This window comes from Pagrus major, chromosome 10 (assembly GCF_040436345.1).
Source record: "Pagrus major chromosome 10, Pma_NU_1.0".
NCBI lineage: Eukaryota > Metazoa > Chordata > Actinopteri > Spariformes > Sparidae > Pagrus > Pagrus major.
The window spans coordinates 12,545,006-12,689,184 of record NC_133224.1 but is presented as its reverse complement, the minus strand read 5'-3'; the positions used below and the strand labels follow the sequence as shown (position 1 = coordinate 12,689,184).

General features: G+C 40.3%; 3 protein-coding genes across 4 annotated transcripts in view; 2 read left to right on the top strand and 1 right to left on the bottom strand.

The window, feature by feature from the left end:
• zcchc4 (zinc finger, CCHC domain containing 4) overlaps window positions 1-7,077 on the bottom strand; it is a 9,645-nt gene extending 2,568 nt beyond the window's left edge. Inside the window, exons 1-6 of the mRNA XM_073475263.1 lie at window positions 6,890-7,077; window positions 6,411-6,529; window positions 6,230-6,312; window positions 5,746-6,018; window positions 3,852-3,932; window positions 43-115 (exon numbers count right to left, since the gene is read on the bottom strand). Of these exons, the coding sequence (XP_073331364.1) occupies window positions 43-115; window positions 3,852-3,932; window positions 5,746-6,018; window positions 6,230-6,312; window positions 6,411-6,529; window positions 6,890-6,977 (717 nt within the window). The 5' untranslated portion in view covers window positions 6,978-7,077. The remainder of the gene's footprint in view (window positions 1-42; window positions 116-3,851; window positions 3,933-5,745; window positions 6,019-6,229; window positions 6,313-6,410; window positions 6,530-6,889) is intronic.
• LOC141003801 (E3 ubiquitin-protein ligase TRIM62) lies at window positions 160-3,858 on the top strand. 2 transcript variants are annotated; one of them, XM_073475266.1, is made up of 7 exons: window positions 160-430; window positions 870-1,090; window positions 1,999-2,094; window positions 2,178-2,414; window positions 2,512-2,531; window positions 2,617-2,747; window positions 3,134-3,858. In XM_073475266.1, the coding sequence occupies exons 2-7, from the start codon at window positions 872-874 to the stop codon at window positions 3,730-3,732; spliced, it is 1,302 nt and encodes a 433-aa protein (XP_073331367.1). In that variant the 5' UTR covers window positions 160-430; window positions 870-871; the 3' UTR covers window positions 3,733-3,858. The 2 variants fall into 2 exon arrangements, with proteins under 2 accessions (XP_073331367.1, XP_073331365.1); XM_073475264.1 differs by lacking the exon at window positions 160-430 and having other exon boundaries at window positions 830-1,090.
• A 28,570-nt stretch (window positions 7,078-35,647) lies between the features above and the next one.
• ablim2 (actin binding LIM protein family, member 2) lies at window positions 35,648-109,671 on the top strand. The gene is made up of 21 exons (XM_073475269.1): window positions 35,648-35,758; window positions 47,683-47,847; window positions 62,335-62,518; window positions 68,732-68,844; window positions 69,152-69,278; window positions 70,278-70,371; window positions 77,283-77,370; window positions 78,789-78,847; window positions 80,998-81,075; window positions 81,218-81,361; window positions 83,779-83,896; window positions 85,696-85,986; window positions 91,452-91,559; window positions 93,959-94,012; window positions 98,070-98,107; window positions 98,305-98,413; window positions 98,508-98,566; window positions 101,098-101,158; window positions 102,836-102,843; window positions 102,967-103,047; window positions 107,720-109,671. Exons 1-21 carry the CDS (start codon window positions 35,743-35,745, stop codon window positions 107,831-107,833), a joined length of 2,109 nt encoding a protein of 702 aa, XP_073331370.1. The 5' UTR covers window positions 35,648-35,742; the 3' UTR covers window positions 107,834-109,671.
• The last annotated feature ends 34,508 nt before the right edge of the window (window positions 109,672-144,179 follow it).

The following is a 144,179-nucleotide window of genomic DNA, read 5'->3' as shown; positions in this document are numbered from 1 at the left end:
CCTGGAAATCAAACACATGAAACACAAATGTTTAACCCTTACCTCTCCATCAAAGAAGTAATGGTTGAACATGTTGTAGTGACAGAACTCATCCTTGTTGTAGAACTGAGCATATCTGAAACATGAAAAAAAAAATCATGTTATTCAGCATTAAAGATGAAACATTCAGGCAACTTTTAAACGCACGTAACTGTTTCCTCTGTTTAAACCGTGGGCTGAGAAACAAGAGCAAGTTTGGACTTATCTACTGTACATACACACTAAGTGAGCAAACACACATTGATCCTCAGGTGTGTATCCAGGTAACGATTTAGTACGGAGTGTGTGGTGCGGGTTTAAGCTTGTAATACAGGAACACACCCTCTCTGCACTTCTACCCCGCACATTCTTTACAGACACAAACGGCAGACGCAGCGCAAAGAGACCTCAGGTAAGACCCGCTTAAAAACCTGATTTAACAAAGCTACAATGTAGTCTGTATTTAGATAATCATTATGTATATACTGCTGTGACAGCATGGAGAGGTTTAAAAGTTGATTCCACAGTAAACATAAAACTGCATTAAAAACATGTCAGTTTACAGCTGTATATATGCTAAAAGTGATCGCTAAACATACAGAGATCTGTGAAAATGGCTGTTTTTTACATTTGTTTTGTTTTTAGTAAATATGCAGAAAAATGAGACATTTTCAAGGAGTGAAAAAAGCTTGGCATGAATTCAGAACAGGCAGGTTTTGACAGACTTTCCAACAACCTGAAGAACTGGTTTCTCTACAGCAAAAGCAAACATACAGAAATGCTTTGGACTGTGCAAAAAGAGAAATATCTCAGGTAGAAGTTTAATATGTTTTTTTTTTTGTTGTTCTCAGAAATGGCAGAAAAAAAGACATTTTCTGCCGGTAATGGCCAGTCAACAGTGGCTCAGTCAGCACAGAGTGGTCTTGCAGCGTCCTCTGCAGGCACTCACAGTGTACTGCAGGATCGACTGAGCTTCACCCCTCTGGACGGCAACAGTGATGAGGTTGTTCAGCCTTTCCCACGTTCTCCGAAACTACAGAGGAAGGTGGCTCATGCTGCACGGCCCTCTCAGGTAAACACAAGCGTGAGAAGGACAGTTTCACAGCTTAGTGAGGTGGACGAGTTTTATCCATTTTGAATGGTACTAATGCCAAACATCTGCTGGTTGCAAATGTGACAATTTCATTTTTTTCTTTTACATGATAAACATGATAAAAAACTGAGCACCTTTGGGTTTGCACTGATCGATGAACAAGGCAGGAAGTCTGAAGACGTCACCTTGGGTTGTTGAAGTTATGATGGCCATTTTACACTTTTTTATTTAACCAGAAAAATGTATCATCAGAACAATTGATAATAAAAAGTACTCTTTAGCTGCAGCCATGCAACCTGATGGTTTGTTGCATATAATCATTTGGGAAGCCATTCTTGGTATTTGAAAAAGTGCAGGCACTTTCATAAATTACTTGGCAGGTGATTGGGAGAACAATCTTTCTATCAACATCTATCACAGGCTAACTTCAACCAATCAAGTAAAAAGTAGGAGAGTGCTGTCAGCGGAGCCAGTTAGTCTCACAAGGTGTGCAGTCCAGGGTAATTGGCACAAAATGTATCAACATCAACCAAAAATTTTAAATAAATAAAATAACCTCCATTTCCAGGATTAGTTGCCTTCTTCAGTTTTATATCCTTGAATGAATATCTGCATATCTTTGGGTTCTGAACAGCTGGACAGACAAAAGAAGTAATTTGAACTCTTGTTAAAGGAAACTGTAACAGACATTTTTTCTGTTTTTTGACCAATTATAAGCTTTAAAATAATAATAATAATATGAAAATAAATATTTTCTACTTCATTTTGTCAATTTACTGATAGGATACACAAAATATTTCCTCGTCCACACTGTGCGCACCAGTGAGATTATCAAAGTTTACACTGATCTACTTTAATGCAACTGGCTGTAACACGGTACTCTGCAGGAACAGCTGTCCAGACGTATGGAGGAGCTGCAGGAAGAAAGATCCAAGACTGACGCTCACATTGAGTCTCTGAAGAAGCGCAAGGCCGACCTCTCTGTAAGTATTAGACCAGAAGCTTCTATACACACATCAAGACGTCGACAAAGATGACTGACTCCTGTCCATGTTCCTCCCTGAAGAGGAGCACTGAGGTGATGAAGCAGCGGGTCCGAGAGCGTTTTGAGAACATGCGGCGTGCTCTGACACAGGACGAGCAGGCCGTCCTGGACTCTCTGGAGATGGACCTGAGACGGACCAGGACCAGACTGGACCAGGTTCTCAAGAACTGGACACAGCATCAGGACCAGGTCAATAAGAACATCAGCAGCACCCAGAGAGCTCTGAGCAAGACCCCGGTGGCAGGGGAAGACCAAAAGGTATGATCCAAGAGTTGTGGACTTACACTGTTAAAAAATATAACGGGAGAGCTTACCTGCTGTTTTAATCAGGATTTCTGTTTATCTTTATATCAAGGGCCCATCTGAGAATGTGAGGTAAAACACTGCACCGGCACATGAAATGTTCTGAAATGTCTTCACACCTCTCGCTCTTGTTATAATCTGTGTTGATCTCTTCCAGTCCTAAGAAGCCCGCTGCCTCTGAGCAGGAAATCCGACTGAATGAGGAGAGGTTTGAAAGGCTCCTGAAAACATTATCCTCCATCTCCAAAAACCTGAGAGCTCAGCTGCAGAGGAAGACTCTCCTCTTAGGTACTGATGCGACTATTTCTGAATCATATAAATCCCTTCAACCAGCTGACTCATTTAGGGCAGAGGAGTGTTAGTAGTGAGTAAAGTGTAGTTCATTTGGGCAGATGAGAATAATGTCAGACATTGCTATTATTTATATATATAGATATATATATATATATATATATATATATATATATATATATATATATATATATATATATATATATATATATATATATATATATATATATATATCTATATATATACATACATACACACACACACACATATACATATACATACATATATATATATATATACATACATATGTTTATAGTAATACGGCTGTGTGGCTACAGGTCAGATGTCTTCAGTAAATCAATTAATTCTCTGTTTAATTTCAGATTCTTGCCCGATGGTGATTGACAAGCAGACTTGCCACGGCCAGATCACAGTGACCTCAGAGGGGCGGGGCGTGTTCTTCTCAGGCTCTGCTCGCTCAGCCCCGGAGCATCCTCTTCAGTTTGATAAGGTGTCCTGCGCTCTGGGCTGCTCTCCTGTCCCAACTGCTCAGAGTTACTGGGAGGTCGACGTCCGCTGCTGCTCCTCCTGGGCCGTGGGTGTCACGTACGGCAGCCTGGAGAGGAAGGGCCGGGACAAGGGTGCCAAACTGGGCCGAAACAGAAACTCGTGGTGCGTGGAGCTTCGCAACGGCCGTCTTTCCGCTTGGCACAACGACCGGCATGTAGCGTGCCAGAGCGTCGGGCAAACGCCACTAGGAACGGTTGGAGTGTGGGTGAATTATGACAAGGGCCAGCTGATGTTTTATGATGCGGACACAATGGTTGTTCTGCAGAGGTTCTCTGCAGCTGTGACACAGGTGTTTGACAGGGCTCATCACCAGTTCACTGAGCCCCTGTACCCCGCCATACGCTTCCTGAAACCACCCGAGAACCAGATGTGGCCGAACCACCTGGAGATCTGCCATCACAACATTCCATGACATAGCAGTCATACTCCACAGACAGTGATGTGGACTCTCTAATGATGATGTCTGTGATCTTTATGTCTTTTATCTATATTCAACATTAAATCAAAGCAGAACAAATTACATAAACTAACCTGAAGTCAATGTCCAGCAGCAGACTCTTCATTGGCTCGTGTTTCTGCTCCAGATTTCGCAGCTTGATGAGCTCCTGGAGTCTGGCACAAACAGCAACAATATTAATGATTCAACATTTAATAAAAAATAATAAAAAAAAAAATCTTGTGACCATTTTGTGACTATTGGCAGGAGTCGAAAGTTCTGACAATAGTCTAACTTGACTATTTAATTAAAAGACCAATACTGTACAAAGTTAGATTTTCTGTCTTTTTGATGATAAAGCAGGTCTAGGTGCTCTATAACTACTGTGAAAGTAGTCGTTGTAAGTCAGATATCATCATAAAGAAGTAGACTTAACTGAGGAATACACCATTAACACAGCTAACTCTGTCGTTCTCACTTAGAGCTAACCTTCCACAAAATTCAACTCGCACTAAAGCAATAACTAGCTCTATAGGGGTATGTGTAGCATCGGACATGCGACCTTATTCTGCAGTGGAAAACCCTGGATATAAGCATTTAATTAGCGCACTGGAACCACACTACGAAATGCCAAGCAGGTGGCATCATACCACACAGGTGTTGCACTCTATGTGTGATAATGTGAAGGAAAAAGTTATTGGAGGACTGAGCAGTGCAGATTTAGTGGCCTTAACGACAGACTGCTGGACCTCCAGACTCCAGACTCCAAACTCGCTCCACCTATGAAGCTCACAGAAGTGAAAATTTGGCAGAAGTACCGAGGGAAGTAGTAGTAGAGTGCACACTAAAGTCACTAGATGGCAGGTACCCTCTATGACTTCTCTTCTTTTGTTTACAGTTAATTTTTCAATTGACTGGTGAAACAAGTTATTGTTACATTTATATTGTTAATAAATTATTTAAATTTGACAATAAGACCTTAGGTATATTACAAACGAATAATGGAGATTATATCACTCACTACACCATGTAGACCATCATTTGAAATAAGAATTAAAAATTAAATGAGTTACCATGGCATAGAATCAATGATCCTAGACTAGACTAGTCTAAAAATGGCATCTAAAATGTGTTAAAAGAAAAAAAGGAATAAAAAGAAATCAAGAATTGAATTGAATCTTGACATTAAAATCAAATCGAATCAAGGATTTGGAGAATGGTGACACCCCTATGTGAAAGCACTGCGCTTGGAGAAATGCTGAGAAATGATCCAGCTTGTATGACAGACTGGGATTGCGTCCACACACTAATATGTTCCTTAATCAATGAATTTATAACCTCAATCTCTTTCTCTCATGGAATTGTATTATCCATCGCTGCTTGAACATCAATAATTGAATAGTACTGACACCAATAACCAGGGATGCTGCAAGTCAGTCACAGATGCTAAGAGGTCAGTCTTTGTTAGGGTTATCGTTACAGCTATCAATTATTATAGTAATGAGTTCTACTGATTATTCCATCTGTTAATCGAATAAGAAATACTTTCGCTTTATTAAAGAGCAATAGTGAATATACAAAAGAGACAATAAAGTCAAGTCTCATAAAAATATTGATTGTTGAAAGGAAACCAGATTGTAGTTCATTTTATAATACTATACAGTATACTACTAATACTATCCTGTATTTCAGTATACTATAATAAATACAATCAATGATTATATACTGCTACACCCTCTAGTGTCGCTCCATGGCCCACCCACAGCACTATTTGATTGGTTACGCTTTACAAGCAACAGCCAATCAACACTGAAGGCTGGCAGGCTGCTCCGGTCAGTGAGAGCATCGCTGAACTTACAATAAACATCAAAATCTCATGATAGATGTAGTCTAGTGGTATAGAGAGAGAACATTTTGGTGTATTGACCCTTTAAGACAGAATGTCAGCATATCTGCAATCATCAAACCTATATACTGTTCGTCCCTCACCTGGGTGTGCCCACACACAGCACCTTCCTGTATCCCAGAGCAGCCAGGGTGTCGAGCAGAAAGTTGGAGCTGTGGTCGGTGAACAGGTACTGGGCGTTGCTCTTCTTGTTGTCCAGAGGACGCAGCAGCACACTGGGTCTCCTCAGCTGAGCTGCCGTGACGGCCATGGATGTGTGACTGGAGTCGGCCCCATGCTCTCCCGGGAGGAGGAGAACCTGACAGTCCTGACAGAACTTCTTCTCGTGCAGTGGCAGTGAGGCAAACTTTCTGAACCTGAGGGACAAGTTAAAGATCTTTGAGAGAGTGCTGGTTCAAATGCTCACTTTTTGTATGTGGTTTCTGAATTTGGCCATGTCAATTTGACATTACAACCCATTACAAGCCATGTAGGAGCATGCTACATAGTACACATCCTGGATCAGAGCTATCATAAGCAAGCCTCTTGTTCGGTGGAGGCCATGATGAGCTGCAGTTTGAGTCTTACCTGCTACAGTACTGCTGGTGGGTGAACTGAGGTCTGTTTGACTTGTTCTCTGCTTCTCTGGCCAAATGCCTGGCTTCAGACACCTTCACAGCAAATGAATTCAAATGAAAGAGTCCATTGGATCAGTAATGTATCAGGCGTGTTGTTACATAAGTGACGATCAGAACTCCAGTGAACATACCTTTTCATCTTCCCACTGAAAAAACTTGCAGTCTTTTCTGTCTCTGCAGGCTGAGCAGGCATAAAACCTCCTTCCTTTCTCACCTCCTTTGCCAACTTTCTCAAACAGCAAAGTTGGCCCTGATAAAACACACGTGACATGTATTATTATTCCGTTAGGTGTGAACCTAAAGCCAAATATATAATACTAAATGCTAACACAAACACTCACTAGTAAAGAGGCAGGGTGTGTTTAGCTTCAGCATGGCTAAACATTAGCTACATAACCCATGACAGCTTGGAGGGTAAAGCCATTTTAGTTTATATTTTTATTGGTATGCGAGTTTTTTGTGTATTTCCATATGCCGAATTGATTAAAATACATTACTCATTCGTATAGTAACATATTGTCCAAAGTGTGTACGTACGTTTTCTTAAAAGGCAAAGTTACTTTGAAATATAGAGTATTTCCTAATGGAGTTCTGTAGATTTTAGACTTACCGTGCGGACAACATGGCGCAGTTTTATCGCCGTCTGGAAATATAACATCTATTCCAAAACTGTCGTCGATAGCCTCGGTCACATCCATGTCACTGGGAATTACACAAATAATTAACTCTACTCTAAACTGTTCAACACGAGAGGAGAGCCAGACAAGTGGAAGCCACGCATGGATTTACACATGCCGTTTCCAGTCGCGTAAATTTGACGTCATGGTGACAATGTCGCAGCCAAATCTCATTGGCCAAAACGGAGCCTTGAAGCTTTTGCATTGATTTGACGATTGCTCTGAAATTAAGGACTTGATATTATATATATAACCATACTAGGCATTGTTTTATATTTGGGGGTTATTATATATGTATATATATATATATATATATATATATATATATATATATATATATATATATATATATATATATATATATATATATATATATATATATATATATATACACACACGTATCTGCCTAGCTATAAATGTTTATAAATACTAAATAATATTTCTTTTTTTAAAACATACATATTAAATTAATAACACTATGGTAATAAATGGTACAATGATAGTCAGGGCATGATTAAACTTGAATTAATAACTTTTTCACGGTTAACAAACATTGAAATGCTTTATAAACCATTTATTAAGCAACTGTAATGGTTTATAAACATCAGTTGCAACTTACAATTGCTTAATTATTGGTTTATGCATCTTTTGTGCTTGTTAACAGTGACATAACTACTGTATCAACTATAAATTAGCCATTTATTAATGGTGGTTATTAAGTGTTAACTTTAAATCATTTTATATGACGTGCATGTTCATCACAACGCAGTATTTAACCACGGAATCATGACTGTATGTTGAGTGATACATTTTAGTAAAAAAGAAAGAAAAAAAGGAGAAGAAAAAGCTAATTTTGGTGAAATACGATCTTATTTCTGAGTGCAGCTTTGTCATATCTGAAAACCAAAAATCACTACTTCACTAACAGAAAACATGTAATTAATAAACTGCTCCAAATCAATATAAATAATGTATTTGTGTGTGTTATTTTTGATTGAAAGCTTTGTCATCTTCCTCCAGTTCCTCCTCCTCACAGGCTTTTTAACAAATCACTGACCCAGTTAATTTGCATTACAATCGAAACGAATTAAGCAATATGATATTCAGCACCTTCATCGCTTCTCACAATCGATTAAAAATACCAAATAAATGAACGCACTGCGTAACGTGAGGGTTTTCAGATAATGAAATGCAGCTCTGTCACTGCCAGTGTTCCCTCACAATGCAGTTTGTTTACACAACTGGCTTGTAGTCCAACATCAGCAGCACGCTGCCCAACAGAGTGGGTGTTTTCCTTCTTAAATACTACAGTTCCCACACGTGCCGCCCTACCGTGGCAGTGGCGCTGTCAGCCTGAGGATGCTGCGTTCAGGAGCAGTCTGCTGGATGCTGAAGCAAAGCAGAGACAAGGCGCCCGCTGTTACTCAGCATAAGAGAGAAAGCGTTGCATTGTTTCTTTCAAAGTTAAAGCATAAAGGCAGGGGAACTGAATGATAAGAATACAGGCTATTGTTTACAGAACGAAATTGTACAAACATACCATTGAATGTAACACTACTGTCTTTCTTTCTCTAAACATCTGGATTTGAAACAGATTTATGATTTCTGCCATAAATTGCCTTAGGTAGCCTAACAGATGCATATGGACACAGTGGATTCAGATCACTTTTTACAAAGCAGCATATTCTTTTCAGTTGTGCATTCACTATTTTGCAGCTATGTGAATAAAAGCATGGATGCACAGGATTGTGTAATTGTGTATATTGTACACCTGCTGCACAAAATCACTTTTGGGGGAAATTAAATTATGTGATCAAGGCGTGACCAACCAACTGACCCCAAAAACAAAGGTTTTGAAAAGCAGTCCACTGGTCTAGCATCTCACTCCTGTAACAATGGACAGCTTGAAAACAAATGACCAAAATTGGTTCAGCAGAACTAGAGATATCACCTTTTGTATTCCACACATCCGACTTCTTTTCCAAAACCCCACCGTCTAAATTACCCACAATAACATGTGCACAGTGACATCACTGGAGGCTATTTATCACATATGCAGTAGTACTCCCTGAGACCTTTAATGTATAAAATTGATGGAGTTGCCCTCTAATGAATTCCCTTTTATTTAGCCCACCCAGGGGACAGGGAATTCTTCCCCACATTTTAATTATACGGCCTGTTTTTTTATTTTTACTTTACAGTCTTAAATATATTAAATAAATGTAATTGACTTGGTGATGTTCAGACCTAACTTGCTTGAACAGATAGTCAGTATCTGTTGTTTTAATAAGTTACACAATAGATATGTTGAGCTGATCTGGATTTTGCTGCTCAACTGTCTGTAATATCCTCAGACAACTCCACTTCACGAATTATGATTATTCACCCACCTTTCAGAAAGACTTTTATTTTGAAATGCCGCACCGGAAACTCTATATAATCTCCCACCTCGCTTGACTCCAGTCGCGTCTCTCCACCGTGCGCCCACACCCAACCTGCACTGTGTCCCGTACGGTGAGGCGGCGCAGCCCTGCAGTGTATGCGGGACATTGTCTTCTCAGTGCGGCTGTGTCGGGAGATCTGTGCGGCCTCAGCTGCCACGGACAACCGGGCTCTGTGCAGCACCAACCCCCCTGCCTTATTAACATTTCCCTGCATTCATTCTGCTTGCTGACACTGAGGCTCGTGCTCTCTGCGGCTGCTCGCATCATCCATGTATTGTCAATGTGGATAGTGGCTTGTTTACTGTGCAGCATCTGACTGGAGAAGACGTCCGAGTGGTACCATGAGCAGCACTGGTAAGACCATTTCATTGTAGACTGTACTGGTTTTTTCCTCTTGAACTGGGTCAGGTCTTGTTTATAGGACAAGGAGCAATCAGAGTAACATACGTTTCATCTCCCTGTGGAGGTGTGTTGATCAGCACTGAGTGTGCGTTTGCTCTGTCCTATTTGTCACACTGCTTTGGCATCAAAATAGCATTCCCCTGTGAAAAATGGGTTTACTGTGCATTTACAAAACAAGACTACTACCCTGTTACCCTGTATCTGTTAATGCAGCCTGCAGCATCACTCTTAATATCTGATGCTTGAGGTTGTCTGATGTGAAGACACAGTTTCAGATTTGTCTCCTGTGTAAATGAATGTCATGCAGGCTATTAAGAAAGGATGTAGAAATGCCCACAGTGGGGTTTGGTGGCCCCGTTCATCATGTTGCTCTGCAGTCACTGCTGGTTTAAAGGGGCACGGCTGCTGTCTACAGCAGGCCTGACTCCTGGCGGGCTGCTGTCACACCTGGCTTTGTCCCCCTGAGGAGGAGTCGACAAATGTAACACGAGGCTGGTCTTCATTTGAAAACAATGTACTGTCCTGCAGCTACAACGCTGCACTGTTTGTTTTTACATATGCAAATAAATACATATAATGCTCGAGCCAACTCAAGTTCCACCCTGAAGAGAGTCCACACCAAGACTATTGATCAGACAAGTGCTGCTTTGCAAGTTGTCAGAAATTCAGGTTTATTATGAGAAAAATTCATCACCTCAGATAAGGCTGGGCAGTATATTGGTATTAGATCGTCATCCTGGTATGAGACTATAAATCATCTTTGATCGTGGCTATCATTATATGGCGTAAGTATTGTCATATCCAGGTTTTGAAGGCTGCATTACAGGAAAGTGATGTCATTTTTTGGACTTACCAGACGGTTCTACTTGTTCTAATATTTGCCTTCACCCACTTAGTCATTATATCCATGATACTGATGATTATTTATCAAAAATCTCACTGTGTTCATATTATGTGAAAATACCAATGACCAACCCTACAGTATTGTCACAATATTTATATTGAGGTATTTGGTAAAAAATAAAGTGATATTTGATTTTGTGGCTCAGTCCTAGCATTTACAAAGTGCTTTTGAGGAGATTCAAAATATCAACATATATATATTGTTCATCACCATATAGAACCAATCGCAATGTTTTTTTTACAATAACTTGCCGATAGATCCCCTGCCTCACATACTATCTGACATACAGTTCCATTTTCTTTTTCATGGTGTTATTTGAAAATGTAAATATCTCATTGATCTGAAATACATTTTTGATAATTTATTGTTCATTAATAACAACACTTTCATTAATGTTAGGTTGGAAACCTAATTTAGCTCTTGGGTCACAGACAAAGAAAAAAGTCTTCTTAATTTTACCCAAAACAGTTTGTCCAACCTCTGGTAAGGTTTCAAAGACGCCAGCACAGTATGAACGTCACATAGGTCAGACCACCCTGTTTGAATATATATCTTTGAACATTAGAGTTACAGTAAAATGACAGAAATAAACAAGTTTGCAGATGTTGCGTAGTTCTGTAATGCAAATCAACCACCAGTCGTCTACCACAAGTGACTATTGCTAGCACAACATCACAGTGATTCGGTCATTAGCCTGAATATCACAATATTATTTTAAGGTCATATTGCCAAGCCCTACCTTAGAGAATGAATTTGAAGTATAAACTCAACCAGAATTTTGAATTGTTGAGCTCTCATCACGTAAAGGTTCTAAACTACAGTATATATAGCCTCCTTAGCACACCTAAATACTTAAATTTAGCATTCACAACTGCATTACGTTATACTTATTAGAGCACACTAAATGGATAAACATGAACTTTTAAAAATTAACTTTTAAATCTGAGTTAGGGTAGAAATGTCAGTAGAAATGTCAACAAACCAATGGCAAAATGGCTCCATAGCCACCATGATGGTTGATACTGATATGAACTGTAATTCACTCTATTTAGCTAATTAAACATTAGCTATATACTGTTTCTTTGTATCTGGTTGCAGTTGTTTTCTAGTCGGCACAAATGCATGATATGAACATATTTTAGCCAATTAGCATTATTATCTGGTGTGACGACAAGGATATTGTATCAGTGGGGGTAACTATCTTGAATGAGGCTTTTCAGTTCTTGCTCTTGTCCCGACACTGTGTGATAGCAGCATAGCAGTTACTCTTGCACAGAGCACACAGGTTAGGCTATGGGAGAGGAAATCTCCTATCTAAATTAGAAATTGAGATATTCTAGCACTCAGATCTAGCCCTGAGAACAGAAAATATGGATGGCCCTTGGTTTTAATGAGGAGGCCCATGAATGCTCTGCAGCACTGCCTGAGCTGTTAATGAGAGTGCTGCAGTTCGTCAGGGAGTCGAGACAGGAGAAATGAATTAGCACACTGCTGTAAACTGCAAGCAAAAGAGACAAACATCGTTTGTCTGGGACTTTGTCTCTCTACTTGGTGATGCCTACTAAAAGTTTGACCTTTTAACTCTTGAAAATGTTAGCTGGATGTATGAGAGGATGGGCAGAAAATTCTTTACATGTTTGTGATGACAGCTAGCCTCCTCATGTAGGGACGCATTGTCCCTAAAAACAGTACCAGGTGTGTGTACAGAGAGAGATTCAGTGGGATTTCAATATAGCTGTCTGACTAGAACTTGATTTTGAAGACGTGGGCATCAGCCCAAATAGAGGGAATCTCTGAATGACCACTGATACAGTGGTGGTTCACATGAAGAGTGTGTCACTTTAAGGGCAGTAGTACTTCAATTGGATGTTCCATCCATGTGGTCCACGCCCTGTGAACAAAAGTAAACAGTTTGCTTTGGTGATTGGTCGTCTTGTTAGGTCAAGGATTTGTGTTTTAGGATTGTTACTTTTTATTGGTTTCAGTTTGAAGGGGGACACGGGAATGAACTTTAGATTCCTGACCATTACTTTCCTGTCTGTTTTTCCTGATCCATCCCGATCCTAACTACACAATATAATGTTAACAGACAGGTTACCCCGTGACCTCAGCCCTCAGTTAAGATCGTGTTTTATTAGATCTGCTTCTTTCTTTGAGAAAAACAAATAAAAGATCTGTATTTACAGGTGTCTTTGTGTGATTGTGTAGTGCCACCATTGTTTACCCAATCAAACCGCAGGAGTGGTGCGCTCGGGTTTAAATAAACCCCTCAGAATAGGCTTGGCATGAACACACCCTGAGAGACAATTTCAGTTGTATAATGACGTTACAGGCCAGTTTGCCGTCTTTCAATTCTAGAAAAATAAAATGTTATCATGTATTTATCAACATCTGAGGCCTGTTTGTCATCAAAAAGTTATGGCGTTGCATTAGATGAGATTAGTAACTGGGTTTGTGTTCAGTTCCCAGGGTTAGGGTTAGTCTTCTCCACACTTTAATTCTTAGAAAAGTCTGGCTGAACCCATTATCATCCTAGTATGGCAAAAAAATAAAATAAAATGCTTTGGCTTGTTTGTATTTCTTAAAACCAATCACAATGTTAGAATGATATGAAATACATTTCCAGTACTTTTGGATGTCCGCCACCTCGTCATGTCCTATGGTCATCCCACTTAAACTATTGGCCACACCGCCCCCACGATTCCCGTGGTACTGCGCCATTTCATAGTTATTCTTAAGCTCGCACAAATACGGATGAAATGAACGCAGAGTGCAGATCCAGGGCTTCATCCATATCCGTATTCTTATCTAACTTTGAGCATTAATGAACCCACAGTCTACTTCCCGTGAGAACCCCTTCAGCACAGGCATTAATTCTCAGGGACTAATAGGAATGGATGATGGTGGAATAGCCTGATGGCTCAGATTACTGCCACAGGTCACATGAGGAGAGGTCTGATCAGTGCTGTTTCTCAAGCTGTTATCTGCCTGCTTGTGTACAGCTGAGCCCAACCGTGTTAACCTACAGACTCTTGTTGTGCAGCCCTGTGGCGTTGTGAGATACGTAGCAACACGCACCAAACCTCTTTATGATCAGCACCATCAGCAGTAGCACATTGGTCTAATTGGTCCTCATCACCTTCATAACAGCACCTGTCCACTTTAATTGAATGTTCCCAAATGGAACGCTTTGTGACCCTCTTTGGCCTGTGGAAATGAGAGCAGGGGCTCATGAGTATTTCCTCACTCCATACAGATGTTGGTGAGTTGATCCTCAGTTAGACTTGAGATCTGAACCCAGCCCACACCCTGGTCTTTACGAACTGGACTGGTACTACCACATTCACGACCCAAATTCCAACCCAAGACGTGGCTGGTGCTATATTCAGGGCCTGAGCATGAACCCTGCGAGAACCCTACTGAAACTGAAGGAGTTATTATTTGTCTTCTTCTGCTAATACAAACACATTTTTTAACATACTCGAAAACTCACCAAACTTAACACACGCGTCAGTCGTGGTGAAAATGTGGCGTGTTGCCATGAAAAAGGAAATTGCTATTACCCCACTGTACACCAGACTTGTTTGATAAGAGTCCCAGCCTGGAGACATTGACATGCCAATATTCTGTTACAGTCATAGCGCCATCTAGTGGCAACAGTAAATTACATTATTCTATACAGCCATACATGTTTGATGTAAATGCATGAAATATCGCAACTACATCTGCAAAAAACTAAACCTAAACCCCAACTGGAAGTCAGCCATTTTGAATTAATTTGCTAATTTGTGGCAATTTGCACAGATTGTATTTTGACAGACCCCTTCTATAGCTTTCACCCAATTGACTTCAAATTTTCACTGGCCAATCTTAGCACCTTGAGTTTTCATTGAACGGTGCGGCTGTGGCAGCGTGCCAAATATCACTGATTTGCCATAAAACTGGAAGTTGTTGTACTTCGACTGTACATGATTGGCTCTGCACTAGGCCTGCACGATATGAGGAAAATCTGCGATGTGCGATAACACTGTTCAATATTGCCATGACGATATAACTTGCGATAAATAAACAAATATTGAAGTTTGCATATTATTAACTATACAGTTAATAATAGTGTTTCCGCATTAATAGGTACACTGCTAACATAGACCCCAAACATTGAATAGCCAATGTCCACTGAATAGTGAAGAATTAAATAAATTATTTCGAACATGCTTTTATTGAACAAACTGCACATGAATACCCAACCAATTAAGCAGAACATTAATTTAAATAAGACATTATAACTATATGAAATTAAAGTTTAATTTCCCCTGCTCCCTTTAAACTATTTTCTTGTAAACTCAACCAAAACATCTCTTACCATGCAGAGTTGAAATAAATAAAACATCCAGGGGGAAACAACTTAAATAATTAAATAAATATAAATTAAACATGGCACTTTAAATTAACTGTAATGTCTCTCATCACAATCATCAAGGCCCTTGACTCTGCCTAACAAGGTGCAGAGATCTATAGTATGAGGGACAAAACTGAAATAGAGTAGGGCCAGTCCACTAAATCAAGAGAAAATAAAATCAGGAAAAAATATCTACCCGTTAGGGCAAGTTACAACCTTAGTTATTCCCTTAACACAAGTTCTTGGCCAAGAAAACCAGCATGTTAACTTTGTTAGGTTTCAGACGTGTACGATGACATGTTACCACATTCCCAGATGTGCTGATGTGCTCACACAGTACCTGTCATTGTAACACGTTGTAACAGTCAGTTATTTAATGTAGTGGCACTAGGTGGCGCCTCCTTTTGTTTAGTGGGTAATGTAACCTGTACGATGAAGAAGAGCAGGTGTACTTCCGCTCCTCATGAGAAAGGATACCGCTAACAGAGCGAAGACTTCCCTTTTTATTTTGTCTTTATTTTGTGAAGTGTTGGTAGAAGAACCTCGGCCTGTGTTCATTTGCATGTATGCCTGTAACATTAGTGCCGTAGAGACCTGGCATGGTATGGTCAGTGTTATGAATAAAAGTGCCGTGCGGAAACCCCCACATGTTGCCTGCCGTCTCTTGAGTAACCGGAGCAACCGCACTAAAGTGGACCATCACCTTCCCCTTCACCAGCCCACGTTACAACGTTGTCTCTCCTGAATCCAAAATAAGTTCATATAGCAGAAGTGCTGTTTCTTTTCACCACAAGGCCTTCGTCGACCATTTTCATCGCTTTTTTCTCCTCCCTCAGCCATCATAACTTGGCAATCACCACCAAACTGATGCCGATTAATTTTGTCAGGGTAGCTAATGGCTAGCTGGGGCTTCATCTGATTGGCCTTTGTAAACAGGGCTCCGTCTGATAGGCTTAATGTTAGCATGCTCATGGTGCATGTAAACAAAATGATTTTTCTTATTCATCGCGTGTCAGGCAGTCTTTTGCGATGTGTTTATCGCACATGTTCATATCGCGATGACGATGAAAATTCGATTTATCGGGCAGCCCTACTCTGCACCAAACTTCACATGTTAGATAAGAGTCCCATTGTTGCGTACAGTCAGAGCGTCCCCTAGTGGCAGCAGGAAATGCCATTTTTTGAACAGTGATGTCCGAATTAGCCACAGCCACCTCGGACATGCTGAGAAAACACTTCAGACTGCTGTACTGTGAAGATCGTGAGTTCTCGTTGAATGGTGTGGCCGTGGCGCCATGGCGAAGGTCAGTGATTCACCTCGAAACAGGAAGTTGATGTAACTCCGCTATACATGGTCGAATTTGCACCAGACTTTACTGATTCGATAAGGGTCCCGACCTGAACTTCGAGTCGCAGCACCACTTAATGGCAACTGAAATGGAAATAACATGCTTTTTTCTCTTACTACTTTGCCTATGTACTCCTGCTAGCAGATTGAACAAATCCACCTCACATCTGATCAGAAAATTCTTAAGGCCTTAATGACGATATATGGTGAAGATTCTGAGTTCTCATTGGACGCAAGGAATCACTCGCCATTAAACAGGAAGTTGTTAGAAGTCCTGTGTAAATGGTCCAATCTTTCCAAAATTTCACATTTGATCAAAGTCCCACGCAAAACACTTCTACATGTCAATTAGGAGGTATAGTCATTGCGCCACCTACTGGAAGTAAGCTTTGTCTGACAATCATTATAGTCATTTACAGAAAAGTCATGGTGTGGTCTATCCTTGACGTCTCTAAACGTAATGTTTAATTAGTCTGTTTTCTCTAGCACCACTTAATAGAGAAAGTTACTTTGATGATATATAGCAAGGACGAACCGGCCTCGGCACCATCGTGCGCATTGGGGCGTGCAGCAGCCCTGATGCATGCAGGGTTGTGAAGGCTTTATATTTCTTGATTTTTACATTTGAAGATAATTGAACCCAAACCCCAAGCTCAGCCTTTGAAGTCACTGTAGAACATCTCAAAATCCTTGACCAAGAGAATAACTGGCACTGGTACCAGCTGTGAATCAGGAACTCCTGGCTAAGTACTAGCCAGTGAGCAATTAAATCCACCCATAAACACGCACATATATGATTATCTCTTGGTAGTTGTGACACTGTTAGAGTAAGGCTTCCTCCCTGATCTGCCTCTGAATAGCACGTGTCACAAGTCATGTGTAGCAGCAGTGTGTGCTGGAGTTTTGTGCTGAGAGGAATGTGCCTTTAGGGTGTGTGTGTGTGTGTGTGTTTCACTGTGTGTTCACTTTCAGGAATTATATATTTGTTAACATATGAGCAGTTTGACTAAGTGTTTTTAGAAAGGAGAAGATAGAGTAAAAGAGAAAGAGCATACTGGTATATGTTTGCATGAATTTGTGAATATCTGGAGTTAGCTAAGAATGTGTGTGTGTGTGTGTGTGTGTGTGTGTGTGTGTGTGTGTGTGTGTGTGTGTGTGTGTGTGTGTGCTTATACCAAGTCCATGCTTATATTAGCGTTATATCAGTATGCTCCGTCTGGTAAAGGCTACATGGGTTGGCAGTTTGATGCCGTGTATCTCTGTGCAGAATTCATGGATACCACACAAGTCGTCCCATAGAAATGTAACATCAACAGCAATTGATCATAATTAAGACTGTAACTAATTATTTTAATAATCTATTGTATACTTATCTGTTAATCATGTAATCTCTTAATCTCATTCATCAAAATCATTACATTTTCAGTGATATGCAAAATAAGACAGAGAGAAAAAATTTGCAAAAAATGTAATTAACAACTTTTTGGGTATTTTTACTCAAAAGATATTTTTTCTCAAAAGATATCAGTTGTGATTTGCTACTGTGTTTTGCTTTACATTATTGATATGAAGAAAATGTTGATTGCACAATGAAATGGCTATAGAATAATGTCAGCAGAGGTATTTAGTTCCCCATTAACCTCCCTTTCACTCTACAATTTTGAAATCCCCTTTCCTGGGGAAAATTAAGCGGTCAAGACACTACTCTGAGAAAAAATCAGAAAGCGATTCTGTCTGTACCTTACTTTGCGTCATTAAACCATGAGTTGACATTGTTTCAACTTGAAGCCAATTTACGAATTTACAGAGACAAGAAATACATACATGAATAACATAAAAGTCACGTTTTCCGATCAGTTAGAAGCTAAGCTGTCAATACACTGACCACGCTTTATCTGTCAAAGGCATCATTCACCCTGTTCCATTTAATTTGTCCCAGTGACAGAAGGCTAAAATCATTTTTGTATCGACATTAAGAAGAAGTACACTCAGAAGACAACTCTGAATATACAGTACCTTTATGATGTCTGTAGAAAATACCCTCTTGTAGGTAAGTAATTGGAAAAATGACATTAATTGGAATGGTCAGTTTATACAACCTTGCTATACTTGATTTTGCCAACATCCACTCTACATCATCTATTTTCAAATATTGTTTAGTCATGCTCTGACTGCAGCAGAGGTGGTCCAGCACTGCTGAATGAAATAACTGAAGGGCAGATCCAGGCAGCAGTCAGGCTGACAGCACAGCTCTTCTTACTGGGATAAATACTGGCTGACCTCACTGGTGCTCAGCCTCTACACTGGGGCTACACGCACACAGGCACACACACACACACACACACACACACACACACACACACACACACACAGTAGTAATTAAGTCTACAATGTGGTGTAGGCTTGTGACATTTCCCTGCAGCCTGCTGTTTTACATGGGCCTTTGATGATGGCAGGAATGGCATGTTGTTTGTCCTCTAGGGTTGGGCGATGTCTACAGCAAAACGTCGCGATGGACGAATTACGAATTTGAAGCAGCATTTCCCCTCAGTGAGATGTTAATTTTGGCAGAAAATGCTTATTAGTTTTAGTCACATTTTAGACATTTTTATCCTTCATAGTTTTAGTCTATGACAACTCAAAACATTTTAATCCAGTTTTAGTCAAAGAAAAATCATTACATGTCAAAATGTGATATGTTATTATTAAATGTTTGAGGCTAGTTAAAAATATGACAGCCGCCATACCTGATGAATACGTCACGTTCTTTTTGTTACCTTTTTAAGAGAAAAATGTAACAATTTAAGAACAGAATGAACAATTGCTTTATTTTCTTTTACTCTATATAAACATTCTACATACATGGGTTAATAAACGTTACTAATAGTCAGCTGAATACTTAGCTACGCGTTCATAAATTCTGTCTGAAATGGTGAAAGCATCAAGCTGTCTTTCAGAAAATAGCTAAATTAGTAGATTAATTACTGGATGTAATTATGCTTGAGTCTGAACCACATAGCTACATAGTCAACAGTCAGCTGACTAATGGTTACCAACGGCTGTCAACCCATGTCTGCATAATTTAATTAACTCTGTGTGGGCTCCTGCTAGCATAACATACCCGAGGTAGATGGGGAAACCGGAGAGGAACTACGAGCTGGACTGTCAAACTGTACATTCCTCCGTCTGTATGTGATGTACTTTCGCTACATGTTTTGAATGATTGCTCGTGTTTCCACCCTTACATGCAAAAGACTTGTTGCACTGTGGCAACGAACATTGTCCGCATCAATTGTCGTGAAGTATAACCACACTTTTGGATGTTTGGCTCTCTCCATCATTGCCTCGGAGCAGGTGTGTGTGTCTCTGTCTGAGCCAGCGTTTGTGTGAGAGTGACATTTAGGTGTGACAGCAGCCATCAAGGTCAAATGTACATTTTCCAGGGAGCTCTACAATACAGTACACAGAGTTATTTTACAGGCTGCGTTCAAGGAGCCATAGCATGTTGATCAAATAAGTACAGCCCTGTAGTTGAATTAGCTGACGTTGTAAGAGAACTGTTCATGTGATTCTTTATAGGATGGATGTAAAACAGGCAAGGGGCTGCAATTGATATACAAATGCAACGTCATGGGGTGTGGGAGTAAAGCAGCTGAGGTAGTTGTGCACCAACAGAAATAGTTATTTTATTATTATCAAGTAATATACATTCTCTCTTTGTGTGTGTGTGTGTGTGTGTGTGTGTGTGTGTGTGTGTGTGTGTGTGTATTAAACATAAATTAAACCAATCAGGGTGCTATTTCCCATTGACTTTAAGAGCCAGGTGCACCGGACCTGCAGCATTTAAACAATTGCACTCGACTTCACTGAGGAAGAGGAGGAGCACTGCTGTGCGTCCCTCTGTTTGTGCGCGGGTCCGTGGATCATGGGTCCGGTACTCCAGGTCCGGTGCACCTGGCTCTTAAGGTCAATGGGAGATAGCACCCTGAAAGGTTTAATTTATGTTACGCCCCAAAACACACCCATGAATAATGAAGAGTCTTAAAACAACCAAGGCGCCCAGATTATCTGCTGTTTAACTAGCAAAATTGACTTGGGACACGCCCTGAATGCATTGCGCCATGCGCTTTAGACCATGCAGGCAAAATTGTTGTCAACCCCTCCAATCCCAGACACAAACTTTTTGAGCCTCTCCCCTCTGGCAGGAGGCTGGAGGCCATCAGGACCAAAACCTCTCGCCATAAGAACAGTTTCTTCCCATCTGCAACCAGCCTCATTAACAAGGCCTGTGACCCCCACTGACACTGACCTCCCTCCCTCTCCCTTCACTTACATTACATTAATGTAAGTTTTAGTTACCACACACTTATATTTTACACATTGCAATATCCATCTCTACTGTGACCTTGCACAATCCAGGTCAAACTTTTTGCACTACTGCATTAATCTGGACAGTCTTACACCTACTTTAAAATCGGTCATCCATATATTCACCATCGCTCAGCTGCATTGTTGCATTCATTTGTTACACAATAAGTGCTAAATAAAACTTTTGGAGGTATACATTGATACTAAATTCTGAGAACAGCTCATTCTATTGGCGTAACAAACACATGTCTGTGTAAGCAGGCATACTAAACATCCATTGTCACCCACATTTGGTAAAGTTGGCACAAAATGCTTTCCAGCAGGTTGGAATGTTTCATTTCAGTAACAGTATTGTCTCCACAAGCCTTTGATGTTTTTAATTACAAAAGGAAGGAAGAGGAGGAAGAAACCAGCAATAAATACAAATGCTGTAGTGCAAAAACTAAATGTCAGTACAATAGTGGACACTAAAATGACATTCTTTTTAAGACTTCATTCTGTTTGGTGCATAAAAAAATGGAGGCTTATTACTGCAACAGTCAAGAACATAAATATAAAATACAAAAATTACAATTAAAAAAACCTATACAGTTTGTGCAAAGCTCTTCATTGTGGGATGTGCGAAAGTTCACTGTATAGAGAATATGTGTCATGGGATGATAGTCAAAGATGTCAGCTAATGTAATGTTTAGAGACGGACGTCCACTGGGGGGTTTGTTGATGAGACCAGCTGCAGATGAGAATAAAGGGCAGGGTTGTAATCCATCACTGTGGGTGGCAGGACTGGAATTCTGGTCCTAAAAAGACAAAGTTGTTGCAGAGCAATTAGTTCAGACACATCGTTTTTATTAGAACACAGTCCTATTGTGTTGATTTCACAGTGATACGATCAGGCTAAGATATATACAGTGTGAACACTGTAGTGTAAAACTAACAATTTATATTGTCATAGATGTCAAATATTGTGGACTGCTGAGAAAAAAATGTGTTCATCACACATCCACATGGTTTTCACAGGTAACACAGTTTACAAAGTACAAATAAGTGAGATCTTCAGCCACTTACTTGACACTATCCAATGCTTGATAAAGCAGGATCATCCAGCTCTGCAGGCCCTGGTTGTTTCTTCAAGGGGTTGGAAGCCAGAGCTGCTCCTTTTTCATACCTGGTGCAAGAATTTAATGAATTTCATTTCATTTTTACTAATTGTATTCAATATCCAACAGTGCCATTGCTGCAGTGAGGCCTGTCCTGTGAGAATGTCCTCAAATGTATAGCGAAGTTTCCAAACTTCAGACCTTGCCTTATCTCATAACAGTTACGCCAAGTTGTTATAAAATGGTGAACTGATCGACATTTTTTCAGTCTGTCTACTACTGTGTCCATAAATTGCAATTTACAGTCATCTGTTACAAATAAGGCAACTAATAAGTGACAGCAGACTTGACCAAACTGCTGAACCTCCGACAGCCAGTCAGAATAAGACTGCTGTCTGATAATCTTCACGTACAGTATGTCGTTTGTGTATAGTTAACATTAAATATTACTTAGCTCAGTTTTAGCCATCGTAACAGGAAAACAGTCACATCATGCCAACTGGAAAGTTTTTCGCCTACAGTTTGTGTTGTCATTAGTTACACTAAAGATATGTAGTTAAACAGCCAATGTTAGATGCTACTTACCAGTTCAGCTTTCTACTCACCCGTCGTTGGAAAGCCATACCAATATTTGCTCTTGTTTTGCTTCTTTTTATTTTGCTTCCTTTCTCTGCCACAGAACATGGTTTCTTTCTGGGAGATGTTGTTTGAGATGGTGATAAAAGTCATTCTCCTGGAGGTTCTGCACCTTTTTCTTTACTTACTAACTAACTTAGGCTGTACTTCAACACGATAGCCATTCCCTTTGGCCAGCTCAACTTCTTTGTCCTCTCCTGTGGCAGACTATAGTCTACAGTGACTCACAATCGCCTCTAGCAGCATTCCCAGGCTGCTTAGCAGTAGCTATCTCTGCAACACAATACATAGACATCTCTGACATAATGCCAGAACTGTTATGTCGATAGGGTTTAAAGGTACAGTGGTGCCATTAGCATGTTAGCATGCTAATGTGTGCTGATTCGCACTAAACACAGAGTACAGCTGAGGTTGATGAGTTTAGTTTTTGAGGTATTTGGTCATAAACCAAAGAATCACCAAAGTCGTGGACACATCATCAGGAAACATGAATATTTTGTACAATCCATCTAGTAGATGTTGAGACATTTCACAGCAAAGGAAACTTTGATCTGACTGTGGAGCTAGAGATAAATCACCAATATCAGTGGGAGTCATCCTCTTGACACAGCTTCATGACAATCCATCTAATTGTTGTATGCAAATGTAATTTCATTTGGGACCAAGGAGGTAGATTGACCAACTGAAAGGCTGACATTGACCACCCTAGAGCCACCCTGAGAACTTTAACAGTTGGATTATGGCAGAACACAAGATGCCACGTGCTACATGCCTATTCACCACCCAGACCTCCACACCCTTACTTTCCTAAGAACACACTTTTTCTGGCACGAGTAGTAAATGTTGACTTTGGACTTGAACCGCATTGCAGATTTGTCCAGTATGAACGTAATTCCAAAGGAAACCAGGCTGAGCATTGGGCCACCATGAGACACCAGCGCCGCGTCACTTCTCCTCTGCATAGATTCACCGAGTCTCTGGAACTCCAGGGATGAATGTCTTTCCTTTCAAAAGATATTCTCTCATTTGGAGGTTTTGATGAACCTGTCTGTCTAAGATATTGCTCCAAAATCTCCTGCAGGTGTTTAGCCGAGTTAAGATCTGTCGACTGTAAAGGCCACAACATTCAATTCATATTATTTTCATACTGATCAAACACTTCCCTGAGCCCTTGTGCAACTTACATTAGCTGTTTCCTCACAAATTTATTGAGGCCTTTCAGGGAAACAGTTTGAGTGTCTAATGATATGTCAAAAAACTGTTTCAGTGGAGCGAGAGTAACCTTTGCAATTTTCTCAAAAAATGACCCAGAAATCTTATAAAAATCATACAGAATTCATGATGCACTGCAGGGGTTGATTTGCACAGATACACAGAAACAAATCTGTTATTCAGTTCACTGAGTTCCTTATTTGATATTATTATAAATAACTAGAAATGTTCCTTTACCAGTAGATCAAATGAAATCTAATCTCACCACATGCAGCGCTGTTTGAACCTGGCTGACAACATTTCGAGGACTCGAAGTTAGTGTTTGATCAAACAGATACTGATGCTCCCAACAGACTTTCTCTGTATATATGTGGAAGTCTGCAGCTTCAGCTTTGATCATTTCCAGTATACCATTTAAATATCCACCTACCCACCTATGTTAAGCTGCTTATCCTGGTCCGGGCGATGTCCTTGTGTCCGGTCACATGCTCCTGTTATTCTTGTGCAATCCTTGGGAAATGTCCCCATGCAAAATTGGACACATAATCCATCAGTGGTGTTCTGTTGGACGTACTCAGAATACCTCCACAGGGAGGCGTCCTGGGGGAATTCTGGTTGGAACCTTTGGCAGATCCAATACTGGACCACCTTAGGTGACTCCTTTCAGTGCAAAGGAGTGAGGGAGTAGCTGTTCTTCTCTCTGCCCTGTTGACTGAGCCCAGACACCCTTTGATGGATTTCATTTTATCTTGGTATCCATGATCTGAATCTGTCATCCACTACCCTGTTCATGACCGTGGTTGCAGGTTAGAACATGGATCATGAGGTGAAGTTCTCAGTTGGTCAACTGTGATCTTTGTCTCACGATCCAGTTAAGTCTTCATCATGGCAGCCCATAATGACTGTACCACTGCAAATGCCACACCACTCCACAATGTAGATACATCACACATCATTTAACCCTGACTTGACCTTGAGGCACCTGAAATTCTTTAAGTTGAACAACTGCCAATTTACAAACTGGAAAAACCTCTTGGCAGTTCTGGAAATGCAAACATTGTGATGGATTATAACTCATCTCAGGAGAGCATTAAACTTGCTGGGGCTTGAACTGCTATGTTTCTCACAATATGAATGCTTGTGTGCTATCGCAGAGCCAAGATATTGTTGATAATGATGGTGTATATCCATTGTTTCTAATGTAGATTCAAGATACTAGATACAGTATGTCATTTAAGAATCACTGTACATTGTTAATCAGTTTTTTCTCAAAAACGTAAATGGTAGGAAAGCTTTAAAAGGTTAGGATCTCACTTCTCGTGCACCTATGCAAGAGCAAGGCACTCCTTTTAAAGCCGATTTGCAGTTTTCTGAAGGTGACCTAACTAGATCTTGACCAACACTGGATTGGTCAGTATCAATACTGGCCCATATACAATTTTATATATCAGATTGTACTTAGTTTGCTCTGAATTCTTTTTTCCTGATTCACAGTAATGGGAGATGTAAAGCAGCACTAATCCTTTGTCTCAAGTTAAAGTTTGATCAATAGTAAACCTGTCTTGCAGTACTGGCCTCTGTGAGGAACCACAGAGCTGGAGACTCCTGAACAGGGAAAGCTCTCATAGCCTAGTAGCTGTGTCCTACCAAGAGGAATCCCTGTCCCAGCACATGCAGTAGATGTTGTGTGTACAGAACTGCATAAAATTACAGTGTGGACCTTTTTGAAAGGTCTCTGTCAAGGGAAAGAAAACCAAGATAAGAGGAAAACATACAACATTGTAGTCAGAACCAAACCTTGAACACATCATTTGTGGTGATTGTATTGTTAAAGCTATTTTTAGGTTTATAGTTTATATATACTAATTATCTCAAATTGTGTTTCACATTAGCTGTCTCTCTGTAATTGGAAACTTGCTGTATTGATGTCAGGGCTCACAGTTTATGATGTTGTGTCTCTGTAATAACTCAACAACAATTATGATGTGATGAACATGTGTCCACTGGAGCTATTTGTGGGGACCCTATAAGAGGAAACAGGACATTTTGTCCTTTGTGTTTTTGAGAGCTAACTCTGCACTTAGAACTTGGATCAGATTACTGCTATGTGGGGAGAAGGAGAGAGACCCAAAGATCAATGGGCTACAGTGAATTATTCATCAATTCACTTTTTGTATGTGTGTGTGTGTGTGTGTGTGTGTGTGCGTGTGTGTGTGCGTGTGTGTGTGTGTGTGTGTGTGTGTTCTACTGTGATTGATCGCTCCAGCAGACTGGATCGTTGTCTGTGGCTGTCTGATTTCTCACACAGTGTTGTGTACTGATTCAAGCTATAGTATGTCTGTTATAACTACCTCCTTCCTCTAACCTCCCCTCCGTCTGTTGTTTATTCACTACCATTAGAGAAAGGCAACAACTTCTCCCCTTCCTCTCTTCTTATATAGGCTAGCTCATCTTTCTTCACCATATTACTCCTCTTTACCTGTGCTTTATATCTCCTTCTATCTCCTATTACCTTCCCTTCCTTTCATTTCCTTCTTTCTACTTCATTTCCTTTCCTTTCCTTCTTTCTTGTCTCCTTTTATCTTTCTTTCTATCTCTCATTACCTTTCCTTTTTTCTTCCTCTCCTTTCTCATCCCCTCTCCTTCTGCCTCCTATTACCTTTCCTTTCCTTTTCTTTTCTTTCCTTTTCCTTTCCTTCCTTCTTTCATGCCTCCTCTACTTCTATCTCATAACTTTTCCTTTCCTTCCTTCTTTCATGCCTCCTCTACTTCTATCTCATAACCTTTCCTCCTTTCCTTTTCTTTCCTTTCCTTTCCTTCCTTCTTTCATGCCTCCTCTCCTTCTATCTCATAACCTTTCCTTTCCTTCCTCCTTTCATGCCTCCTCTCCTTCTATCTCCTATTACCTTTCGTTTCCTATCTTGTCTCTTGTCCTTCTATCTCCTATTTCTTTTCCCTTTCTTGATTTCCTGGATACTCCACAGTTCCCTGGTGAATTAACCAATTAACCAGATTAACACGCCCTAATCACATTGCATGTTGTGGTCTTAATAAGGAGTTTTAAAGTAGGAGACTAAAAGTAGGTCACCCAAGTATTTTTGTGTGTGTTAATTCTCTGCTCAAGACTGGAGGGAAAATGTTGTGAAGACAGAGATTTGCTTCATGTTGTGCTTCGCTGGTGAGCACTAATCCTCCACATCAGCTTTCGTATAGATTAGTGCTTCTCAGTCTGAAGCTCCACCGTCAGTACTGTGTACCACTGTCTGTACTCATGAGGACCACACAAAGATGGAGGGATGCTGGTGTAGGACTAGAATTTGAAATTTAAGAGTAGAAATGAAAATGGGTTTGTGAAAGTTAGTTTGTGAGCATGTTTTCTTTTCTATATATCTTTTTTATATGCTATACTACAATACTTTGCATGCTTAATTATATGCTGCAACTGCAGGTTTTCCCCCACTTTAAAGGTGAATGTAATCACAATCAAGGCAGCATACATATACATACATACACAGACAGAACACCACACCAAGGCCATATTTTCAACCAGATCAGGGCAAAAAAGTTAAAGGAGAGAAAAGGGAAAAGGGCAGAAGAGTGGATGGAGGCCTCATATACCCTCCTCGTTTCTCCAATGAGAAGCTGGAGCTGTCAGTGTGTGTGTGGGATCCCTCACACACACACTGTTCCTATTATGTTAGACATGTAATTGTGAGGGTGTTCCCTCACGTTTACATGTATAAAGCACACATACACACATTCTGACACCACAAAACAGCAGCTTGTAACCACTGCAGTATTCAATGTGTGTTATCTACTGCACTGTATATTTCATTTCAGGATGGAGGTGCATTTGCAGGAGCAGAACTAAATAATGCTGATGTATAGTTGCAACCACTTCATCTCTGTCTCACTTGAACACACACATCTATCACACACCCGCATAGGGACGAGTGAACCACCCAGGGTACTGGATTGTAATCTTGGAAATGGAGAAAGCAAATGTCCTGAGCTCAATTTCATGACCTCCATTTGGTTTTGCTCCATCTCTGCCATCCATTCAGTTAACAGATCTGGAGCACAGATGCACAAATTGCATGTCTGATGGAGTTTAAGCAAAGAATTTTAATTTTTAAGCACATAGCCATGAGCCCATATGGAATAACTTCTGGAACAGCTCTACAGCACCATAGGACACTGAAACTCTCCACTGGAATCCTCAAAGAATAGCTTTAGACCAGATTGGGAAGCAGTGTGTTATGCTCTCTTGTTGGAGAGTACTACCACATATGTGAAGAAGTTATATAAAGCCTTTAGTGTCTCCAGAGGGAGTTGTATGAAGTCTGATAAATGTCCTCAAGTGATGTCACTTAAGTCAATGTCAGTTCGGACTACTAAGTTCAAAGCCTGACGCTCCTCCTGGATGCATGAGCATAACACACCCGGATGTCCAACCAAACTGTTGGTGGCATAGTTGCATTGTGGGTAATGTAGGCAGGCTTTGACATTGAAGAAGAATGTGTAGGATATAGATTGGGCTGTGTATGCTTAAAAACTATTTTGATATACCATGACTTCAATAACGGTTCCTGAACAATACTTTTTTCGATACCAATTTTATGAAATCCATTTTAACAAAATATTACATTACATAGGATGTATGTATGCATGCCTTGAGAGAACCGATCACCATATCTATTAGATTTTGGCACAACAATACATTTTTTGATACTTGATAGTGGGCAGGGCAGTTCGATCTAGGGCTTAAGGGAAACGTCCGTCAAAGGTTGCGAAGAACATAAATGTTGTTATAATATCCGTCTCATCCATCCGTTTTAAACATCTTATTTTATTCATTATTTTGATTCTAAATGTTGGAATGAGAAAAGTTAAGTTGAATGGTTGTTGTGAGAAATAAAAAACACAGGGTGTCACAGTTGACATGATGGACTGTCCCGCTGCTGTAATTTATAGGTTGTCATTATGTTCCTCTTGTGAGCGGCTGAGTCACTGATTGGACAAGAGAGTAGGCCAGAGTTTGAAGTAGTGTCATCCCTGTATGATAAAAAAAAACAGTGAACCTGTATTCTAACTTTTTACCATAATGTGAATATGACCCATATTTCTTGCTGTACATTAGAAATACAGCAGTGAAAGGGAAAGATGAACCTATTTAGGTTAAGAGGCATTTTAGATGTCTAAATCTAAGCTACTTTTTACTCCATGTTTTGCATTAGCACACAGCCTCCCACCTATAACCTAATGTCTGTCTTTTAACTCAGCTTTATGACCAGCAGTTGGACTTTGGATTGGGGTCGTTGGTGCATTGCAGAGGCACATACACACATGTATGCTCAAACACATTAACAAAGATAGAGAGAGAGACCCATATCACAGCCTCTGTGATCCCTCAGTGGGCTTTTGAGGCATTCCATCATCCACTCCACCAGTATTCCCAGTTGTGATATGGTCATTGGAGCCTTTGAAGTGAAGCTCTTTACGATAGCCTGGTTCGCTTTAGTGCTGCATGCTTGTCATGCATTATGCTGCTATATAATGACCCGATGGTTTCCTATTAGACTTGGAACACTGCAGAGTGTAGTTGATTAAGTCCAGGATGCTTGTGCATATGTGACATGACTGGCAATGACTGTTGGAAAAGCTGGGAGTGGTGGGTGATTTAGATAAGGTCAAGGACAGATGGTCCTGAGGAGGTATACCATTAGAAAATAATTATAGCCCTGTCCCTCCTCCTATATCTTCTTTTTGTACTTGTATGCTTGCTGCTAAAAAGCAAGCCTTGTTTATAACATCTTAGGGTTTTAGCTGTTGGTCAAAAAGAAGTCTGATGTGGCAAGAGACATGAGCAGTCAGACGATCAGACAAACCCCCCAGTTAAGCCAAACTTATGTGGTAGGTTTAAGGTGAACAGTAAAATTATAACCCAAACTGTCTATTTCAAAAAACAGCACAGTGTACTGACCAACTTCCTCGCTCAACTTTGACCTGTTGGTTACCTTCTCCAGTCTAGACTTCAATATTACACACCATCAGGATGTTGCATGTACACAAGCTTTATTTCTTACATGTGGAAAAACACATAAAATGAAGGTCAATATATAACTTCTGTGCAACATTTCTAGCTGCTGTAAAGACTTACAGCTGAGTTCAGCAACTTAACCATGCTAAACATCTGCTATTTTACCACGGTTATAACTGCATCTAGCTGGGAGAAACACAGGGTAATGAATAATGAATAATAATCCAGTCAGAAAAATTACCAATTCATAATGGAGTGTTAAGGATGAGTTGAGGAGTGTCACAGTCTGAGGAGTGAAGCTGCTCTGTAGTCTGGTGGTACAGCAGCAGATACTTCTGTATCTGTTGTCAGATGGCAGCAGGGTGAACAGACTGTGGCTGGGTGGTTGTTGTCTTTTAGTATCTTTGGGCTCTGGGCAGACATCTCACTTCACTGATGATACTGATGCTCTTTTTGGATACCAATGTATTCTGGGTCACCTGCTTAGAGACTTCCTGTCCTGGGCTCTGCACAAACCATGCTAGCTTGTGATGTTTCCAGTCAGGATCCTTTCTATTGCTCCTGTAAAAGGTGACAAGAAATTGGCAAAGGAATTGGGCCTTCTTAAGTTTTCTTAGGAAGTTGAGTTTTTTTCTATGCTTTTTATGTTATGTGTGCACAATTTTCCTGTGCAACATCAGGTTATTATTGACATATCAGGTGTTCAGAAGGTTTTACGTCCAAATAAAGTGGTTTCGATTATCTGCATACATTGTTGTCTTCTTTCCAACCTGTTTGATCATCTGACCACTACTGTTTCCTGCCTTGTCAGATGTTGTTGTAACAATGTTGCTGTGTTACTAGATCTTTGAGTACAATATTATCATAACTAAAAATCTAATGAAATGCAATTATGCTTGAATCAGTCTTCATTCCTCTTTATTCTGTTCTCATAGGTTTATACTTGCTTTACTCGTGTCATTTGAAGCGGAACCTGGATGAAATACAATAGAATACACTCTAGTTTGCTTGTAGCCACATATATGATTCTCTGTTAGCCAAATTACAAATCTCATTACATCCCTCTATCTTTTTCTGTGCTAGATGCAAATCTTGGTAGACTCCAGTCTATGTGTTCAGCGCACTAATGAACAAATATTATGAACCATCAGGCCCAACTGACTGAATGAACATAGTCAGTCAGTAGCTTTAAGCAGTGCAACTCCCCTCACAGGTGACTGAAAAGCACTGTATTTTTTTGTATTGAACTGACTGAGCTGCTTAAACAGCCACAAACTGAAATACCTACTCAACTGAGGACGGTCAAAAGTTGTACTGAACTTCATAGCAGTATGAACGGTGATGTGATTGCTTAGCTTAGAAAAAAGTAAGCAAAATCATTCAAATCAAACAACTAAGCGAAATAATTAGCAAGCTAAACTGACTAAAGCAATTCAAATCAAATAACCATGCTAAAAAATGACCAGGCTAAATTAATGTGGAGAAAACTGAGCAAAACATTTTAAATCAAATGACGAACCTTGAAAAAGTGACTGAATCAAAAAATGTTTGCAAGTAAACAGACTAAAACAATTCAAATCAAATGACTTAGCTAAAAATCACAAAGCTAAAAAAAACAGTAAAATAGCAAATCGCAAAACTTTTGGAAATAAGAAAAATAAGAAAAATAAAAAAATACCCACAATTTATCAAAGAGAGAATGGCTGAGTCTGAAGTGAATGATGAATATATGGGCTTCTGTGAACATCAGAACCACTGAGGTACTATTTAGAACAGTGGTCTCATTCACATTTATCTTCATCACCCCACATGATTCAGGCACTGAACTTATTAGCCTTCACATGTGCACAGCTCAGGAACCAAAGCACACTGAGTTGGCTTGAGTTCAAAAGTAAAGGTGACTTCAGATGGCAGATGACTCTCAAAAGTTATGAAATCACTCTGGTTGTTGGTTTGAAACACTGCACCAAATGGAAATATGGGAGAAAGGTCAAGATGCTGCATCGAGCTGATAAAGCACCCAAAGCATCCTTTCCATTGCACTGCCTCTGTGTCTCTGTCTCTTCTTCCCTGTCCCGCTCGAGGATGTGAATAAAGCTTGTTCAGGACGACAGATTGTGCAGACATCAGAATGCTGCAGTTCTGCCCAAACCTCCACAAAATACCCTTACTAAAGAAAAAAGGAGGCTTTAGAAGAAATAGGGAAAGTGAGGGAGTCGTATTCATTCTGTGACTGTGAAGATGTTTTATGCAGATATCTGTCTCCCTGCCTCTCACTGGTTTATCCCTCTAAAGCTAAAAAAGATGGGCTGTTTCCTTTTTTGCTTTGTTACTGTGTCTGTTCTCTGGCAAGTGATGTTGTTTTCATTTCAGTGCCATGCAAGACTAGCTCCTCTGGAGAACATTGCGGAAAGATTAATGCAAAGCTAAACCCAGATTGTCACTGATCGCAGTCGGAGGGAAAAGCAGCCGAGTCATTGTTTTTCAGTCAGAATATTTAAAAAGACAAATGGCATATATTTAAAATGCACCAAAAGTCTGCATAGATTCCCATGACAAAAGCCCGAAATGGCAGTTTTATTATAATATTTGGCATTTTGATCATTATTAATGCCATTATGCAGTTGTAAATTGAGTTGTTGCTTCATTATTTTTTGCTCGGCTGGAAGCAGCAGCGCTCTGTTTTGGTCCCACGTTTGGATTTGTTGTGGATGCCACTTGGCAGCTCTGGTGCTAGATGATTTGCAATGCAGATCCTGTGTCTTTCTTTCCCTCACACTCACACACTCACACAAGCGGTGCCTGCTGCTGAGTCACATGGCGAAGTCCACCATGCACTCTGTTCCCCTGAAGCTTTTTTACCATTTACTGAGCACTTCCTTTGGTTTATGTCCCAGTGATGATCCGTCACAGCTTCAGAAGACAAAGAGAGAAAGAAAAAAGGACTTGAGGAAGTACGAGAAAGATGGTGTCAAAGATGAAATGAGGCCATGCTTGCTGCTCTGTCCCTCTGGCATGTGTCTCTGCTCGCTGACAATCAGCTCAGCTTGAATACACCTCTCTGGTACATCCTGTGTGTTATTTTTGGTATTTTTAATAACCTCCTGTAATGGCTCCTGCTGGTCTGGCCTGACAGAGTAGAACCAATCGCCTGTCAGGTCGTGGCTTTGAATGCAGCTCATGCTGTCCCTGTCCTCCATCTAGCAGGGTTCAAGTGACATCTTTTATTTCTAGGCCAATTCCAAAACCTCCGAAAGCTGATATTTTGTGGTCAACAGGGTAACAACACTAAAGCCATTCTACCAACACTGCAAAGCTGTATTTAGTCACAGTGGTGCTTTGAGTTAAATGCTAATGTCACCAGGCTAACATGCTCACATTGACAATATTACCATTCTGCTGTTGGGACATGTCGAGCATGTCCACCATGTGACCTCAGCATGTTAACATGCTAAGATTGTCTAATTAGCGCTGCACAGAATATACAGCTGAGGTGGATGGAAATGTCATTAGGAGGTGCTACATAAAAGGTCAAAGCAAAATCAAAGTTGATCAGATTCATCCCCTGGTGACCATGAATGTCTGCACAGAATTTAATGGTAATCTATTTGTTAGTTTTTGAGACTAACCAACCGACATTGTAATCCCTTGAAGCTTGCAGCTATCACTGCTAATAGAAAGTCCACCATCACTAGGAGTGGTCACTTATTTCATCATTACGAAAAAACGTTCTCCTTCGGCCATCTGTTTCAGTTATATTCTGCACACTTGGCGCAAAGCCTAATGAATGTGCCTGCTTACTTCACCATTGTGGAAGTGACCATTGTTTTACTGGGGCCCAGAAGATGGAGAAGGTCCAACATTGTTACCATTAACCTAAGGTGACCCTCCGCCAGCTGAATGAAGAGGGATCTCATTGTTTCTGTACACTGTACATTCAGTGCTCGGTCACATCACGCAACCATTTGCTGTATTTGCGTTGATTATAGAAATTGTTTGAGAGTAGCAAAATTCTCATGTAACGTGCCCAACTGTTGATTAGTGAGTCAAGGCACACTATATTATATATCATGTATAAAGACATCTAAGTCATTATGTTGCCTCAATTCAACATTCTTTACAGAAAACACTTTTAGAGATCTATCACCATCCATCCAATCTTTAAAAATGCAATACCAAACAGCTTCATAATTCTTCATGATACAGTATGTTTACATTAGTTTGTCATTCCCCTCCCTGCACAGTACGTCATCTCTGTTCTTACCTCTGTGAGTTTAAAGCTAGTTTGATTACATATGGCGATGAATCCCTAAGGCTGACAGTTGTTGTCCCCTGAATATTGATTAGATACCAACTCAGATCAATAGTGAGAGTTAAAGCCAGTCTCGAAATACCCACAGCGGCACCCTGAACATAAATCAGATATCTAGATGAGCTACACTCGAACTGTAAACAGCTGTAGTGTAGATACATGTGTAATGACTGTAGAGCAACACAGCTAAGGTAGGGGGTCAGATGATTATGCAATTTGTAATCCATGTCTCACCGTCTATGCTCCACCATTTGCGTGCACATGGAGTGACATGGTAGGCAGATTGACTGCATCAACCAGAGTTTGTAAAAAGCTCAGTTGAAACTTGTCGTTTTCAGTGCGAGAGGTGTCGATAAGTGGCTCAATCTTCTTCTGGGCAGGAACAGGGATGTAAAATTGAGGCACCCAGTGGTCTCTACCATGGTCTTATGTCAGGAAATAAGTGTTGAAATAATATGTGCTTTATATTGCTTCTCTCCACAGATGTGCTGATTTGATGATTCATTGTTAGTTTAAACCTTTAACTGGCCATATGTATATGTTAGCCCGGCTAACATACTAAGTAATGCAAAATTGTTAGCATGTGGCTTCAATACACTAAGTTACCTATGTGATTTCCTGTAGCTCATAGTTTGGCTAGCTATAGTCCTACATGACAGTGCTCATTTGTAATACCAAGTACTAATCTGAGCTCTATCCCTGCCCACTGTCTGCAGAGCCACACAGACAGCATTCACAGCCACATTCAAAATATCAACTCTGTCTGTTAGAAGTGATCATAGACAGGCAGTGAGTGTGTTTGATTAGATATACTGTAGTTGTGTGTTCTTTATTCAGTGTAGACCTACCAGTATGTATATGTCTCTGCACACACATTAAATAGCTGATGTATGCTAAAAGCGTAAAATGAGCAAGCACTTGGTGACAGTGGCGAGAAAAAGCTGTCTCTTAACAGGCAGAAACCTCGAGTGGAACCGGACTCAATGGTGGGCGGCCATCTGCCTAGACTGGTTGCAAACTGTTTTATTCAGGACTCTCCACCAAATAAATGTGATTTGATTTGAATCGGTTTGTATTTTTTACACTAAAAACTTCTAAATGAACTCTCAAAACTGTTAAAAAACAGTCACATCCTGTGATGGATACTGAATACGAATACTGTATTAACATAAAAGTTTTCCACCAAACAAATTTTGAACATACTGAACCCTCATTTGGTTATCACTGAGCTGCCAGAGTTGAATTTGTCGCAGACTGGGGAGACTGGGACACGCCCAGTGACAGATTACCAGGAGGAGGTGTCATTCTCTTTGAGCTGCACATGCTTCTATTTATAACAGATAGCTGCAATAACTCAGAGAGGTGGTAGCGAGAGAGAGAGAGGGAGAGAGAGAGAGAGAGAGAGAGAGAGAGAGAGACATAGGGAGTCATATGACCTGCAGCTCATTCCAGAGATAGTGACAGACAGAGCACTCACTCCGTGCTCCCACCTATTATTACACCAGAGCGTGCAGAGGATGTGTCGCAACACCATCAGAGGACTCTGAAGAGATTTTTGGGATATTGCCTACAATTAATAAAGGACATCATAATATCTTACATTTGTCTAAACAGCTGAGTGACAATGCCAGAGGAGAAAGGTAATAATGACCTTTAATAACCTTTAATAAGCTATGTGTGGTGTGTTCACCTGCCAGGGAGAAAACAGGTTGTATCCAATGACTTGCTTGTATTAACCATGACTTACCTGTTATCATTCACCTGTCTTAAGTAGATTTTAATTACTCTTTTACCACAATAATAGATGCTGAACTATAATAATCCTGTCATTCAAAACCTCTAGGTGTGTTTGTGTGGGTTCACAGTGTGTAGTATGTGTGTCTATGTGAGTAGTACTTTACCTACAGCTAAACAGGCCTCCTATTATGTAAGCTCAGTCAGAAGCTTCTGTTTGAATATGGTGTGCGAATGTAAACGACAACAACAAGCCTGTGGTAGCAGGCTGAATGCTCAGGCTGCAGGTTGATATTCTGCCTGCCTGCAACATCCCTGGCAACAACCGTGTTGTCTTGGTCCCCTGCCTGCATCTCTTACACTGGGCTCTCAGCCATCTGGGCTGCTCACAAAGGGGTGAGGGCCAGTTACTGGAAGAAATCACTATGATAATCCTATGCTGATTTACAGTGTGTCTTTGATATTGCATAATAAGGTCATACTTTCTGTATGGCTATAGGAATCTAATGTTTCCACAAATGTTCCCATGATATTCCTGTGGAGACTGAGAGCAAAAAATAAACTTTGAAGTACAGGATTTTAGGGGTGTGTATATGTTTTTTTCGGGGCCAAATACCGATTATTAGTAATTCAGCAGACCGATAATTGGAACCGATATATGTTTCCAAGAGAAATATAAAATGTTCATCTCAAAGTTGAGAATAACCAGTGATGTAATGTAACAACTACAATTTGCTCAAGTACAATTTTGCAGTACTTTGCTTCTGTATTTATTTTTCAGTGCTGATCAGCCGTAACTTTCTGCATTAAATTGTCTACAAATGACAAGACGTTGTTATATACTTTGTTAAGTTGTCTTTGTACATTATCCAAATTGTTTCCAACAACGTTCAAACCCAAATTTTTCAATTTTGTTCAAGCTAACAGTGTGTCACAGTCAGTCACTGAACATAATGTGAATAATTACATTACCTCAAGTCACTTTTGGATTTAGAAAATCTAAATCACAGTCACAATTGTGACGCCGCTAAATCCAGCCTTGAAATATAATCTTACTCAACAGTTCATTCATTTTGTCTAGACAGTGATGGTCTGTCTTTTTTTTAAATAAATAAATATTATTAAATATTGTTAGTTGTCAGTTTTTTTTTTACTAGCTTAACAGAAGTAGGCAAGTCAGCTTGTGCCACGAATGTCTATGGCTAGTTCAGGCATTGCTGTAACAATAGCAAGGCAGGGAAGGCTGAACAGCGAGACAGTTTTAGACACCAAATATAACAGATAAAAAAGTTTAAATAAGTACATTGTGAATATGCTGTGATTTAAGTCTGTACTGCCTGGAGCTGTAGTGTTGTATGCCAGCAGGTTAACTGTTGTCAGGCTTTGTTGAAATCATGAAGGGTTCAGTTGTTCATAGCAAGTGGTGTAGCAGGTAAGCTACTCATTTATCTTAGGATACAAAATCCCATGTTTTGCTTTTTCTAAAAGGCAAAGGAAAGAAAACCCTATTGAGAAGAGGGGGTGAGTTTCTGTGAAGAGTCACAGAAGCTCGCCAAGTAGTATCAGGATGTAGGGTCTCCATTACTAGCCGAGGTGAAGCAAACTTTATTTTAACTTTTTTATTATTAGGTACCTTTACAATACATTGTCTTTCGTTGTAGCATAAAAGTTCAATACATGTGGCTACCTCAAAACTAAGTTTAAGTACTTGAGTAAATATACTTTACACTGTTGACCCCTATACAGTTGCTTGTTAAAAGTAGCCTCACTGTTGGTCCTCATAAACCCGCCACAAATATTTCCTCTCCTCTCCAGCATCTTGTCCTAAACAGTCTTGTTAAAGCCGATCCAGTGTTAAGTCTGTGTCTGTGTGTTAGCGTCTACATGTGAGGCCATGACTGAGCTTTGTATAGAGCTGAGAGGTGTGTTCGCTGCCATCACAATGTGACAAAGCTTGTAAATTTTGGCGGCGAGGGCATTCCAGCGACACACCCACACATGCACACACACACACACACACACACACACACAGGCCACGTGCTTCCATGCACAAACACACATACTGTGTATTGACATAATGGACAGAAACCTATGCCTTGATTTAATTAGTGTTTTGTTTTTTTTTCATCCAAGTATTCATGTTCAAATTCAATTAAAAATAAAACCAACAGCTAAATATTAAAATGTAAAAATTCTAAAAAATATACGTTACGCACTTACACATGCAGGCATACACAAAGGCATCAAAGTGTAGACATTGAGTCAATAGGAACATGCATATTGTTGGACACACACACAAACCACTTTAGGCTGCGTCTCAGTCCTAGCCAAGGACAGAGTATCCTGGGCGTGTGATGTAATGGCTGGCTGGTTGTCAGCAGTCACAGCGACGCCCGTCACTATTCTGGACCTGCCAGTAAACAAACCATCCCGGTGTGCGTCAGTTTACTAGGTTCCCCTGTTGACATGTTTTAAAGAAGTGAAATAAATGGGTATTTTATTCTATTTAGAATGGCAGGTTGAAATATCCAAGTAGCTACATACCTCAAGAAGTATCCTCAGGTGACCCTCAGCCCTGATTGACTTGTTGTGTTAAAACCCAAACCGGAGCCCATAATGTGTCATTCATCTCATAATGCTCTCTGACTTTCCTACAACAACCTGTACCTTTTTCATAACAAGTCACAGATATATGGTTACATTATTTAAAAAGTCTCAGTCATTTCTTTAAAAATGTGCTCATTGAGGAAATACTGCTTGTGTTGAGGATTATTGTCAGTTAGCGCTCTAGTGAGTATTTGGGGCAGCAGGACAGCATATTGGCAATGAGTCAAAACAAACTACAGTGTGTGTGTTAATGTTAATGATGTTTTTAATCATTTTTGGACAACAATGGAGCTCTATGGCACAAAGGAAGAATATGTACCAGGCAGAGGTGGGTAGAGTAGACTACAACTGTACTCAAGTAAAAGTAATGTTACTTTTCATACACAGTTACTCAAGTAGAAGTAAAATTAGTCATCTAAAATAAGATGACTGTGTTTCAGGCCACTTGATGAATGTTAACCTGACCCTGGTTTTAGCTCCGTTTAGGCCTCCGACAACACCTCACAAAAATGTCTTACTTCTTGCTGTTGCACTTCGTTCACCAGCTTGTTGCTGCTTTGTTTATCTGCAGTTTGCTGTTTGCCAGGTAGTGAAATAAATCTTGAGAAAATATCTGTCTTTTTAGCCTCTAAATGCTCCACTGTGCTCTAGTCTGTCTGATGTTTGGTGCTGGGCAGGTAGTGTACAGCAGCGTCTGATGATAATTCATCAATATTAGTACCTCCTTACCTCCATACAAGTTCCCCCACTTATAGTCATTTTACCCATTCTATATTACATTGATTTACTCTTTCTCAAGTAGCAGGTGAATTATCCAGCAGTCTGAGCTAATTGGGGCCACTCAGCTCTCACTTGGTGCACTACAGGGAATTAAATGTCCTGTAAATGTTGATAATGGTCTGTGTGTTTGAAACCGACTGTGTCTCTCCCTTCGTGCTCAACCTGTGCGGCATATGCCAGTGTTTCTGTACCAGCTCTGCTCAAACAGCTGACACAATGCTTTCTACAGTGTGGCTAAATTCATGAGTCATGGTGTTGCTCTCTGGGTGGAAATGAATGGCCTGCAAGCACACGCAGTTCCAATCCCTCACTGTCTTTTTACTCGAACTCTTTCGTTCCCTCATTCCCAGTCAGCTTCCTGCTCATGAGCAGTTATTAGATTAGCTTTACACACACAGTACATTTATATTAACCTGACACGCCAGATTTGTTTCACAGAAGGGTTTGTTTCACAAATCCATCTGGGAAGGAGCCGCTAGAAACTGTTTGGAAAAGGGCAGGTCGTTAGCGAAAAATACTTGGAAGATGATTGGAGGATCCATCTGTCACCATCTATCACAGGCTTACTTCAACCAATCAGATCAACAGTTGAAGAGCTCTACCAGCCAGTCGGGAGAAAAGCAAAAACATCTTTTGCATGCTCTTTGTTCATCTTGTCATGACGAAATGTTGTCCAGTTCTGATAAAACTGCTGCTCAGCTAAGCTTCGGGGCCTGCCATTGTTTACAAGCTACCAGTCGCTTCTCACTGTCGTCACATCTGAACCACACCCCGGATCTAGGGAATTTGGAGAGCAGGTCGATGGCTTTGGCATCGTGTCATGTTCCTCAGGCCATTCCTGTGCAGTCTTTATTGTCCTTCTGGGGGGCCACTACCATCAAGGGATGGGTGATTCGTGTCAAGTGGCATCCACATGAATGCCGGAACCCAAAGTTTAAAAAAATCATCAATGTTATTCACTTCATCAAACTCCCATAGGTATCATCAAACTTCCCAAGGTACACTACAAGTATGGGTAACTGGGCCAGGGATTAGCTCCCATTCAGCCGTCCAGTTCATCTCATAGGTGTTGGATGGATTTGAGGTCTGGGATATCCAGTGCAATCCAGTCAAGACAAGCAACTGGGAAAACCATTTTCTTGTGGACCTAGCTTTCAACATGGGGGCACTTTCATGTTGGAACAAGAAAGGGCCTGCCCCAAACTTCCCACCAAACCATGAAAAACAGCCCCAAACTGGGAGTATACAAAGTATTTGAACATTATACAGTGTAGGATCCTATTGGAGTTTTGACATAGCTTAGATGCAGATTCATTTCCCTAACTAGCTGAAATCAAAACAGGAATTAAACTGTACTCATGCTGATTGGACCTCGGAGTGTTTTTACTTGAGGCAGCTACACGGAAATGTTCTAATACAGCCAGCTGCAGTAAGGCATGGGATCATATCTGTAGGCTGTGGTTGTCATCCACATGGAAGAAGTAATCACAGAGTCATCCGTCACAGGAATGGCAGAAATAGAAATAGTATATTTTCATACAAAGACCAACATTCATGGGTAGCAGTAGCATCAGCAACATTAATGTATCCAATACATCACTCAGTAAATGAGTTGACTTGGGTCATTTCCTACTCCTCTCTGCTTATATAGACGTGCCTTTGCCTTTGTAAGGGCTGAGCCAACAAGGGTGCACTGGTGTCATCTGCCAATGAAGTCAGGTCAGCCTTCTGTACTGCTTGATCTCAGGGTCAGAGGTCAAATGCTGTTCGGGTTAGGTTGCAAAGGTGACTGCACAGGTGGATGTCAGAGCTTCGTGGAGGCAGGAGGTATCATTACTCATAATATATAGTCTGTGTGTATAATGTATATGTTATTATATAAGTCATGTAACTCATCATAGCAACTAGAGATTTCTCAGTCATCTCTCTGTTTCTACTACAGGACTTCAGTTTATTAAGTGAACTTGGCCTATAGGCTCTGTTCATGTCTTTTTCTTGGCTTCACAAGCGAGTGAGATAATAGAGTGAGTTTTCTGTTGGAGCTACGGACAGGAAATTCTCAAGCAGTGAAGTAATGGCGATAGAAAGGTATTGCCAGGTGTCAGCAGGGTCTTAAAAAGTCTTCACATGTTGTTAATCATATTAGCAAGGCACAAGACCCTGAGAGGGTGTGAATATAGCCAATAAGTGATTGTTATGTCTTATATTTAGTTTAATAGGTCTTTAAAGTGTTGCATATTCTCTGTATGTTGGGTTACTGGGCTAAAAGTGGTCACACATTTGGTACTATAGTAATTTGAATTGAAAGGAGCCTTAAAACTTGAGTAAACCTGCAGACAATGTAAAAAGGAAGGCTATCTTATTACATTTTAGCTCTTGTGTTGTTGTGCTATAACTCATGTCAAAGACTGCTGTAGAATGGGTATTATATTTAATAGCATTTAGATAATACTGTATTGTCCCATATAGAATCATTATCCTAAGCAAATAACTTATTAAAGGGGAAGAAATTCAAATCAGAAGATTTTTTACAGGTTGATTGTCATGACTGAATAAACTAAATGCACTGAAATGAACTGTCCTCAAAGGACAACACAATTTTTTATATTTGTAGGACATTTGTAGCCACCTTTCTAGCTTCAGACTGTGTTCCAGGGACCTTATTCCCCGCTGAGGACAGATTGTTGATTCAGTTATGGAAATATATATATAATAATTATTTCTGAGTGTGTATAATGACCTTATAAATATTGTAAATATTGCCATTCTGAATTTCTTTTCCAAAACTGCATAGTGAACCTTTAAACAAACACTGTGTATTACCAGTATTTACTGATTTTCTATGAAATTAGAAATAACATTCATGTGCATTTTTTGCAGTATGTTTATCTGTTTACTCTTAAGAAAGTGAAAGTCCCCAAGGTCAACAGCTCGGCCGCTACAAAATGGTCCTGCTGTGGTAATGTGAGCATTTGATCCCCTGCCCACCCCTGCCGCCTCTGCAGATGGTTCACACCAGGAATGCTGCAGAGCACCATGGGATCCCCGTGAGTTTAGGGAACGCTCTATTTTTAGGAGGTGCAGGAGCATGGCTTCTTGAAAAGGCATTTGAGATATAACCGCTTGTGTGTTCCACTGTGAAGTGGCCTGCGGTTCCTTGTTACAAGTACTATATATGTAACTTAAAAGCCTTTTTGTGTTGAATCATGAACTAAGTTATTGCAAGAGAGACTAGGGTTGGGCAATGTCTGCCAGATTGACATATGACGATGTCTACAGTGAAACATCCTGATGGACGATGACAACGTCGTTTATGAATTTAAAGCAGCGTGTCCCCTCAGTGTTGTCTTAAGGCAGCAGTTGTGTATTAGTTTACCAATGTAGCCGCCACTGTTTCCCACCGTTGTTCTGACATGAATCTCCAACTGTCTCACCCTGCAGAGGAAACTATCACCCGCTACCACCAACATACATCGCTGTGTCAGGTTTAAAAGCGCCCTTGTCTCCTCACCGCATGTCTGTAACGTAAAGCTTAGCTAAGCTGGTTTAATGAGAAAATAATTAACGGGACATGGAGACATAAAGTTAGTGCACTGAGCAGTAACATACTTCTTTTCATTCCCTCTCCCCACATATCACAACAACAACTCCTGGCCTACAGCAACTCTGAGGGGACACGCCTCTTAATTGTGCTCTCTGGTGGGGACCCTTTAAATCACAATGTTACAATGGTCAGGGATTAGTAGTCCATGGCTGTCTGCTTTTTTCAGTGGGCTGTGAACAACACACTGAATGTGTACCTTGAATTAAGTAAGTGCATATATGGATGTGCATGTATGGGTTCTTCTTCCTGAGCATCAGAGAGTGATGTTATATACCTATACAGTATAGCCACATGCTTATGCAGTTGTATGTACCACATGTGCAGGTGATAAGCTGCAAACCTCCATCAATGGTCAGTGTATGTTCCCAGAGGCTTCCAGTGGTGTGACTGTATGCAGAGCAGCGATGTAGTGTAGCATTGCTCAGATAGTTGCCTGCCTGGCTGCGACCTTTGAGACGACGGCATCAGTAGTGGCCGTCAGCCAGTGAACAGACACCAGAGCGGCTGATTGATGATATGGACAACTGGGCCTGGAGTAGACAGCGCTCTAGGGGTAGAGAGGGATGGGAGGGGGTGGGATGTGCCACATGCTCCTGTGCACGGTAGCAAAGGGCATTTCAAGTAATTTCCATTATTGAGTAGTTGAACACTTGCAAAAAAACAAACAGAAAAGGTACCAAAATAAACAAAAGCTTAATCTCCAGTGACAATTTCATGATAAGCTGGCGAATCTACTCTGCCCTGGTGGCATCGCAACGGCTTGTCTTAACAAGGTGATGAAAGATTGCCCTTTATCTGCCGCTGCTGTTTTCTCTTGGTGCTTAATGCACAAATGGTTGACGATCAAGCTAGCAGTTATATGATACACAAGTTTAACATTCCATAGCTGGCACATTTATTGTGTTTACTTTGTAGATAAACTTGCAAAGATCACTTTAACTCCTGCTGGTCACCACTCTGCCTCTAAGGTTAGATAGAATGAAGATAATCATAGATAGCAGTTACATCACTGCATCCTATCCAAAGGATTTGAACTTTTAATATAGAACAGGGTACATTTTTATATTCGTCATATTAAAAAAATGTGATTACTTTTTACATTGAACAATTACTGACGTCCAACATGAGTACTCAACCCTAACCCTAACCCCAAAACTTTGTTCAGGTTTTATGAGCACAGGAATGTTAGGGAATTCAGGTCTGAACCTTTGACCCACTTTACTTTGAGTTGCTTGCGGGGTCAGAAATTAGTTAGTGCAAAATATGCCTATTGATGTGTGCGTTTTTGTATCCAGTTTTAAAATTGCTTTCTTCCTCAATGAGCTGCTGGTGACTTGAGGCAAAGTATGACCAGGTTATTCAAGTGCGATCAGGAAGATAAATTTGTACCAGTGTTACACAGAACATAAATGACTCTGCAGCCTGAAGCAGGGAAAACATGTTGGTACCATCATTGGACTTGTTAGGGACACAGCCGGGAAAATGGTACCATCCTTTATCCACAGTTCTGCCCTCAGACCAAGGGTCAAAACATACTTATAAAGGTAGAGGTTCCCTGGAATTTTGAAGTACCTGAAACAAGACGATGCAAATCATTGCCATGCCAACTGCTGAGACCACCCATGATTAATTTTGTAAGCAAACTGTATCAAATACAAGCAGCAAACTTCTCACCACTCTCCATTGACATATGATTGACCCGTATCACAGATCACTACTAGTGTCTTGGTAACTGGTAGCCAGGATGTCTGGAACAACTTGCTAGATTCTACATCTGGCCCTAAAGATCATCTCCTGTGTCCTCCTCATCCCCGCCCTCCTTTTCTATTTGCTGTTTGAAGAGGAAGTACAGACACTGGATCCCCCCCCAACAGGTGCAAGGGTGCAGCAATGCACTCTGGGTCGCATTAGGAGGCAGAACCCCTCCCAGCTCCCCTGTGACTACCAATCCCTGCTGCCAACCCTCCTCCCAACCCTTACCGCTCTTGGGCTGTCGTCTTTTCCAGATGGTTGCAATCATCTCAGCCTCAGACCATTTTTTACAAGGACTCAAGACTTTCCCCTCCTAAATTCTTGTCTTTATTGGTTAGCATGCCCGCATGTACACTCAACATGGGTAGCTTCAAAACAGACACACCTCTTACCACCAAAAGAATCTAGTCAACAGTGTCTAAATTTCTTGTTCTAGTCTTGATTCATTTTGGAATGTTCAAGTCAGAGATCAGATTTTAATCTGGACATATAGACTGAGTGAAAGCAGCTCTGTGAATTGTAACATCGTCCAAAGAAAGCTTTTTGAAGAGTTTCCTTTCTCTATGTTTTGATTATATTTGCTCACCCCAAGAATATTTACTATCACAGACTTTTGAAACTTTTTTGGTTATTATCCTTAAGAGATCTAAGGCTATGTGGCTTTATTTGTCTTGGACAAACAGACACACACTCTGCAAAGCTGGAAAATGTCTTTGTTGCTTCTGGTGGGTGAGAGGTCCTTGTAAAACTTGTTAAAGAATTTGTTGCTTCTGTAGAGACTGGAAAGACTGATGGCTGTTTTAACTCTCCTGTCATGTAGCCCCCAGGCAAGTAGGTCACAAATGGGCAAATTCTCAACTTGGATGTAATTTTGGATACTGTGGTGTTCCATTTACACTGAATTTATTTTGTAGCTTTGACTCGTACTACAGTTTTTCAAATCCATCTTTCTCGAGCCTGAAACAGAAACAGATATACTCATTAGTCCATGAGGAAGAGAAATGTTGTTGAATGAAGAATGCTTCATTTATAACTCTGTACATTACAATACCAGAAAGACCAAAGACTAGACCAGCATCACATCTCTGACAGGTAACCACTAACATGATGCCATAGTTTATAAAACACAGTCAAAAGCTTTGCTTTGTCACAAACCTCACAAGTACTTTCTTTTAATTAGTACCATGTGTTACATATATACATGTGCATTAAACAGCAAAGGAAGTATAACCTGGTGTAAACTAATTAAAGAAAGGAAAGCATAATCATAATGGTATTGTATGTGTGTATATAACTCACTTATCAAGAATAAATATAAAAGTGTTTGAACTGTTATCACTGCTTATAGGTTATCACATATTACATGAGCTTAAAGGTCCAGTTTGTAGGATTTAGGGGGATTTAGGACATGTCACATCGCCATGTTTGTACATGTTTTTCACATTTTTTTTGGGGGGGGGGTGTTCAGTTGGTTGCAGTCTGCAACCCCACTGTTAGATGAAACTAAATCCTACATGCTGGGTTAGGGTTATTTAATTATATTCTATTAAAAGAATCGTTCAGCATTTTTGGAAAATAGGCCTATTTGCTTTCTGCCCCAGAGTATGATCAGAAGATCAATATCAATATCCTATATTTGTGTTACTTACAGAGCTGGAGTCAGGAAATGGTTGGCCTAGCCTAGCATAAAACTGGAAGCAGGTGGAAACAGCTAGTGGGTCTCTTTATTTGTTTTTTAAGCAAGAGTGTTTCAAATTCAACTTAAAGGGTTGGAGTGAACCTCAAGTTCAACAGTCTTTCCATTCTAACTGAAAACTCTCTTTAACTTTATAGGGTGAAAAGTGTCAGGTTGGTTAAATGTTCTTTTCCTTGAAAAATATTGTAGCTTTAACCTAATCTAAATCAAAATATTGTGCCAATAAAACACCCAATAAACACCCAGTGAACTAAGCAAAGCTGAAACAGGGATAATGTCCACGAGAAAAAAAGTTTTTGGTGAGTTTCCAGAAAGCAGCTCTGTTTGGCTTACAGCTATTATCCCCACATTTACTTCCATCTCTGTCTCTTTCTCTAAATCAGTTCATTTGACAAACTCCTCTTTCCAAGCCCAATTATCAGTAACCATGGAGGCCTGATGAAACCGGTCTGACGACACAAATGTTTCCTGTGAACACAAAGGACCTTTTATTCTGCTGATGCCCCAGTCAGTATTGAAAGGCTGATCAGTTTTTGAACATATTCTGCCAGGGTTGTAATGAAAGGGGAAAGGGCCAGATATTCTGATGGATGTACTGTTAGGTTGGAGATGTGTTGCAAACGCCTCAGGGATGTTGCAAAGCTCTCATGTGCTTTTCATTGCTGGTGTTGACATAATTTTTCTTGGCACAAACCTTCCTTCCTGTGTGGCAAAAAGGAGAGTAACTGATTGGATGTAATGTTCCCACATCGGTGTTTATGTAGACTTTCTAGGCTTTCTACTTTATATGGCTTATCACATTGTGGGGCATAAACCTGTCAATGTACATTGTGGGGACTCACTTACCTTATGAGGACATATATGGTCCACACAACATAAATCATTCAATTTTAGAGTTAAGACTTGGTTTAAATTCAACATCAGGGTAAGGGTGGCATAACTTGTTTTTTTTTTGGTGTTTATGGTTGAGGAAATGTGTCTTAGGAATGATTTTAAGACACTGTGACGTCCTGTCAAATGATGGAAATACATTTTTGTCTTTGTGTGTGTGAGCCAAAGAAAAAACATTAGTTTTTCATATCCTTGTCTGATGTGACATCCTCCATGATGACTTGGATATTTTTGGATTAAAGCCATGTTTTATTGCAATAACTAAAGATGACACTCCAAAAAGCAAGACTCTGTGTTTATTAAAGTAAAAAGATGGTTCGAATACCAAAATTGGGACAAACATACTATGTAAAAATAAAGAGGTCAGTAACATCAGTTTTAAGGGGCAGAATGGATGTAGATTTTTTTTATTAAAGCTACATAGAAGTAGTATTTCATATTAGTACACATTTCTTATGTCTTATGTCATGTGTCTTCTCCATGTCTCTTTCTGTCACCAGTGTTTCAGCAGCAGGCTGTCCACAGCCCTCTGGAGCAGCAGAGGCAGAAGCAAAAGCAGGGAGGAGGTGGACCAATCCCCTGTCAGAACTGTGGGAAGCCCTGCAAAGGGGAGGCGCTCAGGGTCCAGAACAAACACTTCCACATCAAGTGCTTCGTCTGTAAAGGTATGTAACGGCCAGCTGTCAACTTTCACCTCTACACCGTCATCCAACAATCACAACTCTCACAGCCTCGGAAAAGACTCCAACAGAACTTTTTAAGGATGTGTAGAACAGACGAAAGTAATATTGACCTTTTGACAAATATATCTCAAACAAACTCTGCCAACCTATTGATGGTTGACATTCTGACCTACAGCTACTTTAAGAACAGCTAAGCCAGCCAACTACGATAGCTTGGAAAGCTATCGTGACTGACTAGTGCTATCATATCCCCAGTTGGCTAGCATGTTCATCATCTAAAGCGCACCGGCAGGGAATGCAAGTAGTCACTATGTTACCAAACATCACATATGTTGCGTGGATACATGAATGATCTTCTCTCTCCCACTTTTTGGTGTGATGATGATAATATTTTGCTATTTTAATTGAATGTTGTGACCAATATTGAATCCACATGTGTGTGTGTGTGTGTGTGTGTGTGTGTGTGTGTGTGTGTGTGTGTGTGTGTGTGTTTCTGGGTGGGTGACTGTAAGTGTTAGATACTTGAAAGATGAGTGTGTTCTTGGTGCGTGTGTGCTTGTGGGTGGGTGTGGGTGCTGGCTTTTTTTTCTTCTTTTCTTTCACATGTGACTGTATTTAATAGGAGTGTGTGTTTGCGCCCCTCCCAGCCCAGACCCTCAGCACAAGCCTCGTGTCAGGCCGCTGTTGTTGTCAACAGACACTCCAGTTGCTAGGCTACCAGCGGGGTCGCTACAATGTCGGCAGCTTCCTGGAGTTTATCGCCTTTTTTACTTACGCTGACCAGCAGACTCCCTGTCTGTACACTCCCTGTCAACCCACTTCCCTCACCTCCTCCTCCTGCTCCTCCTCCTCCTCCTCCTCCTCCTATGTCTTTAACTCCGTGAACAAGGAAGCAGAAGGAACAGGGTGTGAACACATGATGATGACATAAGTCAACTGCAATTAATGATCAGCTTGTTTGAGCATTAACTTAAAGTATCTTTCCATTTTATTGCAACTCAAACCTTTTTTTCATAGTTTTGGCCATCATCCCTATCCATAATAACAACATTGCATTTTCACAAATTTAATAATGAAGATTTGAGAATGTGGTTAAAAGTCCAATGGGGTAAAACAAGATCAAGTTAAGGCCAAAGTTGTAATAAACTGGAATGATCCTTTAGCTGTACTAGCTTCTTAGATGATCAGCTACTTTTAATTCTTGGAGAGAAAGGTAACAAGATTTCGCTTCGTTGACCAGCTAATGTACAATTTTTAGATAGTTAGTGGCCTTAAACTTCAAAATATGACACTCTACCTACCTCTCTAGCATTGTATGCTATGTCTGGTTGAAGCTTCCTCACAAACACATTCACATATTATGACACATTATGATGTTTGGCCTGTTATTAACATCAAACAATCATGATTTGTTTCATATTTAGGCACAAAAAATACTGAGGGTTAGGAAAAGATCATACTCTGGGTTACAGTAACTACATTCTGTCCCGTAAACTTACAGTAACTCAAGTAAGTCACTTAAGTGATGTAAATCACTCCAAGTAACGTAAATAACATGAGTACACATATACGTTAACTTACATAACAAGGTTCAGTGTATAACCCATCCAGCCACCGCATAAACTTTTCTGACTCCTTATACTACTGCATGAAAAGTGGGGCTTTAAAAAGTGATGCTGTAGGGGTAACTACAGCATCAAACTTAGAAACTTAGGGTCACTGATCAGACTGCTGTATTTGATGCATTGGGAGTGAGAACAGACTGGTTGTGACAACACTGTGACTATGGTCTAGTCAGGTTTATGCACAAAAATCTCTTGGTTAGGGCTAGGAAAACATCATCCAGATGTGGACTGACAGGGATCTAAAAGTCAGGGATGGAAATGAAATCAACCATAGCAGGCTGAATGGGATTCAGATTGCTCTGTCTGTAACTCAAACCTGAACATCAAAGTGAAGACATGTGCATCTGCAGACATCTCTCTTCAAGTCAGCAGCCAAGGTCAACACAGTATGGTGTTCACATTTAAGTTAATGTTTTCTTTTTGCACATCTTTATGGATGTCAGTTAATAGTAAATCAAATGAAATATCTTCCCTTTTACTCTTTGATTTACAGACCATAAACACACTGTCACGGTCTGACCCACTGCTCTCCATTAGAGATGTCAAGATTAACCTGGAAGACAATTGAGCCCATGACCCCTGGCTATATTATTTTATTGGCTCCAATTATAACCAGCCTTGGTGTTAGCCAGCAGACTAACGGAGCCAGATCTGAAGTGAAGAACCGTCAACACTCAGCTAGGCATGTGTAATTAACACCAAGCTGCATTAATGTGTGCTAATGTTAGCCTCTTTAGCATTGGCCTGGTATCAAGATAGCTCTGGGCTGCTAATAGTAAACACAGCCTCCCTGGCCACATGGCTGGATTAACCTACTGCAGGGCCCGGGGTCCAAATGAGTATAATTGAATATGTTATGAGTATAATTGAATATGTAAATTAATCCAGTGACTAATTTATAATAGCTTTGTGGCACATGCTAATGATATACTTTGACGTATTCGGCTAACATTTCAAATAGAAAATAACTTACAATTCAACACATAATCAAAGAAATCTTATTAAATATCTAAATTAATGTGAAACAATTAATCATCAACGATGACTTTTGCCCAGTTGTATCATCCAATGTAATGGTAGCACTGCATTCACAGTTAAAAGATTTAAAGATAATAGTAATAGAATAATAAAAATCCCAATTTTACTGTTAGAGCTCCTTCCTGCCTTTATATCCTTCATCCCTTTTTGTTTAGTTCACTTGTTCCTTCTTTACCTCTTCATTTCACCCCTTTCTTTCTCTCCCTCTGTTTAAGTCTCATTAAATAATTTTCAAAAAGTTGAATAAGCTGTGCTCTAAACCCGACATCAGCTAGGGAAAGGGATTTCGGGTGACTATCCGGCCATCACATACATGTTTGCCTGTGGATCTCAGCTAGCAGAGCAGCTTTATATCTATAAACCAGTTTGCAGGTTTAATGTTAAAACAGGAATTTAAAAAGTAAAGAGCAAGCCGGTGAGATTTTTCCCAATCAGGCAATCTATAAAGTATAAGTAAAATATTCATTGGCCATTAATAGAGACATTTCTTACAACCAATAAACCCTTCATAAAGCTAATTATAAAGTGGTACGCCTCATATTTATGCATGTTAATATTTACTTTTTTTTGTTTTGTTGAATATTTTTTGAAACAACAATCTCACCACCATTTAGTAGTTGTTGTGGAACTTTCACTCATATCACATGGTCTTCAAGGAATTTTTGTTTTGAACATTTTTTGAAACAGTGTTATTGCTTCATGTTTAACTTACTGTTACACCGCTGCCCACATGTGATGTGCTAAAAAAAATCCCACATTGCGGCTGTAAACTTTGGAGCATTTGATGAGCACTAATTGCTGTTTTCACAGTAGCTGCTGTCAACAGCAGGCTGTGAGCTTAAGAAAGTGTGTTTTATTTAGATACCAACTGTGGCTGCCTCTGTATCCTGTTGTGTCTGCTGTTCAGGCGCCTTTAAGCTGACACTGAGACACCATCAATAGCAGAGAGCTGCACACAGCTGCACAACGACCTGGCAAAACAGCTCAGACTCACTTCTCACCCTAATCTGTTTTTGCTTACATGAAGGGCCGTCACATCATCCAAATAGAATGAAGCGGGGAATACTCAAATGTGAAAATATGTGGTCACACCCTGATGTCGAAAAAGACTGCCTGAAACCAGACGTATGTAGAGTTTAAGAGTTGGAATGGTGACAGAGTAATTTCTTTTAGATTCACTCTCCAAACACAGGAATGGTATATTTTATTGCACTCCACTTGCCTCCCCATAAAGTTGAAAACAGTTTTATTCATGAAATCGGCATAGTCTGCCAAGATGGGCTGCTTCTCATTGCCTCCATACACGTCATTTTGGAAAAAAACACAAAGCAGTTTTATATAAAAGCTTATAAGATACAAGCTCAAATATACAGTTAATCTCTTGCCTTGAGTTGGTGGATGTTACTCAAGATCTTAGGATGCCGGACTTTGACTCGGCCAAATTCCTGATTTCTGATATCACATAAAAAGGAAATTCCTGCGTATTCAACAAACAGAGCTGGTTTAGGTGTGATTCTCTAGTTCCTCAAAGGACGCTGAGTGGTTAAACTCTTGTGTGTTCGGCCACAAGCACATAGCTCCGAACCCTGGCAAGATGGATTTTGCGAGATGCTAATCGAGCTGCCTCGCAAGGTAAGATTTGGGTAACTGTATTGGCTGAATGAAGACCCTGAGATGTGGGTGAAAGTTCAGAAAAACTAGAAAATGGATCTTCAAACTTAGATTCTGTAGCACGTGATTTTTGGTAAAACATGCATTCTTTTAAAAGAAAGCATTAACAGAACTCATCCATTGAATACAATCAACCTCTTGGAAAAATGGTAATTGATATATTTTGTTAAATGTTTCAATGCCCCATTGTACAACATACACAATACCATATGACACATTAGGCTCCAAAATATCATCAGGGCCAGTGAATTCCCAGAGTCCCAACTTTGATCAACTGAGCTTGATCTTTTAACAGGAGCATTATCAAATTATTGTTGATGAAGCAAAGTCAACTCAAGGTCCACTTTATCTCTAGTTCACACTGTACGACCCTATTGCCAAATACCAACTTCGATATTCGATGAACCTGCCAGAACCTGGATTACACTCAGTTATGTCAAATGCCAGTGTGCTTAAAATTCTTACTTTTAACTTTAGCAGCACGTGGCAGCGACAGTGACTTACATGTCTGTGATGGAACGCGAACTGCGATTTCCTAATTGAAAGTCATACCTCAACCCGTCGTCCACCACCCCAACCTTCACATCCTTACAGTCTGCCTCGCCACAGAAAGGATGTGTCCTTTAACTGCTTCGTCCTTGCATTGCCACTATGATTGTAGTAGATACTTGGGGTAGTGGGGATTGTCTTTATAAGATAGTTAGCACAGACTCAGAAGTGACAGAACTTCACTTTTATGCCAACACTTTTTTTAGGCCAAAAGTCACGAGTGCTCCAATGATCAAAAGCTGGAAAATGTGCTGTTCCGTGACAACTGAGCAAATTCAATCTGCTAATGAAGGCAGTGTGATGTGGTTGAAAGCGACGGAACAAGTCAGGAAGTGGATCTTGTTTTGTCAGCTACTGCTTTCACTCTCCAGAATATTGTTGCTTTCTCTTAGAGGAATGCAGACAATTACTGCAAAGATTATAATTGTAAAACTGACAGCTGTTACTCTATTTCATACAGTCGGTCTTCCTTTGAGGTATGACTGATTTATGGATTGCTTTGTTTTTCTACAATGACCCAGCCTGAGTGTGTTTCTTCCTGGAAGTCAGCTTGGTAAACAGACGCTGCTGGCCACATGTTGAAGTCCTGATGGTGTTATAATAGCAGATGGTTGTGATGTTCTCAGTAGGGTGTTGGCTTTTGGATTTGTCTCCTTCTTGGAAGACGGATGACTAGAACAGAGCCATGGGGAGTGTATGTGTGTGTGTTTGTGTTCGTCATTGGGCCAGGAGTGCTGACCTCACACACGTGTGGGGGGGAAAGGAAAGCATGCAACCTCACTAAAACGGAGTTGAATGGCAATCTTTACATACATGCCATACTGTGCAAATGATACACATGGATAATTACAGTTTATTTCATTTTAAAATGTTTATGGAATTAACAGGTGTGGTTGTGGTGAGTCGAATTGCAACAACTTGAAAAATGCAACGCATCCTCCTACCTAAATGACTGAATAGGTCGCTTGCCCATGACCCTTAAAACGACATATATCATCATTTTCTAACAGCAGGTCTAGTGCACTGACGCGTAAAAGTGGACTGGACCATCATTGTACACTAAAACTATTAATTTTATTGACCCTTTGACCTAAAGAGCTTGCCTTACTGATGGGCAGATACCATTTCCCTTTGTAATGAATCTAACCACCACAATGTCAAAGAAAAATTGTGACTTATTAGGAAGTGTAAGCCTACTTTTTGCTGCGCTCATTTTTGGGCTAGTTAAATAGACTAGCTAGCTAAACTGTCAGCCTGTCTCAGTCTAGTCAGTAATGAAAATGCACACATATAAATGAACAACATAAATCCTCAACAACATTCACTTTTTGTTAAAAAATCCTCATTTGAAAGTCAACAATAAGTGTGTTATGAGATATAGTGTAGTCCAGTGGTTCAGACAATGGACAGACCTCCCCTTCTTATTGCCTCATTAGATGTCTGCTTGCAATTGAGCCCAATCAACCTGTCATCAGTATGAACCTTGAATTTTTTTTCTTCTCACATTTACAGTCCCATTACTGGTCAGATCAATACCAGCAGGCTGAAGACTGTATACTCAAGGTCGTGGAATAGACAAGTTAATAACAAGTCCCTGTTCACCGCCCCCCATCCAACCACACACATACAGCCACACGCTCACATTTATGATGAGTCATTGTAAAACATGAGGTGCAGTCAAGGTCCCACATTCATAGCAGGGAGCACATAGCCCATGTATATTTAACCCTGTTCACGCTCACACACATGCACAGTGGGAGTCATTGTGAAACACGAGGTAGAGTCAAGGTCACACTCATGTAAGGACATAGCACACAAATATGTTATATGACACCATATCATACCGTGGCTGTAATGTCTCTAGAGGTGTATTGTGTTAGAAAGATACATTTTCCGTATCTGTCTTTTGCACACACACACACACACACACACTCACACACTCACACACTGGACATGCTCTCTCAGATGTGCCTTTATATTTTAATTCTCCAAAGCAAGGCCTGCTGAATTGGATTAGGCCACATTACATTTATCTTACATGACATGCAAATTCAATTCATTTGTAGTGTGCCGTATCCTGTATTATCCTCCTCAGTGGAGGGCGTGACTGAGCGGCCTGCACACACACACGCACACACACACACACACAGAATGCATAAATAAGCATATCTGTGCATGCTACCATGTGGAAGAAAGTTGCTAACAAGCTCGGAGGAAATATATAAAGGTAATACCAAACAATTCTGTGCTAAAACCAGTCTAACTTTTGTATACAGTATGACTGATAAAGGAGACCGCTCTGTGAGGCAAAAAGATAAGAAAAAAACTGAATACAGCAATATGAACCCTATCTTGGCAGAACTCAGATCACAGATTAATGAGGCGCACTAATGGTCTCCAGCAACACCTTGGTTTTGCTTTGGTCAACACCTGCTCTTGAGAAATATATGTGGCTCTTTAGCTGCTAAATGCTACCTTTGTCTGTTTGTCGTTTGGTGCTCTGTAGATAGTGTACAGCGCCTAAGTGCTTAATTGGCTACCTTCAGCGGCTAGAAAAACTTTAATTAGTGTGATAAGACTGAACCAAAACAATAAAAATTGCAGCTGTAAAAGCAAAACTGGTCAAAGATGCTAAAACACTAGAGTTGAGGGGAACTGCAGAGATGAGTCACAACTATGTAGCTCCTGTTTTGCAAATGACCCATTTAATTATTTTCATAAACATAGGCTGGTAATTTTTATTAATTGTTACTGTAGCTTTAAATCAGAAATTAACCTAATAAAAAAAGGAACAAATTAGAAATCTGACTGGCCATATAATGCGAGCTTTCCGTTCCTGTCAGCTGCCGATCCTTGGTGCTAGGCACACATTATGGTTGCTACCAAAAGCATTTAGTTTTGATTCTCGGCTCTAGTTTCAACCCGATTAGTTGCAGCATGTCCAAGCCACTGAATCCAATCCTCTTTTCTCCCTAGACTTTGTTTTTACACGAGTAAAACAGATGCGCAATAATTTATTTACAAATCACAACAGGACACATTTGTTGCACATCATTCCACTCAAGCATGTAACTTCCTCACTTACTCAACATGCTGAACTCATGGAAAAGAAGAACAGACTTGGCTCTGAGATCCTCAAGAGCAGAGGAAGTGGATTCAACAGAGCATTGAATTCCTCCGAGAACCTCTGCGTACATTATGTAAGTGGCTTCACAGTGCATGAGATAAGCTTAAGAGATGGAAGTAATTTGACTTTCAACTTTGAAGTGCACCCTGCACCTTTCAACTGCAGCGCAACCTTTATACTCACATTGGCAGCGTGAGAAGCACTAGTCTTGTCGGCACTGTTATTGTTTGGATTAGAGTTTATTTTTTCAGTGTTTTCCTGCCTCTGAAGTTCAGATCATCTCACAGACTTACAGATATTACAGAAAGTCATTAAATATAATGATCTCAAAGAACCACCCAAACTCATACTGATGTATTCATACACACACTCTGTCACCACACACCTGTAGTTCAAAAGGTCAAACCCCGGAGGTTTTATCTTGCTGCAGGCGCGCAGCTCGACACATTCTGTTCTCCTTAGCTGAGTCTCAGGACAGAACGACTAATTAACTGCATTATGATCTCATCCACCGACGGCCCAAGTGTGGGCTGAACACACACACACCCTCGGTTGTCATGGGAATGGAATGATTTTAAAATGATGAAATTGCTGCTTGAACATAACATTTAGTTGAGTTTTGAGCAGAGTTCAAGGCTGATTCTGATACTTTTGTATTTGTTTTGTATGGCGAACATGGATATTGTTTCTGTACTTTCTCCATGTCTTTGCTCTCACTGTCAGTATTATGTCATGGTGAGGGTGGAGAGCCTTTACGACACCAAAACTTTCCACTAGAACTAAAAAAGACGGAATTGTTAAATTATCTTTTCTGGAGAATGTCATGTATCGTTTCCTTTGGCTGCAGTCTGTTGTTGAACTATTTCTGTGAGAGCAAAGCAAAGTGAACTTCAGTCCCCACTCAATTAAACCCGATTTACTGACTCCCACATCCAGCTCTGCTTAATTTCTTCAACCTCTGCCTGCCTTTGAACAGTTCCCACATAAATGAAGGATTCAGGAAAGACGGATAGGAGAGATGAGAGCAACAAGAAAGGGATGAGTGGAAGACAGCTTTGATTGTTTCCATTAGTGATGATGGACATAACTGAAAGAGCATCTTCTGCCTCCCTCCCATTTATGTAATGCACTCAGACGCACACCTCTGTAGTACCATGTTTTGCAGTGCAGATGGAAGGAATAATAGAAAATAGTTGGGTTTTCTGTCACCTTTTAAAGGATGTAATGCCTTCTGGTAGTGTTAGCTCGATAAATGATAAGTGAGCTCCCACTTGAGCTCATATGGACTCAGCTGCCTAGCTGCTTAAGCAAACTAAGTTACTGTATGATAAAGTAAGAAGAGGAGTCTATGTGCTAACTGGCAGTGCAGGTATAAATATACAGGGATTGAAAGACGAGCTAATGGGAAGCTGCGTCTGGGTGAGGATTTCTGTCTCCATCTCTTCCGTTTCTCTGTATCTCTTACCGTGGAGCATAGCTGTTTTTATTCCAAGGCAAGTCTCAAGTCATTTGCAAGAAGTCTGAGTCGAGTCTCAAGTTTGTCAGATCAAGAGTTTAAGTCAAGTCTTGAGTCTGTCAAAAAAAAATCTCAAGTCATTCAAACAATAAGAAGTCTAAGTGAAAATTCAAGTTGTTCAAGATCAGTCCAAGTCAGGTATCAGGTCAGTCAGAAACATCTCAAGTCAGTCAAGACAGGTTCAAGTGAAGTCTTGTGTCTCTGTGATCAAGTCTCAAGTTAGGTTTAAAAGTTTTTTGAGTTCAAGTGAAGTCTCAAGTCTGTCAGATCAAGAATCAAGTCATGACTTGAGTCATTGAAGACAAATCGAGTCTTAAATTGTCAAAATAAGTCTCAAGTCATTCGAGACAGTTACAAGTCCATTCCCAAGTCTGTCAGTGCAAATCTCAAGTCATGTTTCAGATCTGTCGGAGCCAGTCTCAAGTCATATAAAGCAAGTCCAAGTCATGTCTTAAGTGACTCTATACAAGGCAAAGTTTCAAGTCATTCAAGACAACTACAAGTCTGCTCTCATGTTTGTCAGAGCAAGTCTCAGGTCCAGTTTCAAGGCTGTCAGGAGAAGTCTCAAGTCATGTCTCAACTCAAGTTCAAGTACAAGTCAATTCCCAAATTGGTTGAATGTCAAGGTATCAAGGGTCCCAAGTGAAATTTCAAGTCCTTCAAGATAAGTCAAAACCAATTATCTTTCAGGCACATCTCAAGCCATTCAAGTCATGTCTCAAGTCTGTCAAAGTAAGTCTCAAGTCACTGAAGACAATTCTCAAATCTCTGATCTCAAATCTCAACTCATTCTAGACAAGTACAAGTCTATTCTCAACTGGCTCCACTGGTAGCGCTCTCCTACTGTTGATCTGATGGGTTGAAGTGAGCCCTTGATAAACTATAATAGAGAGATGATTCGTCCAATCACCTGCAAAATATTTTTTGAAAGCAAACAGTTTCTAGTGGCGAAGCACTTGTTTTTGTTTAATTTAATCGAGGCCAGGTCTCATGCCTGTGGCTGTGCTATATAGGCTGGTTGAATTACACATTTGTTTAAACTTGATCAAGAGTTATTCTAGTCTAGTAGCCAGTGTTACCAAAAGAGCTCCATGCTTAGCCAGAACTGTTTTTTTATGGCTATTTCGCTTAACAAATGGTTCTATAAACAACTACACTTGTGAAAGTTATTGGGCTCTAACTGTGCTTTTAGACTCAAAAGCTTCCTGAATATAACCTTTTATATTGTTGACAAAAGAACACTTAGGGATCCTCTTTTTCATGGTGTCCTTATGTATGTTAACCATCCATCCATCCATCCATCCATCCATCCATCCATCCATCCATCCATCCATCCATCCATCTTTCCAATCTACTGTTATTCACATCATCGGCCCAGAGCATTATCTCATTCTAGACAGGTTGCCAGACATCTGAACCGGATGTAAGGGAGCCGGTAGCAGCCGCTGGAAAGTATGCCGTCCACTTCCTGATAAACATTCCTGCCCGTATTGTTGTGGTTGTTTTATTAGCATGCTGTAACCCCTGTGAGGGCTTGATAAAAAAGTGTAATGGTTCAAATACTGAAGGAAACATGATGATCAAAGTTTTTACAAGCGGATAAAATGGTGAGAGAGTTGCATTGTTACGCAACTAGGAGGAAAAAGTTGAGGTTTCTATTTAGCGTATGGAAATTTAGACAAGCACTGTAAAAGTTCAGTGTACTTTTTTCCAGTGGACGACATTTAGCAGTTGTGCAACATCACAGTGAGAAAATGAAATGCTACAAAACCACCACAACTCAGCACCAACCTCAGGATTTGTGCTTCCTAACAGATTTACTACTGTTGTATGTTCTTTAAATAGAACTCAAACAAGGACATCCATCAACAAAGTGCAACTATTATAGGTTTTTGATAACATAGTGAAACTAGTTCTCTGCATTTTAATCCATCGAGGAGGAGCAGTGGGCTGCCAACGTATGTATACATGTGGGGAAACCGGAGTACCTGGATGAAACCCTCGCAAGTGTGGTAGGAACATGCAAACTTCACACAGAAACGCCCTAGCGCTATATGAATGCAAGTGCAAGTTCATTTTTATGTTTTGCATTCTCAGAATAATAGCATTTGCAGCAACACCAAAAGCTGTGACTCCAAGCTCATGAAGGCCTATAAGGTACTTGAAGTTGCAAAATGAAGTAAGCTTTATTACCAAGAGCACTGCAGCCTAGCACTACAGGAGCTACAACCAAATTGTCAGAATTATGATGAACAGTGCCTCAAGCAGGGCTTTACTTGGCCTGGCTCAAGTGAATAACTGCGGCAGCATAATTTGTATAGACGTGCTTGCTAATGATTAAGCAAGGTGAACCTGAAGGCAGCTCAGGCCTCATAACAAGTTGCACCACACATGACAAAGACAGGAAAAAACCCCTACGAGTGTGGAGACATTCACATAGACATAAATGACAGCAACAGTGTAATGGTTTTTGGAGGGTGATGGGGCATTGGGTAAAAATGCTAGTGTTAGCATTAGCTCAAAGCACTGCTATGCAGTAGTAGAGCTGCTGGCCTAGATGTGGCATGGTACATGTGGTATATGTAGTTTTTGGATTGCTACTTGCATGTCTAGGTATCTCTACATTAAAGCAAGAAAACATTTTTCCTTTATGTTTGAGAAAACCAGTTCTATTGTGAACGCCAAAGTAACTTCCTCCATCCACTTTGTAATATAGAGCAAAGTTGGGAAGGCTTTCTTGGTATTTAGTGGGCAGGAATTTGGCCTGGGTTGGACTGTTGTTTGGAACTTGGTGTATAATTGTTCGAGCTGTCATGTCCAGCATCCTGGACATCAGTTTACACCGAGACTTTAATGAGAGCTGGGAAACCCACCAGCACTGCTGCAACTGTGCCTGGGTGTGTCTCATGTTCATATGTTATGGCTATGTGTGATTTCATCCACGTTTGGACATATGTCATCTCATACTTCCTCACATTCATGCAAGAACACACGTGTGTGAGTATGTATCCTAAAAGGCACATGTTATGTCTGTGTGATCTCACCCACATGCCACCAGCGCGTCTTACCTCATACTTTCACACTTCCCTGTAAGTTTGAGACAGAGCGAGTGTGTGTGTTCAAGTTCACTGAGCCGTCCCGGGAGCGACACCAACCAGCGCAAACATCTCTCATTTATCTTTCCTGTCACTTTTTCCAGAAAGAAAGAATAGAGGGAAAAGAAAGGAGGGGTATTGTTTTTGCTAAAGGAGTGGAAAAATAGAACAAGGTTTCCCCTGAGGGTGCGGCTAGCCTGTGATGTCATGTGGTTGCCATGGTTACTGCGTGTAATCATTGTGTGTGCATGAGGAGGAGACGGTGATTTGAAGTTCCTGTCATGCATTGTTAATAGTCAGACAAACAGACAAAGTGCAGGCTTTACACAAACATATTAATAACACACCCATTTTGACAAGTGGTTGTTATTGGCTGTGAGAGCAGGTGCAGGAATACATCAGACGAGGCAAACTAGCTCTGTTCACCTCAATACCTCCTCTCCTTTTTACCACTTATACAATTCATTTCTATAAACAAGTGTGTGTGTGTGTGTGTGTGTGTGTGTGTGTGTGTGTGTGTGTGTGTGTTCATGTCTGTGTGAGTCAATGTGGATGTGTATTACTGACGTTGTGGGGACATAAGACTGTTTACAAAGTCACATTGTTGGGACTCGTCTTCCTTTTTGGGACAAAATGCAAGACCCCATCACATACTTCAATGCAATTTAGGTTGAAGACTTGGTTTATGGTTTAGGGTTAGGCTAGGCTGGGGTCAGAGTTATGGTTAGGGTCCAAGAAATCAATTTATGTCTATGTAATGTCCCCAAAAGTAATGGAAAGTAAGTAAAATGTGTGTGCATTTATATGTTTTTGCATAATTAGTATAGTATAGTATAATATAGTATAGTATATTGTAGTTTACTGTTATATAGTATTATCTAGTATTGAATAATATAGTATAGTATGGTATAGTGTACTACTTCAAATACTTGGATGCTATTAAAAATTCTAATAACTACTTGGATACTGCCTTTTTAAAAAAACATAAAAACAATTGTAAGGTGCCCTCACTTAAATCCTCACTGGGACAAACAGCTTTTTCTGTTTTTCGGTAATTAACGTGGAATTCCTGAATCGCTGAACTCAAACTGGATCCTGAATGGGATCATTTTAAACTCAAACTAAAACAGTTTCTGAACAGGGATCAGTTATGTACTCATGAATGATTTGGTGCTTCATGTTTTATGGTGTTTTATTGATTTGTATTACACTTTGTGTTTTATATTGTTCTGTCTGTATCATCTTGTACGTATTTTTTGCTGAGTCCGTGTTTGTAATTAATGTATTTGTTGAGTTTAACGTATTTTTAAGGCCCATCTAGGGACAGGCATTTCAAATAAGCTATGGCTATAAATGCTGTAGTGTGTGGCAGGTTATGCTCCATACTTGTCCCTAAACAAATAAACATTAAATAAATAGATTAGACAATATCTCAACAAATCACCAAAGTCATCAGGGCTCATCATCTGTTGACCATGAATGTCAAAAGATCATGGCATTGCATCCAGTAGTTGTCAAGATACAGACAATAATACAATATGTAAAACACAATCAAATGAAACTTGTACGTCCTTTGGTTAATAATCTGCATTTATGAAAAACCTGATGCTGCCCTCATGATATTTGTTCCATTTTGTACAATGGCTTTGGTTTTGGAATAAGCTTGAAGCCATCCATGTTTCAGGCGGAAGCATTTGTATTTTGCTTTTCAATGTGCTTTGTGTAATCTCTCTCTCTCTTCTTTTTTTCCCTTCCTCTGTCCTTCCTTTCCCATCCTCTTTCCCCTCTCCCTGTCATATACCCTTCTGCCCTTCCTCTCCCCTTCTCTTCCACCCTCCCTTATCGCAGTATGTGGTTGTGAACTGGCCCAGGGAGGCTTCTTTGTGCGGCAGGGTGAATACATCTGTACTCTGGACTACCAGCGAATGTACGGAACTCGCTGCTTCAGCTGCCAGGACTTCATTGAGGGAGAGGTGGTGTCCGCCCTCGGAAAGACCTACCACCCTCGCTGCTTCGTCTGTGCCTCTTGCAAGTAAGAAACAGGATGTGAAAAGTAGGGTCCAAAACCACATTCAGTACACATGTGATCTGGCTGTTTCTTCAAGGGTTTGCTTGCAAGTCATCTTTGACTTCAAAGGTCCCCTAATTATGCAATTTATTTTAATTCATACCTTCATTTACTGGAAAATGTTTATATGGTAAAATGTTTAAAAAAAAAACACTATTTTTCTCATACTGTTCATTGTTGCAGCACCTCTATTCACCCTTTGTCTGAAAGCAAAAATGTAATGTCTGTCTCTTTAAGGCCCCCCTCCTAAAAAGCACAGTTGATGACCTGTGATTGGTCAGCTCTTTCAGGCCTGAGAAGGCCCCGCCCACCATGTTTCTGTATCAGCAGCTCTGCCAGTGTTTTTGCATCCACGTATGTGCTGGGAGCGTCCTGACAGCTCATTTAAAGGCGCAGCGTCTGTCATGCCTGTCCAGCATTTCTCCATTTCACAATATTTCACCTCAACCTGCTCTGTAATCAGCAAAAACGTGGAAATCTGTCGTTCTACAATAAGGGATCTTTTAGAACAGTCGGTCAGACATCTCTTAGACTTGAGTCATAGCACTAAAAAGCCATATTACCCTCCTCAATTGGAGGAAACATGGCAGGAAAAGCAGCATATTCATAAAGCAGTTACAGTTACAGTGCACATGAGCGAGACAGTCTTTGAAGTGCTCAAAAAACACAAATTCAAATACAGTATATGCAATTCCATGATAATTGTTCTCCATCATCAAAGCTCCAGAATACTGTACTGTACTGCTGTATTTACCTTGAGGTGACACTGTTTGTCTCTAACTCTAACTGTGACTTGAAACCTGGGACTTCTATCCCTAACTCTTGATCAAAACACTTTTTCCCCAGCCCTTATCCTTAAACCGTTATAATGGTCATCCAAGATCTATAACATATTTGCTCTACTATATGTGATTACCATAGAGACAGCCAGATATGAATAGGATGACTGTAATGTCTCATCAGTTGGTTGCCTGGCCCCTCCTTGTACTTTCCCATGACTAAAAAAGCGAAACACAAAAACATTGTTTCATCTTCATCAGCAAGACTCCTCTGCTGTAGGTGTCATTTACAAACACATAAAACCATAATACACGTGCATGTTTAAATATGGGAACGCACATGGAGACACATGTAACTGCAAGTCATCGGCATCTCCACCTGTTCCCATTCATGTGTGACGGTGTAATGTGTGCGTGTGTGTGTGTGTGTTGTTTCTCAGGCCAAGAAAGGTAATGGGAGCCTCTCTCAGGCAGGAATTCTAAGTGCGTGGTCACTCACTGCGGCCACTTAGCCCATTCCCACAGCTAGTGTTAAGTGTCTTTTGAACTGGGGGTGGGTTTTCTGTGTATTTGTGTGTGTGTGTTTGTGCTATCATACCTCTGTGATCCCCATGCTGAACCTGAGATCAGAATGTTCCAGTGTGGCATTTGAGGTTTGTAATGTGATCATCAAACTTCTGTGCTCCTCTTTCAACAAATATCGCTTTTGTGGTGGCAAAACAGACAAGCTTATTGTGCAGAATATAAAAATAGAGCTGAGAGAAAGAGAGCCAATCCTGCTTGAGATGAGACTTCAGACTCAGCTGTGTGTGTGTCCCATGGTACCAGTGCTGTATTAATCATCAATAATTCATCAAGAGTAATCTGGTTTTTCACCCTCACTGTTCAGGTGCTACTTCGCATTTCACCTGCAACTGCAAATCTGTGTATTAATCTGCCTCTATCTCTCTACATACAGCAGTATTTCAACATTTGAAGGGCTCAGATCACATGTTCAATAACACTAATAGACAGTTGTAAACAAAGCAAATTCCATTCAAATGAGCTCGGTCATTTGTTCAGTGCAGAATCAACAAACTGTGATGAGTGTAATAAATTTAAAGGGATAGTTCACTCCAAAATCAAAAATACATATTTTTCCTCTGACCTTTAGTGCTATTGATTCATCTAGATTGTTTAGGTCTGAGCTGCCGAACCTTTGACATACTGGCCGAACAGATGTCTGTCTTCCCTCCAGTTCAATGGAACTAGATAGCACTTAGATTGTGGTGCACAAACCTAAAAAATAAATATATATATATATTTTAAAAAATCAACAGCAATGTCTCTTTCTAGAAATCGTGACGCGGTTACTCAAGATAATCCAAGACCTTGTTGTTAGCAGTTTAATAGGAGCTCATTTCTTTCCATATCCCCTTGCTTCAGAAGGAAGCATGAATCAAGGCTACTCTCGGACGAGAGGCTAGCTATCTTAGCCAACTTACCTGTCTAATGCTAAAGCTCAATGGAGGAGGACGCCATTAAAGTTACATGACACGCTGTCTCAAGCAAGAGTCTCTCGTACATGAGTTGATGCTTGTTTCCCTCTGAGCGGTGATGCAGCGTAGCTTGTTGGGGAGAAAACAGTAGTGTGATTACATTTGAGAGAAGGCAGAAATCTCAGGTGAAACTCAGCAACTCATACTAAAACAATCTAGATGGATGAAATAGCACTACAGGTATAATTTGGGGGTATTCTGCCATACAAATCATGAGAATGCAAGTAACTTTCATATATATAACTATCATAAAATAAAAGACCTGAAGGTGAATATTTGTTTTGTTTGACTAATAAACAAGACTAAGAGTCTGGAGCCATGCAGGCAGCTCTGTGAGGCTCCAGGGACATCAAGTCTTTGAGCTAAATGCTATATTCAACATGCTTACATGGTCACAAAGACACTGCTAACAGACTAAAGCAGGTAATGATTACCATAGTCATAATCTTAGTGTAGCAAAACACACAAAGTGCAGCTGTGGGAATGACAACTTTGACTTGATGACAGTGCTAGACCGTCACCGAGGCGATGTCTCTACTGAATTTAATTTAATCCATCCAATAGTTGTCGCGACTTTTCAGTCTGAACCACAAATATTAACCCCATGGCCAAACTATATTCTGTAATGTGACACTTGAAAGTAAATCTAAACCCTGACTTTACCAACCTTAAAAAGTAAATGTTGTGACTACTTATACACTGATAACCTATAATTTCAGCTCTCCCAGTCTGCCGGGATGTATTTATCTCTCAGTAGCTTGCTGTGACAGTGTGACAGCACCTCTAATATCACATTTCCATGCTGTCGGAAGCAGCACGTGGCAGCCAGTCAGAGCCCCTGCTCTGTGAAGGAATCATCATTCCTTCTGTGCTTGACTCAGTGACAGCGGCTGAGCTGTAGCAGCACATCAGACAGCCAGGAGACATAAACGTTGTGTCATCCTGTTTGTAATGCTCCTATCAATAGTTTAATGGCATTTGTCTCTAAAGGGATTTTGGCTGGGGAATGAAAATGCAATAAATCAACAAATTAATCTGGTAATTTCCTAGCAGCAGCCGCTTCTATGGCTGAATGTTGAAGTCACTGTCAACATGCTGTTAGTTGCTTCTCCAGTTGCCTACTACCTCCTGGAAAACTGAAAAACCATAAAGAAAAGTGGATATATTTGTCACACAAAGATACGAGCTTAATGCTCTATTTAACTTTTAATGCATGTCCTGATGGTGACTTTAGTCACACCTGAACATCACAGTCATATGTGATGGTTGCACACCTCAATCCAAAACCATGGGCATTAATCAGCTCTTATAACAGCCACCACCCTTTTGGACCATCAGATGTTCGATTGTGGCTGCAGGGGGTTGCTTCCATTCAACCACAAAAGCATTAGCGAGTGCCAACACTTATGTGTAGGATCCAGGACTCTTTGAAGGCTGGGACAACTATTTATTTATGATGCTGGTGGTTAACAAGTAGGAAGCACCCACCTAAAACAGCTTTGACCTATCGAGGCATGGACTCCGCAAGACCTCTGTTGGTCCTAACAATAGAGAAGCCTGCATGTAAAACCAAAAGCCGAACATGCAGCCTCCACTTATCTCCCACTGACTGAAAGCACGCCTGAACACACCACAGTTCCGAGCCGCTCCTTCCCACTTTTCGTCACATTCCCACTGTTACGCATTGCTGAAAATGCCAGCTTTCTTCAGTGCAGCAGTTAATATAAGGGAGCGACCACACATATTTGGATTTCACCTTCACCTGTGCCACAGTCTTCAACCTTGCTGGACAAGCAACAGACTGTTTTCGTGATAACTAAACTAAATGATCCAGAGGAGACGTTGCGCAACCGGGCCTCTCATCCCTGCAGAAGTAGGGAATTTCCCTCAGAAAGAAATGGGCCGCTGCTGAGCCCCGCTTTCTTCACCCACGCCCACTCCACAGTTTCTCCGCTCAAACGCCGAGAACAGCCACCGTCAGATACTAGTTATTGATAGCATGTATTGCAAGCTTATAGCTGCATATATTGTGGGTGTTGTGGACCGCAGTCGTAGTTATTTGCTTCTAATACTGTAAAGTATTGTGATTGCTGCTGCCTTTGTGCTCATCCCAAGCTGATTTGAGCTTTTCCAGTGTGAGGATCAACAGTGTTAGTCTCACCACCGTGCGAGCACACAATAATCTCTATCTGGAACAAGGACGGGAGGAAGGTGACTGAGCCTGAGTTAATTCACCGGCTACCAAGTGATAGAAACTGAGCTATTGTGTCTCTCCACGGCCGTTGCTTCCTTAATGCGCTCCGAGCATTAGCTCTTTTTCCTTCTCTCCCTGCTAACCTACACATACATACACATACCTACATGCATCCCCTCACACACTCTGGTGAACAGATTGTTTGAGCTAACTATGCCTCCAAGCCATTGTTCACTCAGGCACGTGTGTCATGGTAGCGCATACACCTGAATCGCAACAATAGTGTTCAGCTCTGTCCGACGCCACTCTGATTTTAAAGACACGTAGTAGGTTGGCGGGCGAAGCTCGACCATTGTCTCATTCAAGTCTCCCAGTGACCTGCTGACCACCCCGGGTGTGACGTATACGCTGACATGCCTACATGCGCCATCTTGAGCTCTGGTGTGACATGATCTCCATGAACTCACATCCACCCTCTCTCTAGCTGTAGTTGGATAATACTGTAGATGTTTATTAATTGAGGTGTTACTGACGATTGATCAGTTTTGTTAATGATAAATACATTCTATTATACTGTAAAGAGCAGTTGTCTGTGATTATTTGTGCATGTTTATTGTGGTAACAGCTGGTTGATTGCTTGGAATCATTTCCTTCACTGTTTTGTTACATTTTATAGTGAACACCCCTTTTTGAGACTGAGTTCCTGTTTGGTGATTGGTCCCTGATTCTAGGGTGGTGCCCCATAATTATTATGAATTATTATAATTATTCATTTGTATTATTATTCACAATTATTTTGTATAATTACTGATTGTCCTGAGATTGACTCAGAATCTGTGGTTAAACATCTTTGTTTTTTAATAGATAGCTGTCTTTGTTTCAAACCTCATTTTTACTTTGCCTCAAGAGAAAAGTCCTAGAGGAATGGTGGGGTTAGAGTGAGGAGTTTACACTAATAAATGCTGAAATAATGCATTGGAATGAAATAAATTCTAAAAACTAAGGAGCAACATATTCAAATAAACAAAAATACTCTTTAGAAATCTCTTGGGTAGCTGTAAAACCTTGTATGGTGGGTTGGGTTCTTCCTCATGATGTCAGCATTTCTAAAGTCCTGGCTGTGGCCCTGCTCAACATCTTGCCACAGTCTGTTTCTTTTATCAAAAATCTCCACTAAATGTTCCTGCCCCTCCCTGACTACATCTGGTCATCATAATATTATTCAAGGTTCACTTAATTGTCATTTTACAACATAGGGTTATACAACAAAAAGGAAGTTGTAATCCATTTATGCTATGCAAGAAAGAATGATTTACGGTTGAGGATGAGTTCAGGAGTCAGACAGCCTGAAGAGGAAGAAGAAGAAGCTGCTCTGTAGTCTGAAGATACTTATGTATCTTTTGCCAGACAGCACCAGGGTGATTATTGTTTTTTCTTCATGTTTCGGATCGGAGAACTTCTTAAGGTTTTGGAGGATTTTACTCATATGTTTGCAATAAAAACCTTCCTCACCCTGCGTTAAGAAGCTGCCGAGCCACCTCAAACACTTCTGTCCAATCATGAGCTTGTTTCCGAGGCTTAGAACGGATTTGGAAAGCTTAGGGATGCACAAACCATATCAGACGACGCCATTAACTGATGTTCTGTCTGTTTTCTTTGTTTGCAGACAGCCATTCCCGGCTGGCGACCGAGTGACATTTAACGGGAAGGAGTGTATCTGCCAAAAGTGTACCCAGCCTCTGCCTGCCAACAGCCCTGCACCCATACAGGCTGTCCACAGTCAGTACTTTGTTTATGTCTTTCTGTGACTTGTCTCTCTAAAGCATAAATCATAAAAACTGCAACCTGCAAACTATATTTAGTTGACCTGCTCATTATTGTAATTTTCTCAAATTGGTACTTTCTTAAGTTGTGTTAAGTCATCCCTCTCTCAGGAAACCAAAACGTCTTTTCATCCTTTTTGCTTAATGCTAGTGAAGAACAAACTACTCCACTTCAGAAAGTTAACTTCGGTATTATTTTATTGTAATACCATTTTCCCTCAGATATCAACTAACCTCCCTTTGTCTGGTTGTGCTCTGTGCAGACTGCTGTGGCTGCGGGAAGGAGTTTAAGAATGAACAGTCTCTTGTAGCGCTGGACAAGCACTGGCACCTGGGCTGCTTCAAGTGTAAAGTCTGCAACAAGGTGCTCAATGCCGAGTACATCAGCAAGTAAGTCTCTAAAACACTTCACTTCACTTTTGACTTGCAATAAACTTCAAGATGATCTCAATGTCCCATTTCCTGTTTCTTAATGGAGTGAGTTAAACTGATTTAACTCCCTGTATCCTAAGAGAAGCGTTATGAATATAATAGCTAATAACAAAATCTAAAAGTTGTGGATATATTTCACAATTATAAATACCATTTTTGCTGGTCTTTCCCCACTAGGATATTACAATTTATTCACAAATGCTTCGTTCTTTGGCACATGGTTGTTAGGTTTAGAAATGTTACATAACCAGTGAAAAGTACAGCATAAGCTATTGGACAATCCCCGCAGCCTCACGCAGCAATATCTAAAAGCTTAAATGATGATGATAATTATTTTACTTTATGCTTTACTATATTTGTAATGTTATACTGTTCTTATTATAACACCTGTTGTCTTTTATCCTTGAATTTACCCATTTATTTTGCATTTTATAGCATAGTGTAACAGTGTTTTGTTTAGTGTTACCTGTTTAAAACCATTTACTGTGATACCGTGTAACCATCATATTTTCTGAAACAGTTATCGTAACCCTGAAAATCACGTACCGTAGGAAACCTAATAAATAGTAGAGTAGATGCTGCTTGGACAGTCTAAGTCCTCTGGTCAACACCCTAATTAGCACAAATCTGATCATTATTTTGTGTTCATCAACATACTTTACATCTTTTGTCAAAAAATCAATATTCCAGCGCACACCAGGATACGATTCACACTATTTTATTATCAGTTACATTAAAAACAAGAAGAATTATTTGTCATTTGTAGCTAAAAGCATTGAAATACCATCTTCCGACTTCTATTGCAATGATGTGATGCTATAATAATAAATTATAGCACGTACCAGCATCTTACTGCACCTGCTGAGCGCTGTCGGCTCAGACAGGGTGCATGAGGCTCTGAGCTGTCTCCTGTGTGATGTCTCTAATCCACTGACTTGTCCTGTGTTGTCCTATCAGGGATGGAATCCCCTACTGTGAGATGGACTACCACGCAATGTTTGGTATCCAGTGTGAGAGCTGCAAGAAGTACATCACTGGAAAAGTCCTGGAGGTAACGTTAATGACGGATTTATTTATAAATGAATGGATGGATGAAATAGAATAGAAGTGAAACTAAGTATTTATTTATTTTGTTGGCATTATGACCGTAGGGTTCACCTACAGATGAGTGCAGATGTGTAGGGGACTGAATAAAGACAGCAAATAGCCTTCCAGCTTGCTATCTGCTGAAGCTAAATAAAGAGAGAGACTCACAGACGTTAAGCTGTCTCTTTTTCAAGAAAAGGACTTTTAATGAACGAGCGCGAGCATGTCATTTATTCAAGTGAACTTGAAGGACACCCACACGGTCTTATTCTTAAGAAGTACTACTCATTCTTCATAAGCAGTTTTAAAATGCCTTACGTGGCTCTGGGGGAGCTTTGTCATGTCTGAGGTAACAGATTTACTCACACTCTGGAAGTAGCAGTCAGATTTTGTATCTGCAGAGACAATGGAGACAAGCTTCTGAGGCTTAGATGGAAGTAAAAATCGCTTTTGAATAAGTTGCATACACACATATCACCTTTGATAAGAATTTAAAAGTACAGGCTTGTCTGTACAACAATGTGAGCAGAGAAGTTGGAGACTTCTGATTTATAAATGATGAAATATGAAAATATAAAGAGAAAGAGATCCAGTATTTTTGGAGTTGTATACATGTACCTGACAGAGGCAGAGTTGCATTCACTCCCATTGAAAGCTGCTCAGTGACACATGAAGCCTCCAGGCATGATTGTAATTACACAGTTTGGCCACTCTGTCAAAAGGGCTTCGAAGCCTGGTTCTGTTGCTGGGGGCTTGGCTTTACCCATACAAGTGACTTAAAGTCAGGACAGCTTAGCTTTTGCTGCTTTGATTTTGGATGAATTTCTTATAACATACTGTTGTTGTTGTTTTTTGATTCCCAAAATGTTATTGAAGTGCAACATTAACTTTGAACTTTGGTCCTCCAGTGCCTACGTAGGCATTTATGCTTATTGTGATGAAATTTCTTGGCGTATCTTTAAATGCCTTACATCCCTACAATCTGTGCAACCTAAGCTGAAAGTCAATAAACCATATTAAATCATTAAAGTAATGAAATTATTTCATTTTTAAATTTCAAAAATGTCAGAAATAGTTTTATCAAATTCGACCAAAATGAAATACCAAACATGTTTATCCAAAAGATTTCTAGATGTAGGAACATGAACAAAATACTGCAATCAAAGGAAAAATATTATGTAAGGTAATAAACAATGATAAAGGATAAAAGTATAGAAAGACTGTCATAGATTTTAAAAGAAATACAAAACACAAAACATATTGATCCCAACGGTTACTAAATATAGAAACATGTCCCGACACTCACCGACAACATTTTGCACCAAACTTAAAATAATGAAATAATAACATCATCACAATCATACAACTTGCTGAGGCGGAAGACAGAAGCTTCCTGCTGCCAGAAGAATGAAAGCTCCAGCTATCATGGTTTAAATCAAAGGCGTGCCCCTTTAAATGGCATTGTTATCATGTTGTTCTTAATGCGATATACTGTAATCTCTTTAACATAATGTATCCTGTTATTTTATACTCCTCATACTTCTTATTCTCATATTTCCACTTAACAGATTCCAGCGCTGACACCATTTCCCCAAAGTGATCATTAAACTTTCATCACATCTTATACACTCCTAATGCAGGGACATAAGGAATGCTTCTAAACTAGCTACCTGTGTGTGTGCAGATCTAGGACCAGCACCTTTTCACGTGTGATTTTAGACTTTTCCCCGGTATGAAAACGACCAGTGCACATGCAGCTTTGAGAGGCAAACAGGGTGAGCTCTGCTGAGATTATGCATTAGTCCCTCTATAGCCCTGCTGTGTCACGGTCCACAGGGAATAACCAGCCAACCGGGAAGCGCTCTCTTGTTGGGCCTGCTCGGCAATTCAGCACAATCTCTCTTTTTTTGGCTGTGGGATAATGGCTTTGACCTCGCTCTCTACTGCACACACACATATTACCTCACCTTGTCCTCCTCTCCCCCCCTCCCTCAGGCAGGTCAGTCATTCAGTCAGTCACTCACTCTCAGGTACGTATGTGCTGTAAAACAAAGCCAGACAGCCTCCAGTTCTAGAAAATACTGAAAGCTACAGGACAAGTGACACACTCAGCTCTCATCCTTTTCAAAACGTCATCGCTATCCAATACTTTAAAAAGTGTAATGAGATATGATGTGTTAGAGTCATCATCCAAAGTTTGGAGCTGTCATTGAGGCACACCTGAGTCATTCTACTGCATGTGTGTGTGACCTGATTCAGGTTTGTGTGAACAGTATATAGAGATGAAGAGAAAGAAGGTTCTTCAGTGTAAATGTACCGTGTAACAAGTCATGTGGAGTGAAAAAGTCTTCCTGGCAGCTGCATCTCTTGCCTGACCGAACCAAAATAGTTTGAACCATCAGACTGTGAAATGCGGCCAAAAATTTGACATTTGTGTGAGATTTTCACAAATATGTTTCAGAATGACCATTCAGAGCCAAATTTAAATTTTTATTTTTAAGACAAATATGACATAATGTCACTACAAGGACATTACACGGGTCCTGAAATGATCAAGTGAACATTTTGAATGTGTTTTCTCATTAAATACTTGTTTTCATTTTTATGCAGTCGTGCTGAATAATATAACACATCTTTTGCTGCCTTCATGAAATATATTTGGGTCACTGTCATCGGTGATGGGATGTACTGATCACAGTTGAACAGTTACACTGAGCACTTGAGTTTTTTGCTACTTATATCTTCATTTTGGAGGCAAATATTGTACTTTTTACTCCATCTCATTGACATGGTAACTTTAGTTACTAGTTACTCTGCAGTCTGCATGTTGTATCAGAGCCAGAGTTTTGAAATTTTTTATTTATTTTATTGGCAGAAAACACTGATTCTGATCATCAGAAAAATGCTGCATATTGAATCTGATAATCAGATAATATACAGTTTATAATGTACATACTCTACATGTACATATATGTATACTTCACTTTTATTTGTACTTTTAATACTAACGTACATTTAGTATCAAATATTTTAAGACCAAAGTAATATTTATAACTTTGTGGTACTTTGTAGTTTATGTTTAACTGGCCCGACCTTTGCAGTGGTGTTACCACTGGCTTTACACGCGCCGCTGTTGGTCTTTCCACACGGACACAGCGCCAGCCTATACCACTGATTCTAAGAAAAAAATATACTATGACTCATGGTTTACTGGACATATTTTTGTCTGGACAGCAACAGCAGGGCCAGCCCTACAAATGCGAATGTCCATGACTGAGTGAGTGAGCCAGGAAGTGACAGCATTCGAGTAGCGTTTGCTCAATCCACGCAAACGGTTATTATGTCAGTGCTGAGGTGTTTCCGACTGATCATCATCATCCTGGCAGCGATGACAAGAAAGTGCAAAAAGTAATTTTAAGTGTTAGGGTTAGTAAGAATGAAATGAAGACTATAAATAAGCTGAGAGCTGTTTAATACCTTCAACATCTTCAACATATTGTGCAGATAATTGGCTCTTTTGTTTCATTATGAACAAATTATTATAAAAATATCAGTCCGTTCTGCAGACAATGCTGCAGAAGAAAACTATAAATAGACTTATTTGCATAAAAAAGTCTTGAACAAAAGGAATAAATTACTGTAAAATATGTTAATAATTAACATACTTAAAGGAACTTTTAACTACTTATGAAACCGTCTCAATTCAATAATGACCTAAACGAACAAGACCGTCAGTGAGAAGATTGGCCGACTGGTCTGATTCTGAAAATTAAAACTGCTTTTGCGACGTGCTGAGGATGCAGCCTGAGGAAGGAAGCTCATAAAGTAACATTTAATGCCTCTCTGCCGAGCTATATCTCACTACTGGCTTACTGTTATTATTATGAAGGCATAACAATGCTAGGGACTGTTGTTCAACAAATTTACTGTTCGGCTAACGAGCAACCAAATCTGTTAACTGTAACATCGCTAAAACAAAGTGTGCTTTGTTTCACCAGAGTCATATTGCAGTTATTAATCTTACATACCCACAAGTAGATACATTACCTGGTTAGCCATGCACCATGCAAACAGCTGTGTTTAGAAAAGTTAAATAGTATTAAAAATATGTTGTGTCTTCTTTTGATCACAGATTCATGTACAAGCCAAATCAAGATCTTTACGAGACAAGGTCTCATACCACTTTTGTCCACAGGGGGCAGCAAGAATCACCAAAACATTGAAGGTTTAATGTAGCTGCTTTAATATCATGTCATCCTGAGCTGCAGTGATGGATCGGAGTGTAAACTGAAGCAGTCATTACCCTGAGCGTGATTACAGTTATATGCAACAACAACCCCTGTTCCTCGTGTTCCGTACGGTCAGATATTTTCCTGCTGTTTGTCAGAAGGTCTGTTTTAAACGTCAAATAAAACAAAACCGGTCACGTATGCGTTGCCGCCGTCCATGCAACCTATCCTGCAGGCCGAATGAACATGACAAGACAGCAGAATAAGCGCAGTAAGGATGAGGTAGACTGACAGGCCTGAAGGAGAAAGAGTCCATTAGAGATTCAGGTAGAAATGGGTGCAGAGGAATGTCGTTTTTAGAGAAGCGGCCTGTTGTTCTGCCGCGATGAAGGGATCGGACACAGGATACTCTCCTTGGGCGGAGAGAGGGATGAGAGGAGGAGAGGAAGAAAGCTTTCAGACGGGGGGTCTTGGAAGCTCCCGCCGTGACCTCGGAAACAACAGAGCGGCATTATACGGACAAACAACAATCCCTCTCTCTCACTTTCTCTCCGTTCTTTCATCGCACGACGTTCTCTCCTCTCATAAACACCTCTCAGGTTCCAGCGGCTGGATAGCAGGGGAAACATGAGGAATGAGATGAGAGCATGCATCTGAGTGTTTGTGTTTAAATGACATCACCCACTTCCATTTCCTACTGCGTCGTGTTGTGTTAGGCAGTGAGGTGTATACCTGAAAAGCACCTGTATCGAAAGTGTGGATTTGTGTTCTTGCGTCGCTCAAGACAAGTTTCTCGTCATCCCTTAAAAATAGAAAAGGGAGGTTTCAACCAGCGCTGAGTTAATACTATATGATATTAAAGATTATATTACACGCAAACTAATAACTGCTACGGCACTTTTGGTATCATTTATTATTTTCAAATGAGCTGCCAGCAGACACAGTGTTAGTACAGAAGCTGTTTCCAGTCTTTCTACCTGTGCTGTGCTGCACTTTGAAACAGTGACTGCGAGACCGAGCATTCAAAATGTCATGGCATTTGTCAGAGATCAGAGAGTCCACTTCACGGGGACGAAGCTAGTCGATAACTGGAGCTGGCAGCAGTGGAGGAGGTTGAACTGAAACTTTGTTGTTTTTAGATTCATCTTTATTGCCCAGCAGCTCACTGCTGAGGTGATTATTTATCACTGGTGCCGATCTGTGACTGGTCTCTGCAGTGGTCTGTATGTAAATGGGTAAATAATGAGGTAGCTGTTCATTGGAGCTGGCTGCCATGATTCTCCCACCTCTCTACCACAGCTGTTTTTTAAAACCTTAAACTCTGCAGGAGTCTCGTTCACAAACCTCAACCCTGGCTGACCAGCTACATCCCCGTTTCTAACTAAAACATTCAATCGTTCGGCCAGAAGTTCATGCCCCCGACAAACCATCCTCAACCCCTCCTCTTCCTTGACTTATCAGTCCTGCAGGACAATGAATATGATAAATATTCCCTTGGATTCTGACATAGGAAGGATTAGCAGTGCTATCTCCTTTCCTGCCTTCTTTCCATGTTTGAATTTCAATCCAGTTCCAGCCTTTTATCTCTGGCCCTGAATGTTTCTAAGTCAACATCCTCTATTCTCCATTTCACGGTCTATTTATCTGTTTCAGCACAAGTATGAGATTTTTGGCATGGTGTCCACAAAATGCTGCCAGTTCTCAAACACCTGGCCTTACTTTTTTCTCCCAGTAATACCTGGACCTGGAGTCTCCCGACTGATTTACAGTCAGTTCATCACGGCTGGGGTTGCCAGCTTTCTCCCTCTGCTGTCCATTCGGCCCAGAGTGCACCTACACTGCTCCTTACCCAACACAAGTGCTCCACCTTGTGGCTACATAATGAAACACAACCTTTTCTTAGATGTCATTTGTAGCTGGTTGCACTTTAATCAAGTAATGCTAATTGGGGTCTGAATTACAATTAGCTCAGCAGCACTCCTTATTCACGCTGCATCAGCATTTTTGATAAGCAAATTATGACTTGTGAGTCAAACTTAATCACATACTAAGTTGAATTTGCTTGTATTTGGGGTTGCTAAATCAAACTGTATAGTGAATAAGTCTTTATTTTAAAGTAATAATTCATAAGTTGGACCTTATTAGTCAAATTTACAAAGTATGTTATCAAGTCAAACCTATGACATAGTAAGTCAAAATCATGAAATATGGAAACGAACGTCTCTTACTTTAGATTTAGCAAGAGTACTTTTTGTATTTCCAAACATTTTTCTTATGTCAAATGGCTTTGCTTCTGTCACTCTGGAGGAGCTGTGTCAAGTCTGACAAAATTTCCCCAGATGGTGTTATCAGGGCTACCTGGGTTTGGACTCTGAGACTATTTATAACATAATAAAATGAATATATTGATATTTATAGCAAAAATCTCACTTAAAAACAGGTGGTGTGGACGTTCCCTGGCTTCCCTGGTTTTGTAGCTTGACTCAATCTTGAGGCTAAAAGTCAGGATACTGCTTTATTTTGACCTTAGCTTGTCTTTTGCAAGTCCCTCAACTTTATTGAAGTGCCAGACTAAATTGCTTAAGTACCCCTAAACCTACAATGAGTGCTACATTATCATAACCTGCTCTTGTTTTATGCTCCACAGGCTGGAGAAAAGCACTATCACCCCACATGTGCCCGCTGTGCCCGCTGCGAGCAGATGTTTGCGGAGGGAGAAGAAATGTACCTGCAAGGTAAAATAATTTTTTGAGACAACTTCCTTCCAACCTTTTAGTGTAGCTCCAAACGTCAGGGTAGGTACTGTAGCTTTGCATGCCAGACAACAAAGGGTGTAATCTTAAAGCACATGACTATCTATTGTTAGATGAAGAAGCACCGGAGCTCAAAAATCTAGTGGTGACACAGTTCTTGTCATTCTGTTCCCTTTCTCTTTTCCCTGTGTCTCTAAACTCTCCATACCTGTCTTCAGTCTCTCTCACTCACCAACAGCAGTATATCACCAATACCGTGATGCATTGTGGATACGCTTGTTTCTAATGGACTGGAGTTAGCAGCTTGGCTGGTTAATGAATCATGCACATTTGCGCCTGAGTCACACTGCCACGCTCACAGAGACGTCATTCACTCCTGCTGTGGCATTGACACAGAGAAACAGTCGGTGCTTTGCTTCAGCTCCTCGATGTGCCTCGGCTCTTATTGAACTGCAGGTTGTCACATTAGGGTGAATAGATTCAGCAGAAATAGATTTCTGAAGCCACGGCCGTGTAAATGTCACCGCAGCAGATGAGGAAAAGAGTTGTGCATGAATTTGAAAGGTGGTATTTGTCTCCTTTAGAAGGCAGTAGAAACATTATAATGGATTTTATAGCTTCAGTTTGTAGAGTTGTTGGCATTATGCTTTTTTACATGTGTTTTCTTTGCTAGTGCCAGGATTTAAATTTGTTTTCAGAGCTTATTGTATAAAGAAAAACAGAAGCAGAATAATATTAAGCAGGCTAGAGCAATAGAGCATTAAACAAACACTAGCAATAACTAAAAAATAAGATTGTAAGTCAAATGTGGCTCTAATATAGGCTCCCAAAGACCCAACTAGCAGCATCATTTGTAACCGACTAAGGGCCTACAGCCGTGCTAGCAGCTCTGTTTTGCTATTCTTAGGCACAATGCTGCTTCGGGGCTAAATGCTAATGTTAGCATGCTAACAATGTTAACGTCACCATCAATGATGTTTAGCCTGTAATGTTTACCATATTCATCACCATCTGTTTTTTGCAAATTAGCATGTTAGCATTTGCTAATTAGCACTGAACACAAAGAACTGCTGAGGACAAAGGGAATTGGTTTTATAGGTGTTGAGTCGTCAACCAAAGGACTAGAATAGTGAATTTTGACCTGATGATGGTGCAGGTATCAATTCAGGGGACCACCAATGGTATGAGAATGCTTTTTCTGAGAATAAAGTTTTTATTTTATTCCAAAATATATCATTTTCTGTTATTTTTTTGTTATAGACCCTAACCAACCAATCGCTACTGCCATCTCCAGACACATAAAGAGCCACGCTGCTGGCGACAATGCAAATGCAAATAGACAAGTGACATGTTGGAAAAAATCTCTCTGATAGTTGTCGTCTTTGTCTCTGTGTCTTCAGGATCTGCTATCTGGCATCCTCCATGCAGACAAGCAGCCAAGCAGGAGGAAAAGAGCAAGGTGGGTGCTGTATACTTGTCAAACAAAGATAGGATGCTTGAGGCCAACCAAAGACCAAGGGACTCATCTCGTAAAACCTTGGTACCTGGATGCAATATGGGAAGATTAGAGATAACTTTGGTTTCTTAATCAGACAGCTGGAAGTTGGAAGATAAGATTAAAGATTACAAAGTAACTTTACCATTTAGTCCTTGACCTCCCTGATAAGCACTGAAACCTTTTAAGGTTTCTCAACAACTGTCCAGATTTCTTTGGGTTTCCTGTGTTCGAACTTGGATCAGTAAGCAAAAGGTTTACGCCTGCTGTTGTCTCAATTGTCTTTATGTGTATGAAAACAGATCTGATGCGTGCCTGTCCACAGTCATGGTGTGGGAGACTAGTTTCACATTTTAGGACTCCTTAGGATTCCTGCAGCATTCTATTGTACAGTATGTAGTATGTACTATATACTAGTGTTTATAGACATTTCTGACCTGTCCTTGGCGTAAAATAGTATTAGACTACCATTGTGGGCAGTTATAGATGTTAGTGTTTAAAATATTTAGCAATAGAAATATGGTTCTAGTAACTATGAGACAAGTTCATCATGACAACGTTAAGACAAATGAGTAATTCCAGTGAGGATGTGACTGTCCAGTGACGATGAAAGGGAGGAGGGGTTAAATCGAGAGTTCAGGACAATATCCCATTGTTGTACCATTACATCAGCAGCCCTGTAGCTTTACATTCAGTGTCTGCCGTTCCACCGTCTCCCATCCTCATTCCTCATCATGACCCGTCTCCCTCCCAGAAGCAGGTCCGGATACAGATCAATGATGCCCCTGAGCAGCAGGTTGGTGCTCCTGTGTGCTCTGCACCCACCCAGACCCCACCATAAGCATCTGCTGCATGGGTTGATCATAACTGTAGACACCTTACTACTATAGCTGCGTCAGTTTGAGCAGCAGCAAGCGCACCCACGGGCCACCTAGTGTGATCTTTGATTGGTCAGTGACTGATTATGCCGATTATCTGTCGGTGCATGTACAGGGAGTGGAGATGACTGATGTGTGTCAGTACCTGCATCTGTAGGATCTGTAGAGTACACTCACACAACTTGAAAGACAGAGAGGACATATTAATTGTCTCTGAAGAAGAAAGTCCACTCTCTGTCTCAACGTCTGTGCTTTAACAAGAACTGTGATTAGGAGTGATTGCCTGGTGCAGCTTCACTAATAGCACCGCTGTACCGTTGTGTGTTACTTACGTACAGTGTACATAATATACCAACAATAATAAAAAGTTCAATAGCTTATGTACTGTGATAGCCAGGGTTCAGTGCCAGCATGGAGACCTTGCTGCATGTCTTGTGATCTTAAGTAAAGAAAATGTTAATGAGTGAATAATGATGGATTTATTAACCTTAGTAAGGCATTGTTCTCCCTTTAGACCTAGTAGCTGCAACAAGCCTAGTTAAGTCTTGATAAGTGCTAATAAATGCATAACAATGCATTACTCTTTATAAAGCTTAAAAAAGCATAGTAAAGGTTTAATAGCGACACAATTGGTAAGTGAAGTAAACTCAATAAATGTGTTTGTAGGCTATTATTAACAATTATATAGATTTATTCATGTTAATAAGCATCTAATAATAATCTTATAAGCACTAGTGCTTATTGCAAGGTCCTTTATATAAGGTATTACCATACATTCAACAGTTTTTCTTTCTCACAGTGAGATGAGAAGATAAATTAAATCTCGTGTCTGTGTGTCAAGTACAGAGCCGGAGTCAGAGTCGGCTAATAGGAGTGCTAGCTGCACAGCTAGCTAAGCTAATTAGCTAATGGCAGCTACAGTTACCAGCAGTTATTGATTATTGCTACTAATAACTAGAAAAACTAAACTAAATAAACTAAAGAACGGTTAATAAAAATAGTAACCAACTCATGAACTACTGTACAGGCAGCAATGTGAGTTGGTTGTTTAAAAGAGAAGAACAAAGCAAATTGAAATTCTGAGCCAAATATTTGATCACACAATACATGAGCTTAAATATACGAACAATGAGTACAGTGAAACATGTAATATTTCTCCTTGTCATCATGCTCAATCTTTTGCATCAAATATATTTAAATATAATTGTGTATGTGTGTGTGTTGTGTGCTTTTCAGGTGACCCGGACTTCATCTGAGAGCATCACTTCAGTCCCAGCTTCCAGCGCCTCGGGCTCTCCCAGCAGAGTCATCTATGTAAGACTGCACTGCCTCTACTCACCGCTAGGGAGCAACAGCAGCTTTAGCCAATAGCATTCTCATGAGTCTGATCTGTAGCAACTGTTTTATACATGCTCAGGAAAGCATATTATATATAAGCACTTCTTTCTACTACCAGGCCAAACTCGGAGAGGAGATGCTGGACTACAAGGACCTGGCAGCCCTTCCAAAGACCAAGGCCATCTATAACATAGACAGGCCTGACATGCTGTCCTACTCTCCATACGTCAGCTACCCGTCTGAGGAGAGACACTACGGAGAGGTAGAGCAGCCTCGCTGTGTTTCACTTCTTCTTTATAAAGTTACATCTCTCTAATCCAGTGGTGGATATTTACCAGGTACATTTACTCAAGTTTTTAACTCAGGTTGTACAGGGTTGTACAATATATATTTTTTAAATATTATTTACACTGTAGATCAAGATTTTCAAAACCTGTACAATGTACAATAATAGATGAGAATTTAATGAAAATAATTCCAATAAATCATGACATTTTAATAAGGACTTTGATTATGAGCTAGAGATTTTTCCCAACAGTTTTTCTTATTAATGGCCTGTAACTGCTCTATCAATGATTATTAATGGTTTATTGACCATTGATTAAATCATTAGTAATAGTTCACCTCACCAACCTTTACAATGGATTTCTTAATGAACATTCGTAACCAAATTATATATGATTACAATTATTTTTATTATTATATCATATATTACATTATATTATATTATATTATGTTATGTTATGTTATATTATGTTATATTATATATATATATATTTTTTTTTACTTAAGGAATTGTGACTTTTTAAACTCGATTGGCACCCAGCAGAGCACATAACTTGGCCATGGCCTGATAGGTTCCTTCATCTACACCAACTTGTTCTCATTCATAGATGTCAGCTACCTCAATATGCCTCAGTTTTTTCATTAAAGTGAAACTTTAATGATTTTGACCCGAAAACGAAACTACGGTAAATCTTAAAAGTAGCTTTTTTGTCATAATTATGCTTTTACATGAAGGTTTGACTCGGGTTCCTTCACAAAAAAAGCCTAGGTTGCATTTTGGCGAGAGTTACACTTTAACATCCATGTTTTTGTGTCATCCTGCTGGAGAAAAACAACCAACCCACAAACAGACAAGGATGACAACACTAGCTCTGTGGCTGAGGTCAAAAATAAACATGACTGGACAAACTATGTAATGGAGTCACTTTTAAAATGACCCTTAATGAATACAATGTGATCATAACAAACAGATACTCTGATAGCAATGCAGCTGAACTAAGCTAATAAGCTAATATTGGCCCAAATATTACATGATATTAGCTCATTTGAATTTATGTGTTTATCTTTGTAATCTAATTTGATTATATCACATGTGGTGAAAAAATGCCTGTGTTCCTCCAAGTGATTTGATTCATGAGAAGCTGATTTGATTTGAACAGAGCTGATTTATTCCTCAAGTTTGATTGAATAAACGTCCTTTGTAGTCTCTCCCTCGCCAGTTTTTTTTTCTCCTAACGTTTCACCTTGCTACCCCCCTCATCATCATCCTTCACTCTCACAGTGAAGTCCATAAACAGTCATTCATCAGCGCTGCGCTTGCCTCTCTTTCACAAACACCCATTCCTTTGCAGTGCGCTCACAGCCTGAGCGTGTAAATTGAACGGTATATATTAGACTCACTTCATCCGGCCGATCCATCCATCAGAAATGTCCTCACATGATTCACTGCCATTGAATGATCATTCTCATGGTTGGATGGTTAACTCATATAACCACACATATGAGTTCGTCCTAATCATTGGCTTTCTCCCCCTCTTCATTTGCAGTCCCCCCAGCTGCTTTCTCCCACTCCTACTGAGGTAATATACATTATGTCTCGCTGTGGATGTCGCACCCTTCATCAGTGCTTTCCTGTTTGTGTGTCTGTGTATATGTGTGTGTGTGTGTGTGGGTACAATAAGTTGTATTACTATTATTGAGAAGACCCTTTTGGTGTAAATGTTTGAAGTAAATGTTTTTCAGGGGTGTAGAGAGTTCTTAAAGGTTTTAAGGTTAGGTGTTGTAATTGTCCATACAGATGTTACTGAATTAAAACAGCTAAAATATACTTTAAGGATAATTACGACTTGGGTCTTATGTTCATAATGTTAGTTATCGTCACTGTAACTTATTTACTAAAGTAATTGATATGGCAACATGGTGACATCACTAAAATGAAGTCAGATGGGCAAGAAACACAAGCAGTCAGTGATTCAGACATGAACCACTTTATTTGTCTACACATTATAAAATGAGACTGGTCAGTTGCAACGATCGTCCTCGAGCAACATTAGGAAAAACACCAATTCAGCAATGCCTGATTGTGGTGGTTCTGGCTCCATCATACTTCTTTTTGACATCGTAGTCATCGCCCGCATCTCAAATTTAGTCAGTGATTCAAATAGGTCTGATGCAACAGTCTGTTGACAGCTGTCAATGGCTGTTCTGCAAGCTGGAGAAGCAATTGACATGTAAGAACCTTAAATGTGTTTCTTGTAGACTGGGTGGACTGATCCTTTGAATAAGGACCAGTGTTAGCCATGGAGTAGTCAGGGAAAGTCTAATTGAAATTACACTACTCAAGATTAGTATGCCAACCATCCCATGGTGACTTTATGTCTGTATTCCATCCAGGGCGATGGGGAGAAGTCACCCCGTCAGCGGAGACCCTCCAGCCCCAGCTCCAACAGCTCCCTGGGGGGCTATGGACGTTACACCCCGTGCCGTTCCCCCCAGAATTACAGCCGACCAGGTATCAGCCTCATACCCACATGACACACAGTCCATTATCCATTAATGCTGTTGTCATGTAAAAAAGTTATTTCTCAATTCTTGAAGGATCACATTACCCATGAATCTTGTAACATCACATGCATACTCTTTCCTCCTGACAGTACTTCTTAATAGTGAATCATAGGGAATAAGATGGTGAAGAAAAAATGCTTGCTTACTGTATTTAAGCTAAAACCTCTACGGTTTGATTAAAATCTACCACCTTTTTATTACACTGTCCAAACCCATTGGATGATCTGAAAACAGAATGGCTATCAAGCTAAGTAAACATCTGCTATCTTTACTTCTGAATAAACTTTTTTCCCCTGACAGCAGCAATTCACTCTTGTATGATACATCCTGTTCAAGCATTGCTTCAATTGGAAGTGATGTTATTTCCTGTTTTGGGCCTGTATTTATCAAGAATCTCAGAATTCCTGCTAGGAAGTGTACTGACGTAGGACTACAAACACAAAGTAATGAAACTTCCTACATGGATTTCTTTTAGCAAGGAGAAGGATGGACTTGTTTATGTTCTCCTGGCAGCTGTGGTTTGGAGTGTTAATCATTGGGAAAATGTAAATGCAGAAAATGCCACTTTAGCACTATGTGTATTCCAAAATCAATACCAATCGTAAATCTCATATTTCCCAATGTGTCATTTCCATAGCAGGCTGTTAAGTAAACCCTGGCAGCCACTTGCTTACTGTTTACAGTTATTAGGGAGTACTACTGTATGAGAAAAAAGTTGTTAACAGCCTTTGTGTCTACAGACGGGGTGTGGAGTTCGAAAATAGGAAGCTTACCAGATGTCTGTGCTTTAGGCTAGTGGCTCCAGGCTACATAAGCTGCTACTAGCATGTTTGCACCCATATTTATGACCAACTGTCGCTGGCTAAATTGCATTGGTAGTATAGGCATCAGGTTTTGACAAAGAAGAAGGATGTTTGAAAGATTAATCTTTTCAAATAGTAGATAACTTTGATTTATCTTTGCAGCTCTAGCCAATATCTGTTGGATGGTTTATTCAATGTGCAGCAGTGATGTCACAAACCCTGTGTAGGCTGTGGCGCACGACATGGAGAGCATCTTCTCTCCCACTGTCAAAATCCGCTTTCAACTTAAAAGTCAACAACTCTTGGAAAATACATGAATACAATTTGAACACATCTCAAAAAAATTGTAGTCTTGCCTTTGGCAAATAAGATAGATTGATCACTGCTTAAATTATTGGTTCTGATAGATCCAAATCATCACTGTTGCAAAGTGTGTGCATGTCCTGGCTTGGACACCTCTGGAGCTCTAAATATGCAGTAAACACAGATAGTAGTTATTACCCAAGTTAGGAGTGTTGATAAAAACGTTTTTACACAAATGTGCATGCATTTCAGAATTATTTGGCACTTGGTATTGATTTCCTACTCTGAGACACTTGATAAATAAAGGCCCTGATTCAGAATAATAATTTCACTGTTGCCCCATCTTAGAACTTAGGCCATGAACTGTCTTGTGGCTTGAGTTCTTCCATTTAAACATTTGAAGAAGATATAAGGATTGCTTCATGGGATATCCTTAATCTTTAAGATCAATATTTAGGGATTGACTGTGTGCTGTCAACCTTATGTTAAAGGATTACAAATTTATTTACCTTTTATAGGATTTATACCTACTATTCCCTTTTTTCCATGCAATTGCAAAAATACATAATTAAAAAGAAACGTAATACCTTCACAATTCATCTGACTCAACATGTGTCCTGTAATCTTATTGGTCATTCAGGGCCTGAGGTATACCTTGGCAGTAGACCCAGCAGCCAGGCCCGTGACTCCAGTTCCCTCCCTTTGCCTCCAAACCTCATGGGTGCCATTAGGTACCCCTCCACCTGTGCAAGGGACTCATCTTCCCTCCCCATGTACTATTCTGGTGGCACTGAGGGGAGTGGTGGCGTTGGTGGTGGTGGTGGCACATGCTCGCCCACACCACCAGGTGGCAGTGCAGGCTTGTCTTTTCACCTAAACCCCACCACCCTGGCCATGCTGCAGCAGCACAACTACATCCCTTACTTCAGAGGTATCAAAGCACGTGAGACCGAGACCTGGTCAGATACAGACAATGGACAACTTGCATTACTGTTGTCAAACAGAAACTAAAACTGTCAGCCCTTTCAAGAACTTCCCCAAAAACTAAAATTTGAAAGGGGATTCAAAGTTCCCCAAATGCAGGGTTTCCAAGGTGTTTCCCAAGCAGAACAGAAGTTTGCAACCCTTGGATTTAGGGTTGCAAACATAAAACTCTAATTGTAGCAAGTTGCCGGTCCATTCTGTGTTTGACCAAGACCAAAGGTCCTAAAGAATGTGAGTGCTGTGATACAACCACTGAATTGACTTCAATCGGCATGGGCAGTGGTCCGTCACCAAATTAACCATGTGTTGGAAACTGGTACCCTGGGTCTTTTGGTTCACCATAGACCCATGAGTCATAACAGGAAACAGAATGTCTGACCTTGCTTGCACTGCATTTCAGTCTGTAACCACTGTTTGATCAATCATGAGGATTTATTTTCATTAATTCTTGAACCAAAGCCATGAAACTGCTAATGCTATGCACGATACCACATGTCCTTGGATTCAACATCACAAATCAGTTCTGGAAACATTCCCCTTGCACGCTGCAACCCTGCAGAAAGGGCTTGTCCAACCACTTCCCTTTGATTCATTTTCTCCTCAACCCCTGGTTCTCCTCACCCCTCAGGGTTCAAACTGGACCCCCTACCTGACCCTAACCCTAGGACATCCCTGCATCTCAGTTTACCTCCTCCTAACGGTAAAAAAATACAACTAGTCTTTCTCTTCTGTGTTTCCCCTCCCCTACTGGAATGGTTAGCAGGTTGTGTGATGTTGTCCGGTACTGTGGTGTTGTCGGGTTTCATGGGGTGCATCAAGGTACATTCTCAGGATCACTCAGTTTTTTCTCATTCTGCTTGCCGTGTTCACTTGTGTCTGTGGACGTGGTTGTTGTCGTGCATGGTTTAACTTGATATAGACCCGAGTGATCTTTTAGAGGACAGTGAAGGAGGATTTAATTTTTGTGCTTGTCTGTTCAGATTGTTAACTTTATTGTTTGTCTGCCTTTGACCTTTAATCTACCCCCATTGTTTTTCCTGAATGACTCCCTTGTTTATTGTAATGTGTTAGACTTTAACTTAGAATGTTGACCTGCTTTTGTCCTCAATGTGAATCTGGAGAAGAGTGCAGGCTGTGGGATCTGATGACTGATAAACAAAGACGTTGAGGTTTGCAGGCAGGGTGACAAGAATCATTGGTGACGTCTGTTGTTTTGACAAGAGGCACAGCTAAGAACATTATCAGCAAATGTATTCCTTGGAAACAACTCCCTTGACCAAGGCACTGACAAATACCAAAATGTTTCAACTGCAAACTAAAGAGATAAGATATAGGGATTAGTCAGCTTGTGTTATTGAAGACTCGGCAGAACCTTTTTTAAAAGACCGTGCGCCTACATTAGATATCCAGTATACTCATCATCTGCAAATGTTATAATTTCCAAATTTAGAAACAGGGAAGAGTTAATAGAAAATAGACGATGACACAGTTTAGAGTAAAACTAGGAACTTGGATTTCAGATTTGTTACAATTCTTTTGGTTTTAACATTGTGCTCACTGACAAAGGTGCTGAGATTTACGAATGAGCAGTCAGACAATCATAGAAGAAACCAAGAATGACAGTTAAGTTACCAAATTCTCTGTTTTCAACATCTGCAGTTTACGGTCCAACTATCTGGTTGAAATTTGAGCTACCTTTGCAGTGCTCACATCTGGTTTATTGTGCAATGAGGGCTTGTTGAGGTTGGATGCTATTTTTTTTTGTGCACCTCCTTTCACATCTACTTTCAAATAAATTAGCAGCTAATCTTGCTTGCTCGCAACTGTACTGCAAAACCAGTAATCAGAGATATAAATACAAATCACAAGTGGTAGAATCTGTGGTTTTCCTTTAATTTTGTTATACACAGTTTCACTAGAATATGCATGTTAGCATGGAGGGTGAAGAAATGAGCACCCAAAGTTGATCAGTGGGATCAAATATAAGTTTTTAATAGTATTTTCCAATATATGAAAACAGTTTTAGTTAGTACGGATCATATAAACATTAGATCATTTGATTTTTAACATTTGTATCAGGGTTGTCACCTAAAAAGAGATAATTAAATCAAGTACAACAAACACAATCCACTTAGCATTATGCTAAACTATTGATCGCAGTGACTACCCCTGACATCAGAGGTTGCGGTGCCGGCAGACTCGAATCAGCTAACTTAGCTCCAAGGCTCACTGGGCTGTTTTGCAAATGGCAGCTTGGTGCTACAGCTGGAGAGCTGCAGTAAAGTGTAAAATGAGCAGAGTGAGCAAACTGCTACGCTGCACCCTATACCTTTGAAGACACCTTTTAATTCTGCCAATTTCTTACAAACCACAAACTAACATTACTTTAAGACAGTTCTATTCTGTTGAGTTAGCAAACAGCCTTGCATTCAAACACAATTATTTAATCTGTGGAGTTCAATCTTTAACCTTTCCACACATTACTTTTCAGTTTAATGTTATCATTATCCATGCACATCACTAGTTTTGTTCATTATGCATTAGCTAAGATAGCTTAGTTTAGGCCCCCTGCTACACAAGACTGTACAAGGTGAGGCCTGTTGTGCACATACACAAGATCATTACAAATCTCAGATTAAGTTGTTTGTCATTAAAATTTTGAGCAAAAAGTCACAGCCCTAATTTAAGAGTTGCCACAACATCAAGAAGTTGTAGAAGGCTATATGTTACATTGATTCTGTACAGAAACCTTAAAGCAGGAACACATCTAACATGTGCTCGCTGGAGCCACGGCTGATTAGAAGGAAGAGGTAAAGAGGGCAACGGCATGAGCTCCCACTTGAACATTTGTTCAGAAAATCACGAACACGCGGTCCAGGGTTTTGGTGGCTTTTCCATGACAGGGCGGAGAGGCTGAGACTTCTCCGATCTGGAGAGATGAAAGAGAGCAGGGGGAACAGAGGAATGAAATAGTCCGAGCAGGCCGAGCTGTAATTTAGGGGTCTGGTTGCCAGTTGCAGTGGCATGTAACATAGAGTGCTGCTAGCCCCGTTCAAGCCCTAGCTGTTCCTAACATACCGTGAAAGAGAGCTATTTGTTTTCATGCAACAGGCTCATGCTTTCATGATCCATCAGGTTTCCTCAGATGAGTTTCTGTTGTAGTAGGACTTAAGAAACTAGTCACTAGGATGTGTTGGCTAATGGTGGAAGTTGAGAGCGAGTTGAGGTAAGGACCATGCAGGGATGAATGAGGCATGCTTTTTAAATTTTTTATTTTTTATTTCCCCATTCCTTTTTCATGACTCTCAAACCATCTTTTATATCTTGTTACTGTGTTATTGGTTTTTGATTAATGAATGGCCTCCACCTTTTGATAAATGTGTAATCCGTTAACATCTCCTCCCTTAAACTTTCCAATCCTCCGACACATCCTACTTTAGCTCCAGATGTTTGTGTGGAGGATCTGCCCTACATTTAGGGCCTGCACTAACACTACTCTGGTGTGTTCGTGTGTGTGTTTATGGGGCATGTGTGTGCGAGGTTGTGTGTGCGTGCAGATCACTCAGACCAGCATTAACAACGCTGGTGTGTGTGTCGGTGATCTCATCCACTTGCATCCAGATCACTGCCGATGGTTGTCCGAGGGAGACGAGTGTGTGTTCAATCAGCTAACACTCTCTCATGTACACTCCCAATCTCTCTCTCTGTTTCTTCCTTAAAGCTCTGGATGTAGAGTGTTTATTACTTTTGGCCTGAGGGGTGTCAGTGACTCCATCACCCAGCCTGCCTGTGACGCGACACGATGGGGCGTACCCTGGTTGTGATCATAGATAGAAAACACACATGGATGCAGTCAGCAAAATGCAAATGTTTACTACACTGTCACTCAGAAGAAACAGACAAATGCAATAAAATCCATTGGGCAACAATGAATGATGAGTGAATGAATAGACGATGAGAGCAGACCACTGCCAACATGTCTGCAAGAACTTAGCATTAAGCTTGAAAGCTAAGTGGAAGTAAATTGTTGAATACATTATAGAGTATAGAGCTGAACAATAGCTGCTCTTCTCTGACAGCTGTTTCTGAACATTTGTGGGGACTTTCCTAAACCAGCAGGGCTTTAGTGTGTAAATGGTCTGGTTTGACTTGGCATGTCAGTCCATCCCTGCAGGGATTTGCGTCTCCAGCAGAACAGGACTACCTGCTTAAAGGTACATCTTTAACTAATGAGGAGCTTGTCTTGAGTTGCTGATATTTAAAAGCAACCGGCTGATCCATGGTCGTGACAAGTGTTCAAAGGAGCAGCTGCAAATACTCTTCGTTCCTGCAGTTTAATTGAAGAGTAGCTGTAATCAACGCTGCTAAATGGGTTTCCTTTTGGGTTTTAAGCAGAAAGTGTCAGAAAAGTTACCACAGGTAAAAGTGGATCACGATGGCAAGCACTCATTGAAACATTGTGTTTTGATCCTTCGATGTCTGAGTTGTATCTCCCACTAAACAGACGCCATCCATTTACATCAACCACATACTGTATGTGTCACACAGCCAAGACCAGCATCTTCAGGTTTGGCACCTTAAAAGGAGGACTATTCTATCTAGGTGAAAGGTAGCAGTTACCCAGTGTTAGGGTGTATCATTGGGTCTCATTCTCCAGTGAGGGTAAAAGGGAGTGTGACATTGACTACAAGTTACAAAGATTGGCCGAAGTAATTCATGCTTTACATTGAACGGTGGTTGTGAATGAGGAAGGAAAGCTATCATTTTACTTGGCCAGACTTCCTTCCAGCCCTCACCTAAAGTCACATGCATCGGGTAAAATGAATACAATTGGAGATGTATTTGGCCAAAGAAGGGTTTCTGTGAAGAATGGCTGATCTGAATCCATGCAATAGTACTTAGCTTTTTAAAGTGGTGCTGCTTGGCAATGAGAGGAGCCACATGAGGTGGTCCAGGCACCAGGCATGCTTTCCTGTGGCGGCGTTCCAGATGTGACAGGTTGGCAGAATGCTTTGGATAGGTTTGGGAGATTACATCACCAAGCTCACCTTAGTGTTTGGAGTTCCCAGGAGACTGGGACCGTTGCTGGGACATTAGATCTATGGGACAACATAGTATGACATTATCTATGCTAAAACGATAGCTTTCAAAATCCTACAGGATGAATTTTGTGTCCCGTCACTTAACACGTCACTAGACCGGTAGGGTTCTCTACCAAAATCTCTAAAAAAAAATTAAATACAGTAAATGGCTGGGTTATCAAGTCACCTGCATCATTGTAATAATAACAACTTTGTATTTGAGATTTATCAATATGGTTACCATAATGCTGCACTTTTGCACTTTTCTCCCAACCCCTTTCCCTTTTTCCCTTTCATATCCACTGCCCACCCTTTGCCTACCAAACTGGAGGTAGTGAAAGCGGTCGGAGTACCCCCAGCTTATCCACCTATTCTGATGGCAAATCCCCCTCCTCTGCTTCTACATACGTGGCTGCTCCCCGGCATTTCCACATACCAGGTAGGCCTTGGGTCGCAACTCAAAGTTTCATATTTCCTACATCTTTACACGTTCCGCAGAGTAGGCTGTCATTAGTGACATGAAGGGGTATCACAAGGTAAGATATGAGATCATACCAAATTAAAAAACAAACAAGATTTACAAAAATAATTGCTGCCTGCTGTTACATTTACTGTTAGAACCTTTGTCTCTCTGTCAGAAATATGTTATTAGATATGATACAAAGCATAGTTTTTCTAACCTCCTGTAGTTGAAAGTTTTAAGTTTGTTGTGACTCTATCCTCCCCAACGTGATTACTATGTCAAGGTTAAAACTTCAACCAGTGGAGGTCAGGAAATGCAAGATATTTATTTGGTGTTTGGTGTTCATTAGACTGCTTTCTTCTCAGGTACACGCAGATAAGTCCAATGAATCTGTCATGTGTTAGATACGGGCCCTCACGCAATAACATTTTGTAATCCTATCCTAAGTCTTGTACTTTTTTTTGTGAGGTTTTCCATGTGTGCTTTGTTTTCCACGTCTGATTTAGCAAGCCATCTTAACCGAAAAAAACTTGTCACATGCTTCAACTTGATGAATGCCACTTGTACATGAGTACATGGATGTGTGTTTCAGGGATTTCATCATTGACGCCATGTATGGCTAGCTGGTTAACTCCATTTGTGGGCAAGTTTCAACATAAATGTTAAGAGTGAAATGTAGAACTTCATATTGAAGGGCTGTAAGTCTCGCTGCTGGAAATGAGCAAATTTACAGCCCAACCTCATCAGAAAAACAACTAAATGGGTCGATTGCATGGAGCTGATTATGACCCATATTTGCGTTTCTTCTTTGGCGAAGATCTCTAGTGGTCATAGTAAGTATTACAGCAGCAAAGGAGGAAGTCAGACAAAGGTCTGCATAGGGACGAGATGGATAGCTTAGTAAAACAAAGACAGGACTTTCATCCAAAGGTTGATGGTGAGTTATTTAAACTTACCAGCATAGTCAAGTTACATCACATACATAACGTTACCTAAGTTATGTACATAAAGTACAGTTGTATGTACTATAAGTTAAGTTATTTTAACCCTAACCACAGTGTTTTCCCAAACCTTTACCAAGCAGGTTTGGTCCACCTGTGGCTGCGACGTTGCAACAGTCATGTTGTTTTGGGTCGTCAACCTAGTCCTTTTTTACACTTTTGAGGAAGGCAGACTTTCTGAACATGACTTGTATGACAGATATGGACTACTGTAGTTTGAAGAGACAGTTCTCTCGACCACCCAATCATACCACCTAAGATTGGCTCTGTTCAAATGAGTGGTTCTTGCATGAGGCCCAATGTCTTCACACTTTCTTGCCTTCGTCTTATGGATTGTATTCTGTAAACATCCAGGACTCTTTTATTCCCAGTGTCCTTACTATTTGCTTATTTCATAGCAATTTCTCTGTGAGAAGCAAGCAATGACCTGACATGAAACTGCATCACTTAGAATTACATTTACACTATACTTGGACAGGAGTTGACGTTAAACGGCATTTCCTTCAGTACTTTCAGTCCCTCACAAGGAAAAATAGGTTTGATCCAACATATTGTTCCCATAGACGATTACACTGTCAGTCAAGCAAGGGAAAAAAAAAACTCCCATGTTGGAAGCAAGTTAAGTGGAAAAAACAGCCAGTGATTATCCACTTAATGGCTTTCATAGTCATCGTCCTTATTGCTTTTATATGGATATTGTTTCAGATTCTGGCAGGCACTGAAACAAGGCCCAGAAAAAAAAAAAGCCCAGATGTGTTGTTTTATTGTGAGTCATGTTTCTGCTGTGGCTTAATGTGTGACAGTTGTTACTAAGCATCTCGTTCAGAGGCCTGTCTGGGTCCACTGACACTAAGATGGATTAGATAAGCCTCATACTGTCCCCATTATCCTCCAGAGGCACTTCCTCTCCCGGTACAACAAGACGTCAGTTACCTTTCAGCTTTGTCACTATTGTTGTGATGTTTGTATTATTAATTTATTGATTTAAAATCTCTAAAGGGTGCTAATACAAGGGTACCGTTTGATGCCTGGGGGCCATTTGTGGTTTCTGATATTATCCTTTGAGTGTCGTTGAATTGTTCTGCATCGAATAACCTCCCATTCAACAAACACCAAGACACTGACTTATTTTGAATATGTTGCATGAATTATATTAAAAGTGCTGATGTTTCTGATGTGCCATTAAAAAAAAAAAGAAAAATATGTTGAATCGAGCTCTGCTGCGCCTCCCTCCCTCCTTTGGCTTCTTCAAAATATCTCATCTTTCAATAACTGCTAACTCATGCTTCTTTTCTCCATTCTCTCTCTTTCTTTCTCTCCCTCCCATATTGGCTTCTTCCATTTTCTTTCCTCTGCGTCTGTCCCCATCTTCAGAGACTATGGTCAAAGATAATATCTATAGAAAACCCCCCATCTACAGACAGCATGGTACAGTCTTCTTCCTTGTTAACACTTCCTTCTCTGGTCTGGTCTCTGCACGATGTGTTGCATGTCGCCTGTCAGTCATCTCCTCATCTCCTTCCTGTTTTTTTTTTTTTTCGAAGGCCTGCACTCGTCCAGTAGACTCCATGGATCTACATGCATAGCGCTGGTGTAAAAGTACAGCATCTATGTTAATTTATGTTATTAAATCAAAGACAAGTGCAGAATCTGTCAAGGTTGAACACTTTGACAGGGGGCAATGTTATGGTGAGACTGACTTAAAAAAAAAACCATTATATTTTGCAATCCAAAGGAAATGATGAAAGACAGCAGACTGTTGACTCTGCACTTGGCAAAATTTATACTTATTTTAAGCCAAAGTGGACGTTAAGATCAAACTAGCCACTGACTAGAGACGTAATGGTGTAGGCGGGTTGTTCACAGTAACACTGAGACGATGTAATACGTTCCGGGTAAGTAATGTAATCTGTTAGTTAGAGTACTCAGATTACATTTGTAATTGTAATTTCCCTTTGTCGCCACAAAAATAAAATTAAATATATATCATATACTGGCCATAAGAGCCTGTGTTGTATTGTTGTAAAGCTGTGCCTAATACTGTCTGCCTCTGCCCAGTTCACTGTCAGATTCTTAGCAAGACAAACAGCTGTAAATATTATATTGCGTCTGTCATTCCTATTATTAGGCTGCAGAGTTACCGATTGTGGGCCGTGAAGAAAGCTACAAAATGACGGTAGAGTCAATACATTCAAAGGTACATGTACAGTTGGCTACACGCCGTCTGGATGATAAAACCGACATGCGCAACGAGTCACAAAGAGGTTTTATCGTAACTCTTGGTAACGTGTTACTTTTCTCAGTAGATAACGCGGTAACATTAAAGTTACTTCTTACTGGCAGTAATCTTGTAATGTAATGACTTACTTTTGAAAGTAACGTTACCCAACACTGTTGGTTGATAATAATTTTCAGGAATATTGAATTTTATTGGACAGGACAGTGGCATAGGACAGGATGGTGGCAGACAAGCACAGAGGGGTACGAGATGGGTAGGACTTGCGACACAGCTCCCTGGACAGAATCAAACTGTGGACGATGCAGTTTTGTAGTGTTCACCTTAAAGGGGCTCTCTGTAACTTCCGTGTTGTGCTGGAAGCTTCAACAAATCATCCACCGGCTTGTTTAGGCAACTGAGAGAGACTGGGAAGGTCTCATTTTTCACTTCATGTGAAGATCTGCTCACATATGAACAACACAAAAGTGATTAATACGTGTTAATTGCTACAGATTGTTACATAGAGCCACTTTAACTAATATTCCCTTCTTTTAAAAACCATAACAACAATCCTTCCCTAAACTTAATCAATTGTTTTCGTTGCCTAAAAGCATTATTATTATTATAATTATAATAATTATTATTATGTTTATTATTATGTTTCAATAAGAGCGCTGAAGCTGGTTGTTGAACAGCGTCTGTACAGCCCCGTTTCCAGAATAAAATGTTGGCATTTTACGTTTCTGACAACCACATATACATTCAAATTTGTTCATGTCATACATATCATGTTAACATTTTCACAAAGTATGTCATATCACGTTCACCATCAGGACATTTTCCAGCTGTTTCTGCTGTGAAAAAACTGGTATTTTAAGTCGACACATCATATATTATAACCTTTACCAATTGGTTTTTGTGCCTTAACCTAACCAGGCCATAAGCTAGGCGTTGTTACAACACAAAATTGAAAATTGAACCTACAGAAATGCCCCGTTGCAACATAAAGAAATGTACAGTTTCAACATATCTGTGATTTGCAGAAACGTACATTGCCCTAATTCATTCTGGTGATTGGGTTGTGTCTTAAACACTTCAAACATGATTGACAGTTCCAACTTATAGAGGGCAGCGTGGCAGCTGTTTTCTGTAATACCTAATTAAATGGTAGATTTAACATTTAAATGAACTAGAAGGAGGAGAAAACAAAGACACTTAGAAACAAAGTCTACAAAAACATTGCCCTAAATTTCAATATCTGATCTGACACATTGTTTATTCATCTCCTCACGGGACCGATTGTTGTAATTGGGGCACTTGGGTGTTAATTTGCTCACTCCGTTCATGCATGTCTGCACTCATCTCACTGGCTCATTTGTTGGTTTTAGTGTCGATGTTGTGACTGTGTGTCCACTGTGTGTGGTTGCATACATGATTCACTTTGTATGGTGACATTTTTGTTGTACCAATCACCGTGTCTCTCCCCTCACCACTGTTTGTGTGTCTTATTGATGGTGTACACCTTTTTCCTCTATAGTTGCCCTCGAGCTATACAGTATGTCACTGACAACACAATGACACAGGAGTCCAAGGAGCTTTTGTCACCTCTATCACACAAGGAAATATCCATCTTTATTAGATGTGACAAGTAAATCAGCTGCATATGGCATAGTCCTACAGATTTATGACATGACTGTCAGCATCTTGATTGTATGCATCCAAGCAGACGTGCTGTCACTAATAAGGTGTGTGCTATTTGTCAGAAAGATGGAAAAAAAGATATTTATCTACTTAACCTTGGAGCTCTGTAAAGTGACATTACATTTAAATGGACTGCACATAATTTTGTGAGTATTGGCTCATTGGTCACATGCTAATGCTTTAGCATGAAATACGCTAGGTTATCATAACATTTTCCAAAAAGAATGGTGAGGTAATTTGTAATTTGTACACAAAATGTCAAATAACTTCATTTGTATTAACTCATGCACGCAAATTCACATAACATAATATGACGTTGCAGTATGTTGGAAGAGTGGCAAAGATAACACAGCTTTGCTCAACATACAAACAGGCTAAATACAAAGTGTCTCTCTTTCCAATTTTCCTGTATCAATCTACATTGAATCCAAGCAGATTTCAGGCTGATTTCAAAGAGTTGCCTCGATCTGACAATCAGAAAACACAGTGTAATTTGCACTGTAATAGGCTACAGTGTTGCTGGAACAGCGTCCATTGTAGCCTAGCATCACAACTGTGCAACAAATAGTGTTGAGGGGACAAGAACAAATGTAGTGAGAGAAAGAATGTACTGAAATATAAATACGACAACTGAGCTTTGAACCTGTCGCTAACTCTCTTCTGTTACAGTAAGTTGCTATTGATTGTAAGTTGCAGATACTTCAAATTGTAAGGCCATGGACATTGAGACTATATATTATAGTGTTTTGTCCTTGTATGTATATACTGTTGACATCCCTTACAGAGAGAACAAACTGAGTGATTCAGGAGCTTGAATAAGTCATTTGGGGATTAATTAATTATATAGGACAATTTATTAATTGCATTACACCTGCTGTGTTCCATAAGAACAAGACTAAAAGGTCTATTGGCTCACTAGCAGTCACTAGAGGCTCCATGCCCTGAGGGTTATGTTAAAGAATAGGCAAAGAAGTGTCCAAAATGAGGATTCATCATCTGGGGAGCATGAATGCATGGATTCAGTTCCATAGTAATCTATAATCTAAGTATTAGCAGTAATCTACTCATTTGATTCAGACATATTTTGAGTACAGTTGGAGATTTTGGGCCAATGTTAGCGAGGAAGTAAAGGATAGGAGGAGGAAGATTTTATACTATGGTCCCCATAGGATTTTCAAAACAAAGTATCATGGATCAGAATATTCATTGAGGGGAAGTTTTGACTCCCTCTTGGTCATTTGCAATCCTCATGGGACCGAATCCTGACCAAATTTCATTGTAGCCATGGCTGTAGTTGTTAAGATATTTTCCATTGGTGATCGATGGGTCAAACTCCCAAAATGACAGTGCAGCCCTGTGAGTATAATGTGGATATAAATGTGAGTGTTTGCTATCTGTCCTGTCTTACTGTACAGCCACACAGTGCATGTATAGCTCCCTGTAGATGCCATCTGCAGCTGATGATGTCATGGTACTGTAGAGTTAATAGTGCAGTACAGTGGAGCTGAGAGGCAGATGATCCAACACATTAACTGTGACATCCTGTAACATCTGACTGTTTTACAGCTTCTAGAACATCCTGGCAGGATGGGGAGGATAGCAAGGTGGGTCTGTGTGTATGTGTCTGTATCTGTCTGTCCATATCTGCCTCTCTTCAAGTCATTTTTCTTAAACTTTGCAAATACTGTACATCCATTTACTAATTCACTAACTCATACTTCTCCATCATCCATCACTTCTTGGCATCTTCTCTCCTTCTGTCTTTGTCTCTCTGTCTGTCTCTTTCTCTCTGTCTCTGTAGAGGACCAGTTGGATGATCTTAAAGAGTGAAATAGACGGACACATGGGTCCAGAAGACCTGGATCCTCGCAAATCTACCTGCAGCCTGCCCACTGACACCTCCCAGCCTAGTGAGTAACCAGTTGCATGAACACAGCAACATGGATCTTAACAGTATCTAAAGCGTGAAATAATAATAAATATACGTATTTATTCTCTCTGCAGATTTCCCCTACAATAAGTCTGCTTCCTTACCCGGATATGGACGGAATGGCATCTACAAGGTGAGCTACAGTAACGTTGAGTAGTGATTAACACCTCTAACGAACTATGATTGGCCATTCAGCTAAGGGAAACAGTGCACAAGAAGAGAAACAGAAACCATTTGAGTCTCTCGCACCCATTTAGTGCAGCTTCTCCTTATTTTTCGCCTCCGCCTCTTCACCAGTGCCGTTTGTAACTTGTTCTTGGTAAGAAGCGGCTATATCAGCAAAATTGGTGTCCGAAAACATTGCTTTGTCATAACAACGGCTTAGTCTTGAGTCTTCTAGTTTCGCTTTTTGAATGACAAATACAGACGACCACAAATTGGTGGTACGGAGAGATATTTCCTCTTATGCAGGCACAGAACCTACGAGTTAGTTGGCCATCAGCTGTTGTCGTCACGGTGCTTTTTGGCCAAGACACAGATGTCAGTCCGGTGTGTCTGGGCCCTTAAAGGAAAATTACTTGTGTATTATAACTTATAAACAAGCTGACAGTTTTCCAAAGAAAAGAAAGCACTCTAATTAGAAGTCACACCATGTGAGTGCACCCATGATGACGCTGATAGCTGTCATTTGTTGCAAAAGAAATCCTTGAATGCACAAAATGACCATGGTGAACTCAGCATTTTACCTTCATCTCTGTGTTCTCTTCCATTTGCGTTTCACTGAACTGGAGGTTTGTTTCCTGACTGTATGACCCTCTGATTTCCCTGTTGGATCTATTTACTGATCAACATTCCAAGAACTTAGATATTAACTTGGTGAGCATAACCAGCAGAGAACAAATGACTACAACTAAGAATAAACCCAAGTAGTAAGAAATGATGGCATTCCTATAATCCAACTACTTACCTCATAACTTAAACCCTTGCCTGTCTCATCTTGCACCAGGGTTTGTATATTTCCACCGAGCCAACATGACACTATAACCCAAATGAAATAATAACCGGCCTCAGAGTCGTTGGGTCCCATCCAAGTCAAGTCTGGCACAATAAAACCTGGGCCCGCAGCCTGGTTAGGGCTCGAGCCATGCCAGGGGGTGCGCTCGATTTGCGTTGGCTCTTGTTCTGAGAACTTTGAGCATTTAACTCATTGCAGTGTGACTCGTCAAGGGAAATGGGGTCTGACTGTCACCATAGTGAGGCGAGAGCCGACTGAGGTGTTAGGAAGATCTGACAGTGATTGCATTTTAAGCCGCTAGGTAGTAGTGTTTCTCATCCAAGTTCTACAACCCGCTCTGGTACAGTCATCAGACAGGCCACAGTCTTCATGTGTTTACACCATAGTTTTATCAAACTCACTCACACACACACACACACACACACACACACACACTGCTAATCAACACAGGAGGCCTCAGAGTAGCATTTAGGACCATTCGACAGTGCGCCTTCTTTTCAAAATCCAAACTTTTCCCTCACAGGTTTGGTATCACATTACACAGGGGATCAGTCAGCCATTCAGTCCTCACAGGGCAGGGATCTGGTTTATTATGAGGACATTGGGGGTATTTAGTCTATCATCCACCGACGTGATATTGCTGCGCTTGCTCTGTGTTTGTTGATGGATAGAGGACAGGCAGACAAAACAGTATGGTGAAGGAAATGAAAGCTCAGGAGCCAGGACCAATTCATGGCGCAAAATATATTAAACTATTATTCACGTGCTGACAGTGCTGGTTAGTGTGTTTGACATGGTGGATTAAGTGTGTTTGCAGAAAGAAGGGGAGGTTTTTTTCTCCTCTAAATGTGGATATATGTAGCATTATACCTGTAAAATACAGTATCATTTCATGCAGGTACATTGTTCATACACAGGATAACTAAAACAGACAGTAATCAATTATAAGCCTTGTGTCTACAGAAACACAGTGGCTGCGTGCTGCTGCTTAACACCAGTTTGCTAGCATGCTGACAATACCAGCGTTATCATGCTGACATTTCACAAGCAACATTTATAATTTTCGACATCATGGGATAGCTTGTTAGCATTTTATAATGCTAAAGCTAATTAGCACAAAACACAAAGTACAGCTGAGGTTGATGGAATCCAACAATGCTTGCTGTTATCTTGTCATGAACCATTGTATTTCTGTCATATTACTGATTTAATCTTTTCACTTGAAAGTACAAAGCAGTAAAGTAGCCAATCATTGGCTCACGGACAGCAACTGCAAACCTCACACTTATAATAATATGATATGTGATATGATATGATAGCTTTCTCGCTAATGTCTCTACAAGCTTTGAATCATTTGGCGATAGCCAGATTAGCTCCAGTAGTGGACACACAACAAATCCTGTCCAACATCAGTTTCTCCCTCTCTTTATAGTCGCTTTATAGTTTCTCCAAACGTAGTCATGTAGGCTCTTCATCAGTCGAATGTGTCACACTCACTTCCTATCAGTCACCCTGAAAGAATGTGAGAAAAGCAGTGACTAAAAGGCTTTCAGATGAACCCTGGCTCTGATAGAGACTAGCAATGGAGCGAGACGTCTGAATTATGGTCTAACGGGTCTTTGTTTATATTTGTGTGTGTGTTGCTATAGACCGCTGACATGGTGGAGGATGAAGTGGACCCAGACTCCCAGAGCTGGGGAGGCATGAGAGGTGAGAGTGAAACAGTGTCTGATGTCAAGGTTCTGACATTAAGCTTCAACAGGGTGTTATATTGCTGATGACCAAACTGAAGTACAAAAGGCCCCTGAAACCAGCAGGAAGTGATACTGGTCTGTAGTGCAGGCCTAGTAAAGTATCATCAGTGTCTGCAAAGGATTGCAACCCCATGTTAAGTATGATGTTTTAAAAATCAATTAATTGTTGCAGCAGATAGTTCCATGCTCTCAAGTGTTTATTTGACACTAAACAGGCAACGTCAATCTGCTCAGGGAAAATGTGACGGGTATTTTTCACCACATTTTGACCAAAAGATTAAACCATAATCACCAAAATAATCTGCAGATTAATCAATAATGAAAAAATGTGGAACCATTGTAATTGTTGATCCTTGAAATAAAGTTTAAAGTTAGCAGTTTAATAACAACATAGAGCTTTCAAGTCGGAGGTTGACTGGTTAGTTCCAGCAGAATTTTTCCCACTGAATCCCCAACTTTCTTCTTTAATGATATTATTAAGGGTTTATCAGGATTATATTCTCTAATCCACCTTTTATTGGGAAATTTCAGATGTTTTCATTTAACTCAACAACTTCTCAAACTAAATAGCCCTTTGTTTGTGTTAAACGGAGTTTGTCTGTACAAAAATTGAGGTAAAAACATAATTTCTGTAGTACTGTAGGCCTTTTATACCTCTGACCATAAAATAATTCTCGACAGATTGGGGAGGATTATCTGCTGCAGTGTCTACTCAGTCCTCATGTAGTTCAGATCACATCTGGAAAACAGAGGCTATACTGTATGTTGTTGCCATTGTTGATCACCACCATGTCCCAACTCCCCCGGGGTTCAATTCCTGACCCTCTACATTATTATTTAACCTGTATGTGCTCTCTCTGGACAATAGACAGAAAGTCTTAGTCATTGCAATTTGGGTGAAATTGAGTTAAAATTTCCCTGAACATTGAAGAAACCCTAATGACATGTATTCATTTAAACCGGTGTTGCAGAATGGTTACAGTAATCAAATTGGAACAAGTCATTTTTCACATGAATTTAGTAGAAGTTTCAACATGAGTTTTCCCAAAAAAAGTCCCAACATGAACTGGCAGGCCCTAAATGAGTTGGCGTGGGGTTACTCATGAGTTCACTGAGAGAAGTCTCAGGAGTGCCCCAGTGTTATCACCTAATGTGGACTTTTACCTCCAGAACCTGGGACTCCGAAAGTAACTTCACAGCTCAGTATCACATTTCCTTTAAGTATAGATCTAAGGTTAGTTTACAATCCCTGATTACATTGTGACCACGCAGGCAGAACCCTACAGCTCCAGATCAGTTACTGGAGGTAACAACGGAGAGAGGTGATGTCATTTTTCCAGCTGTGGAATTATTGGTGTGTGTTTACAAGTGTGTGTACAGTCCTGGCTGTATCTGAGGCAGAGAGAGAGTTGACAGGATGCCAATCTCATTACCGCGTGTTCGAGTGTGCACAGCAACCGTTTATAATGCTTTCGACGCCTTTGAAACCCAATATTTCTGAAGAGACTCGATTTCCACGAGGTGTAATTTATTTTCAGGCTCTATTATGGTAGTTTTCATAATGGCTCTGCTATTCAAATAAAAACTTGTTCCATCAGATTAATCCCCTTTTCTCTCTTTTCCTCCCTCCCAGAATACAAGGTAAGATTTCGCTTATTTGTTAATGCTTTACAAATAATATTCTTGGCCGCTGTGTTTGGACACTGGATTATGATTGTTTTCCTTAATAAATCTCCCACAATACTTACTTTTTGTGTGTGCCAGATCTACCCTTATGAAGTCCTGGCAGTGACGCATAGAGTGAAAGTGAAGCTTCCCAGAGACGTAGATCGCACCAGACTGGAGGTGAGCTCTAATCTACTTCTCCCCACTCTGATGTTTCCCCCTCTTCTATCCACAGGTCATTAAAAAAGCCTGAGAAAATGTTTAGCTGTGGTTTAAAGAATGACTTGAGAATCAGAATAATGCAGTTCTGGGTAAAGCTGCCAGGCACTTAAGCCAGGAGGAATAAAAGTATCAGACAAAGCTTAGAGCTTTGAGAAGTGCCACCTCCAATTTTAGTAAAGGTGGATACAATTTGCTGTTTTGTTTTTTTTGTTTTTTAAAAAACAAATATACCGTCAAAGCATGTGGACAGTGGTGTCTTTTGTAAGAGCTGTTTTTTCAAAATCTAGTATCAGACCAGTCAGCAGGCAAGAAGATGATAGAAGCCAAGGACAGTACACATATAAAAGGTTAAAAGCTTTGTTTTCTCAATCAGGTGGTAGCACAGACAAGTTATTGACATGAGATACAGAAAAAGGTTACCTTTTTGAAGGTAAAGCACTCGTTAGAGCCTCTGATTGTGAACCACATTAGAAAAAAATAAAAGTATAAAATGCTAAGATTGGTCACCAAATATACTTAACTATTAACTTACCTGGGTGGATTGCCCGAGTAAAGTCTATGTGTGGGAAACACTGTGAATATTATACATTTAATAGGTTACATGTTTTAGGAGACAGTTTTAGGTGCCCTACAGGTAACTCATACACTCACTGCAGGCTACCAGGCGCTCATGGGCACCGTGTCGGCTACCCCTGCCTTAGGCAAAGACCTCTTAGACGAGTCTGTCTACTCGGCAGCCAGTTATTTTGGGCTAACCAGACCAGGTCCCTTCCTAAATTAATGGGGAGAGAAACAGAACTTCAGTTTCAATGATCACATGGACAAAAAAAAACTGCTTTTTCTAACAGGTTACTGTATACTTCTACTGTGAATGCACACAGTTCCATGATACCAAATTCTTTTACAGTTCAAACAAATGTGAGTTTAATGTCTAATCTTTGAATAATCTCACCTTGCTTTGGTTATCCTGTGCATTAGTGTGATATTATCCTCTCGCGTGCCAATTAGAAGTCTGTCTGCAGTTGCACCAACTGGTCGAAACTGTCGTGAATTTCTACTGTGTGTGCTCGCATCAGTGCAACTATGCAATTGGCTGACATGTTTTCCAGTTGAGCTATGGGAAAGCAGATGATTGGCTGTTGGGCGAGTCGGCAGGACATGTGTCATGTGTCTCTGACTTGGGTTGACTGTTGTGTCTTCAAAGCTCACGTTGCTTGCGTAATCATAGTAATGTGTGTGGTGGCATGTATATAGTCGTGATTTATGATCCCACCAAACAGTGTGTCCTTTAGACATGATCAAACAACACCCTGTGTGACATTCACTTGAAGCATACTGACGCCTTTGACCGTTCCTTGACTGGCCTACACAGAGCACTGACCTAAACCCCCATCCAGCACCTTTGGGTGATACAACCGGGCTCAGTGACTGCCCAGCCTCGCTAATGTCCTTGTGGTTGAATGGGATCAAATCCCTGCACACAAGCAGAAGAGAGGAGGCTGTTATAGCAGCAGATTAATTCTCATGGTTTTAGCATGACACATTTAACAAAGACATATGGGTGTATTGGTTTTGGTTGTGTGGTTTTATTTGCTGCAAGAAAACTCTTTAAATGTAAGCTAAATAAAGTCGATAAATTGTTGGACCTGATTTAAAGTGAATATTATTGGCAGCAGTGTTGGTTTTTACCTTCTGATGCTGTATCACATTACCTGCTTTTGCACCGGGTCATTGCAAGTTTACCTTACGCTCACGTCCTATTATAAAAGAAATAAGCACAATTAGACTTAATGTCCCGTATTAACTAATTCCCTCCAGTTGTTTTTCTTACACTACCGATTTACAGATTCAGAACTTTTCATTAAAAACAGGAAATATTTTAAGTAGTCTCAGATAATGTTCCACATGAGAAAAAAAAAAAAGCCCATTTAAAACCTTCAAACTGTGGTTTGTCTTGTGGTGCAGTGCTGATGGTCTTGGAGTTTCATGGAGCTATTTAAAAAGAAATCCCCTTTAAAGTATTTAAACCTTCAGTAACCCTGCTATAAGAACCGCCTGTGAGCCTTTAGATCATGAGAATATTGTCCCAAGAGAAGTCAGACCGTCGCGATATCGAGGTGTTACTGACGCAAGAGATCCCCTTTGTGGTTGGGAACACTAGACTGGAGTGATATTGTCATTAGTGTGTGTGTGTGTGTGTGTGTGTGTGTGTGTGTGTCAGAGAGAAATATTCCAACCTCTGTTTTACCCATGGCTGTTCCTGATCCTTGACCCCAAAGTGGAGTTGGTTTACCAAACTAATCAGTAGCTAAACTCGTATCAAAACTCCAGCTCGGAGCCAAGGGGCACTTCACCACGAGGCGACACTACCAAATGGGATGTTTCTGACCCATAACTGGTGGCTGCTGTGAGGAGCTCAATATTAGACAGAAAGCTTTTGTGCACAGTGCATAATGGAATAGTTCAAGATTTTTGGAAATATACTAGATTAGATCATTTCTCTCAACATGTGTTTGTTACGTACAGAGCTGCAGTCAGGATTAGCCTTTGCATAGAGACTGGAGGCAGGGTCTAAGTTACAGTGTGCTGACATGTATCTTCCTTTGTCTACAACTGCACAGTGTCAGTGTGTATGTCATGCTTCAACTATGATAGTGTCTGCTTATCCCTCCACACAGCAGTGTGGCCGTCCTCCAGCGGTGGTGGAGTCTTGTTAATCCAGTATGCTGGAATGACCAAACAGCCAGCTGTAGGTGTCGCGCTAAAACGTCTTACTGAAAGAACATTTGCATATGTACATTTAATTCAGTGTAGACAGTTAAATCTATTCAGTGACAAGGTAGTCTTTGAGCAGTAGAGACATTCTTGTCCATTAGTTAACTGTCAATAAGTGCATAATAAAGGATTTATTAACCCTAACAAGGCACTGTTTCACTTTAAAGTCAGTAGCTGCTGTGTGTGTGTGTGTGTGTGTGTGTGCGTGCGTGTGTGTGTGTGTATGTATATCAAATACATATATATATATATAGATATAGATATACACACACACACCTTTATTAAGCTTTTTTGTTGCTTATAGGATTAAGACATACATTATTATGCATTTTATATTTATTATTTGTGTGTATATATATACATACATATATTATATATTTGTGTATATATATATATATATATATATATATATATATATACATACATTTAATTGCTAAAAAATGCATAATATGCAATGTATGTCTTAATCCTATGAGCACCAAAAAAGCTTAGTAAAGGTTTATCAATGACATCACAAGTATGTTAGCTGTTAGTGCTGATCTGCCTTTGATGTGGGGCTTTTCGCTGTGATCTCCAGAAAACTCGTGGCTAAAATCCTACAGTGTGAACTTTGCTTAACCAGTACCAGCAGTTTCCATGGTAATCATTCATTCATAAAGATCTACGTTAGCAACTTCATCAACACTATTATTGTTGCTTAGCCCACTTAGCGAACGTTTCTAAAGGGCCAAACACACTGAAAAGTGTCTGATGGTTGTGTTTTGAAGCCCACCTATTGTTTTAACTGGCCAAATGAACATCAAAAGCATTTAGAGGCTTGTCAAACTGCCCTGACACCTGTACTGAGCATGGAATGAATGTATTGGGTTGGAAGCCATATGAATGGTGGTTTTACAATCACCTGCAATAACATTACTTTATGAAATATTACATAATATTTCTTGATCCTCGCGTGGTGTTATTCTGTCAGCTTGGCAGCTGAAGATTTAAAGGATCTGTTTTTGCTTCAGAGAGTATACCACATTCCTCCCTCTGTTGGTTGGTATGGAAACCAGGTGATTTGCTATCAAACTCAAACCGCCTGCCTGTAATTTACTATCACTATCATGATCACACACAACTGCTGTGCACACACACAGCCAAAGTATTACAATAAAGTGTGTATGCTTTTGTTCTGGGTCTAAATCAATACCATGCGTGTTTTTGTTCCATGGTATATTCTTGACATTTACAGAGGAGTTAGTGAGTGTTCGCAACACGAGCCAGGCTGGGTTTTGGATAACAGTTTTGTTTGGATGAACTTCTGAGGGTTGAATTTGGTGTGTTAAACCTCAATACAGAAGGCAATGTAATGCCTGCTCATGTGGTCCACACAAACACGATGTTAGGTTTGGATGAGTGTCGATTGCGCGAGCACAATCTGAGAGTATGACGCTGCTACTGATTTACATACAGCCTGTGTGTGGTAAGGGAAGTGGGAGTGGGAGGGAAATGTCAAGAGGCGAAGGTAATCTCATTGGTTCAGGTAAAAGTTTTGATTAATGGAGCAAAAGAACCACTGTTTTTTTTCAGAATTAGGCTTTGTTCTGATTAACAAACATACTGATGAAACGCATTCATTACAATGTGTGCATTACCCATTTCAATGGTGGCCTATTTTAGATGTGTGTGTTTGATTTAACGTATAAGTTTATAGTAGAGAAATGTACTGAAGTCAATTAAAACAGTAGTTTTAATCCACAATTATTGATGATAATAACAAAGCAAAGAAACAACACTTTGATTTTGTACTGTTGTAGATGTTGTCTTGTGAGGACAGCGTCTTCAAAAAAAGTTTTCTGTTTTGCTTCTCCAGAGACATCTATCTCCTGAGGACTTCAAGCAGGTTTTCGGCATGACCCTGGAGCAGTTTGACCGCCTGGCCCTCTGGAAGAAGAACGACCTAAAGAAGGCAGCACGCCTGTTTTAGACCGAAAAAAAGTACCATCTCAACAAGCGTCCGTCCTGTCCGGGAGGGAGCAGAAAAGAAAACCAACCCATCAGAAATATCTATATATGCACCGCCATGATACCCTTACTTTCCACCTGTAAAACGCCATGCCATCTGCCTGTGACGCTGCGGAGAGGTCGCTCTGTGCGGGGAACATTTTCACGACGTCGAGGCAGCGTCTATAGCTTTTTGTATGCGATGTGGCCCGAATGTTTGACTGACAACCTTACAGACGAGGATGAGGAGCTGCGTTTTGCATGGCCTGTGTTGATGCTCCTCGCCTCCCATGTGGTTTCTGCATCCTCTCCCCTCCCCGGCCATCTCGATGCCTCCATGCACCCCTGAAATAACAGCTTGCAGGCCTTCCTACAGGCCTCTGTGGTTCTGACTGTTTTAATGTGCTCCTTCCTCTACTCTGTCAATCTTGACTTATCTCTCTGTTACCATTTTCACCATAGATTGTGTTCACTTTGCGAGGGTTTATCATCTTATCTGTCTCGACATATCATCTGTTTGCTGCTCTGCCTTTTCTCTCTCGCTGTCTCTCCATCATATCTTCCCTGCACTAAATGACTATGCCATTACTTCAGGACAGTGAAGAGACTGCTGACTTGTACACACTCACTGTTGAAGCATTTCAAGGCCAAAGACCGGAATAAGAGTCCAGCTTCTCTGATCTTTGATTTAAAAAATCACCACTTTTGTTCTCAATTTTTCCCTCGTGTTCCTTTCAATCAGAGAAGTTGGGAAAGAGTGGGTGGTTTTGATATGCGTGCCCTGATGTGTTTGAATGCTGTCCCGTATTTTACACAAGCATCTCATAAATCAGCACAGATAGGAGAGCCAGGGCTGGATAAGGGCCACTACATGGCAGTGAGTAACACATAGAGGGGGGGTTGAGAAAAAGGAGTAGCCCTGCAGAAAGCGTACAGTACAGAGGGCTCCAGGGTGTGCAAAGGTGTCAAACATGCAGCATTGCCAGAGTGACATCACTTACATCGAAAAAACAAAAAGAAATTATTTTTATAAGCTATTTTTGACTCCAATCATGAGACGCAGCTGAGAGAAATCATGATTTTGTTACCAGAACAAAAAGCCCATGCTTTGTTAAGCTTCACAAACCTGCAGCAGCACTTAAGCGTAACAAGTGGGAGTCTTGCTTGATTTAAAAAACTCAATACTACAACTCAATACAATACTATATCTTCTCAGATAGAGATTTAACTCTTTATATGTTTGTTGTTTGGAAGCATTGTCTCGTACAGTAAAAAAAGCTCCACATTTAAGCTGAAGTCCGTCGGCTTTGCTTGATGATTTCTGGACCGCAAACCGATCAACTCGCCAACTAACATACTGTGAGATGTATGTGAACATATACTGGATATATGCCAGATATATTTGTCTGTATACAAGCCATGGTGTATAACTCTTCAGGCATGCATGAGGGTGGGAAAATGGGGTTTGTCCACTGACCTCAGTTTAAAAATGTATGAAAACATTATCATTAATGTGGTTTGAGTGATTGATTATTTTCTCAAATGAATTGCCTGGTCAGCTGCTTACATTAGCTTGTGTTAGATATTTATTTAATTGCAAAATTGAGGAAGGGAGTTTATTTTGAAATGTTAGGGGTGTAGTGTTGAATGAATAGCATCACCAAGAAGAGCTTTTTGAAGTGAAACATAAAAATTTTGAGTTGAATCTGAGTGTCAAATGAATTTTGCTCCTGTAAGTAACACACTAACTGTTGTCATAAAGTGTCATGTCCCCTTTCTAATATTCATCTGCTATTAAAGTGCTTTATCCAAACTACAGAGTCCCGTTGGATTGGAGTGCTTGAGTTTGTCAAATGAAAAGGTATTTGAAGGAAATGTGTGGATGTTTTTTTAAGATACAAGGGGGAAAGAAGTTTTCACTTATGTTGTTCTGATACCTGGGAAAGGTTATCCAAACAGTGACGAAAAGAAGTTGGATATAAACACTCTGGCTGGTGTTAAAAATCATCGGCGGGGAGGGTCAGTGTCAAATTTATACAGCTGAAGAAACATTAGCATAAGCCAGGGCTATAAAGGTCAGGCTCTGGCAGCAGAAAAGGCCAAAATCAGCCTGAGTTTTCCCAAAATCTAACAAAAACTAAGACTGATGACTGATTCACACTGCAGCAGAAAGGCTCAACTTTTCTGATTTCTTGAACACATTTTAAATCTTTTTTTTTTTTTTAAATTCATCTTGAAAAATCTTCTGGAGAGATTCCTAGAGTCAAGGTGTCAAGGTGCTCCATTCAAGCAAAGTCTCAGACCAAAGAGTGTAATAGACCCACCAAGCCACTAGAGGACAGCGTGCCACGGTTTGCCCCACCGAGGTGCAAAAAGTGCATTATCAAGTGGTTATTTTCTGGTTAAATTATGAAATGACAGAAGCAAAAAGATAAATGTAGTACAAAAACTCATCTAGGGAGGAGGTTGGGGTTCAGTTAGCTACTCAACTCCCATGTGAAGCCTGTCAATGATCTTTTCCTAAACCTAACCAAATACTTTTGGTGCCTTTATTTCAAAAGTGTAACCGGGCGTTGCATATTTATTATTGCTAACTTTTCCGCAGAGTGCAACCCATCCTTATATAAAAACGACTGAAAAGGTCTATTGCCAGTAAATCTCCAAACAACAGGTATCACTTTTCAAAATACATTATGGCATATCACCGCATGCTCAAAATTTGGATAGGTTTTGGCACGAGGAGTGAGATTGGCCTGAGTTAGGGTAAGAATAGGGCGGGTCTTGCCTTCACCAACCCAGGGGGAAAAAAGAGTACTTGCCATAGTTGTGCGCACAGTATGATGAATTCTTGGCAAACATAGTGCACTGCTTTGGGTAGCACCTCCAAATAAATTGGTAACTAACAAAATTACTGGCTTGTTTACAATATGTATGATTGTTTCTTGCACATTGGACCTATCTTTAGGAATATTGCCATGTTCCTTGATGTCATTTACTATATTGAGCACCAGGGTGCAAAGTTAACTTTGTTGTCCACTGACCAAATGGCTCGTGACTCAGTAGATTACCATCACCACTACTATATTTTACCAGCATTTGGTTGGCTGCTGCATATTTTGTGCCCTTGTTAGCACAAGGTTATAAAACCGATAGAACAACCAGAGCTGCAACGCAGTTTTCCTTCAAGTTTAGAGTTTGTAGACCACAACCATAATCCGAGCTGTTTCAAACATGATTGAATTTGTTGTCTAAAAATCTGCCACACAAAAAGCAGTGTGTTTTACTGCATGTACAGACTAGCTGTGACAATGCTGAGTCACAAGTCAATAATAAAAGTAAATGTGAAATTGTAATCTGCACCAGCATATTACATGTTTGCCACTACTCACTTCAACAGCCATCTGCTAGCATCTGTGTAGATGGACCATGGATCTGATGGGATCCATCATACATCGGGCAGGGTGTTACAAGGCTCCAATTGTAAAGCAACTTCAGAAGATGTAATATCTTTCTGGTTTGATTCATCATATGTTGGGGGCTAGGTTACATCTATAGTCAAGAAAGATGAACACTCATCCAAAAAATGGTAATATGAGCAGAAATGTCAAATGGAGCATGAAGCCTACAGTGTGAATGTAGCCAGAGTGACATCAGAGTAGGGAGAGGAGGAAAAACCCACCCAGACTGGATTACACAAGCAGAGAGACCTTTCATCTCTTTAGGCAAACAGGCCTCCGACTCAGAGAAAACAACACTGGAGACTTTCACACATTGTTCAGAGCCTGTGGTGTAAGATTCACGTCGAGAAACAATATTTATTCTCATAGTTTGAGTTTTGTGTTTTTGTGTTTTCTCCACTGCCTCCGACGGCAGAGTGACATCTCTGCAGTCTGAGTAAAGGCCTTTATAGATACAGAGTGCATGCTGAAGAAAAAAACACATTTTTATTGTAAAGGGAATGTAAGTTCAGTGCCTCATAAACAGTTCAAAATGTGTATTTGTTTATACAATTATTCATTAGATATCATTATTAATAAAAAAACATCAGTCTCTGATCAAAGATGTGATGAGTGATGATATGTTATGGCTGAATCTCATTGGCTCATTTGTTTCCCAACTCGCTTTTCGGGAGATTTTCAGGGAAAAATCTGACGTCCACCTTGTAATAAATGTAAAATTTTATGTGTTGACTCTTATTCAATATATTCTTATTCCAAATGGCTGTAATGAACTACCTTACTGGAATGTTATTAAAATAATGAGTAGAAAATGAATGAAGAACACATGCGAACCTGCCAAGAGAAGACTATTTAACTTTAATCATGTATTCTCACCGTTGGTAAAACTGGTCGCTTTCTCATCTTAATTTGCTTCACCTCTGTCATATCCTCCTCTCTAAGCCCTTTAACAACCACATTTCCATTGATATTGAATTTTTTTTATCCAATTAAATCTGAGCTGGGTGCTCTGTGTCCTAAGGGGAGCTCCAGGGGTCTACACCACGATGAGAATTAATTCATAATATCACTTTATTACATTTATTAGACAATCAACATCATGTACTGTAGTTTCAGGCTATATTAAAACACTGTGGTTGAGGTTAGGGAAAGATTACACATCCTGCCTCGTGCTTGTGTTGCAAATTAGTATTAAAATGTCGGCAGTAAAAGTCAGGATGTCTCTGCTGCTTCAACTTTGACCATTGTTTTTTTTTTTTAAAGTCTGTCTCTTCTTAGCAGCGATAGAAGTAACTAATTACAAGTTCTCAAATTAAGTAATAAAACCATTTTTGGGGGCACTTGGACTTTTTCCAGTATTTTTAAAGTCTTTTAAGTCTTTTAATGTTACTCTAACTTAAGTATGCACTACACCATGTAATCTACTTACGTAGTTACCATGTAAAATCATAACTGAGTAATGAATACAATTTGAATTAATATCTAAACCTTTCATCTGCATTTCTTGTAGCCAGTATGGCTATCCTATCACAAACGGGCCAATGAAAAAACCCTGACATATGGACAAACAAGTAAAATTTATAGTACACTACTCTTAATGCATTAATGTAGTTAACTTTGATTAAGCTGAGGTTAACTCAGAGAGGATAGTCTTATTAATTCAAAATTCAATATTGATGTGATATAGTCCATCCATTGTCTGTTACCACTTATCCTTTAAGTACTAACCAAGCCAAACACTGCTAAGCTTCCGAGGTCAGAGGGGATCGGCTCGCCCAGTGTCGGCTGGGATCGGCTCCATTTTTTGCAGAATATTATGATGTCACAGTGCATTATCCTTTGACCTTTTGATAACATATGTCATAACTTCATAATGTTATCCTCTTAGACATTTAAATGTCAAATTTTATTGTACTTAATGTATGAATTCTTGAGTAATGGCCAAAAATGTGTTTTTTGTGAGGACACAGTGACTGTGACCGTGACCTCTGACCTTTAGCCACCAGATTCTAATCAGTGCATACTTGAGTCATAGTGGATATTTGTACCAAATTTGAAGAAATTCCTCCAATGTGTTACATAGCATATTACTATTACTTGTAATTCACTTGTATTGAGTAATATTTCAGTAACTGTACTTGAGCACAGATTTTTAGTACTCTTTCCACCACTGCTTGTCAGTCAGCTGACATTATGAAAGCACAATACAACATTTCTGGAGGAGCCCATTCAATCCCACTCAGATGAATGTGTTTTTATTTTTTTCAGAACCCAGAAGAGGAAAAGCATTATTCAGCATTATTAAAACATATTATTTCTGTCAGGTTATTAGGAATTAGTAAGAACACATCATTTCCAAGCATTTTCCACACGAAAACTCTGTAACCATCACGTGGATTTTATGGTGGAAAGCTACCAAGAACATTTACTCAGGTACTGCACTACTACTAGAGTATTTCCATTTATATGTACGTGTATACTTATGGTGAACTGAACTGCAATCCACACTGTAACAAAAGGTGATTTTGACAGATTAAGCCTAATTTTGAATGTTGATTCAGCTTGTAACAATAGATGATTCTGTGTGTGATGTTGTTTTATTGCTGTGTTATTTATTTTGAGTTTCATCAATTGTTGAGAGTAGCCCCTTTTAGTTAGAAAATGCGCCACATTTGCAGCCAGGTAAAGGCTGCAATCTGCTGTCTTGTCTATGTGAAACAGAGGTGTAATATTCCTCCTTTTCAAAAAAAAACACCACTGGGGTAGGCGTAAACATGTGACATGACGTGAAGCACGAAGTCGGGTGTGAAGAGTGACGAGTGATCTGGTTATTGACGATTCTCTCGGCTGAGATGGTTAGCATCTCTCGGATCTCAGCGGCTTTCCAGTTGCTCATCCATGGATGCAGTGATAAACTGGCTGCTGTGATCAGCTGTTTCCTGCTTTTAAAATTCCCTGCTGTGGGTCAGTGCATGTCATCGACACCCCCGCCCATGTCACGCAATTGCCGGCACATCGACGCCTTGGATTTACATAGCAATGGAGGCGGCAAAAAGTGTACCCTCCCGGGCGCCATATTGGCAGACCAAAACAGACCCCCAATATGCCGCGGTCTGTCTAAATTTGCGGACCTAGCCGCAAAAAGGACAGCCAAATTGGCGGGTTGCTGTCCAGTATAAAACCGCTTAGTGACACACATACGTCTGCCTCTGAGGAGGAAGACAGTGAGCCAGAGCTGCTAGGAGGAGATACCACTGAACCCCCCACATCCACATCAAGCACCACATATTGTGCAGTGTGCACCTAAAGGACCAAGTGGTAGACCCATACTTACTTACCTATCTCTGAACCTTTTTAACAGCAGCTATTCTGACATGATATAGTGTGGCAAACACAGGTGATACTAGTGGCATTAACTAGCCTAAGGTCCAGATTCAGCTTCACTTAAATTGAACAGAAGCTTTTCATGTCAAAATGACTGTTGTGCAAATGGTCTATGCATAAACCTATAAGTAAGCCACTGTTAGCCACGGTACTCAATCTTGTATTTAAGTATTTCAGTATATAATCCTTTGAGATGTGTGTCCATAACTACTTAATATGTATCCTAGGCATCTCAAGATCCAGAGAGGAGGGTCCTGTTCAGCCATGTCTGAAAATGTTCCCAAGAACTCAACATGGAACAAGGAAGAGGGCATTCAACAGTACGACTAGATTTACAACTAGTATGCCGGAATTGGCCTTCACATCCAAGACCCCTTCATTTAGAGAAGACTAGATGCATGTGGCAATGCCAAGTATACCAGCCACCAAATTCAGAATGAGATTCTCCAGGGATTAGCGGAAATTACCCAAAAACAAATCATAGCAGAAGTAAAGGAAGGTGAGGTGTTTAGTGCGTTGGCTGACGAAACTAAAGACTTACAAAAAAAACAACAGATAACCTGTGCGTTAATATTAGCGTGGTGCCATCCATGAAAGCTTCCTGCACTTCCAGTCAGCGGAAAGCCTGGATGCAGAGGGTCTGACTAAAATGATAGTGAAGTGTCTAGAGAAGCAAGGTCTGGACTACAAAAATAATCTAGTAGGGCAGGGCTATGATGGTGCATCAATGAGTAGGAAGCATTCTGGTGTGTCTGCACGTATTAAGAGCGATGCAAGATTTGCATTTTATGTGCACTGTAATGCACACTGCTTGAACTTAGTTCTTGTTGATGTGGTGAAGTCAGTGTCTGAAGCTGGTGACTTTTTGCACTTGTGCAGAACATGTTTAGATTTGTATCTGGCTCTGCTGTTCATATCAAGTGGCTTGCTGTTCAGAAAGAGCTGTATCCACAGGAGAAGCCTAGGGAACTACAAAGACTTACAGATGTTAGGTGGGCATGCAGATACATGGCATGTCGTAATCTGAGGGACAGGCTTCCAGCGGTTCTGAGGCTTCTACAGGAAATTTCACTTGAGGATAGTAGTGATAGAAAAGTGGAAGCAAAGGGTCTTCTGGCTCAGATAGATTTACAGTTCACAGGGCTTTTGGTTACCTTTGTAAAGTGCTTGGTGAGGTCAAAAGCCTCGCTGACATGCTCCAATCCAGCAGTCTTGATCTGACGAGGGCTGTAGATCTAGTTGGCGCCCTTACAGACACATTGCAAGGCTACAGAAGTGAAGCTTATTTTAGTGAGCTATGGAAAGAAATCGAAGAACTGGTAGAGCACTGCAAAATCAGCACCGAAGCACTAAGAGACAGCCTAAAGCCAGTTCTAGATTTCTCGACTCGCTTATAATGAGCTCTGTTGGACAGAGGTACAGTGGCCGCCAGAGTGATGAGGGCTTCAACAGAGCTATCTTTTATCAGGTACTTGACTGTCTCACAGCTGAGCTGGAGAGGCGTTTTTCAAAGAAGAATTGTGAGATAATGCAAGGGCTGCAGTCTCTTGACCCAAAGAGTACAACATTCTTGAAAGAGGAGCCTCTGTTCACCTTTGCACAGACCTTTGAGTCAGATTTAGAAGAGCTCAAACATGAGGTTCACCAAACCAGGCGGCTTCTCCAGAGGAGAGAGACAAGTGGAGTAGACAGTTTCTCTGCAAAAAAACTAATTTAAAAACCACCTCAGGACAACAATGGTTGATGACAGGTTAAGTCACCTTGGCATTCTCAGTGTTGAGTCAAGGAGGGCACATACCCTCAACATGGATGAGTTTGTGAAACATTTTGCCAGTTCTCACCAGAACTGAAGAACAGGGACATGCACATGATTACAGAGGGGCAGGGGCTCAAAGTCAGAAAAGGGCGCATGCATAGCGTGCGCCAAATTTTTTTTCAGGCCTTAATAACACAATATGTAGATTAATGTAAAATTAATCAACAAAGTACTTATAGAAAGCTAACTACTTAGCTGTGTATCCTGTGTAGCTGTGAGTGATATGCAATTGCCATTTCTTTTGTGTCAACAAATTATTGTCAACATGAGTTTATTCACATTATCATAATACTGAGATTTGGAAGACATGCAATTCAGCTGCAATTCTAAAAAGCAATAAAACAGGTTTATTATTAGGCTAATTATTGTTGAAGATAATGACTTTAACATTGAACACTGAAAAAAATACAAAAATAAATAATGGAAAAAACTTAAATGTGAAAATCAGTGTCCCTCCCTTCTCCCTTACAGCAGCAACACACACACACACAAACATAGATAACGTAGCCTGAGACCTATATTAGCTAGACAATAAGCTAGACCAATTTCCCAACTTCCCGAAACCGAGTCATGACTTCTGAACTGCTAGGCTAAGACTAATATGATATGTTTTCCAAGGTTGCACATTAACACAGCTTGCATAACAAAAAGAAAATCATGGGAGGGCAAGTGCAAACTAGAAATACAGGCTACACATCTAAAAATGTGACAAAACCAAGAAATTACTACTGTGACTGCTACTGTGAATGTTAGCAGGAACAGCAATGTTTACAACAGCAAAGTCACAATAGACTCAATATCTGGAAGAAGTTTAAGATTTGTGGCAAGATAAACAGCCTACACAGACAGCTGTCATATTAGATTATTCACAACTCTCATTAACAAGCAGTTAGCTTAAGAAGCACAAATGGGTGCTTTTCTGAAATATAACTCATATTTAAGCACGTTGAATAAGTGGAAGGCGACTTGTTAGCCCCCAAAAGGAAGTTATGTTAATGGATTTATAACTCACAAAGGTTCAAGTCGCTCCACTGTCACGTCTCATCTATGTGCCTGGTGGAGTTCTCTATGAGGCAGCGGCTTCTCTCTCTCTCTACAATATATATATATATATATATATATATATATATATATATATATATATATATATATATATATATATATAGATATAGATATAGATATATACATTTCTTTTGTTAAATAAACTATAAAGTATAAAGTATTTCACTGACTAATCTCCTGTATGCTTGAGTTTTACTTTTTGAAAATATTTCCACTTGGTGACTCACTCTTAGGCCCTAGAGGGTTTACAGGTTTTTGCTCTCCTGATGACATACCCAAAATAAATCAAGAATAGCTCCACAACTATAAGGTCAATAAGCATGGACTTGGTAGGTAAGACTTCAGGGAATATAATCCTAGTGTCAGTAACATTGTCAGTGTTACTATACCTGAGTAAACTGTGCTAAACAAAGGGGGAAATTTACATTTTTTTCCTCGCCTAAATTTCATTTTAGATTAGACAGTGGATAACACCATGACAGCAATGATTCCATGCACTGATATGCTACTGAATTCATTCAGCAACTCCTTGACTCCAACTGTAGCAAAGTATATGGGAATTCAATAAAGTACATTGATTCTACAAGGATTTAGTAAGGAAATGACCAGGTGGATTCTTCTTTTGGCCCAGTTCCAAATAGTTTTTTTTACCTTTTATTTTATTATGATTTATTTATATATTTAGCATGTGTATCATCAGATTCTACCATTGTGAACAGTATAAAATCAATAAAATAAAATAAATTTTATTTTATTTTTCAATAAAACAAGATGAAAAGGTAAGTAAACAATATTAGTTGCGTTTTTGTTTAGGGGCTAACGTGAGCTGGTTAGCTCAGGCCAAGCTATGCTTGGTATCAATGGAGAGGGTAGTGTCTGTTGTTTCAGAGGAGACCAAACATGAGTGTTTAGAGACCGGGCACCGTATATGATCCCGTTACATGCCGACTGTCACGTTATCGTAATTTGATTTATGAGTTATGACTAAACTATTAAAGTTGTTGCCAAACAAATGTTTTTGGACAAAATACACTTGGACTGTTGTTTTGGTGCTGTTAATGGACCATCACAGCGTTTTATTAACTTTGTACAGGCAGTTTAATTATGTCACTGTTATTCTGGACCCCAGAATAACGATGACAAAATATTTTCCATTATTAGTGTATGGACCACCTGATAAAGCCTTACCCACCCTCTAGCCACCCCTTGTAAAAAAGTCTAGTTCCGCCCCTGCTTCCACCCCTCCACATTTGTCTGGCAGTAGACTAATAATTACTGTGTACTCAGTTACAATCACAGATTAAGATTTTGAATATGAGAGTTAGAAGTTAGGAGGGTGGATTTTACCCTGCTTTTGATTCTTAGAGTGTAGCCTATTTTATGTTGCTGGTGAAACATCTGTAAGGTCTTTGTCATAGAAAAACATCCTTATTTTGGAGCCACATGAGCTCGTGCTTGGTGCTCCTGAGAGCAGACACGTCTCCTCTCACACACATGGCTGAGAGGCACACAGGACCCGCCTCCTGTGACGCAGACTGTGATTGGTCGAGCCTGCTGTCAGTTAGTCACTGCTGGGGGTTTGCCGGACGCACCCTCCCTGCTTCTATTGTCACCGGCCTGAGAATAAGACGTGTTTTGAACACTGAAAAATGGAGGAAAACGACAAAGGTAAGTCTCTGGCTGCTTTCAGACACTTTCACCTTGTCGACTTTCATTCACGAGTTGTTCGCTGTCTGTTCGCTGTTAGCTTGGCTTGTTGTCACGGGGCCGCTAGCTAGGTGTGAGTGTGTGACTGATGGGAGAGGAGGAGGATGGGGGCTCGTATTTACTGAAACAAATAAAATAATAATAACTATAGAAAACAAAGCACAGTTACATAGATCAGTGCATCACAAGCACAAAATACACACACACACACACACACACACCCACACACACCCACACACACACACACACACACACACAAAAATGTTATATGTTATAAGTGTAACAGTGTGTATAGTGTTTACAGAGTGTTCCACTGAGTGGTGCCCCCTCCAGAGAAAGATGTAAAGATGTACAGTGGTTTATTGTCACTTTTGTGTTCGTTACTTTGCTGTTACTCTCCTTAACAGCCCAACAATATTGTTAAAGGTCGTTATAGGGTCTATATGGCATTTATTGTGACTTTTATAGTGAATTTGTCATGTTTACTGTTGTTTTTGTTGCCACTGTAGTATTTTCATTGTATTTCTGCAATATTTCTGATAACATCCTTTTGGTCACGACATTACTATAACACCTCATAATGTGCTACTTGGTTCTTTTTTTTATTTATGAGAATTTACATAAAGGATTTTACACATCCAGCAGACTATGTATACAGATAAGTCAGTATGAGTTAGTACAGAATACAGGAGCTTCAGTGTTTTGAATGGATAAGAGGTACAAAGGAGCGGACCATGTGGTAGGAGAGGAGAGAGCAGGAGGAGGAGGAGGGAGGATGGGAGGATGGGAGGAGTGTGATTAATTGGCAGACTGAGGGTGTGTGATGCCTCAGGCTGGTGTTTGCTCCCAGCATCAGCAGCCTGCAGGAGGAGGAGGAGGAGGAGGAGGAGCGGGGAGACCAGCTGGGAGCCTGTATCCCTGTCAGCTCCCCATGAAATGACCTCCAGACAAGAGCTTCCAAGGTCTTTATTGAGAGGAAGCAGTTTAATGGACAGACGGTTCATTTCCATCAGGTTTTAACGCTTAAAAATACATGTAAATAACGCGGCTTCAAAAAAATTTAAGACGTTGTCAAAAGTGAATTATCTCACTCTGACACTCTATTTTCAGATACATAAATCTATTTATCAATTTAATTACTACGGACATCATTTTGAGAGGACATGTTAAGACTTTTTCTGAAGGATGCCAAATCTTTGAGCCACAGGCATCAGCTGATTTAGCATTCACCCCACCCCATCCACCCCACCCTAATTTAATGCAACAGACTGTGGATGGGGCGGGGGTGTTCCAGCAGCTCAGTGGTGTGGGACAAATCCAATTAATCAAATACAACAGAGCAACAGGACAGAAGTATGAGCTTCAGAGTAATTAGGCTGGAGCTGTTGATAGGATCAAAACATTAAGGGACTGGAAATGACTTGTGATAAAGCTGGCCTACAGCATTTTGTCTCTTTTATAATTTTCAACTGAAATTATTTTGGTGTGAATGATGGAATCATTGTGAAATCTGGAAGTATCTCACCAAAGAGGAAAGACATCAGTATGTTTCAAACAGGGCTATAAATACTTTTTCCTTTACATGGTCATACGATTGACAAACACGTCATACCAACTAAAGATCATCCCACCAGTTAATAAACTTGTTACTGATTACACTTGACATTTCACAAGAAAATATGCTCACTATCTGCATTATGCATAACTTTTATAAAGTAGTCACAAGAAATTATATTTGTTCAGTGAGTTAAGTACTCACCATCATTCTCAAATATGTGTCTACAGAGCAAAACAATGGTCATTTTGGCATTTATTGATAGCTGATTAATTTGAAATATAACAGGGAGTAGTATTATTCAGTCTGTAGGAGCAGTGAAACAAGGAGGAGCTGTTAGATGACGAGCTGCAAGTGACAGGCTACACACCTCCAACTTCTCAGTGAGGTAACCGACTCCTTTAACGTCATTAACGTTATCAGGTTCTCTATTAGTATTGGGGTTTACATCAGCCGAAAAGGTGCTTTTGTTTTTTGTATTGACAACAAATTAATTCATATAAATTCATCGCTAATAAAAGTAAAACAGCGATTGGGGCGGTGGGCAAGTAATGTAATCGGTGTATGATTGAACACTGTGTAAATCCAGTAACACTGACTACTGCATCCAGTAAGTGAGCCAACCACTAAGTAATACCATCTTGATTTGACCAACATCTCCATTCGAAGTAACCACAAATATAATGTCAGTTTTCAGTACATGTAAGTTTTTGATACTCAGTGTTACAAACACATTTCAGTCACTACGAAAAATGGCATTAAAGTCGGATACCCAGCTCGAAAGATTACAGACCTTACATAAGCCCGTACAAATTGCTGAGTATGCTACTGATTTGTTCTGTGGAATACTTTTAAGTAGCTTTATGTACCCTTGTCTCCACTTTTAATAGTGTAGCTGATCGGGGTCTGTCCAGAATTTGAATTCCGAGAAACTCTTTATACTTATACAGCTTTTGTCTTTTATTTTTACCCCTTTTGTGTTAATATGTGTGTGTGTGCCTGAGGTATTTCCTCGGTTGACAATGGACAATAGCTGGCAGACAAATTATATACATCCTGCTGTTTTGTAGAAAGGATGGAGGTCTGAGCCAACAATGTAACCTGTAGACAGAGAGGAGAGTGGCACTCACAGCCATACAGTTTTCCAAAAATGGGTTAGAATGAAGTTTCAATGGAGAGTTTGTATCTAATGATACATGATTTCTTTCAAATCCTTACAGTAACTGGAATAAAATGGGATTAGTGAAATGGGATCTGTTTTACCACTATACACTAACACTGCATTATTTCCCTCATGAACTTCAAATTCTGTCCAACATAAACATCATTTAACATGGTGATAACCTTAATTGTTAATGTTGATAACATGGCAGAAAAGGGGTGAGTGAGCCGTGACAGTCAAACATTGTTAAAATAAGGTATATCAGCGCTCAATTGGGAGAAAATTACAAATTCCACTGATACGTTTCTATCATGATGAAATTTTCAGTACTTCAGAACTATTTCATCCCATTTATACTCTCAGGCCTTGGCTACATTACATGAGCTCTGAGCAGCTGGCTCCATTTTTCCAGCCTTGTCAATACTGTTGGTCCTGCTGATGACATCATCACTATTGGACATCTGGGTCCAGTATGTGTGTGTGTTGAGATGCCATGGTAACAGTGTGAGCTGAGATTTGATACACAGACCCCCTCTCAGTATAGCCCATGATGTGCTCAGTTATAGCCCTCCTGTTACTAGTGTGGAACTGCTGCCTTCAGGTTCTGCTGGAAATATCATAATCATCATTTATTCAGCACATTTCTGTTATAACCAAGTTTTATCCCTGAGGTGTCATTTTTGAATAATTGGCATTTCTATTTTCACTCATACATTTATATGCTGTGTTTTTTGGTTTTTCCTCCCCTCACCATCTCTCACTCTTTCCCTTTGTCCTCCCTTTTGTTCATCTCCTCCCTTTGTCTACTCCACCTTACTTCCCTGCTCCGTCTTTGTCTTTCCTCTTTCGCCCGCTGTTCTTTACTCTTCAGCATTCCTTTTGTCTCCTTGCTCTTCTTCATACAGTATCTGTATCCCACTGTGCCTTGCTTTAGGCCAACATTCCCAGCCATACTGTCTGTCTCTGGTCTCTCTCTCTCTCTCTCTCTCTCTGTGTGCAAACCTCCCTTTACCTTGTCAAGTCCAGGTGTTTGCCTGCAGGTGAGGACGCTGCCTCTCATAGTCAGAAAGAAAAAAAAAGATGAAATATTTGGTCTAGAGTGTGTGTGGATACATGTACGCGTTCACTCTGTCTGTGGCATAGTGTGTGTGTGTGTGTGTGTATGTGTGTGTGTGTGTGTGTGTGTGTGTGCACGCATGTGTGTGTGTGGATGTGTTTTGCTCTGGTTGTGAAAACATAAATGTATTTCCATAGTCACATTATGTTGACCTTCATTCTTTCTGGGGACAGTATGGTGTGTGTTTATGCATGCCTGTCCAAATATTAAACTAAATTTGGATATTCAACTTTGTGCCCATTTACGATCATATTGACTATTGAAGAGACTGTAGTGAGTCTGAACGGGTCTCTAACTAAATTTGTTTGATTTCTGACAACTCGTGTTTGATGTTATATGGTTATAACCATCTTATATTCATATATGTTAAAAATGTATCTGAAAATTAAACAAAATTAAAACCAGACCATATCCCAAATCAGAAAACAAAAAAACCTGCGTCCTTTCAGAGGTGAATGTGTCAGAGAGGCAGGACGTGCAACATCACTATACACAGCTGCATCTTTCGCTGTGGGGAAGTTACTGCGGTAAGAAAATGACAATCAAATGCAATGATGATGGTAAAAACTGTAAATACGGATGATTGTCCAACCCCAAAAAATCTGTGTATGTTGAAGGGAATAGACTTTGAGTAATGTCATGGTCTGCTCTTGAATTTAGATTACAAAATTGAATGGTGTCCCAATAGTGATCTTTGTAGGACTGTCAGCCCAAGGCTGAAAATAACACGTTACGGCTCCATAATAAGCTAAACAAGGTATTTAGCTCAGAAGTAAATCTGGAGAACACATCTGTCTGTCTGCCCAGGTCTGTCCTGATCTCTCTATTTCTGCCTGCCAGTGCTTGTGAGAAGACAGAGACGAAATTCATGATTGCAATGCCTGAGTTACGAAGCCAAGCTGCTGAACTTCAAGTCGGGACATGGCCAGCATCTGCAGCTTACAACTAATGTGTTTGGATAATTCAGCCTCTGTCAATACAAGTTCAGCAAACCATCATCCCCTTTCTTTACTTCACACTCTGCCTGCTCTCAGGGGTTATTTGTAGAGTTCAGTCCCAAAACTGAAACAAGCACAAGCAATGATGTTAAATGACTGATGATACATGGCACCGGAATATGCTACAGTCATTTTAAAAGGATAGAAAATGAAAGGAAAAAAGGACCTTAAAGGCCATGGCTCATTTTAATTGGCCAATCAGAGCACTCTACTACAACTACTTTGTTTTTTTGTGTGTGAGCTGTAGTTGCCCACGTAAACACCCTATCATGACTGGCTGTCGCAGCTGCAGCGTCTCTGGGCTTGTAAGGGAGAACGGACAGGCCGGGCAGTGGAGTAGGCAGGGTCTTGAGAGAACATTAGTGGGATCCACAGTATTGCATTAAATATTGAAAAAGAAAAATGACTACTACTTAAAATTGTACAGGTTGTAAGACTTTAATGAGTTCAAATCTTGTTACTTATTATTCTGTCTACTTTCATTGTACTAACATTCAACTAACATCAACTGTCATTACTCGCTTAAACTAGATCACAGCTACTATTTGTAAAGTCAAGAACTTTAATGCCAAGACTGTCATCTCATTCAGATTTTTATTATGTGATATAAAAAGAGCTGTCCCAAGCCAAACCCAAGTTTTGGTATCAGGGGTATCTGTACAAATATGAATGTATTTTGGATATCCTGATATGACATAAGTATGGCATTCCTGGTTTTAAAGGCTGCATCACAGTAAAGTGATGTCATTTTCTGAACTTACCAGACTGTTCTACTTGTTCTGATACTTTTTCTTTAGCCTTTTAGTCATTATATTCGCATTACTGATGAATATTAAAAGAAATAATCTCATATCGTTAACATTTTCCTCAACAAAAGGACCGACAGTGATCAATATTAAGGTATTTCATTTAATTATGATATAAAAATATTATAATATTTGATTTTGTCCCCCAGTCTTAGCATTTATGAAGAGATTTCAAACTATCAAGGTATATATTGTGTAACGTGATATAGCCTAAAAATATTGACATTATTTTAAGGCCATATCGACTGACCAAACTCGACTCTAGAGGCAGAAGGAAGCTGCCCAAAGTGAAAACTGAAACAACAGGTTGTCAGCAGACGATTCCATCCTCCTAACATATCACTGACACTTCAACATTAGAGCTCTTGGAGTCAGGGCAACTGTGTTTTAGTTGTGTGTGTGTGTGCGTGTGGGTGTGTGTGTGTTGTTGCTAACTATCCTGTACCTCTGCTCATCACCACTGCAAAACACACCCATATTAATCATTTTGTAAACACCTTATAAGAACCCAAACACACACATATTCATGCAGAGTTTTCTTTTTCTGTATTATTCACATATATAAACAAATAAATCAAAGCTGCTTGTATGCACACAGTCTAACTATTTGCACACACACACACACACACACACACACACTCACGCACACACACACACATTCCCAGACCCTTCACTTCATTCCAGCCCTCAATTACCCCTCAGGCAACAATGACATGATAGAACTGGCTCCTAAAAGCCAGCGATGAAGGAGTGAAATCACGCAAAAAGTAGAGTGAAAAAACACAAATTAAACCTTTGTAATTCAATCATCCCGTTTTTTTTTTTTTTTTGTGGAATGGAGTGTGTTAGCACTTGGCACTCGCTGTGATCCTGCACTGCTACAACAGGACAGAAGTGATTAGAGAGATAAGGAATATAAGGTTACAAGGTGTTGCTGAGTGACATGTGCTGTGCAGAAGTTTAAAGAAAGTCCTTCAGAGCTTGGCAGTTTTGTCAGTTCTGTCTTTGCAGGTTAGGCTAGTGTGAGAGGCAGGTGGGATTAAGGATTCATCATTTAATTGTGTGATATGATTCTTTTTTTTAAATTTTTTATTGAGTTTTCACATTTGAACTTTTGCAGGTATGATGTTTACCATGTTACCCATCTTAGAGGTTGTGTTCTCACTCCCAACTCGTCAAATACAGCAGCTTTGTCAGTGATCTCTACTGTCAGTTTTCCACATGCAGGGCTATGCATTCAAGTTAGCAATATTTCTCATTTCTCATGAGCTTTGGACTGACATTGTCTCAGTTTGGTTAAGTTTAGGGACCAAAATGGCCTGGTAAGGTTTAGGAAAAGATCAAAGTTTGGGTTTAGATATGTCCATCAGTCCGGTTACATAACTTTATATATAGTTAACTTTGAATTTTGGTTACACATCAGACTCAAACTTGGATCTCCTGGGTGGAAAGTCCCATGTTTTGACCCATTCAATCACCCCAATAAAGCAGAAACAATGATATACGTATGTCCGTGTACTAAATTTATGTCATCTTATAAAATCCAAATATTTATCTAAAGGCTGAAATATGTTTCAAATTAAAGTGCTTTCGGTGTGTCAAAAAAACATAGTTTCAGCTTCAGATGGTGAAGAATGTCTAAGTCAACACTGGTTCAAATAAACCAGTGGTGTGTGTGTGTGTGTGTGTGAGAGAGAGAGTGCGTGTGTGTGTGTGTGTGTGTGTGTGTGTGTGTGTGTGTGTGTGTGTGTGTGTGTGTGTGTGTGTGTATTTTTGTGTTGTGAGTGAGTCAAGCTGGTTTTGGAGTGTTTTGTTCTCCATTGAAGTGTCCTGTACCTCCCAGACTTTGATGCAGGCCAAGTACTCTTAAAGAAAAGCATAAGTGAGGAATAAAGGCGAGTGGAGGTTTTCACTCTGTATGTGTGTGTTAAAATGTGTGTCAAGGCGGAAGATGACAAGGTTTTTAACAGATGAACCCTCGGTGTTGTGAGCCGCAGTCTGAGGGAGTGTGAGCTGCTTGTTGATGCCTGTATGAGTGTGTGAGTGTGTAGTCAGTTCCTCACACTCGGTTCAGTGAGGTTGATACACAGGAGAGCCTTTGTCTCGCTTTTCCTGTCTTTCTCATCCACTCCATAAAATATGTCCATCAAAAATCCCAACAGACTCCCATTATTTCCTTTCACTCTCCCTCCGTTTGCTTTCTCTTCACTTCACCTCCGCTTTCTGTTTCACCTCCACCTTGTCTGTTAAGTGTCTTTTATAGTATAATAATACATATTTGAAATTATTGTCCCGAAATGCAAAAAGTCGCAGTTACATAGTTTGCCCAGCAGATAACCCTGACAAGTTTATATTTCTATAAAATATTATAAAAGATTTTTGTCCTGCTCATACTGTACCTTGGTCACAACTCTGAAGTAATCACATTTAAAGCTGCACTTATCAATATTTTGGTATAAACAATGGATTCAATGACTATGCAGTGTCAATGAATCATTTTTAGCCCCTTTCAGCTCATGTTTTCTCTTCTCTGCATCTCATCTGCTCTTTGAGTTCCCTTAGAAGTAAATATAAGGGTGGTAAGTGATGATAAGAGACGGAAATATACCAAATCTGGTCTCGCACATGCACAGACAGCAAAAACCTGACCACGAGCATCCCCCACATGGTAGCGATTGCAAATGAGGGATGATTAGATGGAGATAGAGAGATGAGAGAGAAAGAGCGATATATCGTTATCGTCACATCCAAGAAAAAGTAAACAGAGAGAAGTTGTGTGGCTTGGGTTTGCTCCAATGTAGATGCGTTTAAAGAGAAGCGGATGGAGTTTCGACCTCACTTACCTTAAGGGAGCAGTATAATGCGAGTTGTATGGGCGACATTCATCTGATTGAGGCACCCAGCTCCTGTTAAAGGCTAGCTGCAGTTTGCTAAATGGTTCACAGATGCTAGGCTGAGTCAAAGTTTATTGAGAGGATGTTTTACTCAGTAGAAGCTTTGGAGTTGCATAAGAGAGCCAGCAACAAAGACTTGTGCCATCATGGAAGTCTAATTGAACAAGATCTTAGCCCATCAATATGGGGATAAGTTCCTCTCTTCTGTGCCTTTAACTCAGATGCTGTCTGTTTGTCATGTTGTTGGCATAAATTAAGGTTGTCTTGTGTCCACTACAGACAGTGACATCATGAACCCAGACAACAACTCCTATAAGGTAATCTTTCATAATAACCATATTGAATCAGCCAGCATCTGTGACCACAAGCCCACCCTGTTACCCCAGCTGACCCACTGAGTCACCAAATGACTTGGATTTCAATCCACAGTCACTCCTCTTCAAGTGCAGCAGAATTTCCCTTCTTTCCATGGCAGACCACAGTACATATGTTTACATAATTCCATCAGGGGTCCAGTGTCCATTAATTTGCCCAACATTGCTGCGGTTCCTACATGTCATTAATGGCAAATTATGGTTAAAGGGATAGTACATGTCTTTTGATGCGGGGTTGTATGAGGTACTTATCCCTAGGATGCCATAAGGTATGACAGCATGTGCACATGATGCTGCACATGATGCACTGCACTCACAATACACAGCCACTGAGGCTGTCGTTCAGCCTCTAACTCAGTGACACAATGCACAGAGCCCCTGAGCCAAAGAACAGAGTTGCTTTTGCAGCAACAGAATCATTCAGCTCTGAGGTCCATTAGTGCCGGGCCGGCTATTTTGCATGTATTTATATGATTGTGGCATTTGAAAGAGTTTGTTATGTATTTATTAGACAAAAAAAAAGTGAAGATACCTGTTGGAACCTGGCGAACTAGCTACTAACACTCGTTTTCCAGTGCACCAGCGAGCGCTACGGAGCAGCTTGGTGTCGTTGTAGTCAAGCAGTTTGCGTTCATATGTTTTGGAGGAGTGGCTCCTGACGAGTAATTGGGATTTTTTTCAGTTGGATACTTTTAAAATGTAGCTTGCTCTTGCTGGTTTCTACAATCTTACCAAACCCAGCTATAACTAATGTTAGCAAATGTAGACCCTTATTGTAAAGTGTTACAGATAAAAGTTATTGAAAGGAGGCATCCAGTTGATAAGCCCAGTAACAGCCACTGCCTCCTCTTACACTCAAGCCAAACTTCTCCATGCAAAAACATAGTATAATAGTATATAGATTGTGTCTGTTGAGTTCATATGGAGGACAAAGTGTAGAATCTGCGCATCAGTGATGTGTTGCTCTATTACATATCAGGCTGAATTCAAAAACTTAAAGGCAAATAGATGTTGAAGGTGTTAGATTTACATTGTGTCATCACATTTTTCCTGCTATGCCTCATACACAGCTGTTCTTCTGCTTAGGTGTTCACTGTGGGTATTACACACACACACACACACACACACACACACACACACACACACACACACACACAAACCCCCACACACTATACATAACAATGTGCACAGACTGTTAATCATTGTTTCAGACTGTTGGGTTCCACCATTCTTTCACCAAATCATTAGTCTCCCTGCTCTAATGGAGTACTTTTCATATGTATACACACACACACACACACACACACACAGAGACACACATATGACGCACAAACAGATGTTGTGTCCCAAGCTGTGAAACAAAGAATGATCAGTCAGAAAAAAGAGAGGCATCATCTGGACCTTGTATCACCTCTTCTATCTCCTCTCTCCTCACGCTGGCTTATATGGTACATGAATGCATCAGTTTAGGTCAGTCCACTGGCCTGGACTTGCTAATAGCCACACCAAAAGTTCCCACAAATGCCTCACAATGCCCTAAACAACACCTGTTTCTTCTCACCTAACACCACTCAAAGTCTGTAGCTCCCTTTTTAACAGGGAGAAAACCTGGAGAGAATGCTTAAGAAATAATGTTGACTCCTGGAGCTCCTGTTGGGAGTGAGTACAGGTTGTGGTGTATTTGACTGCTTTTAAATGGACCCTGTTGAACAGAGGCTGTTTTTTTTTAAAATATATGCAGTTGTACACAAGCCTCAAACAGAGAGAGTATCTTTGGTTGATACCTACATTAGCCCTAATAGTATCATGTTAAATGGACATTCATTATTTGTCTTGACCGAATTAGGTCATAGTATGTGAGATGTTGTGTTTTCAGCTTGCTCTACTGCTACTAACAAGGTTGCTATAGTTAATGTGTAAGCAAACAGTTGCCTTATCCAATATTTGCTTAAAGTTTTTTTTTTTGTCCTCATTAGAGTTCCGTTACATTTTCTTTCACTCAAACATTTGGACAACAGATCAGAGTTGTTTTTTTTTAATTCTGGCTGTTCATTCATTCATTCGTTCATTCATTCATAATGACACTTAACCCCCCCAAACACACTGCTTCACTGCGAGTGGGATTCCATTTCCTGTATGAAAGGCCATGGTCTGCCTTGTTCTTACAGTCTGATCACAGATAAAGGCTGTTTATTAAAAACCCTGCAGGGTGAAGACACCAGAAAAAAAACACACCAATACCCCATAGAGAGAGCAGAATAACCCCAATAGCATCCAGAGAGACACAGCAACACACACTCGCCCCGGGATAAAAAAAATATGCACTCAGACACACACACACACTGTGCAGCATGGATGCACAAAAAACCCCAGCCCATACCTATCGCCTCTGCATTCCTTCACACCAGAACGCAAGTCGAACAAGACAAACTAAGTCTTTCTTCAGGCTGAGGCTGCACTGATTGGATGGAATGTGATGAGGCAGATTCATGCTGTGGTCAGAAAGTCCTCCAGCTCACTTCTTTATAGGAATGAGATGCCAGAGATTCTCATATGGACACAGACTTCATTTAGCAGAAGTGCCTGCAGGCAGCAGGAATCTACAAGCAGCTCGTCTGGATTTCTTTGGGTGTGTGTGTGTGTAAATGTGTATGTGTGAACCAGGTGTGTAGCTCCGGTTCTGATTTCACTCCTTTTATCCTCCTTTCCTCATCCTTTCCTTTATTTCTGACCTCTTGTGCACACACACTCATTTACATTTAATGTGTTGTCCAGCTGTCCACCACAGCATGTGTCAGATCCAGCTCATACTGTAATGTCTCCTTCGTAGCTACCAGCCTTCCATGGCGTCTCGGCGTCTCTTTCTCTTTATATCTTTTCCTCTTCCTGTCTTTTATTCTTCCTGCATAAAAAATGTGAAATTTAAAGGTATTGAATATCATTTTTAAAACAGAAACAGAACGTTTCCCTTCTCAAATGGTTTCTCAATAACAAAGGTAACAGAAAGATGAGGGAGAGGAGGAAGGACAAAGGGAAAGTCGCTAAGCGTTTGACTCCACTGAGCCAAGGATGACCCGTGACAGGAAATGTCTCGTGACGGATTTACAATGTCACCTCCGAGAGCAGCTGTCTGAATGAATGAGTCTATTCCTTCGTCTCAACTGTCCATCCCTCTCACAATGCTTTACTTCATAACTCAGTTAGTGTTAAATAACTTGATTTTTTTTTACATTTCGTCTCTCCTGATTGAACCTGGTTTGGGTTAAAATAAGTACGTTACTTACAGTATGTAAATTAATCTACTCCGTAAATGAAATAAAATTATGTACATGACGTAAATTAAATAGTAGTTTAAAATAAGTCATCGTTGACTTTTGGTTTCACATTGCACACGGACAGTGGTCTCCTGGGTCAAAGTCCTGTAATTGTTTGACCCAACCGTCCACCCCGTCCACCTCTGTATGCTGACTCTGTCATTCTTTATACCACGTCACCTGACTTCCTCCTTTGCTGCTGTACTAATTACTACGTTCAATAGAGATTGCAAGTTACTGATATGATCTGAATTAAAGTTTGTAGTCTGAGTATGACTGAAAGTGACGTGATGCACTCTGCAAAGGGGAAGTTGGATCACTCTGTCGGAGTTGTTGGACCCAGTGGGTTTACAAAGTGGAGCTTTTTAGGGACTGTTATATGGCTCTGTGCCGACATGAAGACATGCACCTTATTTCCATTACTATAAGGCCTTCCAAAAGCTTGTGTGCTTAACCCAGGGCTAGAAGACGTGCAGTGTGAATTGTTTAGCACTGGGCTAAGGTTAACCCTGGGTTAAGAATATGCAGTGTGTGTAAGCTGGTAGCAAAAAAAAAAAATGTTCCTGTTTCCCTATTTTAATGTAAAAGACTGTGCATATTACAGCTTTAAGTCTGTTAACTATAGTGCATGAATGATAGTTGACGGTGCAGTCAGCCCCAGTATGCCACAGATTTAAATAAGAAACTCATGTGTTTGATTGTCAGAGGTCTTGTTTTGACCTTCCATGCAGCTGTGTGTCACACCTTCAAAAGCTCGGACAAAGACCCCGAAACGTGCCACGACAACTCAAGTTACAGTATTGGTAACAGATGATACAATGAAAGCTTTCTTTCTTTCTTTCTGTCTTTCTGTCTTTCCGTCTTTCCGTCTTTCCACTTTTACTCCCTCCAGCCTCCAGCACTGCATATTAGCCATGTGTGGCCCTTTGGCAAGTTGACTTCATATTAAAACGCAAGGCCTGGCATTTCTTTCTAAGTGGACAGTGTGTAGTTGTGTGTGGATGTGTGTCTGTTTGTGTCTTGTAGGTTCTGCAGCTGAACGTGCATGTGTGCCTCTAGTTGGCAGGCCCTCTCCAGTCATTATTTATACAAGGCCTGTGTGCTAACTACAAGGCTGAAAGTCAATTTCACGCAAAGTTTCCATTCTGTTATTATTCTAACCCACTTTATCCGTCCTCTCTCTCGATGCAAATGCCGGCTATTCTGGGCTCCGAGCACCATATTTACACTGATAATGAGAGCAACACACCCTTAAACAAATAAATAAATAAATACATAGGGAGAAAGATAAAGCGGAAAGAAATCTGTGTGGAACTATGGTATTTCCTTCTCGCCTTGGAGTGTGTGTGTGTGTGTGTGTACATGTGAGCATATGATTAAGTGTGAATTTGTTGGTAGATTTATAATGGGTATATATAGTTGTATGATTGGGAGTGTGTGTGGATGTGGGTGTGTCCCCAACACTGAAGTGTCTATACTGAGTAAACAGCAGCTCCACATCTATAAGAAGAAGGTGAATGGAAAGCAGAGCTTAGCCTGAACAAGGCTTCACTCTTCTCTGTCACACAAGTAATGTGTAGTTCACTCTCTCTCTCTCTCTCTCTCACACACACACACACACACACACACACACATAAATGTGTCAAGATTTTTAATGGAATAGTTAATAGGAAACATTATTTGATACTCTCTGAATATATTATGGAAAGTGTGATGCATGCATAACGTTTGCCTCTGTATATATATTAGCGTGGTTTAAGTAAAATATTTTTAAGGGGTAATTTGTAAGATATTCCCAGAATTTTAGTTTTGAATGAACCAACTGACTGAATAATACGTACGCTCCACATTAACAACCACTGTCACCTTCTGAATTCAAGTTTCTTTCTTTAACCGAGCTAAGACGAGCTTTATTGTCTTGTTACTTCATTTTAAATCACGTCATTCAAACTCAACATAAACTAAATAAAGCTCACCGAAAAAATCTGAGTTTGTCCATTTGCAATCACCTCTAGTTTGTGGAATGTGAATGTGAAAATATTTTGGCTTTAAGGTTCGTTTTCACTCGCTGCTGATGCCTGACTCTCGCTCCTCTGCCATACTGTCCTCAAGCTGACCTCTGTTGGTCTTAGTGGCTGTGTTCAATTGATTCTCAATTCAAATTTGACTATCAACTGAATGAATAAAAAAAGGGGGCATTATTTTCAGTCTTGTGTGCCAAACCATTAATTGGGGTCCTTAATCTGCTAAACTACTATGTGAGACACAACTCAAAATTAAGATAAACGATCTGCAGCCTTTTTATTTAAAAAAGTTAACAGCATCAATTAATGAATTAAGTCATTTGAAAGTATGCATGTGTGTATGTGGATAACAAAATAAGGGGGTGTGCTCTGCTGTGTTATTAACCTTCTAAGTCCAACAGTGTCTCTGCTGTTAGCTGGTCTTGCTTGTTACTGCTGACGGCTGCTCCGCTCCATTAACGTTACGTTGTGACATCTTGTGACAGCATAAAAAGCGTTCACAAACATTCGGCCTGCTTCACGTTCATCCCTCAAAGGTGATTATTCAGTCATAACTTCAAGATAACTCTAGCATGTGCTAGACAGAACAGTAAATTGCCCGGGTGCTGCACTACCCTCTAAGTTCAGTTCAGCCTTTTTTGTTTCCGCCAACATCACGCTATTGATTAACATTCAGAAAAATTATTTTTGACATTTGTGAATAGATTCTGAATCATGGGAGATTGCGATTCTTATGTGGATCGATTTTTTGACCCACCCCTAGTGTTTCAGCCCCAGTCTGGTGTCCAGCTGTGTTCAATGGGAGACTGCTGACTCCCACTGCCCGCTCTTGAACACCCCATGATCTGAGGTTGTGGTCTCAGCAGACTTCAGTCAGCTGATAGGTCCACTAGCTCCACAGCTAACTGAACTAATTAGCTAACAGTAGCTTGCTACAGACAAGAATAGCTAGCAAAGAGTAGCAGTTGTCTGTTTCTCTGGTGATAAGCTGCCTCCTAGTTTTTGGAGCTACCTTCGAATTCTGGCCATATTTTACAGATTACAGCTTACAGTGCAAATAAAGCAGCCATTTTCATTTAAAAATAAAGGGAAATGATCTCATCTAACTGTCTTCCACTGACCGTTAGTTAGGTAACCAGTTCTCATGGTGTTTAGACTAACATGTAGCATCCTTGCGATTATGTGTTTTTTAAAAGGTGCTGCATGGTCTTTGTCATGCACTGAGCCCTTCTGCTTCTGTCTTGCTTGTACCGCATGCATTAGTTCGGCAGACATATGAAACTCATCACCATTTTCTCATTACCTCATCATTTTTCCTCTAATACTCCCCTTTTTGCCTCTCATTAGGCTATAAATCTGGGCCTAGCTCTCAGGATTTACGGGACGATTTGTGCCTTCAAAAATATGTGTTTCCCTTGGCGGTGTGTCTTCACCTTGAATTCTCGCCAGGGAGGAAAATAACAAAATCATTTCAATTTTGTGGTTTGTTTTCTTGGCGCTGACTTTTCAGATGGTGTTACCACAAATGGAAGTCACCTACTGAAAATAAGCTGCCAGAGATCTCATTTGTCATCTGATTATTTAAACCCTTCCTCTTAATTGACTTTTCATGTAATCCCAGGCAAGACAAGATATGTAATGCCTCTAGTGTGTTGTGAACCTGTCATGGGATATTTTTTCCCAGTTGAACATGCCTGATTACCTCTGCAAAGAGGCGTCTAGCTCAGCTGCCTGCAAAGAAACAGTGGTTCTAGTCTCTCGTCCTTTCTGGTGTCTGATCTGCCTATTCTTTCTTGAGTGCTGCCAGTACACTCCATCAGAACTGCTTGTGGAATAGGTTTGGAAAATCTCTCCCCCGACACCTTTCAGATGTGGGATTTGTGGGGCTAGGTCTGTGACTTTCTGAAAGTAACAATTTGACAGTCACATCCACCTGACCTGAAGGTAGTCCTATTTGTGACCTTAGAACTCTAGGGTCACAAATAGGTGAAGAACTGTAGAAATGTATGTTACTCTGTGCGTTTGGTCACTTAGTGTTCGCTAGGGGACTTCAAAAGGTAAAAAATGTTATTCCTCTACCTATTATCAAGCAGCCAATTGTGGCTTATTGTGTTGTGATCTTACAGATCTCTGTCTGGAATGATAAACTGGGCCTTTTGACTTTGTAATGGATGTTAGGTGTCGACCACACTCCTGGAGCCTTCCAGGAGGAAAACAATTTTGAAAATTAATTTAACTGCTGACATCAGAACTGGGGCTAAAGGTGAGCCCATCCACATTGTGATGGATATGTCAGTGACTCCTAGCCATGATCTTCTGCTTTGGGTCTTTACTGAAATGACCATAGGAGGGGTTGGAACGTAAATTAAGAGCTTCGAACCATCTGAAATGGTTCAATCAAAAGAATGTATGTTCTTATAGACCACCAAAGCCTTATGTGAGAGAAAGACAAGGCTATTGATCAGATAGTATTTCATAGCTTGACATGGCTAGTTTTCCTACAGTGAATCATGTGGACTTCTGCTTTGTCCTTACATGGTCCCACCTCTTATGTCAGGGTTTTTTTTGCAGCTGTCTTCGATTTTGATGTTTGCTTTGATGTTTTAGTAGAGCGTGGTAGCTGTGTAGTTATTTACATGACTTATATAACATTGGAAGGAAAAGTGTTTGAGATTAGATTTCAGCCTCCAACTGGTGTTTGTTTTCTCAGTACTTCTTGGAAGAGAGAAAAAGGAGAGTGGTAGCATGTAGAGAAAGAGAAGACATTAAATCTCTGGAAAAGGTTAATGTGGTCACACTGATTTGGGATCTCAGGTTTGCCTTGAAGATTGACTTTCTTCCTTGGTTTTTTTTAGAGGTTAAGTTGTACTTAAATTGATTTGTGGGGAAAATTCAACCACTGTATTTAACCTGTCTAGAGTCAGTGGGTATACAGTTGAAGTGTCGCACTGTTGGCCCATTGGCCATGCCAATGGCAGGACTATTCCTATGTACTACGTATGTAGAATGTTGCTTGAAGAAGTTTATCTCCAAAGTACTGCTAGAGGAATGGTGACAGTTTCATCTAAAGAGGTTGAATGTTTTCAGCACATTTTATTGCATTCTGTGTATTATATTATATATATTATTAACATTACGTCTCCATGTCCCGATTATTATTTTCTTTTTAAACCAGCTCAGTTAGGAAAACCTAAGACACTCAGTTAAATTTGTGGCAGCGGTGTTTCTTTTCCCGCAGGTCGCTGTTTCTCTCAGTCATGCCGTTTTTACACACAATTTTCTTAGCTTAGCTTCCTTGGCTATTCAGCCAACGATGTTTTATGCACATGAGGCTGAACAAAGCTAAGTTACGGACATGTGGTGAGGAGACGAGGACACTTTTAAACCTGGCACAGGGATGTATGTCGGCGGTAATGGGAGATAGTTTCCTCTGCAGGGTGACAGTTGGAGATTTATGTCAGAACAACAGTGGGAAACAGCAGCGACTACAGTGGTGAGCTGATACGCAACTACTGCCTTAAGACAACACTGAGGGGACATGCTGCCTCAAATTCATAAACAAGGATGTCATCGTCCATCAGGGTGTTTCACTGTAAACATCGCCATATGCCAATTCGGCAGACATCGCGCAACCCTAGTTCAGACTGACAGGAGCTCATCATCCTGGAGACAGGGACAGCAATCTGTCCATTACATTAGAAAATTAGCCACCTGGCTAACACAGGTGCTTTTACAGAAAAAGTTTATGATAACCAAGGAAAGTCTTAGGCTGTTCTTATGCAACAAGCCAGTAGTTCACAACAAAATCAGGATTCATCCTCTGGGGAAGAATTTCATACCAAATGAGCTATCTAACAGGTAGTTTCCAGAACAAGGTGGACATACTGATTGACAAAGTCTTCCTCATGTCCTGCTGCTAGCAACGTTAAAAATGGTTGACTCTTCCTTGTTTTTAAAGGGACTATTTAACTTCAAATAACACATTCTTCCTGACACTTAAGACAGATATTGCTGAACTAAATTCACTGACTATACCATTTCCTTTAAGTGTCACTTGTGGCCACAGTGGCTGCTGTCCCAGCTTGCTGTAAGTGTCATAAATGTATTTTATTGTAAATCGATCATAACATTTGTCATACTGTAGGTACCAAAGCACAATAACTAATACTGTGATAATGTGTAAGGTAGTATTAAAGCTGAAAGTTGAACTTGAATAATTAGCGGTATTGAAAATATTATATATATTGCATTAATGAACCCTGTGACTGGTTCCTAGACAGGAAACACAGCTGGGATTTGGCTAAATACTGGTTGGATGGAGCCTGCTGTGTGAGCGAATGGTGTGTGTGCAATGGCCCAATCACTCACGCACACAACACATACACACACACACACACACACACACACACTTCGGTTTGATACAAGCTGATTAACCCTCCGCGTTCAGTTTCCTAACTGCAGGCCAAACAGAACCATCAGCCAGCATGGTGGGTAACTGAGGTATGTTTGTGTGTGTGTGTGTGTGTGTGTGTGTGTGTGTGTGTGTGTGTCTTTCTCCAAACCCACATACAGCAACTGTCTACACTATAAATACCATTTGACAGTAAGCTGAAGCAGACGTTACCTCGCAAAGGATGATGAAACATCCTCTGCTCTCCGTGCTTTCTCTGGCCCACCTCCTCCACCCTACGTCTTCCCCTTGGACTCAGTGGAAAGAGATTAAGTCATTTAACTTCATTCCATCCTCGGGATCACCCAGCCCATTTCAGGAGATAGTAAATTAGCACTGGAGACAGTTTGAGTTATCTCATCCCACTGGCAGATTTTTCACTTCTTGAAGAAAATAAAGGAGTTTACAGTTAAATGTTAGACTACATCATTCGTTAAAATGGATGTTTTCTTGATGTGGGTGTTAACAGCTGTAGCTTGCATCCATTTGGCCTACATGCAAAAGTTTGGTTACCACGTTCTCATCCAAATGCATCCCCATGAAGGTTTGCACTGACAACATAAACTGTGAAGTCATTTAATCTGTCTGGTGATCGGGCAATTTACCGCCGTGCAACCCTGCAGCTAATTGCTGCAATGCTAGACTCCGTCTGAATGAGGCCTACATCTGAGTGAGACCCACGGAACTGTCAGCTGTTAGATGTGGGTGATGTAGATGCCAGGTTTGACAAAGAAGAGGTCTGAAATAAAAAAGATGTTTGTTTTTTTTTAGTTTTAACTTTCCATTCTGACTCAAGTATTATTGATTGGGCAGGCAGGGGACACTACACTTGTTTCCCGTTTGCACACACACTACTTGTTCTTGGTGAGTAAATATTTATCTGTGAAGCGCTAACATGTAGAGCAGGGATCTCATACTGCCGGGCCCTGGGCCACTTCTGCCCCCCCTCCATCCGTCCCTCCCTTTCCCCTATTAACATGATCAGGTTTCCTATCATCACTGTTTTTAAATCCCACATATTGCCAAACAGGCACTTTTTGCGTTGACGACGAATCCTCCGCCATCATCTTGTCAGTCAGCTCTCCTTACTGTCTCCACACTAAAAGTGTGACTCTGTACACTGACCAATTGTGCTGCTGGCCCCGCTGCTACACACACACCTCTGGCAGTTTGTAATTATAGCATCCATCGTCGGACTGATCTTTTAAAAAGTAAAATGACAGCGCTAGGCAAGTAATATAGTGTAATCGGTGTAAACCCATCCACCGTGTAACACCGGGAACACAGACTACCATGGCAAGCCTAGTGAAAAAAGATTTGCACGGTTAAAAACTAATGTGCATACAGATGTATAATTGTGTTTGCATATTTTTTTGTTAAATATGAAGAAAATAGTGAAAAAATTAAAGAAAAAAATGTATATTATTTTAGATCAGTGCAAGGTTTCAATAAGTTATTTAACAGAGAAAAAAAGATGTGCACTACCTGTTAAAAACTAATTATATAAAAATGTATACAAACTGCTGTTGCATTTTTGTCGTACTGCTTTAATAATCGAAATAAAAACCAACATTTTCAGAAATATTGCGCTTTCTTGTAGTACTAGAACGCTGTAGTGCCCTTCCTATGAGATGACAATACCAGCGGTGGCCCCAAGCTAATATGACTTTGAGGCCCCTGATGTAGAGTAGAAGTAGCCTAAGAGTCATCAAGTCAGAGAACTGACTCAGTAATTACAGTAACACAATAAAGTTTGGTAACATTAGTCACCATACAGTAAGCTACTGATCACAGTAAAATGATCCCAGTAAAACATGTGAGTGTATACACATCGAGATACATGGGCCTCAATATGATTCAGGGATGATATGTTTTTAAAAAGGGACAATCCAGTGTGATGCAATATGATACAAATTGATACAATCATCAACATGTGTTTAATGTAGTCATTCATTTTCCAGTGTGAAATAAAATAAGCCATTTCTATAAAAGTGGCAGTACTTGTGGTTCCCTGGTCTTTTATTTATTTGCTTGTTTGCTTGTTTGACAGAGTCAGGGCACAGCTTCTTAACTGTACCAGAGATAAGCAAATTTACATGGAAAGGAGGCAGGAAACAGACACAGTGTCTCTGTTAAGAAAATAAACATTACAGTTTAAAAACAGTTACACGATTAGACACAATCACTATACAAAAAACATCAGCAACCTCAACAACAACAGGGTTTTAAAACATTAAAACATGGCAACAATACAACCAGAGTTCATGAGATTAGTATTTGCCTTTATGTGTGATGAGTACATGATTGGGTTGATTTTAGCCATGATTTCAACCTAGACTTATAATCAGCGAAGCTGCAGCACTCTCTGATGTAACTTGGTACTGAGTTCCAACAACAGAGCGGGCTGATTTGCCAAACTCAGAAGCTCCGCGCTGTATTGCATTGTGTTGTCACTTCTGTTGATCTTCCTGGTTGTCCTCCCATTATCTGAGTGTAATGTTATGAACTCATTGGGAGGAGCTAGACCATCGATCACTTTGTACACTAAACAAGCATCAGCAAGACACACAACATTTTCAAAGGTTAGGAGGTTATACCTCTGAACGATGTTACAGTCATGGTAACCTGATGGCTTTAAAACTGGACAGTTTGAGAGAAGAACATTGTGACTTACTGGATCAAATGCTTTTCTCAAGCCCAAGAAGAGTGTTTTTTCTAAACCCAAATTGCATGGGATGAAGTTGTCCTGAGTTTAGAAACTCAGTTAACTGTTCAGTAACTACTTTCTCAGCAATCTTGGATACTACTGGTAAGATATGGATCCACAGTTAACCACATAAGTTAGATTTCCAGTATTAAAGATAAGGAAAACAACTGCAGACTTCCATGCAAGTATGTGTGGTATACCTCATAACAGACCAGGGAACCTCAAGTAACCCTGATGGCATGGGGAGAAAATGGCAGACAAAAGTCATTTTGAAACCACACCGAGGATAGCAGCAATGAGAATAATGACTAATGACTGTCCCTGATATCTACATTAGTATTGGCTTCTATTCACTGGCTGTTGCCAGTCATGACTGTGATTGTGACACAGACAAAAAAAGACTTCCTGTATGAACAAACATTTTGACAGTATGAATATAAACTGACTCACACAGCCAGGCCCAGGCGCCTCATTGGCAGTTAAAGGGGGGTGGGGGGTATGAAATTATTATCATGTACCATAGGCCTCACCAAGTTGTAGCAGGAGAAACTGTCTGATATCGTGGGACAAACGGGACTAGCATCCACATAATTACTCCTCCTTCCCAGCATACATTTCATCATACCGTCCCCCTAGGTGAGTTTTACCATCGTGCTACTGGTGAACTTAATCGCTGTTATACAGACCTTTCCAGCAACCAGACTTGTATCCAGTTTTCCTTCTTCGTATTAAAAACCAGTTGTCTTCCAAACAGACATGATAGTTTACTGTGAACTGTGTTAGCAGTGTCGGACACGTTTTTGTTTATCCCTCACAAGCACTGATCTGATAGCGACGAAGACGGTGCGCTAAATAGTCTTCCTTTAATGCTTCAAGTCTCTTTACTTCAGCCTTCATTATCTGAGCCTCACATCACATACAGGAGCTGCAGGTTAGGTGACACAGCAAGAAGAAAAGAAGACACGTGATGATACACAGGATGTTCTCTGTTTGCAAAAATGAGGATGCTTTGTGGTGAGGTCTGAATAGGAGGTGGTTTTCATAGGCCCCACCTACCCCCGATCCCATCCTCCTTCATCCACCCTTCTTTCCAGTCATCCTCCACTGAACCATCTGGCCTTTCAGAAGTCATGGTGAATTTGTGTGCGTGTGTGTTTGTGTGTGGGTGTGTGTGTGTGTGTGAGCGGTTACAAGACATAATAACACATCTGCTCCTGTTTGTAACGGCCATCGCATTTTTATTGCGTGTGTTTGCATGTGTTTGGGTTTGTTCTATTAAAAATGGATGAGCATGTGGACAAACGTGGGGTAAAAGGATGCTGACTCATACTGCCCATACTCACATCAAGGATGTCAAACAAAGAATACTTTGCAGTTTTGTGAATAAAGAAGTGAAGCTCGGTAGGAAATCTCTGCAGATCGCATCTGGAGCTCAACCTTGTAGCCACGGAATACATTCAAACATTGCCTACTGACAACCTGTACCTTACCCCACAATTTGCTCTTATCTCCCCAGATTAATCTCTTATGGTTATGCTTAAAAGAGTTGGGTGTAGTACACTTTGGCGGCCGTTTTTATTCATACCTGGGTGGCCTGCCCAAGTAAAACATATGTGTGGGAAACACTGGACTTGGATTTCTTTGTTTCCCTGGCACAAAACGTTATCAACATCAGTTATGAGTCAAATTGTTATTTTAAACATTGATATCGGTGTCTGCCCGGAATTTCACAATTGGTACCTCTAACATAATATAATGTACATACAGTTGTAAAGCAACCTAAACAATGAAATGTTGTACATTCTTGAGTGCTTGTTTTTAAATGTGCTGCTACCAGCTACCTTAGTGGCAGGGCTGCCATCATGTTTACATTGTAAACAATGGAGGAAGGAAAAGGAACACTGTCTGACCTGCTTTTTTCCATGCAGAATATAGTGATCAGCTAATAGCAAAATATTTTTCCAAGTGAGTTGAATTAGAAATGGCCATGGCCCATTACAATTGAGCTAAGGAGAAGCTTCTAGCTTTACACCATTACCTGGCATCTCCTGAGTCTGGTGGAGATAGGTATGTCTCTGACCCTGGACTACATCTTGACTTGTGCATGACATCACCTTTTTCCATCTGAGCCACTGGAAGAACACAAATACAGAATGACATGAAGACTATTTGTAGGCAAAGGGAAGATGCCTAACGTGGAGAACAAAGATTAAGTCATTAGGACAGATAGAAAATGTGAGCACAGATCCACAAACACTGTGAGTAGTAAGCTTTGGAGACAACCAGCCATATTATAGCCTGGTCAGCCCATCACCAGTTAGTAATTTGTGTGTTGTGTGCGCTCGGAAATGAAGTAAGAACGGGCTGATTGCACACACACAAACACAAGTCACTGCGTGTTGTGAAAAGAGGGTCAATCAGCTCAGCAATGAAGACGGCTTGTTTGAATTTCCTGTGTACTGATTGATAACAGCCTTCTTTATGTACCCAGGATCAGACACACACACACGCACACACACACACATACACGCACACACACACATACACGCACGCTCTGTCAAACACAAACACTTTCGGCCCTCTGCTGCATGAACCTGAGACACCTCCATCCTCTGCTCATACCGTCTGTTTTCACCATTAGCTCCGGTCAGATACAACAAGCTATAAAATGATTTGTTACAGCAGCAGGATTTACTCTGAGGGGTCTCTAGAGTTCTTTTCAGTCAGGTGAGGGGGGAGTTTAGGGTTAAAGGTCACTTGAAGTGTGTAGGAAGCAGTTTAAGGTTGTTCTGAGGGTGCAAAGCTGTTTGAAGGAGAGGCTAAGGCTAACCTTGACGAGCTAATTAGAGGTTCAGGGTGTTTGTACGGTGAGGTTTAGAGTTACAATACATTTTCTAGGTGGGGGTTTAGGCTCAGGGCAGGGTTAAAGGTTTTTTTTTGACCGTTTAGATGTAGTTATAGAGCTAATTAAACAGAGTGTAAACAAGGTTACGGTTATTTTAAGAAGAGTATTTACTGGCATAGTCAGATGTGGTGCTACTTCAAAGCAGGAGGGGTTATAGGATAAATGCTCATTCTTCATGCTTTTAAAGCAGCTCACAGCGAATCTCAGAGCTGTTAGGAGGTGAAGGGATAGGTTTGTCTGTCATAAAAACTAGAGTCACTGACCTTTGACGATGCTGCAGGCTTTCACCTCAAGCACACACACTTCTGACATCAACGCTTGACCTCTACACACTCTCTCCTAGCACCACTTCCAGCTGTGCCGAGAGCAGTGTTGGGGTCGTTACTCCCAAAAAGTAATGTATTACATATTACTCGTTACTTTCAAAAATAGTAACCCCTTACTTTACTTTATTACTCCAGTGGACTGGTAATTCATTACACTTCTCATTACGTTACTTTTGCATTACTCTACAAAATTGGCAGTTGTATCATTGCCAGTTAACAATCACACAGTTAACAATATATGACATTAATATACCGTAGATACGGGCAGCA

Bases quoted from the DNA above. Each gene is read 5' to 3' on its own strand.
- ablim2 (XM_073475269.1), top strand. The intron at 68,845-69,151 runs GTCAGTACTTTG...TGCTCTGTGCAG, and splicing joins ACCCATACAGGCTGTCCACA to ACTGCTGTGGCTGCGGGAAG. The intron at 81,362-83,778 runs GTAGAGCAGCCT...TATTCCATCCAG, and splicing joins AGGAGAGACACTACGGAGAG to GGCGATGGGGAGAAGTCACC.
- LOC141003801 (XM_073475264.1), top strand. From the start codon at position 845: ATGTTTTTTTTTTTGTTGTTCTCAGAAATGGCAGAAAAAAAGACATTT. The intron at 1,091-1,998 runs GTAAACACAAGC...GGTACTCTGCAG, and splicing joins ATGCTGCACGGCCCTCTCAG to GAACAGCTGTCCAGACGTAT. The intron at 2,532-2,616 runs GTAAAACACTGC...GATCTCTTCCAG, and splicing joins GGCCCATCTGAGAATGTGAG to TCCTAAGAAGCCCGCTGCCT.